The sequence below is a fragment of the Hoplias malabaricus genome, chromosome 15 (genome assembly GCF_029633855.1).
Source record: "Hoplias malabaricus isolate fHopMal1 chromosome 15, fHopMal1.hap1, whole genome shotgun sequence".
Taxonomy (NCBI): domain Eukaryota; kingdom Metazoa; phylum Chordata; class Actinopteri; order Characiformes; family Erythrinidae; genus Hoplias; species Hoplias malabaricus.
The window spans coordinates 18,548,571-18,691,874 of NC_089814.1; the positions used below are offsets into that span (position 1 = coordinate 18,548,571).

The 143,304-nt window shown below is 36.9% G+C and overlaps 10 protein-coding genes and 1 long non-coding RNA gene across 19 annotated transcripts; 5 read left to right on the top strand and 6 right to left on the bottom strand.

Annotated features, from left to right (window-relative positions):
- Positions 1 to 870: 870 nt before the first annotated feature.
- LOC136668293 (uncharacterized) lies at positions 871 to 7,768 on the bottom strand. Of its 2 annotated transcripts, none has more exons than XR_010795488.1 (3): positions 7,563 to 7,768; positions 1,806 to 1,972; positions 871 to 1,306 (listed from the first exon to the last, which is right to left on the bottom strand). It is a non-coding gene; the product is annotated as an uncharacterized lncRNA (long non-coding RNA). The 2 variants fall into 2 exon arrangements; XR_010795489.1 differs by having other exon boundaries at positions 7,443 to 7,768.
- A 73-nt stretch (positions 7,769 to 7,841) lies between these two features.
- clcn5a (chloride channel, voltage-sensitive 5a) lies at positions 7,842 to 23,038 on the top strand. Of its 2 annotated transcripts, none has more exons than XM_066645727.1 (12): positions 7,842 to 7,923; positions 9,730 to 9,906; positions 12,656 to 12,798; positions 12,883 to 12,982; positions 13,087 to 13,397; positions 14,249 to 14,455; positions 15,126 to 15,206; positions 16,895 to 17,440; positions 18,324 to 18,510; positions 18,965 to 19,363; positions 19,755 to 19,971; positions 20,141 to 23,038. In XM_066645727.1, the coding sequence occupies exons 2-12, from the start codon at positions 9,768 to 9,770 to the stop codon at positions 20,229 to 20,231; spliced, it is 2,421 nt and encodes an 806-aa protein (XP_066501824.1). In that variant the 5' UTR covers positions 7,842 to 7,923; positions 9,730 to 9,767; the 3' UTR covers positions 20,232 to 23,038. The 2 variants fall into 2 exon arrangements, with proteins under 2 accessions (XP_066501824.1, XP_066501825.1); XM_066645728.1 differs by lacking the exon at positions 7,842 to 7,923 and adding an exon at positions 7,933 to 8,025.
- A 657-nt stretch (positions 23,039 to 23,695) lies between these two features.
- tnfsf10l3 (tumor necrosis factor (ligand) superfamily, member 10 like 3) lies at positions 23,696 to 32,825 on the bottom strand. The gene is made up of 5 exons (XM_066646499.1): positions 32,459 to 32,825; positions 29,576 to 29,725; positions 27,085 to 27,121; positions 26,210 to 26,302; positions 23,696 to 25,480 (listed from the first exon to the last, which is right to left on the bottom strand). The coding sequence occupies exons 1-5, from the start codon at positions 32,735 to 32,737 to the stop codon at positions 25,023 to 25,025; spliced, it is 1,017 nt and encodes a 338-aa protein (XP_066502596.1). The 5' UTR covers positions 32,738 to 32,825; the 3' UTR covers positions 23,696 to 25,022.
- Positions 32,826 to 37,380: 4,555 nt separating this feature from the next.
- On the top strand, positions 37,381 to 43,184 carry xndc1 (xrcc1 N-terminal domain containing 1). 3 transcript variants are annotated; one of them, XM_066646129.1, is made up of 9 exons: positions 37,381 to 37,517; positions 38,358 to 38,493; positions 39,177 to 39,332; positions 40,092 to 40,258; positions 40,491 to 40,573; positions 41,470 to 41,627; positions 41,713 to 41,773; positions 42,062 to 42,276; positions 42,388 to 43,184. In XM_066646129.1, the coding sequence occupies exons 1-9, from the start codon at positions 37,473 to 37,475 to the stop codon at positions 42,609 to 42,611; spliced, it is 1,245 nt and encodes a 414-aa protein (XP_066502226.1). In that variant the 5' UTR covers positions 37,381 to 37,472; the 3' UTR covers positions 42,612 to 43,184. The 3 variants fall into 3 exon arrangements, with proteins under 3 accessions (XP_066502226.1, XP_066502227.1, XP_066502229.1); XM_066646130.1 differs by lacking the exon at positions 37,381 to 37,517 and adding an exon at positions 37,578 to 37,646; XM_066646132.1 differs by lacking the exon at positions 37,381 to 37,517 and having other exon boundaries at positions 38,422 to 38,493; positions 39,203 to 39,332.
- A 700-nt stretch (positions 43,185 to 43,884) lies between these two features.
- Positions 43,885 to 52,638, top strand: trpc2b (transient receptor potential cation channel subfamily C member 2b). The gene is made up of 13 exons (XM_066645265.1): positions 43,885 to 43,899; positions 45,031 to 45,723; positions 45,866 to 46,075; positions 46,821 to 46,985; positions 47,575 to 47,749; positions 48,375 to 48,575; positions 49,711 to 49,873; positions 50,192 to 50,284; positions 50,404 to 50,596; positions 50,689 to 50,816; positions 51,257 to 51,329; positions 51,405 to 51,534; positions 51,917 to 52,638. The coding sequence occupies exons 1-13, from the start codon at positions 43,885 to 43,887 to the stop codon at positions 52,636 to 52,638; spliced, it is 2,961 nt and encodes a 986-aa protein (XP_066501362.1).
- Positions 52,639 to 54,255: 1,617 nt separating this feature from the next.
- Positions 54,256 to 61,776, bottom strand: rrm1 (ribonucleotide reductase M1 polypeptide). The gene is made up of 19 exons (XM_066645485.1): positions 61,539 to 61,776; positions 60,377 to 60,465; positions 59,260 to 59,437; positions 59,040 to 59,140; positions 58,899 to 58,958; positions 58,716 to 58,755; positions 58,456 to 58,618; positions 57,763 to 57,904; positions 57,577 to 57,660; positions 57,295 to 57,456; positions 57,013 to 57,092; positions 56,656 to 56,857; positions 56,365 to 56,514; positions 56,045 to 56,266; positions 55,722 to 55,798; positions 55,506 to 55,641; positions 55,315 to 55,410; positions 55,035 to 55,223; positions 54,256 to 54,926 (listed from the first exon to the last, which is right to left on the bottom strand). Exons 1-19 carry the CDS (start codon positions 61,555 to 61,557, stop codon positions 54,735 to 54,737), a joined length of 2,382 nt encoding a protein of 793 aa, XP_066501582.1. The 5' UTR covers positions 61,558 to 61,776; the 3' UTR covers positions 54,256 to 54,734.
- Positions 61,777 to 63,701: 1,925 nt separating this feature from the next.
- Positions 63,702 to 76,125, top strand: slc6a7 (solute carrier family 6 member 7). The gene is made up of 15 exons (XM_066645746.1): positions 63,702 to 63,995; positions 65,514 to 65,733; positions 68,331 to 68,462; positions 69,136 to 69,281; positions 69,438 to 69,487; positions 69,822 to 69,960; positions 71,271 to 71,405; positions 71,506 to 71,609; positions 71,693 to 71,817; positions 71,955 to 72,067; positions 72,356 to 72,493; positions 73,168 to 73,267; positions 73,724 to 73,842; positions 74,693 to 74,866; positions 75,045 to 76,125. Exons 1-15 carry the CDS (start codon positions 63,882 to 63,884, stop codon positions 75,207 to 75,209), a joined length of 1,974 nt encoding a protein of 657 aa, XP_066501843.1. The 5' UTR covers positions 63,702 to 63,881; the 3' UTR covers positions 75,210 to 76,125.
- Positions 76,126 to 77,356: 1,231 nt separating this feature from the next.
- stim1b (stromal interaction molecule 1b) lies at positions 77,357 to 109,095 on the bottom strand. 4 transcript variants are annotated; one of them, XM_066645661.1, is made up of 14 exons: positions 108,574 to 109,095; positions 107,570 to 107,690; positions 99,612 to 99,742; positions 98,106 to 98,220; positions 97,567 to 97,678; positions 96,819 to 96,934; positions 91,988 to 92,165; positions 86,901 to 87,078; positions 86,076 to 86,243; positions 85,881 to 85,981; positions 85,061 to 85,296; positions 83,949 to 84,029; positions 82,094 to 82,481; positions 77,357 to 79,529 (listed from the first exon to the last, which is right to left on the bottom strand). In XM_066645661.1, exons 2-14 carry the CDS (start codon positions 107,682 to 107,684, stop codon positions 79,088 to 79,090), a joined length of 2,361 nt encoding a protein of 786 aa, XP_066501758.1. In that variant the 5' UTR covers positions 107,685 to 107,690; positions 108,574 to 109,095; the 3' UTR covers positions 77,357 to 79,087. The 4 variants fall into 4 exon arrangements, with proteins under 4 accessions (XP_066501758.1, XP_066501759.1, XP_066501761.1 ...); XM_066645664.1 differs by having other exon boundaries at positions 77,358 to 79,529; positions 82,418 to 82,481; positions 108,574 to 108,586; XM_066645662.1 differs by lacking the exon at positions 83,949 to 84,029.
- A 2,855-nt stretch (positions 109,096 to 111,950) lies between these two features.
- rhogb (ras homolog family member Gb) lies at positions 111,951 to 119,223 on the top strand. The gene is made up of 2 exons (XM_066645544.1): positions 111,951 to 112,165; positions 116,287 to 119,223. The coding sequence occupies exon 2, from the start codon at positions 116,323 to 116,325 to the stop codon at positions 116,896 to 116,898; it is 576 nt and encodes a 191-aa protein (XP_066501641.1). The 5' UTR covers positions 111,951 to 112,165; positions 116,287 to 116,322; the 3' UTR covers positions 116,899 to 119,223.
- A 3,556-nt stretch (positions 119,224 to 122,779) lies between these two features.
- pgap2 (post-GPI attachment to proteins 2) lies at positions 122,780 to 130,484 on the bottom strand. The gene is made up of 5 exons (XM_066645698.1): positions 129,929 to 130,484; positions 129,202 to 129,451; positions 127,381 to 127,490; positions 126,301 to 126,421; positions 122,780 to 124,485 (listed from the first exon to the last, which is right to left on the bottom strand). The coding sequence occupies exons 1-5, from the start codon at positions 130,094 to 130,096 to the stop codon at positions 124,355 to 124,357; spliced, it is 780 nt and encodes a 259-aa protein (XP_066501795.1). The 5' UTR covers positions 130,097 to 130,484; the 3' UTR covers positions 122,780 to 124,354.
- A 907-nt stretch (positions 130,485 to 131,391) lies between these two features.
- Positions 131,392 to 141,535, bottom strand: ncbp3 (nuclear cap binding subunit 3). Of its 2 annotated transcripts, none has more exons than XM_066646770.1 (13): positions 141,030 to 141,535; positions 139,093 to 139,158; positions 138,885 to 138,990; positions 137,598 to 137,723; positions 134,970 to 135,098; positions 134,675 to 134,835; positions 134,444 to 134,552; positions 134,053 to 134,152; positions 133,591 to 133,700; positions 133,181 to 133,484; positions 132,917 to 133,095; positions 132,533 to 132,715; positions 131,392 to 132,398 (listed from the first exon to the last, which is right to left on the bottom strand). In XM_066646770.1, the coding sequence occupies exons 1-13, from the start codon at positions 141,204 to 141,206 to the stop codon at positions 132,094 to 132,096; spliced, it is 2,055 nt and encodes a 684-aa protein (XP_066502867.1). In that variant the 5' UTR covers positions 141,207 to 141,535; the 3' UTR covers positions 131,392 to 132,093. The 2 variants fall into 2 exon arrangements, with proteins under 2 accessions (XP_066502867.1, XP_066502868.1); XM_066646771.1 differs by lacking the exon at positions 141,030 to 141,535 and adding an exon at positions 140,349 to 140,460.
- Between the last annotated feature and the right edge of the window lie 1,769 nt (positions 141,536 to 143,304).

The window sequence follows — 143,304 nt, forward strand, 5'->3', positions numbered from 1 at the left end:
GCATATAATGTGCTTAATCTATAGGAGACAGTGACGTCTGTTGGTTTGGAGGGGAAGCACCTTGGGTGTATGTAATAGTTCATCACATACATCATTCATTGTATCTTTGACTATTTCTGCTGCGTTCAATATCAGACCAATTAATGACTTTCTATTAAAAGACTGGGGAACCAAGAGTGACACTAGTCTTTTCACATAAAATATGTTAAGCAAAAGTCTTGTTACAAAAATGATAATAGGACATTAGAGCCATAATACGGCATGGTAATTTTACGTTCAATACTTAAGTACATTTGAAGGTATATACTTTTGTACTTTTACTCAAGCGGAGATATACAATGAGGACTTTTACTTTTACTGGAGTAATATTTTACCTTGAGTATCTGTACTTTCACTCAAGTACATGGTTTGTGTACTTGTACGTTAGAAATACATTTATAGACAAATCAGAAAAAAGTATCAATTACTTTTATTTGACAAAATTATTCCTCATTTGTGTTTAGCATAAGAGCCACCTGTAAGTGACACACAAATGGTCATTAACAGTACTATGGATATTTTACAGTACAAACTCATACAATTTACTATACAGTGTTTTGGATATGAATACATGTAGATCACTTACTAAGTGAAAATTCGTGAAGCCCATTATAATTTGTCTTAATTCATATGAGAAATAAAAGTTAAAATTTGTTATAAAAATTATAACAGTTTACAAATATACAAATGTTTATATTTACAAAACAAATTCACATTTCACAGGTTTTTCAGGAACAGTACTCAAAAAAATGACAACTGTACAAATAACAAAATAGCTTTTGGGACTAAAAAAAATTAAATAAAAAAAATCAGTTTACCATTATATACTTTCTTTTGTTTTCATGAGGAAAATTTATATTTTCCTTATATTACAAGCTTATATTACTACACATTTGATTGCAGTGTAGTTGCAACATAAATAATAACTTTTTTTTGCTGGAAAGCTATATACTAAAGCTGTGCACAGTATTGTACATTGTTTAAAATAAATAAGTCTCTGTGCATCTAAATTGTTGAGTTAAAATGTTAATATTTTGAGTATGCATTCTTTTAATACTATTGGGATTCCTTTTCAAAACAAAGAATATTTGAATGTCACAATGTTCTTCTAGAATTTCATAGTAAAATTAGGACTTTTGCCATATTAAATTATTGACGACGCTTTTGTAGTAGGATGAAGAGCAGTTACGTTAATCATTGTAGTGATTTAGTAGGTCTCCAGATCCATTAGGAATTAACAGACTTCCTGAAAGAGCAAAAGCCCCTCCTATGGACAGGAAAAATATTCATTGTCATATGATATTTTGTATTCTCAAGCATTATCACAGCATTGCACTCAAATAATTTTGACAGTACAGCAGTGGTTCCCATATATTGGGGGCATGGAGCTATTGCATTGGTGGTAGGGTGCAGCAAGGCAAATGACAGGCATGTTTGAGCACTGCTAGCACATGTTTTTTAATGCTTGCTTTGTTTTTTTATTGCATTATTTCATTTCATACTGTTTCAGAACATATTGTATTGTATTGCATCTTATTATATATCAAACTTTTTAATGTTGAATACACTAGAATTAAAAATGGAAACATTACAAATAATGTTGAGGTACATTTCTTGTAACTCCCATTGTGTTGTATCAAAAATGTGTCCTACTTAGTCACCTCTATCGTATTTATAAATGATACATTTTGTGAATAGTTGTACCCCTGTTAAACAAAGTATGATATATATTCATTTTTAAAGATTCTAGTAAAAGCATATTTTACCTGCAGAGACCAGTAGAACACACAATATGGTTATGAGAGTATGCACCAGGTGGTTTACTCGCCAAAATTCTCCATACTGGAGACATATGGGTTTTACGACTCAGTACAGTATCAGACTGCTTGGGACTCAATGTAGCTTCAGAAGTTGCAGGTGCTGCACTGGAACACTGCAATAAAATTGAAGTTAAATCATAAAAGTGCCACACTGCTATATAATAATGTACAAAAAATTAACATTATTTTTTTAATATTCTAATTTCTAATATTAGACAAAGCTCAGAAATATATGATTAAGAACTCACTATCATTATAAAATGACATTCTTCACATGATTGTGATGGAATGAGTGTGATAAAAAATAAATACTGAGATAGGAGATTTTCATTCAACATTGAATACAAATACTAAGGGAAATCTAGAAAGAATTGACTAAAAAGATAAAGGTTAACCTGCTGTGCTGTAAAAAGCAAAACCAAAAGGCTTAGCCCCAGTACCACCTGGCTGTACTGTGGCATGCTGGTTGTTGGTGTTGTTGATGATAATGGAACACAGTAGCTGTACAACGGCATCTGCTTTTATAAATCCATGGCACATTGACCCTCTCTCTCTCTCTCTCTCTCTCTCTCTTTCTCTATCTATCTATCTATCTATCTATCTATCTATCTATCTCTCTCTCCTCTTTCCTTCATCCTCTTACCCTCCATGCCATGCTATCCTGGCTACAGTGAAATTGCATGTTTGTCAAATATTTGATAGTTGAGATAAGGTCCAAATGGCAGCCAATAATTTGTTGTTATTTGTCTTTTAGGATACAGGCCTACTGCGAAACAGTTACAGCCTCTGTTCATATGTAGTGAAGAACTATTTCAGAAAATTGGAAATGGGAAAAAGATCTAGATGTTCTCTAAGTTACATACACTATATGTATCTATGTATTAAATTATTGCTTTTAAAGTCGACAATTTCTGACATAGGTTTGACATAACTGTGTACACTCATCTTACTCTGTAGAAAAGCATTGCCAATACAGTAGGACTCTCTTGAGCAGCCAAATATTAGCTTAAGGTCACCAAATACCAGTTGATAGCTGTGGCACAGTGGAACTGCGTAAAATTAATGCACTCCTACAAATACATGTGAACTTCAAACATTCATACAGAAAGACAATTTAATTTGCTTTACATTATGGAATGTAAATAAAATATTAGAAGCAAAAAAAACAAAAACAAAAACAAAACAGAATTAAGTTAAATAAGAATATCTTTGTCATGTTAAGTGGTCAAAGATACCATGTGATGGGAGACTACAAGGCTACAGACACCAAACTGCCTTAGGAGCTATCCTGCTTCCTTAGCTAAAAAAAAATAAACTTTACTCAATGCCGCCCTCTAGAGATTCTTAGCAAAAATGAGAAATTATGCTCACACCCTTCACATTCTGTTAACTGTACTATAAACATATAACATATACTGTATAAATCTTTATAGTTCTAAAGGCTGTTTAAAATTCAGTCCACTTTATTCTTTACAACCCAATGAACTTTAACCGAGTTCCACTGGGTTGAACCCATGGCCATGACCATCTAATGGATTTTGTTTATATGAGAGTAACAGACAAGGAGATCACATATGTGATAGGATCAACTGAATTATATGGTTAGAATCTTATATCATAATCATAATACTGTTGTTCCTGGAATTTTCCATTATAGTGATGTTTTACTATGTATAAAAAACTAGTGACTTTAGTTGCATTTCACGTAAAACAAATACTTTGACTTTTTTTCTGTTAAAAATGGATTTATTTATTTTATTTTAGTAATAGAAAATGTCCCAGTAGGGCGGCACGGTGGCGCAGCAGGTAGCGTCGCAGTTACACAGCTCCAGGGACCTGGAGGTTGTGAGTTTGATTCCTGTGAGGAGTGACTGTCTGTGAGTAGTTGGTGTGTTCTCTCTGTGTCTGTGTGGGTTTCCTCCCCTGTGTGTGTGTGTGTTTCCCTGTGAAAGACTGGACCCTGAATTGGATAAGCGGTTGCAGATAATGAATGAATAAAAATGTCCCAGTATTTTGTAAGAAATGTTACAGAAATATGTGATGTCTTTTTTTTTTATTATTACTACGTATATGGATGTCTCAAAGTATGAACGTTTCTGTGAAATAAATGTTTAAATGTTTCACTGATTATATTCAGGACTCATTAACTCATTTAACATTAATGCAATATTTGCAGTTTTCTACTATTTGACTTTGACATTGGAGTGTTAGAGGGTGGTATTTTAGAAAAGCTCATATTTTAGTCATTTTGCCAGTGGTGTTATATTACTGATTTTGATAAATATAACACAATATAAAATCAACATTCACTCTATTTGACACTGCAAAGTAGAGTGATTTATTCTTTTATCCCTGTTTTCCTTTGTCAGTTTTTATTTTTAATTGTACACATGCCATATTTCAGCCAGCTTCAGAATTCTGAAGTCAATGGCCACAAAGCTATAGTCACAGTGTTCACTGTATCAGAACATGATGTTCTTTCAGTCTCTCTGAACTCAAAAGCCATGCATCCAACTATGTGCTTTGTGATTTCCTTTCAGATCACAAACCTTTTAACATTATATTATGTGTCTTATACATTTATGCCATTAGCATCATTTAATAAATTTTAAAGGTCTTTCATACTTTTAGTTGGTCACTGAAAAGTTTTGATATCCCTAGTATAATGACACATATTGTTGTATTGAAATATAACATTTTCTATCTTATAATTAACTTTATAACTAACTTTTGCCATTTAATCATTTTATAAAACTGTCAGCAAATACACAGGTAATACACATTTAAATGTGCATCTGTGTGTTTTATCAAGAACATAATTTTAAGCTGTACATATTTAAGTCCTTTCAGCTCTTCCTCATCAGGCAATCATGCATTTTCAGCATAGATGTTACACCATGCTGTCAGGTTAACACACACACGCACAGAGCAGAGATGAAGCTGACAGACTCAGCTCAGATCAGAAAGTTCTTTATGTTCAGAACACAATGCTCTACACATAAACAAATAAATATATTGCATTTCTAGACTAACACCTCATCTTCTTAAATATTAACATATCTGGGAAATAACCTCGCATCTCCAAAATGGTAACTGTACAGGAGAATGAAAAATACCTTTTCCCTTTGAGATAAATGAATAGAATTTTTGCCATTGGTTAATTGCTCAGTTCAGCAGATCATATTAACACAATGAAGACAGCAGCTGGAATTTTGAAAATATGTAACAAATATCTTTTTTTGATGGATGTTATGGATATTGTTTTACTGAGAGAATTATTTACTCTAATTCAGTGTATTGCACATTTAAATATAGGCTTGGATACTAAAAATATATTTCAAGCCTTGAATATGTTGTTATGTTGTGGTGCATTAAAAGCCCTACCTCTGCACTGAATAAGTATACAGACCCAGAAAATTCAGCAATTTTAATAAACCTCTTGAAAATGGACTATGAAGAGTAGGACTCTGTAGGTAAGAGTTCACATTGCCCAAATATTTTCTGCTGTTGGACCAAGAGGGTTATTTGTCGAGACATACTTGTGAATATATCGAAAGTGTGTGAAAATTCAAAACACTACGGGAATGTCCATCAATTCCAAATAATCAGTAAAATTTTAGAAAGCTTGAAAGAGTTTTGTGCAAACTTTTAGGTGTGTCCAGAATGATTAACAGGTCTGTAGTGATTATAATAAAATAACAAGAACTAACATATAGCATATAGAATGAATAAAAAAATGTATATGTAATTGTTGCATTCTACTGAATTAATCTAAAGGCAGAGAACTTAACACATATTAGGCTAATATAAATTCCTTGTTAAAACCTCTATGTATATATTTCTGTGGTCTATTACTGCCATGTTGCAGGCATTTCAGCAGAATTGCACAATCTAGCTACACAGCTGAGTAAACACTTTTTTTGTGTTAAATATTGTGGCCTGTGTGAGCCTTGCTAAAGTTTATGGATGTACTGCAAACAGTGCAATGCATGCAATACACTACACAGGTATTTACAGTTATGATTTATGAAGTGTGACATTACTGATTCTGCTGCCAACACAGATTGCAATAAATGCAATATTTAATTTGTGATAGCACACAATTTGTTCTGATAAACATAAATGTAAATGGGCCTCTTTTAGATGATTGCATATTTTTGTCAAGAATCCTGTAAGTGCTTTAATGGCCAGTATTGTTAAAGGACCACCCTATATTGTTCATTTTTATTTATTCGTCTCCACACTCACTGAAAAAATGTTTTGTGGATTTGTGAAGAGATTTACATAAACAATAAAATATTTTATTATAAGGGGGATTTTCGGCCTGGAGTGAACAACAAAATTGTAATCAGAGGTCAATTATCATCATCATTATTTTTTCCGCTTGTCCATTTCAGGGTCGCGGTGGAGGTCAATTATATACAAATTGCTACATCTCTTTATTCTCCAGAAATAGACAACTCACAATTTTCTTTTTCAAAACCTTCTGTGTTACCCATTGTACTACTTTCATACATGTGTGTCAAAATTGCTCAGCACTGCAGAAACTGCACTATGTAACCACCATGGAAACCACCATGCTCCCATTTGTTTTAAGTATGGTGCTGTCAAAATAAATTGCACAAGGGGGAGCCCCAGGAGCAAAAAATCAAAATCTTACATAGTGTTCCTTTAAAGTCATGTATACTAAATTGATGGCTATATGATTGAATTACATCACAATGCAAAATTTAAAAAGCTCCATTTTTGTATTTCCAAAAAATATTATAAAAAAATAAATTCCAACTAATTGCCCCTTTAAGAGAGTTCCTGTTACTTGTAATTTGAACTAGGATTTCCAGATAAGAACTTTGAGCCTTCAGGTTTGTGAGGTTATATCATCTTTGCCTGTACCAAATTAAAGCAGTGTTGGTCACACCACTTCACTGACCCTTGGCAGTACTTTATTGTTTCTGTCAATGTTTATGTGTAGGCCTCTCTGTATGTGTGTGTGTGTGTGTGAGTGTGTGTGTGTGAGTGTGTGTATGTGTGTGTGTGGTATATGTTTGTGCACTTTGACCTGGATTCTTGAAACTCTGGGTTCATCTACTTGATTACAATGGAAGTGACAATAAACTTTCAGTTGCATCATTATATATTTGCAATAATAGACCACTTTAGCAGCGACATACTTATTCATAATGTCATAATGGCATGTCATCATTGGTGAACATTTTCAACTCCTGCAACATCACTTATATTCTAAAAATCTTAAATAGGTAGTGTCTTGTTAACATTCATGTTAACAACTGCCCAATGTTTTCCATATGGTCTATGTAAAATTCTTAAAATGAACTTGACCCTATACCCACAAATGTGTGAAATACAAACTTGGATATTATGCAATATTCAGTGAGTGTAAAGAGAAAAATGTTTTAAGCATATGAAAATCACCTACAAAATAGTCAATTAAAAATAGTATTAATGAAATAAACAATTAATAATAATAAACGCATATATATTTTCCCATTAAAGGTGGAAATAGTGTAGACAAAGGAAATAAAAAGGGAAATAAATACTTATTTGTTTTGCATTAATGGCTACCTGTATGTTGTTGTAATATTGATGGCACCAGTATATTATAGCTGATTTTTCTTCGGTTGTGTTGATTGCTGAATAATTTTACAACACTTAAATGCTATTATTTCAGGGTAAAATAGTTACCTGGAGTTTGTTTGACATTACGAAGAGCCATATGCTAACAGCAGAGCCGCTTTTACACAACCACTAGATGGCGACTCTGATGTTGTCGTAATGGTATTAGCTTAGTTTTAGACTTAGGCCTACTTTGATATTTAGATTGTCCTAAGTGTATTAATATCTGTTTAAAACTTTCAGTAACTAAAGACTATTATATCTTATTGTTTTCGGGTGAAAACGAACGATGAAAACTGGCAAATAACAGTTTCTGTTAATGGATCACCGATAGCGTGTCTGTGTCTATCGGTGCTCCGTTATGTATGTCTGCGAGGAGATGTGAGGAAAGCGAAGTGGTCGCTGATGCAAAACAAAAGTCGCCAGAAAGGTAAGCAAATGTTTAACCCAGTTCATGTCGGCGTTAACTAAAAGTCGATATGCGTCGTTTTGTCCGCGTTCTGAAAACGTCCAGAAAACACTCGTCTAAATGGTATGAATGACTGTATTTGGGTAGTATTTATAAACGCTTGCAAGAGCTAACGAAGACGAGATTGGTTCCTTCTTTGAATTTTCTTTCCACCTTAAATGATGCTGCAGTTAGGGTCTAGTGAATATGAAACCCGGGCGACCACAAGAGTTTTGTGTATCTGTTTAAGGTGGAAAGGGAATTTCGAGATAACCTGGCGAATGAAACCTTTCTACTGATATATATATATAAATAACCGCCCTTCATTTTTCACTCTTGGATGTGTCAGATAACATTGTTTCTTAGGGCGCTCACGTCAAAAATCAGTGTGTTCGTCCAGTCATCAGACTCCTCACAGGACTGATCTGATTATGGTTTAATGAGTAACTGAATATATATGCTTTCAGCGAAGTAGAAATGCGTTATTGAAATTAGTGCAGTACATTGTAATGTAACATACCTTAACTACTTCTGCTGAGGACTGAACACTTTGGTGAAAATATGTCATTAAAGTATTTCTGATCGACGTCGCGGTTTAAATGTTAATGGGACAATATTTTTAATTTCTAGGACATTGTGTGGCCAAGCAATACAGCACTTAAGGTTAATAAAAGTGCACTAGGCAATTTCATGGGCACGCTTGTGTGTATTATTGTAGTTAACATGCCCAACCGTCAGAGAAAAGCAACCAAGTTATTAATGCATTAATAACCCCCAAAAACAAAGACAGACACTCCATCCCAGAGCACAGTTGTTCAAACAGGTTTTCTCTGGCTCATTCTACACTTGTGTTGATGCTTTTGCTGAGTTAATTTAATCAAACTCTTCACATGTCTATTTGTAGTTAGAAAAATAACAATAATAATAAAAATACATTTCTTGGCACACATTTAAACGTTGATTATAGTGTGTCAGATTGCCAGTTCATGTGCTCTGCATGATTAGACGGGATTTTCTAACAGATTTGTATAGTGTGGAATATAATTAAAATAGTGCTCTTTTCATTAGAAAAATTGGCACTTTCAAGATTTAATTTTAAAATTATGAATAATTTAGCACTACTTATTTATGCTTACATTGTATTTTGAAATTTCCCGAATGATAGACAGTTTTAATCTTGTTACAGATGAGGGCAAAGTACATTTTAGGAGTCTTGCCCAAGCATGCAGTTTGATATGCCTTCTTGAGTTGTTAAATAAATCCCCGACAGCCAACCATTTGAAGGGAGTTGTATATCATTACGTACTAAGTAGGGTTGTCTATAGGTTAAAAAACAAACATGTAATAGCACAGTTAATCGCATTGTCACTTCTTGAGCCTGAAGATTTTAATAATGGATATTTAAATGTAATATAAAATAGTCAATGTAATATTAACACAATTTAAGCTGTGTGTGTGTGAGGGCAGGAGAGAGGAAGTTTAAGCCTGAGACTTAGTTAAAATATTTAATAGATATTTCAGCATAAATAAAGTTCAATCTACCTTATGAACTCAACAGTATTGATCCTGTTTACATTGCTAGATAAAACAGTGAGTAGCCTATATCACTGTAAAAAGAGTGAATTATTGGAGAAAATAGTGGCCAAATTTAGTAAAATTATTAAATAGCATTAAAGAAATTAAAGTTTTAAATTCAATCATGAATTCACACATTACTTTTGACAGCACCACTACTAAGGTCTACTCTACTAATCTTTACTTATAAAAACCCTTTCTGTTCCATGACAGATTAGAGGACATTGCTATGTTCACATGTGCCTGAAGTGATGATGGAGAACTGCAGTGAGAGCTTCACCAGCCTGCAGAGTACATCCAATGATGAGGACATGGTGGAAATTTCCGGAGCCACTCTGGATTTTTCTACTACTGATGATGTTCCTCCATTGGACCATGGCTATGGAGCGGGTAAATGAGCAGTGAAACACAAACACACACACACACAAAGAAGTTAATACTGGTAGCCATGAAAGAAATGTCCTACATTGCCCCTGGGTAGGCTTCTGACACTCCAAATAATAATAATATATAAAAACATGTGTCTATAAAGTTAGATTAAATATTTTCCATTTATTTATGAGTTAGAGTTTTGATTTTATTCAGTGGTTCTCAAATTTTTCAGACGAACGGGGAATTTCCACGCCCTACCTGTACCATATCACCCTGAAAAAGAATAACAAAAGACACATGCAAGTTTACAATTTTCTAATTTATTGAAGTAATATAAACTTAACATTATAACATCAGATACATCATTAACATCAATGAGCAAACATTCAAAAATAGAGAAAATTTGCCTAGTAATTAAACTATGCTTCAGTTTCTCACTTTTCAATCTGTGCAAAAATGAGCAAAGGCAGGTGCAAGGGCATAGGAGTGAGTTTGATATTGGGGGGGTGGGGGATGGGGCATATTTGCTGAGTCAAAGCCACCCCATTCCCAATATGTTATATAGCTATAAGCTGCTTCCTATGTAGATAAAGCAGTAAAATACTGTATTTATAATGATGTGGAACAGCATTGGATTAGCATTAACGTTAGAGAGTGAGGCAGTGTCCCAAACAACACACTATGGAACTTTACATACTATGCTACAGAAAGCACTGCTAAGGGTGGTGTGTGTGTAATTTTTTAAAATGTATTTATTAATTCATACAATTCAGTGCAGCAGTGTGCAGTTTGGGACACGGCCAGAGACTAACATTAACTTGCTGCAAGTTTATAGTGCTTTCTCACAACATGAATACAGCTAAATTTAACGTTATCTAACTCTCAGATCCTCCTCTGTTTCCCTAACAGTTATATACAAGCCACTTTCAGAACTGTAATTATTCATCATTGTTATCTGTTATGCTCTTGTTACTGACCTCAAGCCCAGAGCTGGTAAACACTAACTTTATATACCAGACTCTGATGGTGAATTGGAGGCCAGTGAAGCTGATGATTGGAGCAGCTTTATATTTGAACAGGTGCCTTAACAAAAAAGCTGAAAGAAGACTCACTGCCGAATCGTGTTAATCTTGGCACATTTTCAGAATAAAAGTTTGTGAATAAAAGCGTATTTTGGTTCAAGGCATTAATAAAAGAATGCTTGATTCTTCAGATTCCTTGCACACCACCTGCAAAACCTACACGCCACACTAGTCGGGCACGCCCCATATTTTGAGAAACGCTGGTTTACTTCATTCATTCATTCATTGTTTGTAACCAATTATCCAAATCAGGGTCGTGGTGGGTCCGAAGCCTACCTGGTATCACATGGCACAGAGCATCACAGGGCGTCACACACTCACATTCACTCATGCAGTCACACCTAGGGACACTTGAGAAGCCAGTCAGCCTACCAACATGTAGTTTTGGACACATGGACACACAGAGAACACAAAACTCCTTACAAACAGTCACCCGGAGTGGGGACCCTGGAGCTGTGTGACGGTGACATTACCTGTTTGCGCCACCCTCCTTTATTTAATTTATTTAGTTATTTGTTCATATTCAATGGTTAGTCATTCTTCATTTGTTCATTTTTATATGTGTGTATTTGGGTTTATGGTATAGTCAGAGGCCTCAAGGTACTTAGGAAAGTAATGAACTTGAAAACTATAAACACATTGTAAAAAGGTTAAAAAGTGGGGTATAAATAATATAAAAAAAACTAGGAAAAGTTATTGAAAAGAAATAATTTTAAAAAACAAATTTATGCATGTTAGATTTGATAGATCCTTCTAAGATGACCTTTTTTTTTTTTTTTTTTTTTTTTAAATATATATATATATTTATTCTTGAATATTTCTTTTGGACTATAATTACGCGAGGGCTTTCCATAGTTTAGTTTCTTTACTTGGAAAGTGATATAGGTTTAGGGGGCAGTAATGTAGACGCTTTTGGTTTTTATATATGAGTAAGTAAATCCTGGTGTGAAATGGATGAAGTCATTATTCCAGCATTCACTGCCACCTTTTATTGAAAGCTGCTGTAAGCCTTTATCAACAAGATCAAAGTCTCCTCAAGTTATTTCTGCTCTGGTTTCGTATTTTGACTCAGGTTTTCTACATTGCTTGCTTTCTTTTTCTTAGTAGAACACTGATGTTTTGCCTGCTGTTAAGACCATAACAGCTGTGAAATGTTGATTATGAAAAATATCAAGCCCTTGTTTTTAATTTAAGATTGGGTTTGTCAGTTAACACTCACATTTTGATGCTGAAATCTCTTGTTTTTTAAATCTACAGAATATCTGTAGGATTTTCTATCTATTATCTATAGGATAATGAATTTAGTTTACATTGTTCCTATGTGAAGTATTTTGCTGCTACTAATAGTGCAGAGATTGTCAGAATTGTTTTATTGCTGAGTACTTTTGTGTGCTCAGAGCTTGTGAGTCAGAGCAATTAAACCATTGCAGCTTGACACCACCTGTTAAAGAACTCCAAAGCATTAGCAATAAAGAGTTTTTCAAAGTTGCTGTTGGAGCACTTATTAAAAACGTTGAAAAAAAGTTAAATTTAGCCTTTTGTTCTTAGAACAGTCCTTACTGTGTTAGCTTAACATTTATGCCTGTTTGGAGAAAGAATTGCAGGTTTCACTGAAAATATCACACATTCTTCAGTTTTGCATTTCTCCTGATTGATTATGATGATAAAATCTATCCAATTTACAGGTGGACTTGAGAATGGACTGAATGGAGTCCCTAAGCTGATAGACCTTCTGGATGAACCAGTGCCTGGGGTAGGCACTTATGAAGACTTCAACACTATTGACTGGGTGCGAGAAAAGTCCAAAGACCGGGACCGTCACAGAGAGGTCAGCTAGGCCAATATAAAGACTATGTTATAACATACATAACTGTACACGGCAGGTATGGAATGTATACTCTCTTCCCTGCAGATTGCCAGTCAGAGTAAAGAGTCTACATGGGCTTTGATTATGAGCATTAATGATGCCTTTTCTGGCTGGCTTCTCATGCTCTTGGTTGGATTAATGTCAGGTGTGTCCTTCAACCTCATTTATTTGTCAGGTCAAGATTAATCATAATATGCCATGCATTACTAGCAATGGGCCTCATAAAATATACATCCTGCTTTTTTTAAGGTGCCCTGGCTGGTGGAATTGACATTTCTGCTCACTGGATGACAGACCTTAAAGAAGGTGTGTGTCTCCGTGGCTTCTGGTTCAACCACGAACACTGCTGCTGGAGCTCCAACGAAATCACATTTCAGGAGAGAGACAAATGTCCTAACTGGAAGACCTGGGCTGAGCTCCTTATTGGCTACAACGATGGACCTTTAGCTTACACTATGAACTATCTTTTGTATGTGTGCTGGGCTCTTCTTTTCTCGTTCTTAGCTGTGTCTCTAGTCAGAGCCTTTGCCCCCTATGCCTGTGGCTCTGGTATTCCTGAGGTAAGCCCAACAGTATTTTTTTTATATTTCTTTCTTTATCTTTTTCTTATTTTCTTTCAATAACAGACCTGATAGTATTTGCTCCTGCACTTTTGTTTCAGAGGACTTATATTGCAATGAATTGCTTTGTTCATTCATTCATTCATTATTTGTATATTGGTTATACCTTAAATGATCTTACATATAATATCACAGCTATACCTACATGTTTGAATTTTCAGCACCCTTTGTGAACTGAGGATTCAAAACTCTGAGGACATTAACATGACCTTTTTCTGTAAAGCTTCTTTGCGAAAACATCAGTTGTAATAAGCACCTTGAAATTTGATTTGATTTGATTCTAGGTTTGATATTTGATATCTAAATGCTTTAAAGAATCTATAAGTACTTTTTAACCCAAGCTCTAAAGATCAAAGGATTTTAACCATCATAAAATGAAATAAGTATGGTGTAATAATAATATGTAGTATGTAATAATAATGGTGAGCCTGAACAAGGCTAGAAGTATGTTATTGTATGCATGTGGAGGAAATCTGAAAAAATAAGTTAGCAATATCCTCCAGCAGCAAAATAATCCAGAACATATGCACTGAAAGTGAAAATGCACATCTATGAATAGAAACTTGGTGGATGACTGTTCTCAGCTCCCTTTATGTGTGTCCCGACTCATTTTGAATTATTGGGGGAAGATGTTTATTGAAAGGCAATTAATGATTGTTATTTTGACAAAGGAAAGAAATTGCATATATTACTGTGCACTCCATTATTTTATTTGCCAAAAGCCCATAGTTACATAGGACATGGCATTGTACAATAAAGTTCTACTCAAATGTAATCAATGTGATCCTCAGATCAAGACCATTCTCAGTGGATTCATCATTCGTGGTTACCTGGGCAAATGGACCCTGATGATTAAAACCATCACATTGGTGCTGGCTGTGTCATCTGGCCTAAGTCTGGGTAAAGAGGGGCCACTGGTGCATGTAGCCTGCTGCTGTGCAAACATCCTTTGCCACCTTTTCACCAAATACAGAAAGAATGAAGCCAAGAGACGAGAGGTGAGTGAGTGGAAAATGGCAGAAAAGGAATGTGAATTTTAAAAACAAAATAGTGACAGTCCACATTATCGCTATCACCATTCGGCACTATAGGGGATTGGAAAATTGTTGTGGGAGCACAACAAGGGTAGTGAAAATGGGTAAGGTATCTTTCAAAATTCTCACCTTGAAAACACCATCATACTAAGAATAGCCTGTTTTTCACATTATACTAAGAATGATGTGATAGCTTGTTCCTGTGGTATTATGTTTTCTACAACACATTCCAAATATGTTACTACGGTCTCTATCCATAGAAATCTAAAAGAGTGAAATAAAAAGCTGTGATATGGCACTTTTGCCTATCATTCTCTGTGATAGGAGTAATTATCACTGCTAACTTAAAATGTTTCTGGTCCTGTGTAGGTTCTCTTGCAAATGCAAAATAATGTCAGTGAAATTTTAAAGAAAAATTATTATAATTACAATACTATTGCATCTCACTTGCAGTTTTACAGTCTTTTTTATAACTGTGTGAATCAATTGCTTTATTCTAATTTTTTATATGACATTTTGTTTCAGCTGAGAATTAAACCACTGCTTTGCTGTGCCATGTTCTTCTAATGTAACCTTGACTATTTTTTTTTTTTTATGTTTTTGTTTTTTCCTAATTCTCTGTTTATGCATGCAGGTGCTTTCTGCTGCAGCTGCAGTTGGCGTTTCAGTGGCTTTTGGTGCTCCAATTGGAGGAGTGCTATTCAGCCTGGAGGAGGTAAATAACGTCTGTTAGGTGCTATTATAATGCTGCTATTATGTAAAAGAATTTTCCTGCTTCCCTTGACTGTGACCTCAAATACACTACAGGCCTAAGCTCAAAATTACAGAAGCAAGCAGTGGTTTTAAGCATGTTACTTTTAAAAAGGATTTACAGATAGACCAGTTTGCCAGAATAGTACTTTGTGTTTTCTCAACAAATTGTTCCACAATGTCCCCTTACTCTTCCCATATTATATAGGAAAATGTGGAGTTGATCAAATTAAGTACTGGCACTTCAGTCTGCAAGCCCCATTTCTGGAAGAGGGGTTTTTTATAATACAGTTTAAACAGCAAGTTTCTTTTTTTTCTTTGGACATTTATTTAACCTTTTAAACTAAAACATTTTTTCTTTCATTTATTTATTTTTAATTGTTGGGAGATAAGGGCCCTAGTTGTTTTGATAATAAAATAGATGTCCATTCTTGTCTGATACAAGGCATGTTTCTGCATCACAGGTACCTTCCCATATATACAACTCAACTATGCTGTGAGCACATTTGCACTCACACAATATGACATTCATCACAGATAGATGGATTGTCCTTTTGTTTTTGTTATTGGGAATTTGACATCTCTATTTCCTTAAAAAAGAGCTGAAACTGACCCCTGCCTTTCAGACCATCTAAGATTAGCGCAGCCCTGAGATTCCTTTAGGGTTTTTTCATAGAATTAATGTGTAGTTGAATTTCTTGATACAGCAGTGAACTTTATGTAACACTGGATTTTTCTAGAGCCAATGTAGCTATATTTAACACAGTAGCTTGAGGGTATTTCATGCATTGCCTACATATTTTCACAGTATTATGTATAGTTAGATGGTTAAAAACACATTCTTTGTAGTGTTATGAGTGTATTTAAGATATTCTGATTGTGCCTTTGACAGATTCAAGAGCATTAGTTTTAAGAGCATTAAAGAGGACATATTTACACCTGATTTCCACCAGGTTAACACCGTTCAAAGGTCTGAAAGAAATGCCTGTGACATGCTTTGGTCAAAATACCACAAGGATCAAACAACACAGCACCGTATTTACCCTGTCTGAACAGCCTTGTTCAGAACAACTGGATTTAGTGCCTATTCCTTGATCTAAGAATGAATAACAGCACACACCAGTCCTCATCCATAAAATGCAAACAGAACTAATTTGGGCAAAAGTAATTTCCAGATTCATCATAATGTTTGTAGTCTCAGAATGTTTGTAGATGCAAACAAAATATACATCTGCTCCTGAAAACATGTGAAGTGCATGTAGTGTTGGACTAAAGGTGTCATCTGACATGACTGAACTTTCATTATAAGTAATTCAATATTTGTTGAACTATGAAATTTCACAAAACTTCCTATTAAAGCCTGCTATTCTGAGATTTTATATAATGACATTTTTATTAAATTAGGGATTGGATGATAACCTCAAAACTGGACCGCTATGGAGGAGATGTGGAAAGGGTTAAACCATCACACTCAAACACAGAACATGACTATTTATTGTGCTGTTATTTGTTTTTTATTCTAGTGTTTTAATAAATAAATTATTATTGTTTATATAAATAGCTTGTTAAATCTTTCTTACAGTATTGTGTAACTCAGCCCTTGGATTAATTTTTCAGGTTAAGATGGTCACTATGAATTCTCCCTTCCTCTAGGTCAGTTACTACTTCCCCTTAAAAACACTCTGGCGCTCATTCTTCGCTGCTCTGGTGGCTGCCTTCACACTACGCTCTATCAACCCATTCGGGAACAGTCGTCTGGTGTTGTTTTATGTGGAATTCCACTCTCCCTGGCACCTTGTGGAGTTGGTACCCTTTGTGTTGTTGGGCATCTTTGGGGGCATCTGGGGTGCTTTCTTCATCCGCGCAAACATTGCCTGGTGTCGCAGGCGCAAGACCACTCGTCTGGGCCATTACCCAGTTCTGGAGGTGTTGGTGGTGACTGCAGTCACAGTTATACTGGCATTCCCTAACAGCTACACGCGCATGAGCACTAGTGAACTGATCTCAGAACTCTTCAATGACTGTGGCTTACTAGACTCCTCCCAGCTGTGCAACTACGCCAATATCAGTGACATAAAGTTCTCTGGCAACACACTACCTGACCGGCCCGCTGGCCAAGACGTCTATACAGCCATGTGGCAGCTGGCACTGGCGCTCATCTTTAAGATGCTCATCACTGTGGTGACCTTTGGCATGAAAGTAAGTTCAGCTCCTTATATAGTTATTATAGCTAGTGATGCTACATAATGATAAAAGTGACAGCTGAATAGTATTTCAAGATTCTTTTTGCTTTTGAAAATGCTGCATTATCTGTTATTTACAGCATCTATAAAGAGCCTTGTTCTAATTGCATTCAGTTCATACTTGGTATTCAGATGTTAGAGGTTACAGTTATTAGAAGTGGTCAGAAATTGAAGCTATCCACAGGCACCAAAGCTGAAAGTTAACCTAGAACTGGGAGGCTGCTACTGTGTGCCTTCTAAAATAGCAGTGTGTTGGTGGCATATGACAGGGTTGACGTATTCCTCAATGTGATACTGGGGAGTGCGGGTGTTGGTTGATTGGTTGATTTATGCAGAGAGATTATAGTCATTCTGTACAGATTTATTGATGTCTCATTGTGAATTGTTAATCAAATTAAATCACACATTTAACATTTTTCTGAGTGAAAAAACTTTTTTTGTTTGTTTTAAAACTAGGCCTAATTAAGCATTGATCAAATGTGTTATTGAATAATATTTTAATAAAAATAATAATATATTATAATATATTAACATTTTAATAATATTGAATAATATTTTTCATCAAACTGTATATTGAAATTAAAAATAAGAAGTTTTATATGTGATCATTATATTTTGACTGATGAATATGGGATTAAACACATTGGTTAAATATGTTGAAGCCATGGACGTGAACAAAAAGTTCAAATTGTGAATGAAGAGTTGATCATAAAATCATTCTGAATTCATTGGAGGTTAATTTAAACTGATGGTTATGTTTCTATGTTATGTTCCTTGTTAAGTGACTGTAAGCTGTTGTGCTGTTTCAGTTTTGACACTGGCCTTTTTAACCTGTGCAGGTACCCTCAGGTCTGTTCATCCCCAGCATGGCTGTGGGAGCAATTGCAGGTAGACTGCTGGGAGTGGGCATGGAACAGCTGGCTTATTACCACCATGACTTGGTGATCTTCAAGCAGTGGTGCTCACCTGGAGCAGATTGCATCACACCTGGTCTCTATGCCATGGTGGGCGCAGCTGCCTGCTTAGGTAAGGGAGAACAAATGAGTGGTTTCTACGTTGTTCGTGGACTTTTTATTTTAGGCTTTTAACTAAAGCAGGATTGTTTAAAATAGTGTGCATTTAACCACCACAAAGCACATGAAGCCCATCCAACAAAACATGCATAGTGTACCAATGTCAGAGAAAACCCTTCAGTAATTAAATTTTCAATCATAACCACCTTTATTACATGATATTGCCTGGGTGAACACATACTAAGGCAGTTGCTTGCATAGTCAAAGATTGTAATTAAAAAGTATGATCTAATGAACTCAAGTTTAAAAATGCAAAGGGCATTGTGCAACAGATATGCAAAACCTAGTACACCAAATTTGTACATTTTTAACACTTATTTAAACAAGCAGTTTAAGTTTCTACTAATGAAAAATCAATTGGACAGAATAGGGCTTTAAACGGCAGCAACTTTATTCTCTCTCACTAGGTGGTGTAACTCGTATGACAGTCTCTTTAGTGGTCATCATGTTTGAGCTCACTGGCGGGTTGGAATATATTGTACCCCTCATGGCTGCTACCATGACCAGCAAGTGGGTAGCAGATGCACTGGGCCGTGAAGGCATCTACGAGGCTCACATCAGACTGAATGGTTACCCGTTCCTGGAACATAAAGAGGAGTTCAGCCACAAGACGCTAGCCATGGACGTTATGCGGCCTCGCCGTAGTGATCCCCCACTCTCAGTCATAACACAGGATGGTATGAGTGTAGAAGAGGTGGAAACTCTCATCGCAGACACATCTTATAGTGGCTTCCCAGTGGTGGTCTCGCAGGAGTCACAGAGGCTTGTGGGCTTTGTGCTACGTCGGGATCTAGTGATTTCCATTGGTGAGTGACATATACTAGTCAGCAGCTGGAGCCTAAGGGTTATTTCTGACTGGGAAAGAGGTGTTCTATCTAATTGGTCAGTTCATTGGTTGTTTTGTCTTCGTAATTTAAGTGACAGACTTAACATGCCTCTATTTGAACTGGTATTTTATTTTGAAGCATGATATATTACAATATTACCAATTTTTTTCTAAATGATTTGAAAATGAAAATTAGGGTACAATGGTATCTTACTAGATTGTATACAGTTTATTTATTTAAATCATTTAAACTATTATTTAAACTACACATACCTCAGTAAAACACAATTAATTAACCAATAAGTTCTTGTTCGTAACACATTTTTGTTTAGTTTTTTCTACATCACTATTAACTAATTCTCTTCCTCCAGAGAATGCTCGCCAGAGGCAGGAGGGCGTGGTCAGCTCTTCTCTGATTTTTTTCACGGATTACACACCCCCTCAGCCACCCAACTGCCCCCCTCCTCTGAAGTTGCGTGGCATCATGGACCTCAGTCCCTTCACAGTTACTGACCACACACCCATGGACATTGTGGTGGACATCTTCCGCAAATTAGGACTTCGCCAGTGTCTCGTCACCCATAATGGGTAAAAAATTAATAAAAACAGCTTTCTATAAAATGCCGTTTCAATAAATCCTAAAAAAAAAAAAGTACCACTTACACAATGGCACTGCTAGTGGAAAAGAACTTTGGTGATAAGTAAGTAATAAGTAAGTAAGCAATGTCCCTAATGCCCTCCTGTATTTTTCTTGCAGGCGTTTATTGGGAATCATCACCAAAAAGGATATTTTAAAGCACATGGCTCAAATAGCCAACCGTGACCCAGACTCCATCCTCTTCAACTGAAGCTCCGAGCTGGCCTTTTTGATTTCACCCATCCTGCAGTGTGTAGCCACTTGTTCAGACAGGAGCTTCTGTCTGACTAATCATTTGCACTACTACAGCACAACCTGTGCTGGATGAGAGCCCACTCACACTGTGATGGCCATCTTGTAGGGTCTCTTTGCTGCAGACCCACCACGGAGATGGACAACATGCAGCAAAACCACCCTATGCACCTCACCATAGAGCTTAAATACCAAGTTTGGCCAAATCAAGGTGTCAGGATTCATTTTGTGTTCTTGTTTTCCATCATTGGCATTGTGATAAGACTTTCACTTTCTGAAGGAAACAAATAAGTGGATTTGCACATAACACTATCCCAATCATTTTCACGTTTGTCTCGTATTGAAATTTCTGCTAAATGTTTAAAATTACCTCCATGTCATTTCTGTTGACTCTATAGAAAATGCAAAGCTTTATATACCCCTTAGTAGAAAAATAATAGTTATATTTTTCTTACTTTTGAGTTCTATTCATGGAAAGATGGGAATTGCTTGTGCTACAAATACCGTAAATGAGCAAAAACCAAGTAGTTGGCCACCCATACAGAGGTTTACGTTCTAACATTCTTATCCTTTCTAGGGATTTGCCATTAAACAAATGTTTTTAAGCTATAACTGATGACCTATTAGTTCCACTTCAGAAGAGCAGAATTTAGCAGCTCTGCTAAAATATCTCACTCTAGTATATTTGTAATCCTAAACAAATAAATGTTAGGTTTATCTAATGCTAAACCAGGTGAATTCAATATGAATTTCTACATTTTATAAATCTATGAATTTTCATGTACAAATTTTCTAAAGCAGATATCTACATTTGCCCACATTTCCCACATCGATGCATCTCTAGTTGTTTGTGAAGAGTTTGTCAAGAATTCAAATAGCTGTGACGTATGCAGTGTTTCAGGAGAAACCATCATAAATGGTGTTGTTCTTTAAGGTAATTCACAGTATTATCAAGTATTCAAGGGGGCACTTTTATTTTTCTCAAAGAACCACTGCTTTGGGGTTTTACACACTCATGCACATTCTTATCCTGGTTGTACTATTTTATTACTGCTCAAGAATGAATTTTGAAAACACCTTGAGTATTTGCGCTTTTGTTTAAATTGGCTTGTTTTTGTGCTTAGTTGATCTGGCATGAAATTACTGCTGGGGGTCATTGTATGTTCTGCCCAGCTGGCCGGACCGCTGTTGTCCTTGGATGATTTTATTTTCCTTCACAGAAATCCCTTGTTGCCTCAGTGGTTGATGACATGAATTTATGTTCTAGGATTTATTTTGTTAAATTTTTTCTTCACCTAGTCAGGAACTTAAGATTATTTTGTCAGCAAACAGTCATTTGCTGAGGTTATCATGTCAGTACAAATATGGTTGTATTGGCTTGAAAGAAAATTCTGCTGATAACTGTAATGGCCTGCCTGAGTGCAGATTTGGAATCTTGTTATTAAAGTCTCTGCCAGCAGCAATGCTGCTGCTTATTTACTACATTTTCATTTATGGTGAGCCTTATGAGCCACCTAGAAAAAAAACACATATATTAGACTTATTATGCTATATGCTTCATAATATGATGCATGCATTGTTAAAAACTATCACAAGCATATTTCAGCTACAATATTTATTTCTAGCTTTTGCAAATGTACACAACTTATGTAAATCATTTTAAACCGTATATACTATAAAAAAATAAGCTTTCATGTAATGGGATATAGATTGAGAAGCTGGCATTGCTGTGGTATGGGCCTCTTCATTTTATTACTATGGAAAGTGTCTTTATTAGAAATGGTTATAGGTGACCTACCCATGTTTTTGTCGGCTGCCTATTGATTCCATGACACTGCCCTTGGACAGCTGCAAAAGCATATGCATATATGAAGCTCTTTGTTTACATCCTCCAAAGACACACTCATACTCATACTTTAATCTCTTCTTCATCTCATTACCTATCAGTTACTACTGGAATTTTATCTAACCAAGAACCATGTTTAATTTTTATATTAAGGCTCTTGGATTTACTAATGGGAATTGCTCTTTACACACCCCAATGCTCTATGTAGCCTTTTCCCATTTATGAGTACAGCCGATGAGTTATTACCTCTCTGTACATCGGGATGATCAAAATACCAATTCTCCTGTGGATTACTCCCTTTATTAAATCATTCTATACATGTCAGGTCTTTAAAAATATAACGTCTTTAATCAGTTGTTTGTACTTTGTTTTAAACGTCTAATCAATGTTGGTTGTTCATGTACGTGTATGTATAAGTCTTAAATATGAATGTAACATGATCACAGTAATTTATTCATTAATACCCATAAGACACGAGATGTGATTGTTTTTGTTTATTTGATTGTAATTTAAATATGTAAGCAAACTAAAAAAGGTCAGTTGTTTATGTTTTCTTTCATTGAGAGCAAGCATTGTTGTGGCTTTCTGACAGAACGTAGGGTTAGTGATGGTGTGGTACCTGAATTACCCTAATATTTTTTAACTAATATCTAGGGTTAGGGTTAGACGATTAATTTGCCATATTTTACCAAAACAAAATTTGGTCAAATTTAAAATTATATTAAACCATTTAAAGATTAAGTATTTAAACATAAGATCACTGATGAAAAAAAAAAACCCTACAAATTATGTATTAATAATAACACTGAATAAATAACCAGTCTTAGAGGAAAGCCAACACGAGGCATTTTATGTCAAATACGTATTGCCTCTGGATGTTTCCCATGTCCTCATTGCACACTCTCACACTGAGACCTCCAGGGACCCATCCTTGTAATTTAATCATGTGCATTCTAATGAAATTAATAGTGACTCTCTCTCAATTTCCTTCCATTTCCTGAGGATCAGACTTGAGTGAGACACTTCTTCCGATCATTGGCTCTTGTTACAGCAGTGGATTTAAAGTCCAGTTGTGTTCCATAAAGGTACATTAAATTCTCTTCTTAAGAAGAAGAGTTAGTTAGTAAGCTGTCATTAAACTGTGTAAAATAAAACAGAAAACAGTCCTGTAGATTAAATTAGATGTATGAAATCAACACAATCTAAAAATCTACAATTAATATAGAATATGGTACAATTCTGTTTTGTAACTAAAGGAACAGAATGTGTACCACAGTGAGTTTTTCTCAGGGTGTATGGCCATATGATTTCTGATAAGTTCTGGACCTAGACAATGGTCATACAGAAAGATACAAAATGCTAGTATTAAATGCTCTATTAATTTTCAACACACAGTTTCCATACTGCTGTGTTTAATGCACACAAGGCATTTGTTGTAATGTATCTCAGTGGAGGATTTTCTATTATTTCTATTATTCTATTTATTACACTGACATTCCATAAAAACCAATATCCACAATATCATTATCTACAAAAGGGCACTGGAAATATCAGATGCACTGAATTAATTCTGTTGTTAAATCACAATTATCAGAATTATGTAAATATTCAATATTCAATTCATTCATATATATTCATATATTCAAATCAATTCAGCTTTAGTTAACAAGGGAACACTGTTCTGTGGGGAACTTTTAGTACCTTATGTGAGTTAATCTTAAAAAAATATTACTTTACTTGCAAAGATTAATTGTATGTTTGGTTAGAAACAAAAATGATACATTCTTAAAACACATAATGGTAAAAATATCCAGTCAAGCTTTCCCACTGCTTATGACTTCAAAGCTGAAGGAGTAATGTCATCTAATTCACTAATATAGTGTAATCTGTTAGTCATCTTTTGAGTGGGCCAGTTTTGTGGGAAACTGCATCACTCTAGACCTGGAAGTTCTGTGTACATCAGTGTTCAAACATCCACTGTGCCTCAGGACATTTTAGAAATGGTCTCTTTATTGAAGGAGACACTGTTAAAAACTGTTAAAAGGCACAAAGTGTTGTGTCTATGTCTCCTAATCCAAAACAGTCCAAAGTAATTAATATCACTGACAGCTTGGAATACACTATGATGTGGGCACATGTTTTTGACCAAACATGGCCTCTAGTTGAAATACTAGTTCTAACAGTCACAGTTTGCCACTGATGAGAGTCTTTTATGTATTGTGTCTCACTGAGCATTTGGTTTGGCATTTTTTTAGTTTCCTTTCACTCTGTTTATTTAGCTGTTTGGGTCTCCATCACTGAAAATGACAGACAGCTGTGAGGGTCCCTAGTGTCTGTATCAACTCGGACGAGTGCATTTTTTCCATGCATCTGGCAGCACTCTTCGCATCTGCCCTGAAACATGGAGAGTTCAGTACATTCCTCTGCTGCTTTCCCACCAGCTCCAGATCCACCCACCATGCCAGAGAGTTCCTCAGTGCACATTTATGAGGGGGGAAACCTTGCTTCAGCTGTCACACTGTTGGATAAGGGGTTTCCATAGTCACTGAGGCCTTGAAGAAGAGCAGCAATTGCTCAAAAGGCCTTCTGTATATAAATAAATGTTAAAAGTCCAGTTTTATCTAAACACTTTATACACAGGAACTTAGTTCATTCTTCCTTCAGATCCAACCACAATCGCACACTTTTCCTCTCCAAATGGTTTTGGTAATGGCATCTGCCTTTGTGAGCTTGTTAAGTCTTGAGTCATCTGCACTCGCTCCATGGAGGTTTCTGAATAAACAGGAAATCATGGATGGCTTCCTAAATCCTCTTTGTTTCTTGCTTTCTCACAGTCTTCCGCTGAGTTGCTCCAAAAGCAGCCGCCCAAACAAAAAACAAGACCTCCACCCACCATTTCTGGGGTTACAGGTCAAAGCGGAAGGCTCCGAAGTAACTGGATGAGTCTTCAGCATGGACAGCGGCCGGTGAGGACACAGAGACGAAGATTTCATCGCCGGCCCTCAGCTCAAAGAGTCCACCCTGATAGATAGAGTGCAGAGCATTCTCACTGTCCGGCGCCCAGCACTTTGTGCCCACTCCCTTCAGCAGCTGAATGGGTTGAGCGTACGCTGTCTTCTTGTACACACACTGCACCACCTGATGGCTCTCAGAGCTAGCTTGCCTCTCGCTACTGGACAGGGTGAGGTATCGGAAGTACACCTGGGCATACAGGTAGTAGCGTCCGGCCTTGGGGATGCGAAGTCGGCCGTTTGAGATTGTCATGTTGTGTAGGTGAGAGCCAAAGCTCTGATTTCCCCATGAACGCACTGGATGACGGCAGGACTGATGCAGGTCTGCCTGTGGGGTCAATGATGTAGAGCCTAAAGGAAAATGGAGGAAGGTTACATTTTCACAGATAATAAAATGTTGCATTTCATGGTGATCGGTGTATCATCTGTTCAGTCCAGATCGCTTTTGAAACTGAATAATTTGGATAAGAAAACTGCTTTGTTTTTTATTTTACTCTAAAAATAGTGTTGTGATGTTCTCTTATTGGTCTCATATCAGTTATTACTGTTGTACAGCCCAGTGGTTACTAAAAGTAAGTTTTGAGTCAAAAGTGTATAATATAATTTATGTTCTACCTTCTAAGAGCAAGGAAGTACATTGAAATTAGTTTGAATGATACATATGCAATTGAGATAAACACCTCTGTAATATTCCTTTATCATGACACCTAAAATGAGCATAATTTTACTTGAATTAATGTTTAAACAGAAATTATGCATAAAATCACAATTAATTATTCATATTCAAGGCTTTAGTGGAGTCTAAATGAACTCATCAGTCAACGTTTCTAATATTTTCTAAAGCACTGTTTGAGACCTCAGCACTTGTGGAAAATATCAAAAAGTGTGATCTTGAGATTCAATGAGTAAACTGCAAAATATGCTGACGTTGGTTTTCTAAAGGATCTTCATCTTTTTCTTTGATATAATTCCGGTCCTGATTAACAGTAGCACTGAGTAACAGTAGTACTAATGTATAAACAATTGAGAGTGTTTAAACATGAACATTCCCACCTCCAAAACACACACATATACACACACCCTGTAGTCCGCTGTCTCGGAGGGTCAGATGAGCAGAAGGGCGGGGATTCCCACCAGTGAGAAATGTGGTCCGTGGCGCAGCCGTTTGTCTTTCTGAAAGACGCACAAAAGGCAGAACAGAGTGAGAGGCGAGCATATGTAAAGGCTACAATAGACTTTTTACAAGATGTGTGAAGTAAGCTATTCTTTCTTTCTCTCTCACACATATACATCCCCACTGGAAAGTTTAAAACACTTCTTAGAGGAGAATGCTGAGTATTTTAGGTTAAATGTTACATTTTATGTTAGGTTACAGATGCCTGAACTGAGGATGACTTCATGCCAAAACATTCAAAAAATGGAAAAAAAAAAATGTGAAGCTCATTTAAAAACCCTGTAACCAACGGCATTTGTTACACTCAGTTTTACTCAGTATTACTCTCAATTTGCTGTGCTATTTTTAAGCTATTACAACATAAGTTACATCTCTATTGTGATCTACATTCTGTACTGATATCTTTGTCACTACAGATTCAAAACCTTTGGTTTGATGTGATGAAATGACAAAAACAATGCAAAAATGAGGTATAGATGCAAGATATGTTTTTGGTTTATGCAATATGAAACTTTTTTCCAACAAATTCAAATCATAATACACCCTTCCCTCTTCTTCTTCCAAACACAAACATGGTATTCCCAGTTTAAAATGTTGAGAATTTCTGTGCTTGTTTCAATGAACAAGTCAGAAGTGATGAATATTAAATTACACCAGGCTTTTGTTACCTCAGACAATAAGTGTGACTTCAGAGGATTGATGTGTGTTTTGAGGGAAGAGGGAAAGCTTATCTTAGAATGATGTAAAACCAAGTATTTAGATTCCACGAGTATTACATTACCTTGAAAGACATGCTGGGAAATGATGTGTTCTGTTACCTGGAGGAGAACAAAGAAAGTCTTGCTCAGATGTGCAACAGCAAACAAGACACAAACAATAACATCAAGAACATCAACTTTACTAACTTTATTTGTGTTACAGACTTCAACTCTCTGCCTATTGTACATTTTTTTCCTCTGAAAATTTTGCTTTTAAACAAAGGGTGGCGTGAGCAGGAAATGACTGTATAGCTTGGTCCTGCCAGAGGCCAGAGGAGCCGTGCTGGCTAAATGGAGTGTAGCCAAGAGGCTTTCAAAGCTTTTGAGCCTATAACATCATTCAGGGCACATTTATATTCTCTGATTCCAAAATCTAGCCACAGAGAAAAGAAAAGAGATTCTGAGATTCCATGCAGATTCCTGCCAACAAAACAAAGAAGCACTGACATCACACATGATCGACTTTCTCTTCAGGAATAAACATGGGTACATATCAGATTTACCAGAAGGTTTTCCAGAGTACAGAGCCTGTCAGAATGGAAAAGAAAAACAAACCAAAACTGGAAAGCAAAACATCAAGGAGGGAGATAATAGCGGAAAGAGTTTAGGGGTTCCAATTCACTTTATATTTCAATGCCTCAAAAAGCTGACTTGCACTTTTAACTTGCATCAGGCCAAAGCAAACTTCTTTTATTTGAAGAAATGAATAATGCACACCATTTCTAAAAACATATGATTTATACTCTCTTATCCTCTTCTGAACATGAACTACTGCTGCAGGTTCAAGACATTTGCTCATCCATCTGATTGTATTTGGCAGTGAATTTTTCCAGACATAACCTGGAGGAGCTTTATGTGTGAATGCAATAATGCCCATAACAGCTGTAACAGACATTACCCAGATTTTATTCTGCCAGCCCCCAGTACAAAGCCCGGGGGGAAATCTGAGTGATCCCCTGTGTGAAGAGCCGGGAATGTTCCCTGGAGTTCACAGTGAATCCACGTCATGCCACGTCTGACAAGGGACACATGGCTATATGCTACATGTGTGAAAGGTCATCTCCGGAAAAAGTCTAGACCTGATTCCCTGGATGTTTTCAGAGGTTCATTTGTGAAACTGCTTTTGTCAGTCCCTGACATCACTAATGTTCTTGTGAATGTATGTCATCAAATCATTACAGAAATGTTCCAGTTTTTTCCACAAAGAAACCTAATACTGGATAAATTGGCCAAATCTGTCACTGTGGCCACTTCTGGCCTCCTATTCTTCTCCATCTACAACTGGCTCAATCATTCCCTCTCATCTCGTCTCTACCTAATAGCTGATGTTTGGGGAGCATCATCCAGGTGGATGGTGCTCATTGGCGGTGGTTGAGGTCACTCCCTAATCTCCCAAAAACGTATATTGCTTTGAAAGTTCAGAAAGTGCTGTGTAAGTGTAACTGTCATTTATTAATTAATTAATACATTCATTCATTCATTCAAATAAGGGCCTCCATTTGTTAACTTGAAGCATTATACCAAGACTTAAATATAGCAGTCTACACAAGTAAATGACATAAGCCTATCTTAAGAGGGCAACTCCTCCATTAATAATCAAACGTCGGTTTTGAATGAAAGTATTTACTGAAAGATATGCTATAAACTGCAAAATAAAAAACTAATGGTACTAGGGTAGAGATATGCTGTTATCTGTCATTTGTTTTCGACACATTCGTGTACGCATCATGGCTGCCTCAGATATCCTACGTCTGTTTTGTACGTAGAATTTGCACGTCCGCAGAAAATAAATGCTACACATACATAACCTAGTGCAGGGGTAAATGGTAAGGAGCAGTGCAGGTGATTAACAACTGGCCTGCCCTCTAGTGAATGCCTTCAGTTACAAGCGTAGCACATAGGCAAGTATCAAGATGCAGAGGGCTGTCTATGTGAATGCACAAACTGCAAATACATGTAGACGGTTTACATGTGTGTGCGTCTGCCTTCAAAAGTAATAAATTCAGTGTATGAAAACCAATGTGTCGTACTGTAATAGATTAACATGACACAATACAGGACAGTGAGATATAATGACATTACTGATAATTCAGGGGACAAGACCTTCAATTCCAGTTTTATTCACTGTTATATAGTGTTATTTTCATTATTATATGATAAGAAAATAAGTGGAATGGAATTAACTCTCATAAATGCTGTATATAATGATGTGTTAAACTCTTTCACACTGGCTCACATCAAACCTCGTGGTTTTACTTCGAATGAATAAACAAAGAGAAAAAGCGTTGTTTGATGAATTGGATTCCTGGCACTGCCGCATGGCATGAATCTAGTGCACATTTGCATTCATTTTTCCTGGTCTCCTGAATCCTGCCAAGATTTTCCAGCTGTTTTTGTCCCCAAGCCTTTCTGGTTTAGAACAAAGGATCTCAGCCTAACGGTACGCCATCGAATTTTGAAATAAAACGCAAAACCACTTGTTAAAGAAAAACTAAAGAATTTATCCATGCTTACCTTGGAGATATATGCCTTAATTCCTTCTGCCAGTTTGATGCAGGGCTCTCCAAACAGCTGCACTAGGCCATCAGGCACCTCCTGGTCTTTTTCCAGAGCGTTTAACAGTCCTAGACAGCGAAGTTCCTCAGAAACACCTTGACTTCTAGCCTGTCAAAAAAAACAAACAAAAAAAAAAAAAAAAAACATATTTTAAACGTTTGGAAACTAACACTCTTTTTCCCCCCACAAAGTATTTTTCCATGAAAGACCAAATAATGTGCACTAGATTTCCACTGAAATTCTGAACAGATGTACTGCGACACTCCCAACCACTGACCTGCTTCCAAAATTGTCATAATGTTAAAAGTCTGCAAAAAGAAAAGTGCCAAACAGTTTTATAAACATGTTATGATTTTAATATATGATCCAATCTTATCTTCAAAACCAAACTTATCTTGAACAAGCATGACATGCTTGCAAGTGAAATTGAAAACATACATTTCTGTGCCCTTCTCCTAAAACCCTACAACTATTTTGCATCTTAAAATCAGTCAAGGCTATCATCTTATTTATTTCCTGAATTATATGCTGCTTAAAGCATTTTATGACAGTGTGTGGCTCCCAGTGTATTCAAAACTCACAAATGAGCAATATCCCATGCTCAGTTTCTTTCACTTTCTTTTGTCTGTCAATTTCTGTGTTTTCTTGTGTAGCACCTAGCTCTAGTGCAGTTTTGATAAGATTTGTTAATCTGATATTTTTGGACTCCTTCTGATCTAATTGCAAATACATAAAAAGAAATATTAAATGGTTCCATAAACATTGAAACACCCAGTGATGCAGATTGAGTATCCATTCTCCCTGTCAAGGACACAGCTATAATACAGTTAGTATTCCTTAATTTTTTTTTCCCCTTGAGGTCTAGCAATAGCATTTCTGTGGTTTTATTCCAGCATTTTCAACTTCTTTTTCCCCCCGAGACCTACACAGTCTGTTTTAGTTGCCGTTATTCTGAAACTGATAAGTATACAAAGACTCTGCTCTGATCGACTTCCCTGTATTGTGCCTCATTCAGAAGGTTCCCAGGGATGAAACACTCCTTATAACTTTAATGCACAGTCAAGGGTGGAGACACCCACAACACTATTGTTTTATAGGTTCACAGCAGAATACTGGAGAAACGCACTGTCTAACTCTATGTCTGACTCTTGTTCTTTAAACACTCCGTGAATGTTCCTGGTGACCATCTTGACAAAGAACATCTGTTTTTTACTTCCAGCAATGAGCAACACAGACTCTACATTTAAAAAAAAAAAAAGAAAGAAGTTTTAGGAACCCACATATATTAAAAAAGTTTGGCATTGGCTGATATGAAAATGATAAAGATTTAACATTTGCTCTGGCCTACAACACCTTGGGGATTTAATTTTGATGACTTTGACGCATTATGCTGTCCAAAGTCACACTGTTGCTTCCAAGCCTCAGAAAATGAGTTCCCAAAATTACTAAGAAAATCAGACTGAAATTACAGCAGCAATTAGATCTGACAGGAATGGCCTTGGTTTAAATGTTCATATATGTCTCACTTCAGTAATAATAGGCTTCAGATTTTCTCGAGCCACTTTGAGGCTATTCTACCATATCTCCAATAACAAGACATGTTTTCAAACATCATGTGGTTATATGTTTTGGTTTTAACCAATATCAGGAGGAAAGACTACAAGGATGTAGTCGTTTATATTTATATTTATATAACATCCATTAAAATATAATGATTTATTCCCTGTTTGATTTTTTTTAACACAGACTGATGGTACACATTTTTACTCTGACAACTAATATTAGAGATAGAAAGAGATAGAATAGAGAAGGAGAGAGAGAGAGAGAGAGAGAGAGAGAGCGAGAGAGAGTCCAAATATTTTACATATTGTGGGGACAAAAGAAAGTCCCTGTAACATATATCATTGTATTTTAAGGTGAGAACATGTTTTACAGACAGGGTTAGTAGTACTTATGGTCAGATGAAGTCGCTACAAATTAATATAATATTGTAATATCCCCGCAATGCATGGAGGAAAACTGCATGTACGTTTGTGTATCCATTATTATTTACAGCTTTGGGATAACTTGTCCTATTAAGATTTCATGTTAATTTAGGCCTATTAACATTTGTTGTCATTAAAATAAACACCACATTTTGACCTCTTTTAAATTTTAAACATGAGAGATTCTAAAGACTAACTCTATACTAGCTGCATCCTCAGTGTTACCTTTCTCAATCACCTAGAGCTCTGTCCATCATTTTTGAACACGTAACGAGAGAGAGAGAGAGAGAGAGAGAGAGAGAGAGAGAGAGACGACAGTAAATCGCCTATAGTTTCCTTTATCTGTGGCTCTCGAAGTCTCGACGGTTATTGGTCGGTTTATTAACGGAGACTCCTGTGTAAGGAGAATATGGAGGACTTTTGTGTGCAAAGTCTGCAAACTAGGAAAAACAGAGAAAGGCTACGGGTTCTGGTCGCTCGGAGTAACCATACAGTGTGAAATGCGCTGTATTTAGTTCAGTTTTTGCGCTAAGGGTCATTGTTGCTACGCTTCGATTGTAACTGATTTTGTTTACCCAGACTTCAAGAGTGGGGCTGAATCTTAAATATGCCCTTTACTCCCTATTTAGGGAACTTCATGGGTCATTAAGCTAAACATACTTAGTGCACTAATAGCTATACAGGCACGTATCCTGGATTTGGCTGTAATAAACGCTTTAAGACGATACATACAGCCCTGTTTGGGGGGTAGAATCAATGATATAATGATCTACTTTGTGCCCTACATAGGGAATAGAGAGGCATTTGGGATTAAGCCTGAATTGAGTCCAACCTTTCAATAAATAAGAAAACTTACTTGAGCCATGGACATATTGAGGTAAATGAAGAGTCCAGTGGTCGAAGCAACTTGGAGAATAATCATAACAGAGATAACCATGGTCATCCACAGCTTTGACGGCGCTTCTAGTCGACTTTTTGGCTGAACCATGATGAATGAGCTGGACTCGCTGCTCACGGATCTTAAATAATGTGAGCTTTCCTCGGATGCCAGCGCATTCCTTTCGTATGACTGCTCCTCACGTTCAGTGGAGGGTGGTGGCAGAGAAGCCACCTCCACGTCCATCACTACAACCATTAATTAAACCCAGCGAAAAAAAAAAATCAAAAACTTCAGAGATGTCCAGACAGGAGACGAGCATCGCGGAGAGTGGAGCTCATCTAAAGCGCTCCAACAGACCTTCACTGGTTAAAAGCCACACTTAAGAAGGCGTTCCTATAAACCCAGATATAGCCTATAGCCAGAGGGAGATAGCAGGGTCAGGCATACACACACCTATAACTAACTTTTTCCTCCACAGTACTTACACTGCCCTCCAATATAAACTTGACTGGAGAAAGATAGCAAGTTTAGTAAAAGCTTATAACTAACCATTTGTGGACTACCTTTTGATTTTAAAAAATTGCCATGCCTTCCTAAATATATATGACCACGGTGTTTCATGTTGCCAAAAAATGTTGGATGCCTTCTGGAAAAATGAATCTACTGTCATTAGACTATAAATCTAACCACCTTGGGTTGAATATCAATTTTAATGGGAAACAGAGGACTCAAAATTAAGTCAAAAGTGTGTTTGGCATTAGTAATTCTACTCAACATTAGTGAAGTACAGCTGTGGACATATGATGCTCTGGGCTGTTGTTCCTCAGCTCTTAAGAATCACATCTATCAAGGTTCTATTAAATACTAAGAGATTCTTAATAAAAAAACAGAGTTAAACTGTATTCTTGGAGGATCTTTCCACAGGATAGTGTTTCAAAGTCGCCTACAATGTGGTTCCCTAACAAGAAACAAACTTTTGGCATGAAAATGCTGGTGATGGCAGAAAAGAGGAGTCCACATCCAAGGACTGAAATGTCTCAGCAGTTTGGACAGAGTTTGCAAGCCCTTTATATGTCTTCTCCCACATTATTCAGCTTTAAGTCTCTGTACTGTTATTTTGTCAGGAAGTAAGCACAAACTACTTTCAGAGGTGCTGGTAACTGTGACAGTTTTATAGGATACCAAAGATCAAATGTCTCTCATATTATTAGATTAAGATCAATTTAACACATTTATGATATATATTTAATTTAAAAAATTCTAAAAGTTTGGGACATTACAAAATGTAAATAGATACAAAAAGTGGTGTTAATTATGTAAATAGTATATATATATATATATATAATTGAATATAATACAGAAACAACATTTCAAATGTTCAAAAACTATATGTCAATTTCTTATTTGATCCCTTCAACAGAATCATTGGGCGCAAGGCAGGAACACACACTGGATGGGGCGCCAGTCCATCACAAGGCGACACATACACTTGGACACTTTTTGAGCCAATCCACCTACCAATGTGTGATTTTGGACCTTGGGAGGAAACCGGAGCACCTGGAGGAAACCCACACGGACACGGGTAGAACACACCAAACTCCTCACAGACAGTCACCTGGAGCGGGACTTGAACCCACAACCTCTGGAGCTGTGTGCTCTTCTTTTAACAACATGCTGTAAAAGTTTAGGAACTGAGGAGATGGATTACTGTACTTTTGAAATTTAAATATTTTCCCTTTCAGAATACTTGGTATTCCGTGCAGAATGTCGGTTGGCCTTATCTTACAGAACTATACAAGTTCTAACCAGAAAAATGTGTCATCTGGATGGTAGCATGTCACTCCAAAATCCGTATATATTGTTTAGTATTAAGATATGCAAGTCACCCACAGCATGTGCAATAGTGTACTCTAATACCCTCACGGATGCTCGCTTTTCAACTATGCACTTATGACAAACAGTATGGTCCCTCTGCACTGTAATGTAGCATCTATAATTTCCAAAGAGACTGCCTTAGGCAGTCTAAAATGAGCTCTGACCCAGATATGGTGGTGCCATTTTAGGATTCTGTTTATATATGTATCCGTGTTTTGTGTTTGTGAGTTTTAACTTTGCACTCTTCAAACCATGACATCCTTAATTCTATCTGATTTTCTTTTTTTTTTTTTTTTCAATGTTTCACTGCTAACATGTTGTGCTTCTAATATGACTGGGTACAGTAGAATGTTGTCATTCCATTAGACAGATTACATTGGCCACAGAATAGTCCTGAGCTCTTGGTTGTTCCAATGCCTGACCACAGTTTGGAAAGCCCCCATATATGAACATTAGAGTAATGATTTGACTTGTGCTTATCTGTATCAACAATATTTGACAAAATAGGGAGTCTCTGTTGTTACATTCTTTTCACAGGCATAATAATCCCAACAACAGTTTGGCTTAAACTTTATTCATGACCTGTGGGAAATATTTGGATTTGCTGGAACAACGCCTCTGAAAATGTAACTTTTTAATTTTGGTCAAACTAAGCCTATTAGAAGGAGCTATTCCTGTCTGGTGCCTTACAATCGCCTGCTTTGTACTGATCATCAGGACTGGACTGAGTAAACAAGACACAAATTGTGCAGTAAATTTCCAAGATCGACCAATAAAGCAGATCCAACAGGGAAAATGATCACTGGAAACATTAGGGCATTTATATGGCTTTTACATCTTGCACACACACAAAACATTTAAAAAGATTTCTGTTAAATAATATGGAATGATGGTTTTATGTTTTCCGCTCTTGTTCGGTAGCTCCAAACCAGTCCAACACTGCCCACAGTTGACCTCTACAAAGACCATGTATATATAAATAACAGCTGCATCCTGAGATGTGTTTATTTTACATACATGACAGATGTGCATCAAAGGCAGGATATATGGATTTCTCAAGAGACAGCTGTGTCTCACAGCAGGTCAGATGGCATACTCTACACACTGCTCATGTGTGCTGAGTTCCATGCCTAGAAACCTTTATTTGAATTGCCTCTAAATGACTGGGATCTATTATCTGCATAATAAGAAAATAATATTATTTCAGCATCTAAATATAAAACTATTAAATTGCCTCTAAACACAATCCCCTATGTGTTTAATATTATTTAAAATAATTATGTGCAGTATTCAGAAGTTGTTTGGAGGATTTTGTCAGAATCACAGATTATGTTACATGGTGAAGAAGGAAGAACATTCTCAATATGGCATTCAGTAAACTTTTATAGATGTGATTGAGATCTGAAAGGTTTTACATGGCATACACTGCCTGGCCAAAATAAAAAGTCACACACCCATTTTAAACAATTTATTTATTGTTTTGGGTTTTTTTTTAACATTCAAATATGCATTTTGTAGTTTGGCTGTTACAGACTCTCGTCCATAGGTCATTCTGTATACTTCATAATAAAAGTTATGGATCCCCACATGAGCACAACAGAGCAAGAATTATTGGGGTGGTGAATCATTCTCAGCACTGCAGTGACACATTTCTGGTGGTGTATTAATGTTTTGAGCTGGAATCAGTGGATCAGATACAGCATTGCTGTTTGAATATTAAACACTGCACACTCAGTGCATTCTATCAGACACCCCTTGTTTGTTGGTCCACAGACGTAAATCTGTAAAGCCAGAGACTAACTCATCTGTTGCTAAAGTTTGAGGCATCTTCTAGTCCACTGGTCACAGGATCTCTTGGCTGGAAACTGTGATTGATTACACACTGAGCTGTGGAGGATACCATCAGTGAAGATGACAATACTGTCCAGATTTCTTTATCTTTTTCAATGCCTGCCCGTTTTCATTCCCAAATCATTTTTCACATTAGTTAGTCAATCTATATCCTTTTTTGTTTGTAAAGGTAAAGTCCCAAGGGTTAATAAACATTTTCTTCAAAGAGGTTGCGATGTGATACTTTATCTCAAACTTGAAAAAGAAAAGTTCACATTGAGAGGATCTGTGAAAAAGTTCTACCTGAAATGAATACCATTTTCATTTTAATTTTGAGAACCTTAAGGTGCTACCTTAAAGTATCAGGATGTAGGCAACTGAATGTAATTGAAGGTACAGAAGCTAGTATATGTGCACTCCGATTTGCCTAATAATTTAATTGTGTATAAACCTGTGACCTTAAAATATTGGGTATAGATGTTAATATGTACAGTTATATTATTGAATGTCATTTCATTAATATAATAGCTGCTTGTCTATGCTGGGGGTAGGGTGTTGATTGCTGGTTAGTTAGTTTGTTATACAATAGCAATAATGTAAGGAAATGTAATGACGTATATATTCTGTATTGCATTTACAAAAACACAGACACACTGAGGTGTTTAAAACTCCAGCAACACTGATTGGTATAATGCACTGCAACACATACAACCACTGCAATGCTTAAAATGGTCCACTATCCAAGTTATACAGTAATAGTCCTTTGGGGTCTGACTATAATTTATGCAGAGCAAGATGGACAGCACTCTGTAACTGTAGAAGTATAAAGTTCATCTACGTGGTAACTGGAGCTCATAAAATGGACAATAATTGTAGAGGTCAGGCAGCTTAATGTCTATGTTTGTGATGCACCCCATAGTTTATTTAGTCTGGGTGGTGGTTCTCAATGGCTCCACCTCTCCAAACTAGCTTTTCGTTGTTGTCTTATTTTATCCGTGTGGGTTCACAGACAGAATGCTAAAAGAATTTTAATCTGAGGGATTATGTGTTCAGGGCGTCTCATTGTTTGTTGTGTTGTTTTGTCTCGGAGTCGCTAGAGGGCGGAAGTAACCGGATAAGGAGGGCACTGTTACCTAGAGACGGTCAGCTGATAGTACAGGCGGGAAAAATGCAGCGGATACGAAACGACACAGGGTTTATGTTTATTAATACTCTATATTTATTATTTATTACAGTTTCATAAAAGTACACTGGTCTTGCGTTGGTTCAGCGAGAAATCATCAGTATGGCTCCTATTAAGCTTAAACACGTTGTCTCCTTCACGTCTCAGGTAAAAACCCATTCAACTCTGCGTTTATATCTGTAGGAATTGGTGATGTTGTTATTGACTGTTGGAAGAAATACATCTTACTTTCCAGTGCACCTCTGATCCACCTTCATGGATACTGTTTCAGAGGGCGTGAGTTTGACATGATAAGTGGGTTTAGTCGGAATTAGGATAATGAATTAGTGATATTTTCTCCAGTTAAAAGCACTAGCTAGCTAATTATCATAAGACTCTTTAGTTAGACTCTTTCATCTGCATTTTCCTGTGTGGCAGCTAAAAAGATAAGATAAATACAGTTTACAATAGCACAGCATTTAAGGTGACATGGTGGAATTTGTGGGCTTATATGAAGGCAACAAATGCATATGTGGAGTCCACATCTGTTGAGGCAAAAGTTTTATGTAATTATGTAATTTTAATTATTCAGTATTAAGCAGTGATCTCAAGTTGTATGGTCGTGCTTTATTAAAAAATGAAAGGTAGACACCACATTAAAGGTAGGAGCCTTTTGACAGTTTGAATGTTCATTTCTAGAAGTTATTACAAGTGAATTAATAAATGTACAAATACACTTTGTTGTAAAAAATTTAAAAAATGTCACTCTGTTCAAAACTTCATTGCTACAATGCCCTTACTTTACCACTAGTAATACATTTATTATTATTATTTTATTTTATATTTATTTATTTATTTATTTTTGTGGTGCTGCCTGTTAAGATTCAACCTTATTTCAGACACTTCTAGAAGGCAGCATGTATTTCATACTGCAAAAATCACTATTATAACAGAAGCTATAAATGGACTGGTTTAAATATTCACCAGTTTATTAAACTGTCTTTGCAGGACCCTAAGAATCCCGTGCAGAATATTTGTGATAACACGGGGCGGCCGTGGCTGTGTGGTAAACAGCAGTGTTGTGGAGTCTTGAAAGCTGAGTTTCAGCTGGAAAGAACTTCATATATCGGTTTCATCGATGTTGGTGAGAGTCTCATGGTTCTGAATATAACTATATTTCTGTTCATTGTAACAGACTGAATGTTAGAAAAGCAGTGTTGAGACTAGTAAGTCTTTGGTGCATTCCCCTTGACCAACAGGAAATTAGGTGGCAGGAATAAAACAATGCAGTCTCTTCTTTAACATTCATGGCTAAGGGCCTCTGGGCAAGACATCTAAACTCCAACTGCTCCCCAAAGTTTTTAATGATACTTTTCTGAGGTGAATAAGCCTTTTACACAGTACTGTAGTTGTGCCTAAATTAAGAAACTAGCACATTTGTCTATAGATGCAAGGCAACATACCTCCCACCATGTAATGTAATAGCTGATTGTGAAGGAGCTTTTAAAAACATTAAATATATTAGATGTCTCCTGTCAGCTCCACTGTGTGCAAGTTTGACTACATATGTTTCAAGAATTGCATTTTACTTCAGAACACTCTAATTGACTGTTTATATCACAACACATAAACAACCGATACACTTTAAGTAGAACAATATAATTTTATATTTATAGAACTATATATCTATAGTTGTAGATTTAATAAGTGTAGATATATTACCACACTCTCATTAAGTCTTCACATATGAAACCAATGAAAGCGGGACAATTGAGATTTGAGAGACATTTCCAGTAACTGATATTTTCTGGTTTTGCCCTTTTTAAGGTAACTTTGGCTCTGCGTTCATACAGGTGGATGTGGGGCGCTCTTCGTGGCCATCAGACCATTCTTATGTCACACTGCTACCCACAGCAACCCTGATGAGTCCCACTGATTCACGACAGGGCAAAGGAGGGCAGGGTGTGCGCATGTTCAAAAATGGTGAATACTCAAACACTAGCTACATCCAGGAGCATAGTCATGGAGTCATGGCCCACCTAGTAAGCCAGAGCACTCTTCTTTCTGAGTGTTCCAAACAACTACACGTTCCTGTGATTAGGATTCAGAGCTGGAGTGTGAGGGGACGTGATTAAGATTGCCAACCATCCTGTATTTGGACTCTAAAGGTCGTTGTGAACTGATATGGGAAGCATTTTATTCCATATTTTAAAGTTTCAATACTGCAAAACAAAATCATCACATTTATTAAGCCAATCGGCAGCCAGACATAGCTGTCCATCCTTCAGTTCTGCATCCAATAGTTTGTTTTTGTGGCAGAGTTCAGAGCAGTAGGTCAGTGATGAAACACTGGGAACATACAGCTCTGTTTTAGATAGGTCTATACTTGGCTACACCTCTCTGCTAAATAATTTTACCTACTATTACAATTGAATGGATTTTTCAACTGTTCTTAGGTATATACAAACCTAATTGTTTCATTTTATAACCTTTTAAAATGATTAATATAATTCTGCATTACACCTAAATAATCAAATATGAGATTTCATTATTATTTTCATAGAGAATCATAATCAAATACATTTATAGGGTAGAGGTATACTCCTCTGTCTTATATGCTTCAGATGTAATATTTCACCAACTTACTCAGTAGTATCAGAAAAATCAGGCTTCAAAGCCACACTTAGTCTATTTAGGCCAAATGCAGAAGGTGGAACAGTTATGTCATCTGTCTGTTGTCAGCTGATTTCCTGCCTCAGGCTGCTGAGGAAAGCTGGGACAGGTTGATGGTCACCTGCACTCAACCTTTCAACAAGCACTCTCAGTTTGGCTTGTCTTTCCTGCGCCTCCGCACTGCTGTAGAAAACACTGAGGAGATTTCTGCTCAAGAGAAGGACTCTGAAAACCAGGTGAGAAATCACATTAATACTCTTTTGTTTTTGTCTACAAAGGAGACCTTTGAATCATTTGTTGAATCTGATTGCTGATACAAAATAATAAACTTGTGGAATATGATCATAATTACATGATTAAATTCAGCATTCACAGTTTATTTTTATGGGTGCTACTGTGATTTGGCAAACTGATCCTGGTGACTGTGTTCAAGGTTATAACTTGGAGATCTTTTGAATGTTTTAACAGGGCACACCAATTAAAATACAATCTGTGAGAGATTGGCTCTCCAGCCCTGCAATACAGCACACATTCTTTGGCCAGCAGAAAGGGTGAGTAATAAATAAGTCAGAAATATAGGACTGGGATATTGCTAATTTGAATGCTGTATTATATTCATGGGCAGCAATAAGCAGTGTGGCACAACAGGTGGTGTTGCTGTCACACAGATACAGGGATCTGGGGTTGAGAGTTTAATCCATTCCTCGGGTCATACTCTGTGAGGAGTTTGGTTGCTCCTGTTTATTCCCACAGTTCTAAAACACACACTGGTATGTGGATTGGCTTTGCAAATGTGTCCTTAGGTGTGAGTGACTGCATGAGTGTGTGATGCCTTGTGATTTTGTGTGTTCAGGACCAACTGCAACCCTGAAAGAGTGGTTACAGTTAGGCTTGGAACAATAACTCATTTATCGACTTATCGTACAACATATGGACATTTCCTAAATAGTTTATGCTGAACTACATATTGTTCATTGTTTATGTAAGAATCAAGATCACCAATATTTTAGCCCCTCACTCTGTGTTGTCATCTTTTTTCTTGTGGTCTCTCTATTCTGGACTCACTATCTGGATTTATCTAAAAACAGTGGTGTATAATTCAATTTTATTAAATGTAGCATATTAAAATCTTCAAATTCCAATGTTTAAATATTCTTAATAACAGTTTAATGCCCTTTAAGGGGATATAATTGCATAGAATAGAATAAAGCTTGATTGTCCTTCCAAAGCATTTAATATTTTTCTTTATTATTTCATTATTATACTATTATATTATCATTACATCAGTGGCATAATCTGTTAAAATGACAGTAAATCATTATTTGCAGTTATTTCTGGGACAATATACCCACTACAAGATATGGCTATATTTACAGGCCTGCTTGCAGAAAATGAATGAATGAATGAATTTTATATCAAGGATGTCATTCTTGTCTCTCGCTCTCAGAGGAGGCTGTGCTGGAGAAGACCAAAGGAATCATGGGAGTTTGAGCAGAGCAGAGCGAATGGTGACAGTGGTTCAGTCCAGGAAACGTTCTCTACATTTGGACCCCCCCAGTTGTAGTCCTAAGCACAGAGAAGCTAAGATCCAGAACACACAACTGGGTAAGCCCAGTACTGGTCATGCAGTGTCAGTGGGTTTAGGGGGGAAAAAAAATCTTAGACTGACCAAAACAAATCATATTTTCAGAGGCACCTCCTGGACATGAAGGCAGTAATCCTCACAAATGTCGAAGAAGGTCAAAGACGAGGTATTTATGTGGCTCTTGCTCATGTAAAATAGAACCCTGTTGGTTTTAGCCTTGAATAACATAAATTTTATTTAAATGACCAAAAACCCATGCACTGCTTCAAAATGAAATTCCATACTATATACGTCAGTGACCACAAATTAAATAAAGATTGACTAGGAAAGGCTTCATACACAATGCCCTCATGATATCCATATGCAGCCACCAGAAAGGGGGAAATATGTTTATTTGTGATACATTGTTGGAGCATTGCAAATCATTAACAATACATTCTGCTTTGTGCTTCAGGCAGGAGCAGGCAAATTTAGTGTCTACACCAAAGAAATCCAATGCTGCAGAGAAGTCGTTAACCAAATTTGGTCAAAAGAGTGCAGCAGCCAGACCTGGTACAGAGACGAACAAAAGTTTCAAACACAGCCCTGTCAAAACTCATACACTAGCACCTACACAAAACATTGCAGAGAGTCCAAAGCCTCCTGAGTCGGTATGCCCAATATGTGGAGGTAGGTGTGCAGGCATTCATTTCTTTTAAATGAGTTTTTAAAAAATTACCTTTTTACTGTATTTCTAACTTTCTTTTGTCCACTCTTTTCCTGTGCCTCTGTGCCATGCAGTGTCATTTAGCCCTCACTACCTGCCTTTTCATGCTTCCTCCTGCCTGGATTCTGATTCATTTGGGTTCTCAGATGACAGGGAGATGGACATCAGGAACTCTCTTTCTCCTTTTAGTATCAGAGATGAGCTTATGGTGTCATGTCCATTGTGCTCCTTAATGTTTCCTCCAGATTGCATTGAGCAGCATGCCAGCACCTGTGGTGATACTGTGTGGGTGGACTGAGTCTCTGAACTGACAAAGGACATTATTTCAGGAGGCTTACATTTGTATAGGAGATGAAATCAGATTAAATATTTTGTATGGTGTCTCTCAAACCTTTGGGAAAAGCTGATGTTCTTTCCAGTTGCAATTTTTTGTATCATGGGTGAATAACCAAACTGTATTTTCAAATGTATTTGATCACCTGTAAACATTTTGTATAATCATTTAATTCGCATCCATTGTGAATACAGACACACTTGTGCATGCTTGGCTTGTATACACTCTAGAGAAACACATGGGATTTTCTAAAGAAGCCTCACGTGAGCCTAAGCCATTGCCCACGCCCAGTGCCAGGTCTCAGCTAGAACTATGTTTTCTTGGATGAATTTTGATCCACAGCTAATCATCCAGCAGACTACATTAATGGGTGCAACCTAGTTCTTACAGCATTGTTGAAAAAATATATTCTAAATCATTCCCAGAAAATTAGATACTACAGCAAAGGTGCAGCTAACTTCTTATGCTATGATAAATATTGTCCTGAATATGTGATGGCTGTTTGAGGAATTACCTGTATATTAACAGCCAAAGGTCTCCCAGTGTTATGAATATTTATAGTGATTTCTTGTACTATTTCTTGGTATATGTATTCATTCAATAAATCATTCATTGTTAGAAAAAGTGTAAATGCTTTCATGTCTTATTGTTTGCCGTAAAAAAATTTATTTGATTTCTCAGAAAAAAAAACCTGATATTTCCAAAAGTGTAAAGGAAAACATTTTTAACTTTAAGTGTAAATTAACGAAACCAGATCTTATTAATTTGTAAATATTTATATTAGTTTGTTCATCAAAACTGTTTTAACAATCTGGCAACAGATTCTACTGAGATGGAAATGCAGTGAAAGTTTAAGAAAGAAAATATTTGGAAGAAGAGAGAATGGGAGATGTAAGCACCTTAATGAGGTAACGACTTGTGAAACACATTGTCTGTTTTAATTGGCTTTGACCGGTGGGGATTGCGAGCTGCTATTTGGTTCGTGAGGTAAATGAAGGTGAATTTACTCATTCAGGCATGTTAATCCACAGTTAACTCATCAGTTGCTGCCAGCCGCTGCAGTCATCCAGAAGCACTCAATTTCACAAACATTCTGTTCAGCTTTAGAGGCGTATAAGGATGCTTGATTATACCTCAGCTTGCGTTTGAATTCTCAGAAGCTCAGTGTCGAATTTTGCACGTGGAATTACTGATTTATGAAAAAAGCTCTCCAGAAAATTTCAGAGTATTCATCATGATGGAAAACCTGACGGTAAGATGTGTGGTCAAATAGTGAATTAAAAACTGAGTGTTCATGCTGAAATGTTACTTTTTATATATTGCCTAAATCAGTATAAACTATTGCATTTTCTGCATTGATGTGTGTTCAAAACTTAGTGGCTGTTGAGTTAAAATATATGAATAACACAATTAATTCATATTGTAAGTGATCAGCAAATACTTATAATAATTTGATTTGAAATAAACATGGTACTGTTCAAATTGAATTATTGTCAGCCCATACATAGTTTATTACCGTGTGTATACTGGGAGAGAAGCCATAGTGCTAATCAAACATGGTCTTGTTTTTATTTATTTGTTTATTTATTTATTAACTTATGCTAAAGTTATGTTTTTTCCGATTAAAGTTAATGGCAAGATTATTATTACAATTACTAATGAACATTTAGTCAAAAAGACAAGGGTGCATGGGAAGTGATGTAATAAAAAAATCCCCTGTGTTTTGACTTTAGAAATATGGTACTTTATGCAATGTATTGCGTATATTTTTTATGAAAATGTTAAAAGCTAAGGTTGTAAAATATTTAAAATATTGACAGGGCTCATGAGGAGTGCCATATGCATAGTGTTAGCCATTTTATAGGGAGATCATGAAGTAGACCTTCTGTAATACCCAAGTCATCTGAGGTTGCAACTCCAAGACAGCACAATTGACCTCGCCCTGTTTTTTTTTTTTTTTTATAAATATACCTTATAAGAAAATTCAAAATAATACAAAATACCAAAGCATGACATTAGTACCATTATACATTAAGGCTGTATTTTGTCAAAGATGCAGAACAATAGATATCATAAAATTCATACATACCAAGGCTCTGTTATTTTGCATTTTATACACTGTTCTCTCCCCATCACTCAGAATACTAGCATCCTCCTTCAAGCATGTTGAGTTGTTTAGTGTCACGTTGGGGGCAGTTAGAAATTAAAGAGTATCTGGCTTCAGATCTGAATTGTGAGATTGGGTGAGTCCTTGATAGTTGATCCATGGTTTGTTGGTCAATGATTTGTGGGAAAATTATATACATCCCCCACACCATCTTGATGACACTGTATTTTGGTACTTTGGCTTGGCTTTAACACCACTGTTTCTTTTTCTTTTCAGGCAGAGCAATGGAGGGAGATAGTGAACAAGAAGATGCGTTTCCCTCCAGAACTGATCACTGCGATCCAAGAGGGGAACATGGCCATGATCAGTGGGTTGCTAAAAACGGGTGACGGCATCATCCGTCAGTTGGATGAGTCTGAAGACAGGCAGTGGAGAGAAGCTCTGAACCTGTCCATCAGATTTGGTAACGAGGACACCATGGGGGCTCTGCTGCAGGGTGTGAAGTTTGATTTCCGACAAATCCATGAAGCTTTGCTGGTGGCGGTGGATACCAACCAACCTCGCATTGTGAAGCGACTCCTTGACAGACTGGACCAAGAAAAAGGAAACAAAATGGATGTCCACTCTTTCTCCCAAGCCATCTTTGACCACTCTATTGATGACTCCCATTTTGCTCCTGGGGTGACCCCTTTGACCTTGGCCTGTCAGAAGGATCTGTACGACATTGTGAACATGCTCACACAAAAGGGCCACGTCATCCCATGGCCACACAAGGTCTCCTGTGCTTGTCTAGAGTGCCGCAATGGACGGCAATATGACTTGCTCAAGTTCTCACTGTCTCGCATTAACACCTACCGTGGCCTAGCCAGCCGAGCCTACCTGTCCATCACGGCGGAGGATGCCATGCTTAGTGCCTTCCACCTCAGCCGTGACCTCCGCAGACTTTCCAAGAAGGAGCCTGAGTTCAAGGTCAGCCAACAACTTCATGAAATCTAAATTGTGGTTAAGGTATAAATAGAATTGTAAGTTTCCTTAGTACCTTTTGGGTATGTTACAGATGTAAATGATTTGTGCTGTCTTACTTTATAATGTGATCAATGAACTCTTGTAGCCTCAGTACCTGGCACTTGAGGAGCTCTGTCAAGAATTTGCTGTGGAGTTGCTGGGAATGTGCCGGAATCAGAGTGAGGTCACCACTATTCTGAACAACTATGGAGTCTACGATGAGGACACTGAAGATGAGTTAGATAAACAGGCTTTCGAGGAAGGCATTCCAAACCTGGCACGATTACGACTTGCTGTCAACTACAACCAGAAACAGGCAGGTTTTACAGTTATTACAATTATCATATTGTCCCTTCCTTGTTTGTGTTTTTAAGTGACTTTTTGTGTTTTAATCAATTATCCTTATAAGCAGTGGCTGTAGGTAATCATTCATAAAGCTACATGGCTTTAGCCTTTCATAGCAGCTTACATATACACATAAATACCTGTACAATCTTCCAACATGTATCATATATTGTTATTTTTTAATATGAATTCAAAGGATGACTAGGTGAGATCTAGTACTTTTGTGCCTGGGCTCCCACTACAGTTGCAGAGATTAATTCACTTTTGCAGCACTGTCTAATTAAAGGATGTTGAAGCCTCACAATGATTAAGAAACTGCCATTTAAAAAAAAAATACTACCTAGTGTTCCTTTCACTAAATAAGCTTTTTAACAACTAACACTTATTGGAATAAGGTTTGATGTTTTATGTTCATATAGGGTATGTTATGGCATAAAAGGTTTATGTAGGTGTTATGTAGCTTTATCAATGACGGCCTGTAGCAAAGTGCTACCCAGCTGGGTCCAAAGGTTGTTACTAATTATATTATCCATACTGCAATTTGTAAAAGCAGGACCTACTAATTTTTACATGAATTCAGGAACTCATACAGCCTTCCATTTTCCTTAACAATAAAGTGCACTCAAGTGCCACAGGTTTGTGTAAAAGCCACTGATTTTTTCATTCAAATTTTTGTATGTAGAGAGTTTAACTGGTATAAACTTCTATATCTTCAGTTTGTAGCCCACCCAATCTGCCAGCAAGTTCTATCCTCTATCTGGTGTGGAAACCTGCCAGGCTGGAGGGGCAGCCGCATAGCCTGGAAGCTCTTTGTGTCTGTGGGAATTTTCCTGACCATGCCCTTCCTCTGCATCATTTACTGGATTGCACCAAAGTCAAAGGTTTGTAAACAATTTCAGCTCACCTAACAATCATCTGGATTTAGTCCCTTTTAGTAAGAAATTGATTCACATTTTGAGAGGCTTTATTATATATTAGAGACTATATAAAGAGACTGTAGACAGATTTATTTAGTTAAAATTTAAGTGATCAAATAATATATAGAGTCATATTCTGAGGCCTTGGCAACTGAGGTGAGGGAACCTGGGTGGCAGGCACATGTTAGATCGGGGGAGATAGGTGTTAGGGGGTTTGTAGCCAAGTCTGCCACATCCTTCCTTGTGCAGTTCGGCATTAGGAGTTGGAAATTAAGGGCAGCTGTGAAGGAGTTATCAGAAACAGCTGAAAGGTCTGGGCAGTGGTTGTGGATAAGGAGAACATGAACTAGTTGGGGAAAGGCACTGTAGAGGTGCTGTTGTGGTGGTTGGTGATGCAGCACATTAAGATCACATGGAACAGGTGGCACTGAGCATGCATTTACGATGCCATAATAAAAGGTTCACCAGTGTCTCTGATTAACAACAGAAGAAGTGAAAAATTGTGATCATAACCAAAACACAAAATGTATTTCATATTAAATTATCATCTTAGATGGGGAAGATTTTAAAGATTCCAGTGATTAAGTTCCTCCTCCACTCGGCTTCCTATTTGTGGTTCCTCATCACACTGTTAGGAGAATCCATCACCATGGAGATGTACCGGGATTTATTTGCATCCAGGCAACAGAACATCCTGCACAGCTCTTTCCATATGGTGTGGGTTGCTGGTAAGCACATTTCTCCATCACCTCATGCCAGGTGACTTTTTTAATGATAATACAAGAACATAATTACTTTCAGCAGTGCATATATACTATATGCTCCAAAAGCTGATTGACACCTGCGCATACAATAATTCTTCTGAAATCAAGGGGTTTTATTGGTACTTTGCTCTTTTTTCTGCAGAAACAGTCTCTGTTATTCTAGAAAGGCATTAGAACTGATACTGTTTTTTTTATGGATATGATGGAATTTAGCTACAAGAACCATAGAGATGTCTGTTAAAGTTGTTGGATGACCAAGTTTGAATCAAAAATGCTACTCCAAAGATATTAAATAAAGCCCCGTTATTTCCACTGCTGCACAGCCCAGTGCTTGACAGCCATATCTGTACATCCAGTGCTTGTATTGAGCATTCTGAACTTATGCTCATGTGCATCTGCTTCAGAGTGTTGCATTTGACAATATATTTCTCCATGGAGATTAAAAAGCTGTACATGCACAACTGAATAGCCGTAGTATGTGCATTTTAAAGATAAATTAATGTAAATGTGAATTCATAAGTGGTGACTACAAAGTTTTGTACATATAGAATATGCATGCCTGTTATACTCAATGTATCATTTCCTTTAGGCTTCTTCTGGTTTGAATGTAAGGAGGTATGGATTGAGGGGCTGCGGAACTACTTCTTGGACTTGTGGAACTGTTTGGATATGATAGTGCTCAGTATGTACCTGGCCTCGTTTACTCTGCGAGTGGTCACCATGCTCAAAGGCCACTTCCTGTGTCTGTCGCCTGAAACAAAAGATGAGTGTTTTTACTTCACACAGACTGGTAAGGAAACAATCTGTCCATAAAAAAATTAAGAACCTGGTTGTGGTTAAAAATGCTGCCTTCTACAAAGTAGACTGTTATGTGCTGAGACAGGAACAACCTATTACACCAATTAGCATTTAGGTAAGAATCCTAATCCAGAAGTGGCCTACAGTCATGATCAGGGTTGGGAGGATCACTTTTTAAAATGGATTCTGTTACAGATTACTGATTACCAGTTTAAATATTGTAACATAATCCAAATGATTACTATATAAAATTAATATAATAATATTCTTTTTAGTTACTTTTGGATTACATGTCTTTTTTTTTAAATTTGAATTTAAATAAAAAACGTAACTTCACAATAAATTCACGTTAAACTGTCCTGTTTGCATGAACCAACCTCCACAGGAAACAAAACTCCTCATGCAACAAATCTCCTGACTAATACACACACTTAAACATAAAGGTACTACAAAGGGTCAAAAATGAATGTAAAGCTTCTTTTTTTTAGCAATTTAGAAGTATTCCACACTCACAGTTTATAGAACAAAATTATTCTTCTATGGCACACAGAAGGCAACATTTTAAATATTTTTCATTCAGTGCAGACATACAGGACACATTTGAGAAATATGTGCACTTTCAATTTAAAGCAAACACAAGTGGATTCTGGAAGTCATGTTTACATTAATCCAACTTGGGAAAACATTCATTCACTTGCCATAATGTGGCAAGTTTTCTTGTCCAAAAAAATGAGAGATTTTATGACTAGTACATTCCTCAGTAACACCTTTCTACCATTTAGCAATTCTGACAATTCAGCTGCCACTGCAGGTTTTTCTAAAGGAGATCCTGACAGAGAGAGTTTAATTAGGAGCTGATAGTCATGTGTCACTTCCAGTTCTTATATTAATGTGCTTCTTGGGATTTTTATATGTTGAAGACAATTGGTATTAAAACAATGTTTTTTTTTGCTCCTGCTTGACTTAAGTGTAAACCTGCAGCCAGTTAGGGGCTCTCTAAACTCACTCTAATACCCAAAGTGGGTCCAGTTAACACCCAAAAAGGACATGACTGTGTTATGGGGGTTTAAGAACTATCTTGACTAACCTCCTTTTTGTGGGAATCACTTTTTTTTTTTAATGTGCAGTGCGTGAGGATTGGCGGCAAGAAGATCCTCAACTGATAGCTGAAGTGCTTTTTGCCGTGACCAGCATGCTCAGTTTCACTCGTCTTGCCTACATCTTGCCTGCACAAGAGTCTCTGGGAACCCTGCAGATCTCTATGGGGAAGATGATTGATGACATGATCAGGTAGAAAAGGATCCTATACAGTCTTGACTGTTGGGGAATAAAGCAGAGAACTGACTGATGTTCATGCATTCAGTGAGACAAGGCATGTTTGAAATATGCTAGACATCATGTTGTGTAGTCTTGTATTTAAACAGAAATAGGGGAAGAGAATGGGTTTTTTGTTTGAAAAAATGAAAAAGGAGAACTTGTAATACTCTTTAATAATAATGAGCCAATTAGTTAATTATATGTATGCATCTGCCATTGATTTTTTTTTTTCTCAAACATGCCTGAAATAGTGGTGAGTTCTGAGTTTTTTGACTGTGATTCTCTTTCTAGGTTCCTGTTTATTTTAATGATCATAGGAACAGCCTTTCTCTGTGGAATAAACAATATCTATGTTCCTTATGTCAACTCTCCTAAGCTGGGAAGGTCTGATATTTTACTGAATTATCTCACAAAATGGCTTTAGTCCTGCACACATTATATCATTGTTGTCTTTGTAGAATTTGTACCAAATATTATAATTTGAACCCATACATTTTTTCCAGGTTTAATGAGACGATCCAGTTCCTGTTCTGGACGATGTTTGGTGTTGTAAGCAAGGACGATGTGGATATGCCCCAGTATGTAGTGGCTGAGTTAGTGGGCAGGGTCTTGTATGGAATCTTCACTCTTCTGATTGTCATTGTGCTGTTAAACATGTTTATTGCTATGATCACAAACTCCTATCAGAAGATTGAGGTAAGCTTAATGAATGGGTTTATGCCTTTTAAAAAGTAAACTATGGACGTTCCCATAAATTAACAAAACAAACATTGTATATTTACCCTTAGGATGATGCTGATGTGGAGTGGAAATTTGCTCGTTCTAAGCTCTATCTCAGCTACTTTAGAGAGGGTCTCACTATGCCTGTCCCTTTTAACATTGTTCCCTCACCAAAGGCTCTTTTCTACCTCCTGCGGTAGGCTCTCCTGCTTATACTTTGTTTATATTGCAGGCAAAATTGTAACTGTTTAATTCTGAATTTTAGACTATGAGTATGCAAGTTACCAATGTGACCAGAACCACTGTCAGACTTGACCACATTTGTCATATTTATAGTAACAACACAGTTGTGAATAAACACCTGAACATGGTGAGAAGGCAAATTCTCACTGACCAGTGTCTTGATCAGACACAGCCCAAAACCCATTATTCTGAGAGAAAAAAAAAGAAAGACTTTTTTAATCAGATTCAAGACACATTTTACATTTGTAGTTGGTTTAAATATTTGGTGTCCTGAATTTGCCAGGTGGACAAAAAAAAAGTTAATTAATAAATATAAAAGGCCAGTGTTGTCTTGCCTAATGTAAATACAATACAATCCCAGAAATAACCAACGATTTTTATTTTTATTTGCAGAGGTATTTTCCGAAAACTGTGCTGTTGTTGTAAATTTGATTCAACCCCAGACTATCCACCCATTGCATCTATGGTGAGTTTGATTTTCAGACCATGCTCTTTTTGAAAACTCGATTATTCAAATTCCATTCTTGTGTGTCTCATGCAGCCGAGTGGGCCACTGAAAGTTGATAATGAAAAGGATGAGAAAATGACTTACAAACAGCAGGTTATTCGTGCACTGGTGCAGCGCTATATTGAATCAGCAAGGAGGGAGTTTGAGGAAACAAAACGCAAAGGTATGACAAATAAAGCACATCTGATCTTACCCTTTTTTTTTTTTCAGTGTCTTATTTCCTTTGTGCTCATGCAGGTTTTATGTGGTAAAAAGCTTTGTTTATGGGTGTCTAGACATGCTGGACTATCATGCTTACAACTGACTAATAACTCAGTTACAGTTACAACAAGTGAGTGAGGTAGAAGCTAGTTCCATTAGGTGCTTTATTTCTGATAAAATATTATTCAAAATTAAGCTAACAAGCATATAGCTTCATATATATTTAACATTTTGTTTCACCCATAGCAGCTATCTACTGCTATTTGGTGAGGCCCTCCACCCTTTTGTGAAATTTTAAGAATTTTAAACAAAATACATAATAAATAACACAAACTTTTTTTCAGATATTGGAAATCGGTTGACAGGACTGAGCAAAGTGGTGGGACAGTTGCATGGTGAGATGAAGCAAATTCATCAGACCCTGATGGACATAGAGGAAGCCAGACTGGATCCTTCAGAGAGGAGCACCTCTTCTGTGCTGGGGAGGTATATTAAAGGGGCCAAAAACAACTTCCGAGGCTTTAACAGCAGTGGACCCTCAGAGAGCAGAAGCACACCACTGCTGGTCAATGTACACCAACGAGAATCTGATCTGGAGCCCAAGAGTGAGCAGCCGAAAAATGTGCAAGAGGAAACAGAAAAACAAACAGTTGGGCAAACTGAGAGTGAAGCAAGGGCTGAAGAAAGAGGAGCAAGTGATGAAGAAGTTGAGGTTAGTAAAGAAGCCAGTGATGACCAGACAGTGGTAGATATGAAGAATTCCACTGAGGACAAGACAGACAGTGGGGATGGAGAGGGTGAGACAGATGACATGAATAAAATGGAGGAGGGCAGAGCTAATGAAGGAATCTCTGAGTATGACAATGACGTGACAGAAGTGAACGTGGTGATTGAGAAGAGAACTGGGATTGTAAGTTTTATGGCAAAGCAAATAGAAGAGAAAAACAGTGCAGAAGAGAGTTCAGGTTTAAAAGGGAAGAATGCAATTTCTCCCACCGGCAGCAGCGGTTCTCATGACACTGGCTTCGGCTCCCAGGAACTAGATCTCTCAGATAGCAGCCCTTAATAATCTCCACAGGGTACTAGCTTTATCCTAAACTATTCTATTCTTAAACCCACTCGATATGAATGTGTATTAAATGTGCATATTGTCATTGTCCAAAAAAATAAATAAAAAGCTGAATACAAAATTTTAAAGGAATAATACATTTCTACATTAACTTCAGTTGAAAGATAAACATGTTTTATCTTCTGTGAAGTTATCAGTTTTTGTCTGATACTGAAAAAATATAGTTTGGGAAGAGGCAAAGAAGAGCATAAGGGCATACACCAAGCTATTATTAACTCAAAATGAATTAATTAATTTTCTTTATGGCGTCCACAGTATGGGCACAAGCATTCTGTTGTGCAAAGGAAGTGTGTATAATATTCACAGAAATGCATGAAATTAAAAAATGGAGCAGTTAAACAAGAGCTTAATGCCACCATGCTCAACGCCAAGCAAAACCCCAAAAGGGTATCAGCATTGGACTGTGAAGCAGCAGAATTGTGGTGGAAGAACAGCCAATCTGTGATATGGGTGGCATCAAATCCTCTCAAATAGCATCATTTTGTTTTAAATTTACAAACAGTAAAACTGTTACGTATAGTCTGTTTTGTAGTAGATAATTGATTACATATTGTACATGATTGAAATTAAACTTAATTCCTCTTCAATACATTAATGTATTGCAAACTCACTGACAATTCATAACCACGTTTATAAAGTGACCCTGTAAACCTTCGACAGGCAATGTAGACTCAGCTGTCAGGCAAATAAACGTTGAGATTCATCAAATAAACAATGTACAGTAACAGTTTGATCCTTGCACATTTGCTTTAGGAATAAACCTTGATGCAAATTTACCTTTTTTCCTGTGTCATCTTAAAATAAAATTATGAGTTAAATTGTGAAACGGTTACAAAGTGAGAGCCAAAACTGTCCCTGTGGTGTGTGTACAGGTCACAGCTTGTTCGACACCTGTGTATCGAACATACAGCTGGAACATTTCACAGTACTCCCCTGGTTATTCATTAGATCATTACCTGAGGCTTCACTTCCACCTGCCCTTAGTGAAAACACCACACCTGTACTTTTATCACCAATTGAAATCACAAATACCTTACTACATATTACATGTATATACAGAACATGCTTTTTAACTGCTCATCTCGATTATCCTAACATGACTAGAAGGGTAGGTGAAGTTTATAATATACTATATAACCTATTTCAAAAAGTACATATATGATCAGTTAATTCCTGATTTCTAGAATAATTAAGCTGTAGTAGTGTAATGACACTATGATCACAGAATAAGGCTCAATGAGTCACCATTTTACTCCTCTCTTTAACACACACTTTGCGTGGCATGTCTTGTAGCTCTGCTCAGCAATCTAGAATGAAACGCCACTGATTTTCACTATACATAGCCCATCGTCAATTTTTTTTGGATACGCATCACACTGAATTCCTCAGTGACCCAAGGCAGCATTTCAACCCACAACCCCAGTGCCCTGGAGCTATATAGAAGAGACACTGGTGCATGATAGTGCCACTTGATATTGTCACCAGTGAATTGGGTAAAAATGTTTCTTTAGAAATCTCTCTCATAACTCATTTATTTAAAAATAAAATGCACATAAGACTCTAAATTACATTAAAAAAGGGTTTGTACAATTTATTGTTTTATCATGTAAAAATAACACTGATTATTTTGACAGTGTAGATATTCTTCAAATTCTGCAGGCAAATAAAATGCATCCAGCCTTTAGTAAATTAAAATGCAACCATTCCAATATGAGGTGGAAAATCTGTACAGAAATATTAGGCAACACAACCCACTGAAATAAATATGATACCAGATAAGGAAAGCATATGTACAGCACATAAAGCAAGATTAACATCCATAACAAAACATAAGAAAATATAAATGTAATTTTATGTATTTTTGTTATAATTCATAGAACACTCAAATGCCTCAAAGCTGCAGAAGTGCTGTTAACATAGCTGTATGAATTTATGTTTGATTAGCTGATATAGCAATACCAAAACACTGAGTGCAGAAAACCTGTTGATCCTGACTGAAGATGCACTGGGATAAAGAAGAGGAAGGGAAGTAATTAAGAGCCACACATTAGGCATTCATCGCGATTCTCCAGAGAACACACCATAGCAGCTTTGTTCCGCTCCTTCACCTCATCTTCAGGGCTCTTAGCCATCTGTGTCTCTTTAAGCTTCTCCTTGTTGAGGGTGAACTGGATGGGGTTGGCAGCTGGCTTTGTCCTCAGGTAATACATACCAGTCTTAAGCCCCTAGAAAGAGTTGAACAAGTTAAGCCACATGCCTAGTCCACCTACACTCCAAAAATCATCTCTCTCTATTAATCCAAAGCTGTACTGATCCACTAAATGTCTGCTCACCTGCTTCCATCCATAAAAGTGCATGCTGGTGAGCTTTCCATAGTTAGGCTCAGCAATGTGTATATTAAGGGACTGGCTCTGGTCAATGAAAGCTCCTCTATCTGCAGCCATCTTAAGGACAATCTTCTGAGAAATTTCCCATACTGTCTTGTACAACTCCTTGAGGTCATCTGGGATTTTGGGGATACTCTGCCAAATAAAGTCAAACGGGAACGTTAAACAGCTACTACACAACACTTCACAATCTTGCTATTGCCACATTTCTTTCTAGTATACAAACCTGGATTGAGCCATTGTGAGCAATCAGCTGATTCTTCATGTCTTCATTCCAGAGGCCTCGTTCTGTGAGATCTTTCAGCAAGTGGGGATTCACAATCTAATAGAAGCATTACCAATAAAATATTACTACAAAAAACACCACAACATTGCACGCGAAGGAAAATTAATAAATACCAGTGTGTCTTGTTTTACCTGAAACTCTCCAGAGAGCACTCTTCGTGTGTAGATATTGCTGGTGTAGGGCTCAATGGACTCATTGTTGCCCAGAATCTGAGCTGTGGAGGCAGTGGGCATAGGTGCCAGAAGCAGACTGTTACGTACCCCATGCCTGAAAACAAATAAAACACAAATCACATTTCTGGTCTTTTTATAAATAAGTAAAATAAACCCCCCATCTAGTTTACTTACTTTGCAATCTTCTCTTTTAGTGCCTTCCAGTCCCACAGGTCAGTGGGTGTCTTGTCCCACATGTCATACTGAAGGATCTGACAAGATAATTATAAAATCTTAAAACAATTGAAAAAAGCAGACTAAAATACTGTCAACATAAGCCCTCTGCTCAAATTACTAATAAAAACAGTACCTAGCGGAAATAACAAATGTCTTTTAGTTGTTTAGTGGCCCCACCCCCCTCCCCAGGCATGTTTTTTCTCCAGCTTGTTGTACAAAAGTATTAAACTTAATAAAGGAATGATAATAAAAATGTGTGAGACTGTAGATAGGACACTTACACCCTTGCTAACAGGAGATCCAGCATAGGTCTCATAAGGGCCATGCTCAGCAGCCAGCTCACAGCTGGACTCCAATGCAGCATAGTAGATTGTTTCAAAGATCTGCGTGTTCAGTAGTTGAGCTTGTTCACTCTCGAAAGGGAAGCGCATGAGGATAAAGGCATCAGCCAGACCCTGAACTCCAATACCAATGGGCCTGTGGCGCTTGTTGGACCTCTCAGCCTTAAAAAAAAAAAAAAAAAGATGCATTAGAACAAGTCTACAATAACAAACCTGATCAAAGTAACAGATATTAATTAAAACACAAACAGCCACCTCACCTCAACAATTGGGTAATAGTTGATGTCAATTATTTTGTTCAAGTTCCTAACAATGACCTTTGTGACGGATGCCAACTTTTGGAAATCAAACTTTCTTTCAGGCGTGACATACATGTTAAGAGCGAGGGATGCTAGATTGCACACAGCCACCTGCAAAAAGATTAAAAATAAACACATACTCAAGAATCCTTGGAGAGAGAGTGGAGGAGGTAAAATAAGCAAATCTAAGCCATTTAAACGTTATTGCCTTACATTTAATATTATGTTAACCCCATTTTAGAAAAATCTCACCTCATCTTTGCTGGTGTACTCAACAATCTCTGTGCACAGATTACTGCATTTAATGGTTCCTAGATTCTGCTGGTTGCTTTTCCTATTGCAAGCATCTTTGTAGAGCATGTAGGGTGTTCCAGTCTCTGTCTGAGACTCAATAATGGCATACCACAACTGCTGAGCCTTCACTACACGTTTTGCCTTCCCATCCTGCTCATACCTGCAAAAGACACTTGTTCACTAAACAAAAAGCAGCACTTCAGGCGTTTCAATTTTTAACATAAAGTTCTGAAACATCCCCCTTTAAATACATAATGAACCTAAATAATTAACCCTAAGAGTGACCCATAATTGTGAAATGGTGTAGTTTCTTACTTGGTGTAAAGTTTCTCAAATTCTTCACCCCAGCAATCATCCAGACCAGGACAATCATTTGGGCACATAAGAGACCAATCCTGACAAGAAACAAACAAAAGCACTAATAAATATTCATTACTGAAAGAAAAAGTTACATGTACAACATTAATGCTCTTAATATATTTACCACAAGTAATGAATATAGCATTGCCCACCAAGCACTAATCTGAAATGTGAACACCTAGGCATCCAGTCTTCTATAAATATACAATACTAAAGTTGTTTCTGCATTGCACTCACAGCATTAGTCTCTACTCTCTTCATGAAGAGGTCAGGGATCCACAGAGCATAAAACAGGTCCCTTGCCCTCTGCTCTTCTTTACCAGTGTTCTTTTTCAGCTCCAGGAAGTCAAAGACGTCAAAGTGCCAGGGCTCCAGGTACATGGCAAAGGCACCTGGCCTCTAAGAAAAGACAGATGGAGAATGCTTGTGTCCATTTCTCAGTTAAACCTATGCTACTATATCTCTTTACAAAAGGACACTGCAAACAAAACCTATTGTGAATGAATGCAGTAACCCCACCTTGTTACCTCCCTGGTCTACATAGCGGGCTGTGTTGTTGTAAACGCGGAGCATAGGAACCAATCCATTTGAATTTCCATTTGTCTGGGAATGAAATAAATATATAATAAATACATTTATCATTAAACTATATATTAAGGAATAAATTGATTTGTAGTTGTGGGTTTTGTGGGACAGTTGACTTACTCCTGCAATGTAGCTGCCTGTAGCTCTAATGCAGCTCACTGCCACACCAATGCCTCCCGCAGATTTTGAGATCAGGGCACACTGCTTCAATGTGTCATAAATACCGTCAATGCTGTCATCCCGCATAGAAAGCAAGAAACAGCTGCAAACAGAGACATGAATTGGTTATTCAAAAGAGAAACTAATCACCTTATGACGCCGTGGCACTTATATTTGTTTATGTCAAACTGCCATCTAATGTTCGAGCTCTGTAATGCAACAATGGGTATATCCCAATACCTAGTGGGCTGTCGGCATAGAGAGCATTTTACGTCATAATGCGCATGTTCTTAACACAGACTGATTTTTAGATACTGTAAATGAGTTGCCGACTGAGGTACCTTAATCTAGCAAAATTTTAAAGCAACATCCCAATGATGCAACAGAAGCACAACTCCTGTATATTTTGTTCTTTTTCCAGAGCAAATATTAATAAGGCATTAAAAAAAGATTACAAAACTCCGAACACGATGGGTGGGAACATACTGTGAGGCAAAGGCTCCACAACTAGAGCGTCTTGATAATCTGCTTTATGACGATAGATTATTTGAGTAGAATGCTGCCTACTTAAACAGCTGTCTATCTACTCAGTGCCTACTTAAACAGCACACTAGGTTTTGGGACAGTCACTGAGTCTCCTGTTCTGGTGTGTACCTGGAGAGCTGAGGCCTATTGGTGCCTGCATTGAAGAGTGTAGGAGAAGCGTGAGTGAACCATTTCTCAGATAACAGGTTGTAGGTCTCAATAGCAGCAGTAATATCCTCTTTATGGATTCCAACTGCTACTCTCATCAGCATGTGCTGAGGACGCTCTGCAACTGCACACAGAAAGGAAAAATTAATAATTCTTGTTGCTTACCAAAAAAGATGTATTCAAATATTACATTAGAAATAAATATATAAATAATCACATACTTTTTCCATTGATCTTAAGCAAATATGACCGCTCCAAAGTCTGGAAGATATTTAAAAAAATAAATAAAAAAAATGTAGTTATCAGTGGTGTTCTAATTCTTAAAATGACTGATTAATTAATGTTTGATTAGGAGCAAAATACATCATAGAGTAAATCAAAGACCACAATCACACTCAACGCACCTTGAAGCCAAAAAAGTTGTAAGAGAAATCCCTGTCATAGATGATGGCGGAATTGAGGCGCTGTGAATAGAACAGGTAGAAATTTAGAAGAAAAAATACACACATGCACAAAAATAGAAGGAAAGGAATCAGCCTTCTTACATCTTTATTGGCCAAGATTAGGTCATAGGTCTCCTTAGAGATCATTGGTGATGGCCGTCCATTCAAGGGATTGACATAATTGTACAGGTCCTCCATAACATCTGCATAAAAGATGAGAAAAATCTTCATGAGCATCACAAAAGCCCTCCAAGTATTTGTTGCATGTTAAGTACAGAAACATGATTATCAGTAGCTCATACACAATTACTACATGACTCACCACTGAAGACCTTCTTGGTCTCCTTGTGCAGGTTGGAGACAGCAATGCGAGCTGCGAGGATGGCATAGTCGGGGTATTTGGTTGTGAGGGTGGCAGCGGTCTCAGCAGCAAGTGTGTCCAGTTCTACAGTAGACACACCATTATACAGCCCTTGAATCACCTTCATGGTGATCTGAGTCTGTGAACACAGCAGTACAAATGTCAGAGTAGCACCTGAACTTTTAAAACACAAAAAGATGAAATGGTGTCCAATCAATGATTTTAACTAGGGCTGTCAAAATGAATGTGTTAATAATGCATTAACAGTTAACAGGTTTACGTTTTATCATCATTTTTCAAACATCGTCTTTTTGAATCATTCATCTACCATAAGTGCAGGCAATACCAGAGAGCCTTCATCAGAGAAGGCCATTCCCCGAGTAAAAAACATTATGGGACACGAGCAAGAGGGGAGTGGGGGGAGAAAAAAAATAATAATAAAAAACCTTTTATTGTTAAACATAACCAATAAAACACTGTAAAAGTATAAATACACATGCTTCTCTTGAACATGCATTTATATTGCTGTTTATTAAAAACGGTCAAACTGGCCTGTGTAACCACTGTAAATGCCAGCATCCAAAATGGGCCACTTTTCTGCTCATTACATTTTAATTCAATCTTTAGATGACCAACTTTTCATACATACTGTAACTGCAGAATCTAACAGAGGCAGTAACCCTGTGTCTGTAAATTTCTTCTTAGTGCAACCATAAATATGAGTAAACAAATGTCACTTGGGTTCATCAGTATTTCAGTGAGTTAAAATGGGTGATTTTAAGAGTCATTTCATCAAACAAACACAATGCTAATTTGTGGCACTGTGAATTACTGAGTGTGATTAACAGCCTGATATTCTTTTTCTGCACTCTTGTTTTTAAACTATGTTGACTAAGCAAACCCCACATTTAAGGGTAAAATATGAGAAAGCCTACAGCTGTGACCAGTTGAGATTTACTTCATAAATGATTCAATTAATAAATTCAAATGACTGACACCCTCACTTTGAACCGCACACATTGTCAATATCAGAACAAAGAATGCACTTCTCAGAGAAACATAAATGATTTACACTTACAGGATCAACAAAGTCACTGTTGAGTCCATAGCAGAGCTTTTGGATACGTGAGGTAATTTTGTCAAACATCACACGCTCCTGGCGTCCATCTGAAAAAGATAAATAATATGTCTTAATAGCATATTGCAATGAGCTGTATAAGAATCTTTGTGAAATAGTTACTGATAGCAGCTGTTAAAATAACATTGAGTCTATATATTCATTAGTGCACTGAAAATGTAGTTGTATTTGTACTGTTTAGTAAAATGTATTGAGATATGCTGGCTATATTATACAGCACAAACAAGGAAACTTTACTGGTGCATAAAATAAAGAATGGAATTAGTATTTATCATGCAGTATTATGTCTAGATCTAAAAAGCAATATTTGTCGTCTTATACACCTTATTATGCACATGTTAATGTCTCTCTGACCCAGTTTTTATGAAGTGGGTTGTTATAAGGAGGCACAGACTCCGTATAACCACAGACAGATACAACAATACTGTTTACTGTCAAATAGAAAAACAAAAACACGTTAAAAAAAAGAAACAAAAGTATGTAGTTGTGGGCTTAAAAGGTGTGTGAGAGGTTTGAATCTGTCTGGCAACCCGTGTTACTCTTTACTGCATTAGCTAACTTCAACTTAAGAGGTTTGGCGCCAACAAGTCTTATAACAAAGAGACAACAGCAAGTAGATACAAAGGCAGGATCTTTCACTGGAAGAGGTCCAGTGCCGTTCCATGAAATGTAAGTTTCTGTTATTAATGCGAAATATTACACAAGATTTTTCTAAGCTGCAAAAAGCAGAGAACTTTTATTTTGAAACGAGTTTGGCGCTTGGTAACATTAGCATCTTTTACTGAGCATTTCAGATAGTTAAGTCCATGACATTTTTACTCTTTTACCTAAGTTAATTTGGGAAGATACCAGTCATAAAAACCTGTCTCTGCTTTAAGCGCCAGAATGAATCTGTGGCACTGTTTAAAGTGAAATGGAATATTGGTCTAAGCTAAACTACGCTAACACAGTGCTGAGAGGTCAATAATCTGATTTTACACTGTGTTAAGCTCACATTCGTTAGAATACAGATAATTCAACAACCTTTCACAAGAACCTTCAGATCAGATAATAAATATTCAGCTAAAAAAACAAATAAAAAAAAGATAGGGAAACAACTCACCCCGCTTGATGACGTGCATGTTGATGTACAGAGTAGGAAAGTGCCAACACAATACAAGAAACACTAAAGTGACAGAAGTATTTTCTGTGTAGAAATACTAAATGTGTGTCAGTGGGCCGATGCCCTCGAGTTGAATCCAGAAATCAAGCGCGAATGACTTCAAAACCGCGCCAGAACCCCCTTCATGTACAAGAGCGGCAACCAATCACAGAAGAGCTCTTTGGATCTGCGTGCCTCACTTCTCATTGACTCTTCTCAGAAAAAGAGTCGATTCCTACTCCCTAAATAGTGCACTTAATGGGACGTGACACCACGGCTTAACTTGAAAACTTGCAGTGAAAGTTTGCGTAAAAAGGTTGGAGCATTCCTATTGGTTAATTCATCATATAGTGCGAGCAATACTACTCTTTTGTACTATTGCTAAAAAGGGAGACATAACGCTTGTAACCGAATATAAATATCTTATAATTAGAAACACCGCTCTTTTGTGTGTGGATGTCATAATGACCAATGCAGAGCACTAGGGAGCATCATTAGAGTTGCAGCGTCAGCATCCTCCCCTACGAATTAGCAATTAATATATAGAATTTATTTTCTCAATAATGCCTCTTTTAACATAAAAATAATCGAGGGAACTAGTTGTGAAAACAATAAGTTATGCATTAATAATTATTTTCACTTGATTTACTCTGAAAACAGAAAACACAAGATAAATAAATAAATAAACAAATAGAGACAAAGTATATCAACGAGAGTGTTGCTAATAATGAAGTCGGAAGTCGGAAAGTGTTTTGAATTGAAGCCACAGAATAATATTGTATTTCCGCTGCTTTGTTTTCATTTATTGGTTAAAGTTAACGTTCAATGCGAGTTGTGTCCAAACAAGAGCCGATTCAAAGAATCGACTCAGAGGAAGGTTATGTGGCGGGAAAGTTTCAAAATCCAACAAAGTGTCAGATTGGTCGCGTGTGGGTAGTGCGCGGGAGAAAAAAGCGAGTTTGTCATTCTTATTCGACCAGGTCCTTTTTTAATTCCGTGTTTTGATATTTACATTTTTTTGCATTGAAAGAACCAACCCAGCGTTATTTACATTTTTGTTGATAAGAACCAGGGAATGTTTAACATAAAGCTATTAATGGCAAACAAGTAGTGATTAAAGGTTTATTTTAAATGAATTTGTTTATTTATTTATCCTTATGATGATAAAAGACAAATATTTGTAAATCACAAAAGGCGTCGAATAAAAACAAGTTCTTAACATTTAAAAGATTTCAGGTAAACCACTTCCACAAGATTATTCGCACAATTAATTACGCCCTTCATTTATCTTAATTTTAAAATGATTTAAAAGTGTTGGTTTCTGTTCACAATGAATCTCTTCCCCTTTTTGATGTTTCTAGAGAGAAACTGAAGCCACTCCCACCGAACCACACCTTTGCAATAGTGTTTCACACGGGGAAGAAGAGGAGGAGCCAATTCAAAGCATCTCCTGGAAACAGAAATTAAAGCAGCACAAAGATGAAAGTACAATCTGAACCGGACACAAAAATAAACCAGTCCAGACGAGTTATTCCTCTTTTATTTAACTGAGACAGTGGTGTTCTGGGAAATAAATTCTCTAAATAAAATTGTCATTGAAATTGTATTTTTTTTCCAAGCCACATCAGAATAAGATGTTCTCAAATGGGCCACATTTCTTAGCAGCAGAGCAGCAATTTCCTGTAGTTGCAATGTGGTTTCCTGTTGAAACGAGAGCAGAAGAGCCTCTGACATATAGACAGACACATCACAAGCATCATGCTGCATTTTGGCTTAAGGTCAAGAATGTTTTTGTTTTTTACAGCAGAAGACTTAACAGAGGACTTAAATACATGTTAGGCACATTATTTATTATTGTCTTTAGACAAATACACTGAAGTCATTTTTAAATATAATTAATATCATCTGTGTTGTAGACAGATTGAATATTGAAAATGTGTTTATTAAAGTTGATACCTATTGTTGGGCATAGGCCTATACTGTAGATAATTATGCTACAGGGATGGGGAGCGGGTGAGAGAGAGAGAGAGAGAGGGAGGTGGGGGGAGTTCCTGGGAGTGTCTATAGTTCAGTGTTAAACCTGTTGTTAGGTGAGAGAGAGAGAGAGAGAGAGAGAGAGGATTGTGTTGTGTTGTCTCTCCTCCCCCGGACTCAAACATGGCGCTGCGACCTCACCTGCGCCGCTGCTGTTTTTGTCTCTGACTCAAAACTCCTCTTTCCGGATGAGACTCCGATCGCCTGAAACTCTGTGATATTTACACGCTCCTGCTCTTTACCGGTTGTTTTCGTGGGTCGATCGCCTCCATGAAACCTTTACCGGAGCCATGTAGTGGGCATCAGAAGAAGAGCTCGGAGCTCGCGAACCGCGGGGAGAAGATGCCGAGCGCGGAGGAGAGCGGCGCGGAGTCGGGCGTCGCGGTAAGCCGACGACCAAACACACACACACACACACACACACATTTGAAGTGGGCTTTAAGTTCTGAAAGTTGTGTGTATGTCAGTGGTATTGATAATGACGGATATGTAAGGAATGTTTAAAGCGCCGCGGTCTTGTTGGTCTTGTTCTTTAGGGCTGGTGAATTAAGTCAACCTGTTTGACCTCATTCCTGCAAAAGTTTCTTTCTTACCGCTGACCTGTACAACTTGGTCATCGATACTGGCAGTGAAGTTCTGATTAGAGAAGTATATAATGTAATATTGTAGCCTCCAGATAGTTTTTTTTTAAATGATGGACTAATTATGATATATATATATATAAAACATATGACACATGCACTGCCACTGTTACACACAACAGTCATGGTGCTGTAACAAACTTTCCAGGATAATAATTACATCTTTTCGTTTACCCACCTGTATTTCTTGTCATTATTCTCCATATTATAGGCTCATTGACATTTGTCTCTTACATTTGATCTTAATCACTGCCTTCAACTTTACAGTAAATGTGTTGATATTCTACTGGATACGTGTGATATCTGCCTTTGACAAGTTTCCTCTTGCTGGCTTTTGTATGTGTAGCCATAATGACCAGCGTCTGGCAACCTGACTTCCCGTTCATTAAAAAGCTGAAATAAACACAGCATGCAGTTCCCTATAATGTCAAAGATCACACCCAATTCCCTTTAGTACATGTGATTTAATGGCCATTGTGTTGAAATATCTTCTTTTATGTAGGGAAAGTGATGGATAGGTATGAAAAACATGGCAATTCCCTTACACCTCATACTTATTAATGGCAATTATGATCATTTTATTTTTCTACTGTTTAATGATTTATGGATGTTTTATCGTAATCAACTTGGATTTAATGGGAAATTCTAAAGATTCTTTTATAATTTTCTATAAAATTAAATGACATAAAGCTTAACATCATTCAGAATATGCACAATTCTAAAGAAACTGAGTGTTTGTTTGTGTGCTGGTGTTGATAAAAACGAGGTATATATCAAATACACAAATCTGTGGCTGAAATATTATTTTAAAGTATATTTGTGATAGATGTAACATATATTCTTAAAGTGATACAGGGTTTTATACAGATATAATGTTTTCAGGTTTTTACCATTGTCAAAATAACACCATATAGGCGCAGAAGATATGTAGGTTCATTGGTCACTCACAATGTTTTCATCTCCATTTTAAAGTCCAAGTCCTTGCATTTCTCAGCAATGTACCATCCTACGTCAAATCAGTCAGAAAGACATTTTATTTACATGTAAAATCTACTGTAAAAAAAGTAGGTTCTTCTAGGTTTAAAATGTAAAATAAAAATTTAAATGTATGCTAAACCGTATAAACATAGATTGGTTTTAAGATTTCAAGTTGTATTGTATTGCTTCCAAAAATGTAATTAAATAATTGTAGAGGATTTAATATTTACACTTTATTACACAGAACTATATCTGACTGAACTTTACTTTCTGTCCTTGGTAGAGTCCAGCACACCTGAATGGCATCACTGTTTCTCACAATGTGACTAGTGCTACCTCACAAGTTGAATCTCAGTCACCCGCTCACCCCCCTTCAACAGAACCCCAGCTTCCCCGTGAGCAGTGGGGTGGCAAGTATGAGTTTCTGCTCTCCTGTATCGGCTACTGTGTCGGCCTGGGAAATGTCTGGAGGTTCCCTTACCTATGCTACCGGAACGGTGGAGGTAAGAGTTCTGATTAAAGTCTGGATTTTTGAAAGACAGCACAAGCACTATATACAGGTGCTTAGTGTATCTGACTATATTTATGCCAGGGAAGATACAGCAGGGCATGACTTTATGTCATAGATGTTGACGTAGGATGTTCCCTTTGGTTTAAATTCTAATTCCACTGCTACTCATAAATGAACACAGTTTATATTGATATTAGCTTTTGCGGCAATGATATTTCACAAGAATGCTAAATACTTTAATAAATCTTTGTTACATTTTTATATAATGATCTAAACATTGGCCCTATAGCCAGGATATTATTGATTCAATCCCAGGGGATGCCTCACTCTCAGTCAACTCACTCTATGCCTGGCCACTTTGTGGTATTATATGACATGTTAACTGTTCATTGATGTGGTCTATCTCTCTGTTCTCAGAGAGAATACATGCTCAACCCTGCCCTCCCTTGGGTGGTGGCAATGCATGTGTCTGAGAGTTTACCTGATAAGCTGAAGACAAATATATTACTGACGTATAATATCTGATGAACAAATCATTCATTCATTCATTCATTATCTGTAACCGCTTATCCAGTTCAGGGTTGCGGTGGGTCCAGAACCTACCTGGAATCATTGGGCGCAAGGCGAGAATACACCCTGGAGGGGGCGCCAGTGCTTTACAGGGCAACACAGACACACACATATGGACACTTTTGAGTCACCAATCCACCTACCAACTTGTGTTTTTGGACTGTGGGAGGAAACCGGAGCACCCGGAGGAAACCCACGCGGACATGGGGAGAACACACCAACTCCTCACAGACAGGAGCAGGAATCGAACCCACAACCTCCAGGTCCCTGGAGCTGTGTGACTGCGACACTACCTGCTGCGCCACCGTGCCGTCCATGAACAAATCAGTTATTTAAAATGATTAAAATACAAACAAAGGGTGGTGCATGCATTTTTAACAATGTTAGCCGTTTTAGATAAGAATTACTCTGTAGGAAATTAGGTTGAATGTTTAGCCCTGTTAAATCAAAGTCATTGTAATATCCTGTTAAGCAAGTAGCCTGTTTGTAGCAATATATAGATGGAGGGGACAATATAGCATTTCTTTGTTGTAATTGTGAATATTTATATCATAAATAGTTTTTCAGATTATTTATTACAATAGTGAATCCATATTGAGTGGATTTAGTGTACATGACGTGACAAATTGAGTAAGTATAAATGGCACATTTCTACTTTGCTTTATACCACAAAAAATAGAAATATTCTAATACATATTTCATATCATGAAAGACATTTTGTGCTGAAATATTTTTTGCCATGTTTCCCACTCCTAACTAATATGTATTAACATGCATGTTTTCCTGTGTTCTCCCTGTGTCACACACGTTGGTTGGTGGATTGGCGACCCAAAAGTGTCCAAAGGCGTGAGTGTGCCTGTGTGTGTGTTGCCCTGTGAAGGACTAGCGCCCCTTCCAGGGTGTGTTCCTGCCTTGCTCCCAATGATTCTGGTTAGGCTCTGGGCCCACTGTGATCCTGAACTGGATAAGTGGTTACAGATGAATGAATGAATTAATGAATTAATGTATGTATGTTTTCCCATGGTGAAGTTAAGATTAGTTCTCTAAAAGTGTGTAGGTAATAAAAAGTAACAACAGCATTTAATGTGACGCACAGGGGCAGGGTAAATTGGCAATGTGAAAAAATACATTATGTTCTGAATCATTCACTTAAAATCTCAACTGATTTGAAATGGAGGTAGCACAGTGACAACCTGTGGCAATTGTAAGCAGATACCAAAACTCCAGCTGCGCCTACTCACACATAAGTGCTCTGTTCCACCCTGTGTTGTGTTAGCTCTGTAATACTTTTAGAACAAGCTTGGAAAATTTCCAGCCACACCTGGGTGTGGTTCAAGTGCGAGTATCTCAGATGTAATGGAGATGGACCTGATGATATATATAGGCATTCTTTCAGAATTTCATTGCCATAATAAACATGTGCACTGATAATTATTGTAAAATGCTGAAATGTTGGTGTCACACATCTCCGGGGGTTCTGGGTTAGTGGGTTTTATTTCACTGTTAAAATCTTCTTCAGAACTGGTGTCAATCTATGAATTTAAAAATCAGGGATTCATCTAGAATGTTTTAATGCAGTTATATTTCCGTCTGACTGGTTCAGCAGAGTTTCTGTATATCTGAATCATTCTGCTCAGAAGTTGTTGCTCTATATCGTAGCTAACATTGACATGTAGAAAAATATTAAAATGGGGCCTAAGTGTTGTATTTTTTGTTACTATTTTGATATCAAACATTCTAAACTACAGTTGGTGTCAGTGTCAATCTCTCAGATTCTGGTTCCATGAAATCTCTGTTTGTACTGTTGACTTATTTTTTGAAAAAGGCGTCAGTAAGACATTTTGGATTTTGAATTTGGTCGTAGTGTTTACTTTATAACAGTATAATCTGGTAGAGCTTTTTACATGTATTTTGACCTGTACATCTTTAACATTACTTCACATTTCCCACTAGCTAACCATTTCGTGTATATGAAAATATGGAGGCATTAAATTAATGACAATATTTTTTGTGCTGAAGGTGTGTTTCTCATCCCGTACTTCATCATGCTATTCTTCACGGGCATGCCACTCTTCCTCATGGAGCTTAGTTTGGGGCAGTACGGAGCTGCAGGGCCCATCACTGTCTGGAAATGCTGCCCACTGCTTAAAGGTACCACCATGCTCATTAACAGACATTTCAGTGTGTATTAGAGACCACTTGCTGTTCCTTTTTATGATTGTATTTATTTTTTATTTAATTAATTATTTTTACAATAATTATTATTTGAACATATAAATGTAGTTTATCATTTTATGATAACTGTTGCATAGTATTAAGAATGACAGTAAGTATTATTGCTAATATGTTCACAATTACTAACATCAACTCACCTGCAGTTTTGGATACTATATTATCCCCAAGTAAAGAACAAATCCATCTACATGCCTTTGCATTTTTATTATTATTGATGGAATTCATAATAAATGCAGTGACGAATCAATTCTTCTTGTTTAACATTTTCAAACTTTTTCATTTTTAAGTAATTTTGTTGAATAAAATGAGTTAATAAACAAGTTACCATAAAATGACAAAAGAGTGGCAGAATATTTGAATTTTCAATCATATGCTACAAAAATTCCTTAAAATGTATTTGTATGCCTAATAATTTCTTACATGGCTACATTTGCTCCCCACCTGGGGTCTTCTAGAAAAGAAAATAGTTCCCTGCTTTCAGGTAGCATATAAACCTCCACAGAACACTCAATTCCTAAGATATAGCAGGACTTATAATAATACCGTACATTTAAACTAAATTCTTTATATCCTTTCTGTGCTTCTAAAGGGATTGGCATAGGAATGCTGTGTGTATCTACGCTGGTGTGCCTCTACTACAATGTCATCATAGCTTGGACCTTTTTTTACCTGGGAAATTCCTTCCAGAGTCCGTTGCCATGGTCCTGCGATGCTATTGCTAATGCTGCTTTGTGTGTAAGTGTTCTGTAACTGCTAATCAGACAGTGGACTTGCATCTCATCTGAAATGCTAATCACTGTGACTTAACAGTTTTTGAATTTTGAATTTATATACAAAATATATAATATATTGCTTGTTCTTTTAAGACTCAACTCTTTGCTTCATCCACAGAACACCACCAATGGCACACACTCCTTGAGCCCCTCTGAGGTCTTCTGGAAGTAAGCGTTTTCAGTGGTTTGATTCCAATATTATTTTGCAGTGTTACTCATGAGTGACTATTTGATGTACTGTGTCCGTATACTATAAAGAATTTGTGAGCAGATCTACTTATATTTTGTTTTGTCTCAAACCTTATTGCAATTACAAATTGACTGTCATGTTTTACATGTTTTTGTTCTAGTCTCTCCTTCGATTAATATGAAACAAGAGCACATTTGCTACACATTACTAAACATTCTCAAATGATGCTGAATTCTGAAATGGAAGACATTCTGCATGTCTTTGTTTGGCATAGATTAGTAATGCATATTTATGTACATGTGTATTTTGCAGTAAGAATGTCCTGGGTGTGGACCAGAGTGAGGGCCTGGGTGACCCTGGGCCAGTGAGGTGGCCGCTTGCCCTGTGTTTACTGGCTGCCTGGTGCATCATTTTCCTCTGCATGCTCAAGGGCATTCGCAGCTCAGGCAAGGTGAGGTCCGGTTCATACCTAATAAGGATTAAATTCAAATATTTAAGTATTTTATAAATACAGAACATTATTGTTGAAATAATAAAGAACATGTAAAACAATTAACAGTATCCTATTGTTGTAGAAATGTATGTTTGTATATTTTGTTTATAAATACCTGATAGACTATTACTGTAGCAGTATTATAGTGATCTGTGGTATTGGGTGAGCAGATGCCAAACACACATACTCTTCCTGGGTACTTTCATGCTTATTATTGATGAAGCTTAACTCGATTAATTAAAAATGATCCCCAATCAGTGCAAGCCTAAACATACAAAAAACGAGGGGGTGCCACAATAGAGTTAAACAAAAAAATAGGATCATGGTCACACAAACAGCATCACAAAGCACCATCCTGGTACCAAAACATCACATATACCAACCCAAACACATCACCACACCCAGCTAAAAAAAACAGCATCAGAAAAACAATAGCAAACAATAAAAATAGTTTGTTTTTTTTTCACTGTGGATGCTGGGGATGGTGGTAACTGTTTTGCATATTCACATTCCCTCACAGTTCTTATTGTGTTGGGTTAAAAAGGCTTTGAATTCAAGGTAAAGGGCTGTTTTTTGTGAGTAAAGGGATAATACTGTTAATAAATAAAACTTGTTTTACATTTTTTAAAGAAGCCCTGCAAAGGACTGGTGCCCCCTCCAGGGTGTGTTCACACCTTGCGCCCAGTGATTCCGGGTAGGCTCCGGACCCACCGCAACCTTAAACTGGATAAGCGGTTACAGACAATGAATGAATGAATGAATTTTTAAAAGAATAACTGAATAATATTTAAAAAAACATTTTCTATTTACAATTTATGGTAATAAAGAATGATAAACCTGTCCAAGCTCTAATAAACATATTAGTTACAATCTTAGGATTGGTCCCTTTTTAGTAATGAACTGAAAACACAATGCAAACATACCTTAGTTTAGTTACATCAAACTAAAACAAACAAAAAGCTAACAAATAATGAAGGCTTAATAGTCACATTTACATTGTACGCATTGAAAATAAAAATTTAAATCAAATAAACAAAATTATTTTGGAAATATCTTTTCCAAGACTGCTTCACTTTTAATCATTGGTTTGAAAAGCTCTTGAGAATAAGTGTGTTTGTTTTGTACAATAGGCATAAAACTTTGTAACTTAGTTGTTTGACTATTGTTTTTAAACAGCACCAGTGACATGTTTTACAGTCATGTAACTAACTGATCAATGGTCAGAGTTTATTTTAGATTCTTTATTTTACCTTTTTCTTCACTTGCAGGTTGTATATGTCACAGCCACCTTCCCCTATTTTGTGCTAATAGTTCTCATTATTAGAGGGGCGACCCTGGAAGGTTCTCTCCAGGGTGTGGCCTTCTACCTCACTCCAGTGTGGAGTCGACTGGCGAATGCACAGGTACCAGCAGTAGTGTCCTTATTTGGTAAAGATACATCTGTTGATTTGAGCTTTTTTGGTTGATTACAGATGTGTAATCATTGTTTTTGAACATGTGTAGGTGTGGAATGATGCAGCATCACAGATATTCTACTCATTAGGCATAGGAGTAGGAGGGCTTTTGTCAATGGCCTCCTACAATAAATTTGACAACAATGTCATTAGGTGAGTTTTTTTGCCCTTTGATCTTGTTTTTTTTTTTCCATGTTTAAAACTCCAGGTTTAAAATTGTTAACTTTCTGTCTTAGGGACACCCTGGTGATTACCGCAGGGAACTGTGCCACCAGTTTCTTTGCAGGCTTTGCAATTTTTTCCATCTTAGGTCACATGGCCTGGAGGAAGGGTGTGCGTGTGGAAGATGTAGCAGACACAGGTAAATCTAGTCCAGCATGTCTGCTTACAGAAGTCAGCAGACCGTGTTCTTCCCCTAGATAAGCGGAAACATAACATGCTAAATGGCGTAAAAATTATGAGATTGATTAACTGTTTCTTTTGTCACTGCATTTTCAGGTCCAGGCTTGGCCTTTGTAGCATATCCTGAAGCCTTGGCTCTTCTGCCTGGTTCAGTTTTTTGGGCCATTCTCTTTTTCCTGATGTTATTTATGTTGGGAGTAGACACTCTGGTGAGATTCTGGTGTTTTTTTTTACAGCACTCTACTACTGTTAGCCCACTGAAGGCTGATAGATTTGCATTGCATTTAAATGGTTTCATTCAAAGTTTGTCCCAGGATATTATAATCTTGTTGACAACAAACCTGTTGCCCATATATAGTGTCAATATATGTATTTCTTCATACCGCCCCAGCCCACGTTATGAATTTCCTGTTGTAGATACACATGTGCAATACCCTGTATATTCTTGTCTCATGTTGCATGATGATCTCTCACACATTCTCTCTCTCTCTTCCTAGTTTGGTAACATGGAGGGAGTTACCACAGCAGTTCTAGATGAGTTTCCTCAACTTAGGGCTAACATGAAATACAAGACAATTTTCCTGGCTCTGCTCTGTTTTGGCTTCTACCTGATGGGCCTACTGCTGGTCACTAATGTGAGTGCTAGCTGACATTTTTTTTCAAAGACCTTTCATTTGTGTGTGACAGTGGCATAAGCTTAGACATACTATATAATGGAATGTGCTGCACCTTTTGTGTAACATATTTTTACTCTTATATCAAAAGCCAATTTACAAATTAGTTTTTTACACCATTTCAAAATACCATATGCCATTTTATTAAATTTAGTTTAATCGCAGAGTTCCACAAAGTGACATTTGAGTTTTCTGTACTAAAACCATTGCTAATTCATTTTTACATGACCTTTTTGAAAAACAGGCTGTTATTGTTATTGTGCTTTTAGGTTTTTAAATATACCTGTGCTCATTGTTTGCCCTCCACAGTGGTATATTAAAATGCAGTTCAGGCTTAAACATTACTTAAAATTTCAGCAGGAGTGGATATATATATATATATATATATATATAGATATATATATATATATATATATATATACACACACACACACTGCTGATTTAGTGGATTTGTGTATGATTTATATGTGAATTATCCACAGAAATGGGAATTTAAAATTTGAGGAAAATGTAGATTTCTTTGATAGTGGCATTTTAAAAGTAAGTTATATATTTCTATTTAAGGGAAAACTATTTTTTTATGAGAGTAAATGCATGAAAATATAAAAAGTGTTGTGTGTTTGTATTTCTTACAGGGAGGGATATACTGGTTCACGCTCATAGACTCATTCAGCACCAGTTTCGGTCTCATCATTATCACTCTCTTCATGTGCTTGGGCATCTCATTTTTTTACGGTGCGCTTTGTCAGCCAATTTCCACCTCATGCTTTCATCAACATAGTAACAACTTTCAAATCTTTTGCATCCCAAAAGCTCATATTTACTTCAGACAAGCGTTATACCTCATATATATATATATTACTTGTTTTCCCAAGATTGTTTGGAAACATTAGTTCAGCGGAAATGTTAAAACGTTGAAGTTCACTTCTGTGTTCAACACTAAAACTTCTGCATTTCTGCATATAACTAAAACACACACACACACACACACACACACACTGCATACCTTGTTAATTGGTTTTCACCCTGTTCATCAATGGTGTGAATATCCACAGAACCATTTACGTATGTATATTATTTGGGTTGTGGATCATTTGCAGTGACACTGAATGTGGTCTTACAAATATGCAGAGCAACAGGTGGATTATTATGGATGTTAATGTCTGTTTGCATGTCATTTTTTTAACACAGGGGTGAACCAGTTCTGCCAGGACATAGTGGACATGATCTGTCGCTGTCCACCCTGGTGCACTAAAGTGCTGCTCTACTTCAAAGCATGCTGGGTCTTCTTTACCCCCTTCTTGTTACTGGTGAGCACAGAATCACTGGGTGATTTATTGTTTAAAATCAAACCTATTTGAGCAGTATTAGCATTTGATGTACTTGTATTACTGTCTCAAAGCTTTGATGCTCACAGTAGCTATGTGAGCTGCTGCTTTTTCTGATTTGACAGAAATTTTGGCACACGAGTGTGTACTTTATGTGAGATCAATTTGGCATTTTGATAAAATAGTTAAAGTCTTTCTAGCCATATTTAGTAACTACTATGAAAACAGTTTAATTTAAACTATAGTAACAGAGCTCTTACAAAAAGCAAAAGCATAGTATCATTAATACTGAAAGTTTAAAATGTGCACTTTAGACATACATTTTCTTTTGTTGATATATATTTTAAATGATTAGCTTCTAAAAGATGTAATAATTCAGTAAAACAATAATTTAAATTTTAATTAAACTTTTTTTACTCTGAAATATTTAAGCGTGATTATGAAACGCATTTACACATTATGTATATATTCAAGCATAAAATTGTATCATTGCCAAAATTAACGACCTTTACTGTCTGAAGTTTCTTTTAGTCTTAAATTTATTTGTTTGCAAACATCAGACTGTAAAATCTCTGTGGTGTCATGTCCTTTTGCATCACAATAGAACATAGCATGAATAAATAAGCGCACCTGAACAAGACTTGAAATGAACACCACATCTGTGCTGTTTCCACTGTTGTGAATAATTTAGTGTGACAGTCTCTGTCTTCTTCTCAATTAAATAGGGCCAGAGTCATGGAGGTGCAAAGCCCTGTTGTTGTTTTTTTGTGTGTATTTATTAATATTTCTCTTTTTCCCCTTATTACTCACTGTATTTTTTTTTTTTACATAGTTCATCCTGACCTACATCTTCATTGAGATGTACAGAACATCCCTTCATTATGGCTTGTACGTGTTCCCAGCATGGGGCAAAGGGCTGGGGGTGTGTATGGGGGCAATCTGCTGCCTACAGATCCCTATCTGGGCCATTGTAGCTGTCAGTAAGGAGTCTGGCACCCTGAAAGATGTAAGTTGTTCTAATTTTGATGATGTTGCAACTGAGAAAACTGGCTAATCAAGGTTTACCTGTAGCACACTTTTACGTCCCTGTTTCTGCACAGTCATCATGAAATACAGAAAAGAAAGGCAAGAAACTATATAAATTGTGGACTGTAACTCTTATTTCCCCTTGTCCCCTCTCTCAGCGCTTTCAGAAAGCCATCCGGCCACTCAACTCTTGGCGGGTTAATAACCTGAATAGCAACATTCAGGAGCAGCGCGTGGACCCGGAGAGAATAGAGGGGCCTTTCACTGTTAACTTGACCGAGGTGGACTTCCATGCCATGACTTGGGAGAGCAGCGAAGCATAAAGTCATGCTCTCTCCCCGGACCCAGTGATTGGATGGCACACATAGAAGACTCTCTTGATTTTATGGTGACGGGCAAAAGCTTACATTGCCTATTGAACAAACTCTGTAAAAGCATGTGTTAATTAACAGTGCCCTTTTGTATCATGCCTATTTTAACATTTTGTGTCTGGCCGGAAGAATACAGCATCTTGTGTATGTCATGGATATTCAGAACACACTAAATTCTGAGCAGAACCTGCTGTTACAAGTGACACAAATATGTTGTCCTTTACTGGACATAGATATTGTGTTGTTTTGAACACCACTGTTTTGAAAGTGTTGTAAAAACCTGTACTTCTATGTGTCTGCAATGTCCATTGTTCAGTCTGTCAACAGTGCCATTTTCCTGTGGTTGTCAGGAGCTGCATTTGATGAAACTGGAGTTAAGTGCATTTATTTATTTGTGCAGAGGAAACTGAGTTGTTTGCAATGTCCCTCAATGTCCTCAAAAAGGATTATAGTCACTTATCTGGACATAGATGTCTTCTGCCCACAGCCAGCATCCAGAGAGCAGCATGATCTTCCCCAATGGGGATTATTCAGAATGAAAATTATTGTTGAAATGTTCCTTCAGCACATCATACTGAACTATTTATGATCATGATTATGTTATGTTAATAACGTGAAAGTTTTAACTGGCTCTTTCTGTCCCACTTGAACTGGGCCAAGACATAAAACCTTTATCTCTTTCAGTCCATTTCATTGTTTTCACTTGGCTGTTTTAGTGGGTTAGCACCCAGAACATGAAGACTGATTTTAATTTAATGCTACTTTTGTTTTAATTATGTTTATTTTCCCTATGTAACCTGTGCTTAATATATGAATGTTGTCAAGGAAATTAAGATATGTTGGAATAAATAGAGTGGTTCACACTTGTACACACTGATGTAATGACTGTGCCTATGACACTGTAAGAAAGCACTGAAACTGGAAGCAGAAGGTGCTCATTAATGTGACAACAGCCTTGAATCTAACTTATTCGGTATAAAAGTAATTTAGCACAATATGTCATCAATTCAGGCAAATTTGTCATCTTCCAGTGTAACACACAAATAATCAAAGAAATTGGAAAAACATTCATTGAAACATAACACAGATCTTACAAAAACAATAATAAGACTGCTCTTATAAAGATTCATATGTGGTTTACAATCTGTTTATTACATGATTATTATTTAGGTTGTAAACACCTTAAAGGTCATTAATCATTAGCAAGACAGACATTTTTTGGTCAAATACTTAACTAAAACCTGAGAATGAGAAATTAGTCATATGTTAAGGTACACCGCAATATCATTAATGTCTAAAATCACCTTCTGTCTGTGAATTACATTTGGTGATTAACTAGTCAAACTCATTAACAACTATGTGCTGAAACTGACAGGATTAATGTTGACGGATATAGAAGACAAAGTAAGGCCAACATTCTGCAAGACCTAAGGAATAACAGTGTAGTTGGATGTGGGCTCACTATCTGGCACATAACAGGTCATTGTTTCTATGTGTTATAACTGATTATTAATGACTTTAAAGGTGTTAAAACCTAATAAATAACACTAATGAACAGATTGTAAACTAAATTTATAATATGTAGTCTTATTCTAAAGTGGTGCTCCATCCTATGGTTATGGTAGCACTAACAGAATGGACATGTTTATATATACAATTGGAACTTTGTACACTATAAGAAAACATAGAATCATATTTTGACTTTTTTATTTAAAGCTGTATATGTTCGGTTTGTGTGCACAACATATGCTCCTAAAATCTGTTAAATGTGCCTCAGAAATTAATTCATAAAATAGCAGCAAAATATAATTAAAGATTAAACAAATCCATAAGAAAGCTGTGTTTGATGGATGCATAAAATTCTTGGGAATGTCTACTCGCGTTTAAACTCAATAGCAGGGTAAACACTCACCTTTCAGTGCTCCTCCAGAAGATGATTTGTGTTTCTCTGTCAGAGTCACTTTTTTTTTTTTCCCCATTTGCAGAGCTGGGGCTAGGTATAAACACCAGACTATTTATCCAGCGAGCAAACCGATCAGAAGTTCTGAGCTGCTGAGGTAATATTTACTGAAATTCACAAAAAGTTTATTGGGTTTAAATATACATATACTTTATCTTTAATTCTGTACCATATACAACTGCATGGCAAATACTACAGTCAAATATGAACAAGCAAAACTAAGCTTGCTTAATCTTGTTTTACTTTCTGTTACAAACTTTCTCTGGAAGCTGTTTTAATGTTTCCATAAATTAAATGGCAACAGTGATATCCACAGGAGCCTCTCATTTGGCAGGTAGCATGGGGCTTATTCTGTTATGGACTCTGGTTTATTTCTGTGAGATGAGATTAACTTTTCAGGTGAAATAGTGCATGTTTACTCTTGGCTCCATGGTAGCATTTCTAAACTTGGCTTGGCTGGATGTCTGCTACAGAGTGTTAAGGCTGGAAAGCTCCCTGGATTTATATCTCTCCAAGGCCAAATAGTGTGCTGCCATCGAGTTCCATCAGTCTTCAAGCAAACAAACCTACAGACGGTCCTCAATAAATGTGTAGCTGAAGTTTGTGCACAGGGCAGGTTAAAACATTCCAACTGGTATTTATAACAGATTCCTTCATTCCAGCTTAATTCGAATGAATTGGAGAGCCTTGCAGGACGATTTCAATATATGAATTACTAAAAAACTTGAAAATGCTGTCGTTTTATATGAAATGATGGTCATGAATCTAGCAGAAGAAAGGACAGAGTATTTGAAAAAATGGTTAAACATTTTTTTCAATGTCAGACTGTAAGAAAAGATTTTTCCAGTTTAGCTGGAGTAAGCAAGACCCAACTTGTTTGAGGAAGCTACTCGAGCAGAAGAACATGAATGACTGGATGTGGTAAATACATGAGTAAGTTTAAAATAATGCAATTATAAGAAATTAAACTCTGTGTGCAAGATTATAAGTGAAATAAATATACCTAAAATGTAATATTTAAAGCCCAGGAATTTATTTTATGCACTGCAATAAAAAAAAAAGAAGAAAACGAAAAGAAACCCAGATAATGTGAAATGCCACTGACTGATGAGTCAAAGCTGAGTTTGAACAAATGAAAGCAGTGAAATATATTAAAATTATCAACAGCAGGTGATAATGAAATAATGTAAAGACCTAGTCACTGTCGGTTCAAAATCTAGACAATGGAAGCTCTTGTTCAGTATGTTCAAACAACCACATCATTTTAATAAACATCTAAGCCATAATGTTCTCCAGATAGGGAATAAAAAGCTTGGTTTTAGACATTTTGGACAAACTTTATGTGTTTGAACATTTAATAAAACAGACTGAATTAAAAAAAATCAATCTGTGTCAGATGGAAAAACTGGAAAAAAACTGATTGTTTTAATTTTCTTTTAACCTCAGGCTGCAAGGTTTGTATTTGAATTCATGATTAACAGGTCGGTCTCTTTGGTGCATCCAGGAGTGAAGCAGGTCTGCACAATAAGCTTATATTAAAACAAATACATAAACAGCTAAAATTAAGATATAAACAAGTGTCCATAATTTGTAGAATAAATAATTTTACACAAAACCCTGCCACACACAATCATTCACACATTGCCCAAAAACAAATTTCTGTTCCCCTCATTCAAAAATCGATATAAATATATTTCTATATGTATAATATCGTATACAGTAGAGGCTCCCGAAGACCTATATAGACAGTACCAATGTCTTTTAAATGACATACATTCCTTTAATGTGACTGTACACTTCACGTATTATAGATTTTGCCCTTATATCTTGGTAAAATATTCAACATTGGTTTAGCTCTGAGTTTGACGCATTACTGGCTTTTCTTCTGTTTCTGCTTGTTGAAGATTCTTGGGAAGGTATGTTTTTTGCGGTTGTAGCTGGAGGATTCTGTGTCCTCTCCTGTTGAGCCACTGTCCTCATCGACCAGGGTCTTCTTGTTTTGCAGCAGAGGAGATCGGTCATTGCTCTTTGCTCTGGCCGCTATTGGCCTGTCTACGTCATTGGAAGAGGGGACGAGAGAGCGAGTGGACTCGGCTAAAATGAGGCCGCTAGACTGGGTGTGAATCTCTCCCAGACTGACACATTTCTCCATACCGATCACCTTCTTCGGGAACAAAGGACTGTCCCCCAAGCCGCTCCCTGCTCCATTAGGCTTAGAGAACTTTTGCCTGCTTCCCAGCAGAGTGGATGAGCGCTGATTCTCACCATGAGACTGAGATAGGGACGAGTCAGAATCAGACAGGTTTAGATCCCTGAAGGGATGAGAAAATGAAAGGGATCTTAGTGCTTATTGTCTGCAGAAACCTAACAAGGTTCATTGAAAGAGAATTGTCATAAAATTATTTGATATTGGCTGAAAAGCAAGATGAAACAAAGCATCAGAAAAAGCTGCATTACCAACACATAGACCAGCATTAGAGACTCATATAAATTTCTGACAATTACAAAATATAAAGTCTTTGGGAAGCATCACAAACAACAAAAAGCCAAGGTACTCTGTGAAAACCCACAAACACACAATGTAGCGAAAAGCAGACTTAGTTAAGAGCAGTGGTTCCCAAACATTTTGCAGGACCCCCTTTTTAGGTTAGAATATTTTCCAGCCTCTCCACCAGGGGCATAACCAGAATGAATCCTTGGGTGTGCAAAATTATGTGTCAATGGGAGGTGGAATGGGAAGGGAATGTGTGCAGAGCAGCCAGTGTGTGTCTGTGTGCATGAACTTGCAGGCAGGGATTTCGCTATGGCTGACTGGTCTCATGATTTGCCCTGCTGCTCCATTCCTGCAAGTTATGCCCCCCAACTTTGGGAACCACTGCTTTAGGGTTAGTACTGGCAAAATGCAAGCCAAGCAAGTAAAGTTTGAGAAGTCTCAATTTAAAGACTTGGAGAAAGTGTGTGAATTAAGCTTGCATAAAATCTAAAATCATATTTTACTAGTATGTAATCAAGAATTAAAAATGTAGGTAGAAGGTACTAGTGAGAGAACAGAATAACAACAGAGTATCTAGAGAAGGCCAATAAGGCCCATGTGTGTACACCTCAAGAAACTTCCTCTCTTCCTGTTTACTGCATAAAAGTCAAACAGTACCATCTTGTGTATCAGAGTAGCAACTGCCTTATTTCCTCTCCACCCACAAAGTGCATTTTATAAAGCTTTTTATATGTTGAAAATAAGAGAAAAACATACATATACAGATTGTGTTAAACTCAGATTTCACTATGTGAAACCCATACTACCACGGCTTGTAATCCTAAATTAATCCATTATAGATTTGCCAGAAATCTACTTACTTTAGTTACCTAGTGTTTTTCTAGTTGAAAAAATATTTTGTGTACTGAAGATATGTATTTAGAGTTAGGGTTTGTGTACTAATTGCTGTATACTCAAGATATGTTTTTTTTTTTTTTACCCTGCGTAATCAATAATGTGACCAGATGTGCTCTCAGTTAGTTTACATGAAATGACATTAGCAATGGGAAATTTCACACAGATTAAAGTTACCACCTTAAGGTTACCCTTATAAATGGTTTATAAATGTTAAAAATTTGTTTCCCATTCTATATATTACAAATGATTATTAATCATTTATAAGGTGCTTACCACCTACTTAATTAATCTTTGTGATAGATAGAAAAGGAAACTTCTGTTTGTTTAACTGTGAAAAATGAAGAAGACAAAATAAGGTAAGTATCTGGTTTCAGCACTGGTCCTTGATCTGGCAGCGTTTGAGCTCAGCGGGAGTTTAAACTTGTACCTATTTTACTAACTAGGATACACATTCTGTCCGAACACTAAGCACTTATATGTGCTGCTCTGGATAAAAGTGTCTGCTAAATGCTGTAATGGTAAATGTGAATTAATCACTTTTAATGTGTTTACAATCTAATTAATCCCCATTAATAAATAGATTTTAAAGCCTTTATAAAAGGTAGTCTTATTCCAAATGTGTACTGAAATATCATTTAAAATGCATAACACTCTTAGAAGTTGTTGTAATAATGATAACAATAGTAATAGTAATCCATCCATCCATCCATTATCTGTAACCGCTTATCCAATTTAGGGTCGCGGGGGTCCAGAGCCTACCTGGAATCATCGGGCGCAAGGCGGGAATACACCCTGGAGGGGGCGCCAGTCCTTCACAGGGCAACACAGACACACACACATTCACTCACACACTCACACCTACGGACACTTTCGAGTCACCAATCCACCTGCAACGTGTGTTTTTGGACTGTGGGAGGAAACCGGAGTACCCGGAGGAAACCCACGCGGACACGAGGAGAACACACCAACTCCTCACAGACAGTCACCCGGAGCGGGAATCGAACCCACAACCTCCAGGCCCCTGGAGCTGTGTGACTGCGACACTACCTGCTGCGCCACCGTGCCGCCCAGTAATAGTAATAGTAATAATAATAATAATAATAACATTATTATTATTAAATAGAATATATTTTTATATCTGTGGATTGGAGGGCAAAAAATATTTAGCTGGAAGAATTGAAAGAAATTTTTGAAATATGCTTTGAAGAATGTAAAACAAGATCATTCTGATATTTTGAGGTGGTGTTCACCATACAGTAAAGTTTACACTAAAGAACACAACACTGAAATTAGGCATTCTAAAACAATCTGAATTGGGTTAATGCTCTGGATTGGGGAAGAGCAAAGCAAAATTTTTTATTTTAAAAGTATCAATAATGCAGGTTATTTATAGCAATAAAATGGTTTGCATAATTCTTGTTAAAATAAAATATTAATCAGCAGTTTTTAGCTCCACTCTCATTATGCAGAGGGAGTGAGAGGTACCCGATACTGCCGGCTCTCTTTTGGGGACCTGCAGCACTGAACCCAGCAGGGGGAAGGCCCGACACTGCCTCCACAGACTGGCAGTAGGAGGAGCGAAACAGTAGCCCGGAGAACCTAGAGCTTGAGGATTGGGAGAGAGACTGCAGGAGAGAAGGGGCAGGAGTGCAGAAGATAGAGGGGTGAGAGAGGGAGGAGCACAAAGAGGGCATTGGCCTGAGCTCCAGGTGGCCAATAGAGTGACTGCGAGCCTGCCGTGCATATGTGCGACTGGGGGGCCGAGAAGCACACTGGGGTCCTTCTTCCCCCTGACCCCCATCTACCAACCTCTGAGAGCTGAGGGTCAGCGTGGGGTCTCCAAGGCGCGGCCTCAGGGACATCAGACTGGGAGCTGCAGAGGATCACACACACAGAGAAACAGTTTACTGAGGCACTGCTCGGTAGGGCCCAATCAATATAATGTTTTCCCAATAAAATCAGCTGACACTGGTGAAAATCCTGATGAAAATACTAGTAATGCCTAGAATGGAAACATTGTAGCATTAAATAAGAACAGAAAGATCAGATTTTATATGTGTTCTTATTGGGAAGTTATCATCGTAAGAATTTTCAAGTTATTAAAGACATCTGTGCTGTTTATTTGCTATTGAGAACATGCATAATCACATTTGACCACTGAGAGTCAAATAGTTAAACAGCAAAGTTCTATTAAAATTACTGGACGTTACGCCCACATGAAAATATACTGCCTGTTTTTGGTTATTAGGACACTTGGCTCCTTGATATGAGACATAATGTGTAAATATTTGTACATTACAACTTTGCTGTAAGTGAACTTTGACCATCTCACTGTAAGACACAAATATCACTGCTAGAGACACAGCCAAGAAGTAGCAATGACACTGAATCACACTGTGGCTGGTGAGTGAAAACAGAAACATTACAGGAAGAAGGCTGACGATGAACAGGAAGTGCCACAATCTGTATGCAAGAGAAAGACAGCGGTATCCAGCAGCAACACCAAAGCACAAGACTGAAACATTCAAACTGGTCATTTACAGAATTCAGTGGATTTGAAATGTGCACAGAAATGCAAACACAAACACGAGAGTGAAATGTTGTATTTTTTCTTTTACAGCCAGATAAAGTCCTGCTGTCCTCAGTGAACTGCTGCTCGTCTACAGGTTAGTTGTAATGATAACATCAAAAGTTAGTGTCCTGACTTGTCAGAAGGACTCTGTAGTTCATTGTGTAGAAAGAAAAAACATGAAGGCATCTGTTGAATTAGTGAATCATATAACAATTAACAAAGCACAGCTGAGGACAAAGAACAAGTTTTGATTAGTATTTGTCAGAGAATTGATATATTAATAAAATAAAAAAATCCATATTGGTCTATTTTATGAGATATTTCAGGATTTTGATAACTTGGAATGGAAAAATACTAGGCCAAGTACTACTTTTTCTGTCTTAAACTCAACATGTTCCTGCAAAATCACTTTAGTTTGACAGAACATGCAGTCTTGGAAAGAACCCATAACGAATGAATCCATGAGTATATAAAATTAAGTAGAAGTGAATCTTGGCTATATAACCATCAGAGGTAAGGAAAATACTATTTATGAATTCTAGCCCAAGGCTCATATCTATATATCTCATAAATCACTTCAGGACACGCTTAAATGAATTTGATGAAAAGAATAAAACACCAATACTCCAATATCCAGTTTTCTGCTTATGGGTTAGTAGTGCATTTTCAACAGAGGCAGACAAGGAAGAACATCTATTAGAGGGCAAGAAGAGGATCACAGAGGAAGCTGCTATGACTGTCTTAGAAAATAAAGAGGTCGATGCCAACCAGAATGCTTCCAGAGGGACTGGCTCTCAGAGGCCACAGGCCAAAGGTCGCTCACCCGCCGGTCCATTTGCCAAGCAGCATCTGCAGACATCAGTCAGTGAGATTATAGCTTTTTAAACACCACATTTCCCTGAAACCTTTGACCTAGGATGCCCAACTGCTATAGATGAATTCAAATTCAGACCATTTTCAAGTTTTCACCAAAATGTGATGTGTTCAGGCAAAGAAAATCTAAGTTCCACAATTTACCCCATATTTAGCTGACCAGCCAAGACATGCCTGAGGTCATAACACACTTACCACAAACCACATCAATTTGTTAAGTAATCTAGAAAACATGTGTTTATGTGGCTTGTGACACTGTAAGGCATAATATTATCTATAAAAATGTAAAATAAAATGAATCCTTACATGAATTGCTAAGACTTGTGGCTTGAATGGAAACCATTAAAATCCTTTTAAAATTATTCAACCACAGGAGCATATGGGTGATGATTTGGCATGCAGTTTAGTTCAGTTCAGTTCAGTTCCTTTATTTTCCCCACGAGTACATTATTATTTTTTTTGCAATAAACATATAATACAAAATAAAAACACAAACAACATCCCCAAGCAATGCAACACACACCACATAAACAATTAAAAACATCAATCTCTTTAATAACCCTATAATAACTCTATAGCCTTAGGAAAAAAATATATATATATTCTTTAAACTTTAGCAAACTTTATCTAGAAGTAAGAAGCTGACATTCATAAATTAAAGGATGGTCTAAAAATCTCAGTATCATCCTCGCTTTCTGAGTAACATGACATAGGAATATGTCAAGTAGGAGAGTTAACACATTGCCCGTTATTTTACCTGCTACCTGAACAACAGTGTTGAGATTATTCTAATTCTGCACACTTCTTTTTTATTTTATTTTACATGATTCTACATGGTGAGGTATAAGCTTCCATTGCTTGTTAGCTGTATTAGCCTCATAGTTCCAGGACAAAAACTAAGAGAGAAAAGACTTGACTGAAAGCAAGATGAAAATTGTCTGGATACGATTTTTATTTGAGAGTTCATTTACAAATATGGTATAAAGGGAAGTGTGGTGTTTACTCACAGCGCAGGGTTCCAGGAGACAGTATGTCTTCATCCATGTCATCCAGATCATCGGAGAGCAGCAGGTTTTGTGGAGTGGCAGGATGGATTCCCAGGAAGGCAGGGTCTAGGTTGAGTGCAGAGGCCAGAGAGGACATGCCTGGATTATTCACAATGTTCAAACTGGTAAGAGACTCGATCTGCTGCCAGCGAAAGAGCTTCTCTCTCAAAGCTGCTGTAACTTCTCCCAGAGCCTGTCTGTTACACAGAGAGAAAATGACAATCAATCAATCAATAAAAAAATAAATAGATCCCCTTAGGGAAATCGCTCTGCTGCATTTGAACCATCTGAAGCAGTAAACACACAATAAAAAAATAGTAAGCAATTCTTCACAAACACTAGGGGCAGTAAACAAACACACAACCAGAGCAGGGGGCTGCCAACCACCTTGGCACCGTTTGGGGGTTAGGTGCCTTGCTCAAGGGCACGTTAGCCATTAATTAATTTTCCCTTGCCAGTCCCAGGAAATGAACCGGCGACCCTCTGATGTCAAGGCCTTGGCTGCAACTGCTAATTTGCTGAAAACACAATGCTCAGTGTGAGTTCTAAATCCAAAGTGTTTAAGAAAGCGATACAGTACAAACCATAGTGAAATAATTTCAATAGCCACTTCATTAGTTAAGGACTCTGTGCTGCACTGCTAACGTGTGTGTTATATACCCAAAAAAAACTGACTAAACAGTACATGTGCATGAAGAATGCACGTCTGTGTAATACTTTGCGGATGTTGTAGTACACCGGGTGGCATCCACTTTTAGAATGCATGCTCACTTGTACTCACTTGGCTGACAAAATTTTGTGATCAACATCGTCCAGTGATGAGCTGTGAGCCACGTGAAATGTTCCAAAGAGTGTACCTCTCTTCTTCTTAATCTTTTCTGCCTAATGACACAATAAAACCACAGAAGTATTATTACATTTATAGGTGAGACAAATTAAATGTGTTTGAACACTGTTACTTCTTTGAAGGTCTTACCCCTTCTTTAGCCACCAGCAGCTGTCTTTCAGCACTCTGCTTCTTTATGTTGTAGTATTGCACCTCCACCTCATGTGTGAGCTGTAGCCACTTCTGCAGAGGTTCAGGAGGAGACCAGGATCTCCTTGATTCCAGCTCTTTTTCTGCCTTTTTCAGAGCAGTGCGCACCTACAACAAACACGTTTATATGTTTGTTCATTTAACTGCATGCCCTGAATTTGTAAGAAAACCACAGAAAAATAATTCTAAACTAGTGTTAGGATAAACAATATGTTTTTGAAACTGAAAGGCACATTTTGGGTTACAGAATGAAAGATTCTTATTATATGTAGAATATCGAATTTGTGATATAGGTAACCATAAGTAATACAGGTGTCACATATAGGACTTACTTTATATATAGTTTTATGTTCTGACAATGTAAAAAGCCACATGCTAATATGCATGGGTCAAACAACCCAGGCTGAAGTCAAACATCTTACACTATGTTGGTAAAATCACCCTGTAGCTAATATGTTCAAATAAGGTTTTAAAACAATACCTTAAGAATTTCCAAGACAAAAGACACATGAATATATCTCTAAGCACCAAACTAACAAAACCATTAGCAAAGAGATTGTTTCTCCTTGAGAGCCTCCACTGTAACAGGAAACCAAGAGATGTGTGACTAACAGTAAAAAGCTACAATCCTTTTGGAAGCACCGACTGCATATACTGATATGAATAATGTATTATATAGATGTAAGCAAATAACAAAAATGTGATTAACCATGACTAGTTCTTTTTTATTGGTTGACAGCTCTGATTAAAACATCTGTATGTTACCTGCACCAGTTCCTCTTCAGCGTATTTCTGGCGGCTCAGTTCATTCTCGGTGCCCTCACGGAGCTCTCGCAGTCTCTGAGCCTCCTGCTTAGCCAAATCAATCTCATCTCTAAGCTTCTGCTCCAAATTCACCTTCTCTACTTCTACTGAGCGATGCTCATCCTGTGCTCTTTGCAACCTACACATACACACACACACAAACAAAACAAAACCAAAATCAGAAAGTGAGAGAGATTAAAATATGCCATTCAGTGCTGTAAATTATTGTTTTTCTGTCAACATCTATTGAAAACAGCACAACTTGACACAAATATTTGACCGAAGGTTTTTAAGAGAAAGGTACCATTCAGAAGGATGGCTGCTTTTGCTAATAATTAGAATTAAATGAACAGTTTACTATAGTAATACCTAAATTAATTTATACAAATGCAGTCCTCCAAGTGGATGGTTGTTCCTGGTTGAGAGTACACTTTGTGCTTTTGGCTGCCACTTCTTGACAGTGTGTATTGACTGAGTGTTAAATGTATAAAAATAGCATTCTGTGCAGTGTTGCTTGTTAAGCATTCTTATGTGTTTAGAAAGACACTATATGTGTAACTATAAACACAATATAAATAAATGTCCACATACCACAGTCAAAAATTGAAGATATTTTATTTACATTTACAGCATTTAGTAGATGTTTTATATCCAGAGCTACTCACTATTTGTTATTTGAAATTTAAATTTCAGACACCATATGTGAGTTAACTTGCAAAATTACAGCCAAGGAAATGATTCTGTGCTAACCACCATTATTTCTGAGACTTGAAAAAGACCATAGAGTACAGCAACTTTCACAGGATCAAGGCTTGAAAGTAAGCAATCTGAGATGAAACAGAAAACTGATATGCACTTATAATATAAAAGTTCATCTACATATTTGTTTATGACAGGATTTATAGTAAATAGCTATGCAAGTAACTGACTGTAGTTCTTAAGTCTACCAGCAGGGGGAGTTAGTGAAAACTGCAGCAAATAGTTGTCAGCTTTTGCATTATGGGAGCTACAAGATATATAGTAAACAAACTCTACAGAATTTCCTCTTCTCACTGGGATGTGAGGATGTGAAAGAGAGCAGAAGAGCGTTGTCTAAACAAGAGGTGACTTGCTCTCTGCAGCTACCCAGTAGATTAACTCCTACCATTCAAACTTGAGAGAACCTGGATTAAAAAATGCACTCTAGCCACATCCGACTGGTAGTTTTGCAAGTAACAGCAATAGTGGTTTTGTTATTCTTATGTACATGGGAGCCATTTATAGCCTTCTAAATAACAGACCATGATGGATTTCACCAAAGTTTCAGGTACGCAAGGTCACTTCTTGTGGTAGGTGTCAAAAAGAATTGAAACAACAATATAAGGAATAATTAGCTGTTCTTGGGCAGCCATCTTACAGCACTGCTGCAGTCCCAGAGTGAACAGGAAGTGAGGTATTAATCATATTGACACTGATATGGCAGTAGACAAGGCCAAGTTTTACACACAGAGGGATAGAGACAAAGACAGTGAGAAAAAGAGAGCGGGGGTAAGGGAACCAAGTACGGAAGAGAGCTGGTGAACTGAGAGAGCAAGCAACTGAAATTATTCACACACAAACCACAAAATCTTCCACCCAGCAGTCTGTCTGGGTGAAGGTCATATTGAGAGTGAGTGGTCAGTACTGTGTTCCAACTAGGATTTATAGGCCTAGGCCTGAAGGGTAGTTAGAGACATGCCACAACAGTGTCCAACTAGTTCAATGGAATTAGTGATTAACAGTTTCCAGAAAATGTGGGACTGTGATGTCCTGCTTCAATATAGAAGACAAATAAAGAGGAGCATATTGTGTGGTTTAGATGAGTCTTACCCCTGCCATTTAGTAAGGCAGTGTTCATATGGAAATATTACATTTACATAAGCCCAGGTTTTGTGACACAACCCAGTGTCAGAAAAAAAGATTTGTCCCCTGACCCTGAGCTGACAAAATGAACAAAATCCTTCTTTTTAATGACAGACATCTACTGGAATAAACTTTTACAAATGTTTAATACACAGATGTTACATAGCCTTATGATAACTGCTGTAAAAAAAAAAAAAGTGTTACAGTGGTTTATATTATGTCTTAAAGAGTCCCAGTTAGTCAATATAGTCTTATAGACAAATCATTTTTTATACATTTTAGCCAATATATTTACTTTACCAATTTGGATTTTCTGGATATTCTGGATTTTCAATATTATGTATAGTTTGCTACCCTCACGTAAAATTCTAAATTAGTGTCAAAATAATCTGCACATTAGCCAATTACATATTATCAGTAGATAAGTCATTAAGATAATGAATAGTCACAGCTCTACGTATGTCAAAATTTCAATATGTGTCAAAATGTTCTTTCACAGTGAACATTATGTAAGATAAAACAAATGGCTAACAGGAAAAAGAGCACTACAAACGGAACTGAGATTGTACAGTACGCTGGTGTAGTGGAGAGGAGCTGTGTACCCTATAAGGACAGGAGTTTAAATTAGAGCCCTTCTGAGAAAAGGCATGTTCAAATCATAGATTTTAAAGGACCTGTGACCTGTGATAAAAGGCTTAGCCCAGCTTTGTGCTCCGACACTGCTAAAATTTCCAGCTGGAGACGACAAGCAGTAAAACAATTTGAAGACTGCACGATTGTCTGAAACAAACAGAGCTGATTCACTGGAGAGCTGCCTGTCCTTTTTGCCATTTAAGGACTTTTGAAGCAGGCTTACATTGCCCAGCCAGAATCCACTGCTTCTATCTGCACTGGACTTTGTGAAACTGCAAGGAAATGAACACACGTTCACAAAAAAAAAAAAAAAAAAAAAAAAAAAAAAAAAGTGTGTCTCTGAGTTTCTTATAACTCTGTGACTTATTTTAGAGGGTGCATTTGTGGTTGGTGTGAAGCATGTGGGACCTTTAGAAAATAATCTTATTAGCAACAGCCGTACATATAAAACCAACTGCCCCCAGAAGAATTCAGCTGTACATCTGAGATAGTGTGTAAGTATGTATGGGAGTGTGTGTGTGTGTGTGTGTGTGTTAACTGGAGAGAGACGCCAGAAATTCTAGACACAGTACTTTTTATTCACTGGGATTATGGTACAGTGTAATGTGATTTTTGAGTGAGTGTTCCAAAGTTTGTGGCAGGTGTGCAAAGGCAGCAGAGGGCAGATAATAATGCCACGACATTTCACTGCATCACAGGGGTGCGCTTATGACGCATTCTAAAAGTGTCACACAATACGATACAGGGGTAGTGAAGGACACTGCCTACAGTATACTAATTCCACAGAGGGCAAACCTACTCCCACCTGCAAATTACTTGCACCCATTGTTGCATTAGATACACTGATGAACAGAATATTTTGTTTGGTGGGTTTCTTATGTTTTTTGTTTATTTTTTGTTAACAAATACCAGGCTGCGGCTTTATGGCAGCATATATAGTGCTGAATGTCAGCTGACAGTAGAAATTATTCCATTATCCCTTTTGTTTAAAATGAATCCTATTGTTTCACACATGGTGAACTCTGGTGAATTTTTGTTAATGTCTGCTCTCTGTAAAAATATAATTTCCTTTTTTAAAAAATTGTCAACAGATGTGTTTTTGATGAATACTTGGGCGGAAAAGGTCCTGGTCAACTTGGCCTAATTCAAAGGATCTGGCGACTTATAGGTCTATCATAGGTTGTAAGGACAACATCATATATGTTTAAAGGCCAAACCCAGGTTTAAAAAGTTATTCTAATAGGATGGATTGGATGTACGTGTAACAGAGAGCTGTATACCATTTCCAGATAGAAGGCCTGGATGCTCATGAGAAGCATAGCTAACATTGCTGGTACTGCAGGATTGATTCCCTGTCCACACAAGAACTCTACAACTATTAAGAATCACTGGGTTAGACGGCGGTGGCACAGTGGCACAACAGGTAGTGTTGCTGTCATACAGCCCCAGGGATCTGCGGTTGTGGAGTCCTGTTTTGGGTGACTGTCTGTGAGGAGTTTGGTTTGTTCTCCCTATGTCCGCGTGGGTTTCCTCTGGGTGCTCTGGTTTCCTCCCACGGTCCAAAAACACAAGTTGGTAGGTGGATTGTCCACTCAAAAAAAAATGTCCATAGGTGCGAGTGTGTGAGTGAATGTGAGAGTGTGTGTTGCCCTGTGAAGGACTGCTGCTCCCTCCAGGGTGTGTTCCCAGTGTCAGGGTGCCTTGCGCCCAGTGATTCTGGGTAAGCTCCAGACCCACTGTGAGCCTGAACTGGTTAAGCGGTTACAGACAATTGATGGATTGACGGGTTAGACTGCTAACGTTACATCCAATGTTGTGTATGGACATGTTTAATGTACGGCGTTTATTGAACACTCATATTTTTTGTAAATGCTGAACTGAACGATTGTGCAATACATGCAAATTATTGAAGTCACAGTAAGGGATATACAGATTTCCAGTTCATAAATCCATGTTGTTGTATTTAACTGCTGCATAAGTTAATGTTGTCTAAATAAAATACTTTCTCATTGCCAGCATAATATGATACATTGTTTCAGTGTTAAATTCTCAATGTCAACACTGGTATACACCATTGTTAGTAAGTGTGGTATATGATAACATTTATTTTGGGAGTAGCAATAATTTTGGGTTGGTGATGGATGGGTAGAAAGGGGTTCCACTGAAAAAAGAATTGCAGTCTATTTTTGAGGGGAAAAAATCCAAATGAATGTGAACTAGTTCATTTTTTTAAATTTTGAACTATGAACATCAAGTAGTTTATTTTAAAAAGTATGAGCTGAACATTTACCTAGTTCATTTTAAATGTGAACTGGCACAACACTGGTTACATCCATCTGCTACAAGTTGCTTGTTGAGCATGGCAGCATATAGTGAATTGGCAATGACACTTGGCTAGTTTAATTAGTTAAGGGCAGCATCACACAACTGACAAATGCTGAATGTGCATTTACATATACTCACTAGTAGACTACAAATCCCCAAACCTACATAGTGCAGTTGAGGCAGACTTTCATTTTACCAGAAAAACTCACTTCTGCTGCAGTTCAAGGAGGCTGTGCTCTGCTCTCTGCAGACCCTCAAGATCTTTCATCATCTTGCCCATGTGGTCCTTTGAGCTGCGATTCTGAATGTAAGCAAACCAGCACCCAGCCGCCCCAATGACAATGGATAAGACCAGAATGAAGTCCTTCAAGTAGCTGTGTCTGCTCACTGTTAAAGAAAGACATGGCTAGAGTCATTTTAATGCTTAGTACCAAACATAGCCTCCATGTTATGACAGTTTAGGTGAAAATGGTCAGTGATGAAATTCATATTCAACAGGACAATAAATATATTTTGACAGATATATTTCCTATAGAGAATTAATTTGCACGTGGCCTGCATAGATAAAATTGTTGGTATTAAGGGATACAGCCATGAATTTAACAATTTCACAATTATTTTTTTCCCTCAGATCCTCAGCTTGATAGCTAGGTTTGAGGTAGTGAAGCTAGCTAGCTAGCCAAGTGGTGGGACTGGTAATGACTAAAAAATATATAATAATTGAACTGTTTTTATTGTTTGGTATATATAATCATGTGATAAAGCTTCATCAATAAAAAAGATCATTTGTATGATGCTAGCAATTTGCATTATGATGTTGTATATATTTAGTTGTCCTTCTAAAATTTTGAGGAATTTTAGGAATAATGCTCAAGTTCTGTATTACTAAAATTACATTAAATACACAATAGCAATACCCTGCATATTTCCTCATTCTCTTCAAATTTTATGGATGTCGACTGGCCAAAGCAGTCAATAGCATATGTATATAGTTGGTTTTCCTGTCGTTGTGTAAGGTGGAGTTTAGATGGACAGATAAGTTCATGCTATTTCCGTCTGTAGTCAAACTGTCCATGTCCTGCCCAACAGGACAGAGCACACAATGACCCATTTTCTCAGATGAAAAATTTTCAAAACAGACAACTTCAAGCACAAATTCTGTTTGGGTTTCATATTCAGTTAAGCTACTGGTAGAAATATTTTTCCTTATCCAAAATTTTATAAACAGGATAACTGATTTTAAAACTGATATTAAAAAGCTTGAGGTCTAGGAACAAAAATATAGAAATATGCATATAAATCCGTTTCAAACTTTTCCTGAATCTGTCAAGCCTGTCCTTTTGATTCCATGTTTTCAGGGGATAGTACATGACTCAAATCATGAGTTATGAGGCTATGATGAGGGGTTGAGACACACAAGACACACATGATACCTCACACTGTGTGTTAATGTTAGACTAGTGTATCCTTCCACAATTTGTTCAGAAATGACATGAGCTTAGTTTTATCGGGTACATTTTGATATTAAACCCATGGGTATCAAATGTATTCAAAGTTTAAGAAACTGTTCTTAGACCCCAATGTGTTAAATATGAGTAGCACTGGTGCAAAATCTGTCCCCACTTCTGATCAACACAAATGTGCGTTTGCCAATGTATGAGACCATTGCCAACCTGGTCTCACTCCTACTCATGATATAGTCACATACATAGGACACTGCAATTCGTGACATAGTCGCATATTTTCGACATTTTATGCAACAATATCACAATTATAAGTGTATGGGTAATTACCATACGCAAAAAGGCATAATGCGAATTACATATAGGTTGTTATTCCAACAAAAGCATAAAGTATTTTATTATACTATTTCTCCTAAGCAATGCTTATTATTGGTGTCCTACTTTAGCTTTATCTCTAACAAGGACATTTTTTTCTCTTAACGTTATTTTGACTAATTTTCAAAAGGTTAATACTGAAAAGAACATTTCTCTAGCCATTATTTGCTTCGATATTTTGGCAAATAATGAATTAGTAAGGTTATATTTTCCATAAATAAAAATGAGTGTTTGTATTGTAAATACCCATACATTTATAATTGTGATATTGTCACATAAAATGTCAAAAATATGCGACTATGTCACAAATTGCAATTTCCTATATATATATATATATATATGTGTGTGTGTGTGTGTGTGTGTGTGTGTGTGTGTGTGTGTACATTAAAAAGCAATTTTCTTTATTGTTGGTTTTCTTGAAGACACTGAAAACATGTGGTGTGACTAGTGTTACAGAGCATTACAGGTCTGATTCCATTAACGTCATTTGCAATCTGAAGTTTTTTTGGAGTTATCTCTTGCTAGTGTTAGCTATGTCTCACAGTAAGCTATAGCACTGGGCGACTGGATCTGTTGTTAGATAGCTAATGTTAACAGCTGACACACAGTATGAAACATTAGATAGCTGTTAGCAGTTCCCTTGTCTAAGCTTAATGCACTAACATTTTCAAGATCACATAATGCAGAATATTTTACCAGTGGCTGGAAACTGACAAAAGCTAAGTATGTTTTAATCTAGGCTAATGTCAGCCACTTGCATGAATTTGCCTGCAACTCCAAAAAAGTTGGGGCAGGGGCAAAAGTTGATAGAAAAAACATGTCACATGGTTTTGAAACATTGGCGAATATAATAAGGTACAAATGGAGCATCTACCAAAGGCTAAATTGTTGCAAGTAAAAATATGTTGTTGCTAAGCCCTTTATGCCAAAATTCATGAGAGGATTGTAAAAGAGTTCAATTTCAATTTAATTTTCATTAGATTTTTAATTGCAAGAATTTATGTCTTTTTAGCATTTAGTGTAATATACTGTGAAATAATTAAGGAAACCTTGAGAAATACCAGTCCATGGAGGGTAGGACTGGACACAAATACTGAATGAGCATGACCTTTGAGCCTTAAGATGGCACCTCATAAGAAACAGTCATGCTACAGTGATAAATAGAGGCACATGGTTTACTTCAGAAGCCTGTTGTCATTTAACAGTCTACCACTGCATCAAGAAGTACAACCTGAAAATCTATTAGTAGGCAAGGAGAATGCCATGTATAAATTCTATGCAGAACCACTAACAAGTTCTCTGGGCCCAAGCTTATGTCAAATGGTCCAAAAGACAAAAATGTGCTGTAGTCCATGTTTCAGACTGTTTTCATGATAAATGAATGTTGTATATTCTGTGTTAACGATGAAAGGCACCGTCCAGAATGTAAGCAGTAATACGTGCAAAAGCCAACATCTCTCATGTTATGGCGATGCATCAGTGAACACAGCACAGGGGATTTGCATAAAAGAGGAGTTTCCCTAGATGTGGAGACGAACTTTGGGTGATTATAGACACATATGCTGGTGTCAAGATGATGCAAATTCTTAAAAATTTCTATCCTCAATTCCAAATTTTGTAATTAAAATGAAAGATGCTATAACACTGTGGTAAATGTGCCATTATATTTAGAGTGCCTAATATTTAGAGTGTATTGCAGGCATCAAATCCTAAATGTGTGTATATTTAAGAAATGTATTCTTTGTGCTTTTGTCAGGCACTTAACAAATCACAGATTCTTGTTTTTTTGTAAATGGGCTTTGTTCATCAGTGTGGAAAGCTTCAGCATAAGTTTTTAACACTGGGGTGTGCTGGATTCTGGTTCTTCATTTCCATCACATTTTAAATGGGTCATGAGAAAAAAACATAAAACACAGGCTCAACACTGCCCTTTCATTCATATCTGACATAATTCTTAAGTATGTGTAATGTCTGAGCAAAGCTAAAATTTTATGTAAAGAAATTATTAATCATATGATCTTTAATTTTTTTCCTCAATTCCAAGAGTATCTGTCAAATTCAAATGGAAGAGAACTATAAATAAATTACACTGAAAATATAGTTGATTTTGTCACCTTATTAGTAATATATTCACCACAATGTGTTCATTCATCCAAAGAGTACAGGAGGTCATCTCATTACCTTCATTCATGAACCTTCACCTCTCTCTCTCTCTGATTACTCACTTCATCCCTCTCTCAAAGTGTTTACCCAGCTGTGACGAAGCATCACACAGAAGCAAGTGATGCCAGTGAAGCATTCCCTCATCCACCCCACTCCCTCCCTCAGCACAGTCAGGCTATTTTCATACACATACCAAAAATATTCACTCACATATAAAAACATCACTGAGTGTGTTTTCTCTGCACACAAAAATAGAATCTGGATGTGCCTGACTTAACCTGCAAATTTCTCCTTCAACCAAACAATCCACAAGACCTTGTCCATGAATTTCTTCCCCATCTATTACATTTCAACAGTCTCACCATAGGCTACTACAGGTAACCAAAAGGATATGCATAAGAAAACAACTGTGCTTCACTAAAATGTCTAAGTACTAGTTTGAAAAACATCCTCTGATTAGTAAATCTTGATTACACACCACTGATTTCTATAGATAAGTGCAAAATGGGATACTCTGAAGCATCTGCCCATGAGCCAAAGCACACCATGCGTGATGACAAGGATAAGCTAGAGAGGTATAAGGGCTCTTAACCACAGATCTCTGGAACAGTTGTTCTCTGGATGTATGGAGCACCATTGAATATCATTTGGGATAAGTTGGGGTGACATTTGTGATCTCAAAATAAAATCCCTATCAATGCCCTTGATTTCAAGAGAAATAGATAAGCAGGGGTCCACAAAGCTTTGGATACATTAGGCCAGTTTTCCAGAGATGGATATTATTAGAAATAATTTTTAGGCTAGGATTCTATGTAAATGTGAAGTCTGAGAAATCTTCCCTTAACACATAAAATACAAACATTTACATGGTGCTGAAACAACAAATATTTCTTATGGTTTGTTTAATCTTCTTCATATCAGGCTGTAGAATATTTTAATCTTATTAAACTTATCTGACTACATTTTTGACTAATGTATGTATGTGAATTGATTCCACACTTTTCATCTCTCTTCTTAAAACCTGCATAAGAACACTTACTCAGTGGAGGCCCAAAAAGCACTGTGTCCAGCGCTTTCAGCTGCAGTTTCTGGGCATGACTGCGGTCCAGAATCTTCAGCACAGACAACGTCAGTGTGGCATTCTTCACAGCCAGCCTACAAACACAGCAGAGAGTAATGAGGAAAGGACACACTGTACTGTTTAAAAACACGTTCACTCCAGGTTTAATGCTATGCTTCAGTTAGAAAAATGGCACTTCAGTTAAGCGTCCAAAGAATTAATGAGTGTTATATCGAGCTGTGTTTCTTAATCCTGCTCCTGGGGAGCCACTGCTATGAACAGATTCAACTTTGTCCTTCAAAAACATACCTACATTATGTAAAGAGCTAAGATACTCCACCATCACAAAACAAGTTTTAGATTTGAATTATGACTGTAGCAATTGACTACAAGTGTTAGGAATCCACACTCTGACAAAAAAAAAATGCCTTCCTCCACCCCCGCCCCCATTTGTGATTCATGGGAGATTGGGAATGTCTGTATTTTTATTATGTTGTGACAGCAAACAATGTATTCATAGCTTTTATAAAATCAGGATATCAGCAAAACAGGGGTTTGTATTATGCTGGTCAAACATCAGTTAAAAAGTTGCACCTCTGTTCACTGACATGAAATTTCTAAGTAGATACTACCCATTTTAACATGTGCCAAGGTTCTCTAAACTGTTTGTTGCTTGATTTAGCAAATCTATCCTTATTTGTGCATGTGTATATGTACTCTCTCATACCTGGGCAAGGCTTTCCCACTGATTTCATTCTTCCTGAAGGAGTCAACATACGGTGACAGCTCCACGTAGTTAATGAGCCATTCTTCCACCTGCCCTGTGCTCCAGTTATACACTAAGAGAAATATTTTGACAAATTATTCCTTACAGTTCCTTTTAAACTAAGCTTTCTGGGCTGCACACTGTGATAGTATTGTGTTTGCAGATTTCAGATCATCAAGTCATTAAAACTAGAATACAATTACTTTTAATGTGCTGTCCTTTTAGCCGCGTTTCCCAGTGGGAAAAAGAAAAACTGTGACACGACTTTCACTCTAATAACTCTGGGGCCAATCTTTTTTGTGCCTAAAGAGGCCAAGGGATTAGAATCTGTCAACATGTTCTAATGCTCCACTATGCAGAGGGAACATCCTGGTCGGTCTATACATGGCTCATGGTATCAAAGTCAATAACATCAATTCATATATACTTATATGAATATACTGTACTTATACTTATATTATATACGGTCATCAAATAACAGGCTTTTTAGATATTCTAACCTTCTGAGGCCCTCCAGGTGTTCCACATGTCCTCAACAGTGATCAGCAGGTCGGCTCCATGGAAACTCTTGTGCTTCGCCTTGGGATCATGATACTTCAGATCCTGTCTAAGAAACTGCATGAGAAAAGGAGACACTTAATCTACAGAGAGGTTGCTCTGATGATGTCTTTATACCAAATGGTTTTCAGCATTTTCTTACTAAAACAAATATATAACAAGCTTGCGTTTAGTTCAGATATTTTTTCCTCTTTTGTCATTTGTTATTTTGTATTCCACTTCTGCAGGCCCAGAATGTCCCACAGGGAGTTGTGAGCTTAACGGACTTCCAGTCACAAGAGTTCATGATGACTAGGGCATCAGCCAGGAAACTGTTAAAACAGTCAGCTGTGTATGCAGCTCTAAAAACCTGCTTACACAGTAGGATACATCAAGAAAACATTGACAAACTGAATGCATCCAATTGTTCTGTCTCTTTAATATTTTAGCTTTAATGTTATAGCTGATAACTCATATACATATATGACTTCAGTAGAATTGTTGAACTGGAAAAAAAAAAGAACTTTATTTACATCATGCAGGATTTGGCAGAAGATCAAATGCTCTTAATATACTGTGCTTACGTGACTGTTACAAAAACAGCACAGTCTCCTGGCACAGTCCCTGACCCAGTGAAATATTCTCTGAGCAGTGAGAAGTAAAGTGACTGACTAAATAAAAATGTATACATTTTCCCTATACCACATATATAATTAAGAAACCCATAACATGCAGAGGATTTATACAAGAACTGAGTTGCTCAGTATTCATAACCTTGGTCACCCACTGATTAGAGCATTTACTCAAAACGCAGGGCTGCAGCTGTTCAGTTCTCACGCAACAGGGACTTTTGGTTTGGGTTATGTAAGTGACACGGTGTCAAAATGTTGTCAAACTACAGCACTAACATCCGGGTCCTTGTCCAAGTCTTAACTTGCATGACTTAAGCCTAATTCAAGCTAGATTTATTTACCAGAGGAAGTCCCACAAATAAAATGATTAAGCATGGGATGAGATCTGTGACTTTGATCCAGCACAAACCCAATGTCTGTAGTTTGTAAAAGTCTGTCAGAAATACCTCTGGAACCTGGACCTTCCTTAGTAATAGTAAATCCTCAAGGTTCCTGACAGTAATATAATAACCAAACTGTACTGTGGTGTTATTGTTACTGAGTGTGGAATCTGTGTTGTTTGTAACTGAAGGAATTGACACAGATATCATACAAACTGGCCAGTAAAATCGCTTATAAATTACATTACATAACAGTCTTTGGTGAGATGTGCTTAAATGGTTTGTAAGATAATGTTTAGACATAAAACACCTCAAATAAGGACGCTGTAAAATTAACCGAAACCTTTACATTTAGTTAATGTGAACAAGCACTTTCTTTATAGCTCTTTAAGTATGGTTAACAATGCTAACAAAGAGCACTCTATACATAATAATTCTGATATATTTAAGTCCTCACCTCATCAGTCTCAGTCACATCCACACTTCCGTCTGCATCATCATCCATGTCTTTGTGGATGCTACGAATGGCCTCAAAACTCAGCACCGCATTCTCATCCTGACACAAGACTTTGTCGATCAGACACAGCTCTGAGAGAGTGAGAGAGAGAGAGAGAGAGAGAGAGAGAGATAGAGAAGTAAAAAACAAAATAAACATTAAATTAATAAACTTTCTGTGTGCTTCTGTTTTGTATTAGTAACAAGGAGCCATGTATGTTTCAACAAATGATAATTTGGCATTAAGATTTAGGAACAAGCCAACTTAAAAATATATAACCTTACAATATAATTTAAATAGACCATGCCATGGTTTAATGATCAAAACTAATATATATGCTATACATGAGTAAATCAAAAATAACTTAATCAAACTAAACTGTTTAAAGGGATATTCATATCTTACCAACATCTTTAAAATATGAATGGTTTAGTGTCATACCCTTCTTTCAACACAGCTTCAAATGAGATATGTTCCTAATTATAAAATAGAGAAAGCCTACTGTAGTCCCATGATAAAAATAGCACAAACAGCCTGCCATGTGGACTCCAGTGACAAAGCCTATTGTAAAAGGAAAGCTCTAAAACCCAGTTAATACAGTTACTGATAGGGCCTCTGAGAATTTGATTGTGGCTTCATGCTCTATTTATAGATATTAACACATCATAGCTGCTAGGTTACTTAACAAAGCAGAGATGCAAAATATATTAATTCAACATTAACTCTGTAATGTTATATAAGTACAAATACATACAAGAAACATGAATATACATTTATTTTCAGATGCTACAGACATTGACGTATTGTACAGCTGGTTAAACTGCTTTAAAACAAACAAACAAAAAAAGCTTGCCAAACAAAAAAAAAAACACCACATAACTGCAACTGCCAGTGCAAATCAGAACACTCGTCATGCACCTGCATTATTGCCACTGACATTAAATTGGCTGAAAAATTGGGTTGTAGATATATTAAAAATAAATACTTAAATAAATAAAAATAAAAACACATCATTGATGAAGATTCAAATTGAGTGTTAACCCACGATTTGTAAGATATATTTGTAAAAATTATTTAAATACATTTAAAATCTATATATAGCCTCTTAATTAATGACCAGACCTAATCAAGAGAATTTGACTACCCTCTGATTGGAAAATAAATTGAATTCAGAGTTTGGCATACTGTTAGCCCCACATATTATTTATTCATTCATTTGCTGTAACCTGGTTTCCAGTTCAGGGTCGCGGTGGATCTGGGGCATACCTGAAATCACTAGGCGCAAGGTAAGGCAGGGAACACACCCTGGAGGAGCGCCAGTCCTTCACAGGGTGACACACACTCACTTAAACAGACCTATGGACACTTTTGAGTCGCCAATCCACCTACCAATGTGTCTTTTTGGACTGTGCGATGAAACTGAAGCACCCAGAGGAAACCCATTAACATTTAAGCACATTAATGTATTAATGTGTATTAATGTTTCTAATCAACAAAACAAGCTTATATTCATTTACACCAGTACTAGTATTATCAAACTTAACAGGAACAAAACAAATTAATTTAAAAACAAATCAATTATGTTAATTTCTTTAAATGTATGTGAGATATAACATTGTGGTAAGACTAAGCTGGACAAATATAAGAATATATGATCATTTAATTCCAGTAATTTTCTGGTTACTTACTGGAAGGTGTTTGAATTCTGTATAATTCCCTCTCCAGGGTGGGTGATTTTTGATATCAAAAATCACTGGGTGCAAGGCAGGAACACACCCTGTATAGGGTGCCAGTCCATTACAGTGCTTCACTCACTCACACATACAGACACTTCTGCAAAGCCAGTACATGTCCCAGCATCCGTGGGAGGAAACCAGAGCACCCAGCAGAAACCCATGCTGACACAGAGAGAACACACTAAACTCCTCACAGACACTGGCTCAGGGTGGGTTTCGAACCCACAAGCCTAGGTCTTGCAGCTGTATGTTGTGCAATGTGCTGCACAAGCAATAAAAAACACATTTTATTTGCTGCAAACTCTACAGTTGCAAGGACAAAAAAGATCATTGCTTCAACAATGAACACAGTAGTAAATGACTGCTATAAATAGGCCACAAAGAGGGACCCATGTGCTGTCACTAATAGCTCATCCAAAATAGATCACATTTAGCAGATTGTGTCCCCTAAGATTAGCAAGCAGACTGCATGTTTTGTTTGGCAAAAAATACAATCAGAATACGGTTTTGTTGATGTCCAGGTCTTGGTTTAATCAAACGTTTTTTTCCACATCTGAAAGATATTTGCTGATTTGCTGTATAATATTGTAGAGAGGCACTTAAACCAAATATCAATTCTACTTCGGGAAAAAAGTTAAAAGGCTATGTGGACAGTGGGATGTGCAATATAAGCATTATTATGCATGTTATGTATTAGGAATTTAAAAACAATAAAAAAAAGTCAATATCATTATAATTGTGATATTCTGACTTGTTTGGATAATGACACAGCACAGCAAATATTCTGTGTATGTTTTGTTATTTACAAATGTTTACTGATTTCTTTCATCATTTCTTTATATTTGAAACTGAAACGTGTAGTAAAATAAAACTTTTTAATAAATAAAGCCATTTAATGTTATTAATATATATATATCAAATATATTGCATTTAATATGATTAATATTTATATTACATTTATTTTGATGCATTAGTGTAATATGGAACTTAACAATATTCTTGAAAATATGAACAAAACACTGAAAAATTATCGCCCAAACACCCTGAAATATCATGATATTAGTTTAGGGCTGTATCGCACTCCCCTATTATGCATATAAATGTATGATCTACTGCTAAAAACTGATGGATAAAATTAGGCATCTTTGTAAATCCTTTGACATTATATTTCCCTGTGTGGCAAGATTATTGGATCAGAGAAAATGACTACAATAACATCTCCCTTTAGGTTTCTGCTGTTTATAATTTTATAAAGGACCTGACAAAGATACAGCACTAATTTAACTTGAAATACACCCATTAATAACCTGATTTAATGAGTTACATTGGTTCACCCATTGGTTGGAAAACTCTAGGCAGCAATCCACTTGTGCCTGGTCTTTCATGAGGTATACTCTGTGGGGCCATATGGGATTTTTATTGCCCCATAAAATTTATGCACTTCCGTTTGTACTGCTGTTTGTGGGCATTCATTTTGTCTTTGTTATCTTTGTGCAAGTCCTGCATAGTGCAGTTCTCAAAGGATAGCATGTGATTGGGCATGGTTCTCCATGACATCCTCTTAGTCATAGGGATGTTTGTTCCTTTGGGGATAGTGCCAGTTATAGTGCCTTATAAAAGTGTTTCCTTCCATTGCTGCCTGATGGACCAGTTTTTGCTTATCAAAAGGGCACCAAAGTGGTGATGAGGGGAAAAAAGTCTACATAATGAGGGCTTTTAGAGCACCACTGGGAATACATCTATGCCAGCAGCATTTTCTTGATTGTTGTTCTGATTGCAAATATGGACAAATCTTTTTGACATCACATTTCCTAGAATTCAAGTTGGCAGAACAGAGCTGTACCACTATCCTTCTATGGCCAGGAGTACATCTCATCTGGCCTATACACAATTATGAAGCCTCCAGAAGAGAGCAATTAATGATCAGGTATCACAGGCACTTATGACACATGCAAAACCATCCAAAATATAAACAAAAGTCTGAACAGCTCATGTTAGTATAGGGCTGCACCATATTGTATCACCATATTTTGTAAACGATAAAAAAAATCGTGATATCGTGATAATTGTGATATTCTGCCTTGTTTGCATAATGACTCAGCAGAGCAACTTTTCTGTGTTTGTTTTGTTATTTACTGTGAAGCTTTAAGGTTACGTTTTGTATAATTGTTTCCTTTTGCTGTTTATACACACACTATTTTCTGCACTTTGGTTGTTAGGTAGATTTTTATGCTATATTATACAAAATCAGAATCTTAGTAAATTGCCGTTGCTTACAAAATAAGCAAATGTTTACTGATTTCTTTTGTCATTTCTTTATATTTGAAACATTTGTAGTAAAATACAACTTTTTAATAAATAAAACCATTTAATGCTATTAATATATATTAAATAAATGTTATTAATATACCATTTATTTTGTTGCATTAGTGTGTTCTTGAAATCAATAAAAGTATTTTTCAGTGTTTTGTTCATATCGCCAAGAATATCCTTATTTACTAGTGAAATATCGTGATATCATTTTAAAGCCATCCCTATGTCAGTATACACAAAATGACATGATATATTTTGTGAACTAGAGTATATTGTGCTGGCATAAAGGGATGTGCATCCAACATCTGACCCATGATATTTCATTATAACAGAAGACAAATAAGAACATATGTAAGCCTTAAAACGTTAAAGTACCACAAAATGTAAAGGTCCTATGTAAATTACAGGATTTCTGAATTTTTATTTGTGTTTGCTAGGCCTCAGCTTTGTACCCTAATAACTTTCAAGTGAAAGGGCAAAGCAGACTGGATTACAGTCCTTTTGCCAGAGTAAAAATAACTAAATGTCAAAGTAACTGCAGTGAGTATGAATAATTGCAAATTAGGAAATGTATATGCAATCAGGTGACAATATAACGGTGCCAGGCTTATACTGAACATGTCCAGTCTGAGACATCCTAAAGACACAGTGTCTGAGATTAAGAGATAATGGGGTTTAACATTTTTGGCAATGGAAACTGCAGAGATCCCTCACTTACTTCATCAGTCAGTCTGTTCTAGTGTGAGCAAACAGATCTATGGGCCTAAATGAAGGCAAGATATAAACAAATCCTCAATAAACCATCATAGCATTAACACTAAAATAAGCTGAGCACTTTACCAACCCTAGAAGGTTTCCATAAAAGGATAGCACAAACAAAAAGATTCCAAGTCTTACTGCATGAATGCATTTTAAAATAAAGCTGTGTAATAACAGGCTGCATTAGATATTTTGAACAGGATAAGTAAATTGGATACAAAATACAGAATAAGCCTTTAAAATAAAGACAAATCACACACTCAGATTTTATCAATAAGCATTAATATACGGTTGGCATGATATGCCACTGAGTTGTGGGTCAGTGGAGCACAGAATATCTGTTCTGGCTTTAAGTCCCATTCTACCACTTGACAACAGGAACCATACAGACCACAATATAATATCAGTATCAAAATAAAAGGTCACAAGGAGAATACACCCTACAAAGCACACAGGTAAGGGAAAGGTCATTAATCTGACAAACATTATGTAACACTATGCCAGAAATAAGTTAATAAATTGGCAGCTATTAAAGATTTATATTCTCCTAAAAGTAAGTGTTATGTTAAACATCCAACAAGTCTGAATGAAGAACACCACAAAAGGTAATAAAAAACAGCTTTAAAAAATTGCTTTTCAGGTGTATGGGAATTGTGTAGTTGTGATCCTAACATTCTGATAAACACTTGTGATTGGCAACCCCCAGTCCAGGACTCCTACTCCAACTCCAGCAAAACAAAGAAATTAAACACACCACTGCAAGCTAGGTAATATAAGTCAAAGGGATTCTACATCTTGAAAATATTTTAAAGAATGTATTGTTCTTCTTTTAATTTATGCAACTTTGGTCATTTGAAACAGTTAGAAAACAAAAGGTTGGAAAATTTGCAAGATGGTTAAAGTGGGTTATATGTGTGAGGTTAGCATTCACTTTGTGGTTAGTTTTCTCTCAGTACGTGTGTCTGTAAGAGTATTTACAAGACATATGGTGTACATGCATAGAATATGCCCACAAGTGCCAGATTAACCTACTTAGAAAAACACAAGTTTAGATACCTGAGGGCTTAAAATGAAGTTTTTCCTTGTTCATTTGTTTTTCATTTAAATTTTAGGTCTAACAGATAAAGTTGCATTAGCTCTGCAGCTTTGTCTTCAAAGCTAGTTTAAGTCCAGCTAACACAATTCCTTAAAAAGGAGAAGTTTGCTTTGAGCATTCCAGTGGATATTAAATGCTCTCTTCACCATTACAAGTTCAGCATCTTACACTACAGACCTATGCCCTGCAAATGTTGCAATGCATGCAAAGAATTCTGCACTTGTTTAAAAGTTATATCAAATATAAATAGGAGATAAAAATAGAAAATCCACAGTGTGTGTTTGTTCTTGAATGGAGCACTAAAAGGAAAATAGGCACTGGGTTGATATCCGTCATGTCTTAAGCCTGCTGTAAATAAATCTGCAAGTCCATCTCGAAAGGACTAATATACAGATTAAGTAATCTAATGATATACTATTAACTACTAATCATTTAAATTTACCACTTTTATCCTTTGGCCAGGAAAAATAAATGTATATATCTCTGAGACAACTCCAGTCACTGAATTTGACACATTGAGAATTTCTTATCATGAATAGATGAAGTTTATAAACTAATCATAGATGTGACTGTTCAGACATTACATTATCAGGCATACCTGCTAAGCAACTGGTCACTGAAAAGACATAAAAACCATAATATTCATATTTGCTCAATAAATGCAAATATATACCTATCAAACATAACACTATGGACATGTCCTTGTTTCTACACTCACAGTCCATTCTGTAAGCCCCACTGACCACACAGGAGCACTTTGTAGTTCTACAATTACAGATTGTAGACCATCTCTTCCACTGCATACTTTGTTTGCTCCTTTTCACACTGTTCTTCAATGGTCAGGACCCCAGCAGGATCCCCCACATAGCAGGTATAATAAGTGTGGTGGATTATTCTCAGTATTGCAGGGAAACTGATGTGGTGGTGGTGGTGTGGTAACGTGGGTCGCACTGGTATGAGTTGATCAGACAGTGCTGGTCGAGTTTTTAAATGCCATGTCCATTCTGTTAGACACCCCGCCACCCCCACCCCACCTTGTTGGTCCATTTTCTAGGTGTTGTAAAGTCAGAGATGTTAGCTCATCTTTTGGTGCACAGTTTGTTTTGGTCGTCCTTTAGTCATTCATCAGTGGACACAAAACCCACAGGACAAACAGTGAGTGCGGAAATAAGGAGACGGTCATAATCTTATGGTAGATCTGTGTATATCACTTTACTGGAGAAGTATGAAATATGCTTTACTTATTGAAACAATATCTAAACATTACACCTACATAATGACATAAAAGGGTTGGGCAATAGGAATGTATTTATTGCTATCTTTATCACATTACATCACAAAATTATTTTCTGTGCATACACTGGATATTTTCAAGACCTTACAAATAAAAAACTAAATCATTGTATTCTTATTTTCTATTGTATTTTTCCACATATTGCACTACTGATTTATTTCCTGTATCAACATCTCAATTTTCAGAAAAACTAAATATCATGAGGCATATTGTGCATCACTGAAATGTATTATTAGTACACAATATATAGTTATATTTAGTGTTAAATTACAGCATTATACATATTTCTGAGTACATTTTAAACATCAGAGTACTTCAAGAACAATAAACTACAAATTCATGTGTCATAAAAAAAAGCAGATTTGACCAGGAAAAGAGTAATTAGCAGGCAATAGTACAGACAGTTCTTCAAGCAACAAATGAGAAATTAAAACATACAAACACTGACATTATAATGTTTGTGTTTGTCATTATATTATTCAGAAAATGAACAGGTAAAAACAAACAAGAGTAAATGGGAAGGGAACATGCTGGACACCATCACTCAACCACTAGTGCAGCACATTAATAAAACATTTGTGTATCTCCTGTCAGGGGACTCAGGGGATTAACAGGGTGTTTAATTTTCCTTAATGAGTATTTTAGAAAACCATAGTACATTCCTTTCCACATACCAGCATTTATCAAATCGCCCACTTTTCCCCAGTAACACATCTCTTACCAGACAATCCACTGGCTGACTGCAGGTGGTCTGTAAGTCTTGGATGGTCTGCTGCACTCCTCCACAACAGGCAAAGGCATGCGATACTAACACAGACAATGCTTAGTGAATCCATGCTAACCTTAAAACAGAAACAGGAAAAAACTTTAAAGCCACACAATGCCTCTGTTATATTCTGAGAAATTAAGTTGGACATGCAATATCAATACATGACTGATCTATGGGCTATTACACAGCAATTTGTAAATTAATTCTATATAATATTTAAACCTAAAAATTACAGCTTTAATATCACTGTAATGCTCCACTAAGCTGTAATAGGGAGAATAGAGCCCCTGTTGCTACTCCAGGCTCTGCACTGCAGAAACATCACTATGTTAATTTTGGAGGGCATTAGGTACCCCCCTTAAGGTTTTTATGCATAGTTTGTGTGTTGAAATGTAAACAAAATCATTTTTTGCAGTTGTGATGTGAAATTGTTCATATGAAAAACACTCCCTGACACCTTAAAAGCGGTAGTGTCTACAACACAAATTCAGTGATTTTATTTAATATTCGGAACAGTTATTGAACCTACACATGTTCTTAACTTTTTACATGTGCTGCTTATGATCAAAACATGTTCTGCATGTATCTCTTCAAAGAAAATTGATAATATATAATATGTTTAAAGACAAAACTGTCATAAATTTGTCTGTGAGAACATCTGGTTCCTATCAGTAGCTCAGTGAACAATTCAGACTAGGCATATTTTTATAGAATAGAGCTTTTAGCACAAAGACACCCTGAATGGCAAGGTTTACAACTTAATTTATTAATATCTGCACAAATGTATAACAGTCAAACATATTCCCCATTAACTTCTGCAAAGAGTCCAACTGGGCTTTCTTTTCTGAGGCCCACATTCCTCATAAGTACAGAACAAAATGTAAGAAACAAATAATGAAAATACGGCTACGTTATAAATATTTTTGTCAAAAAATAAGAAAAAAATATTGTGTTACCTGAAATAAATAAAAATCCGAGACTCTGTGGAGGATTACAGGTCAGAGCTATCTTTTCATATCACAGTGACCGGGCTCCATTGAGACGTCAAGTGAAGTTTGGAAGAGGATGCCGTTCAGTTAAATTTAAAACCCAAAGCTGCTAGGATACGTTGTTTCTTACGAGCTGCAGTGATAATCCGAAAGTTTTCACTAGAAGATAAATAAGATATATTGTGAGAACCTACAGAGATTGTAGCGTATCCCCGAGATAATAGTAGAGAGTTTAGTAAAACACGTTAATCTCCTCCGCCCCTCAAAACAAGCAGCAGTCTTCCGGATCTTTTGTGAGGAACGCGGTTTTTCCTGATGTTTAACGGTCGTCCCCAAACGTTATTACTCACAGCTAAACTAAGAATGAACAGAGAGGGACATGCCCGCTTTCCCTCTGTGTGCTCCGTTTGCTGGCATGAACAGAATAGTCTACTTAAAAAAAAGATAACTAATAGCCTACCTGTCTACTTACGAGAGCCTCACTTCTAAATATGGAGCAGTGCAGCCCCCTGCCGGTTGTAATCAGCACAAAGGCTCAAAGCCGGATATTTACATATGGGGTGTTCACATATGTCTCTCTCACACACAGGCGGGGAGATATAACGGCCTTCCCCAAACCGGTTCCTCCCCATTACCATTTCTACATACAGAGAGTGTCATTCCGTAGGACTTTACAGATATGTAGGGCCCTGTTAATATAAAGATTAATGCTATTGTAAATATTGACTCAAAAATTGTAAATAAATGGGGCTTAGATGAGCCAGACATTCAAGTTTGCCCAGTGCAACACGTCCATTCAAAACACAAGCCATGTGTTTGATGAATTACTCGAAGACAAATGTCATTGAACTCTCAATTTTTGTCCTACAGTGAAAGAGGAACTCTTTTGACACAAATCTGAGTAACAATATATCATACATGAAAAATATTTTTACATAAACAAAAATAAAATGTGACTCTTCTGGGTTCAGTTATTTAAATCAGCATTTTTTTTCTTAAGCCACCATTGGCATGAAAGAGACTGGAGAAAGTGGTGGTAGTGTTAGTGTGTTTTGCACTAGTGGATCAGACATTAGCTCATTTGTTGCCGCACTTCTTGTGTTGATTGTCTTCTAGTCCTTCATCACTGGACACAGGATGCTGTTGGCTGGATGTTTTGGTTGGGTGGATATTCTCAGTCCAGTAATGACACTGAGGGCTTTACATTTTCTGGCATCCTTGCTGTGTCTGATCATCTTGTACCAGCACACCACAAGCTAATACACCACTGTGTCATTGTCACTGCAGAATTATCCACCATCCAAATTATACCTGCTCTGTGGGGGTCCAACCCACTGAAGAGCAGGGTGAAATGGGGATAAGAAAGTATGTAGAGAAACAGGTGGACTACAATCTGTAATTATAGAACTACAAAGTGATCCTGTATGATCAGTGGAGCTGATAAAATTATTTTTTTTCTAATACGTTTTTCTGGACTCCAGCTTAATGTTAGAAACAATTATTGTCTTTATATGGACCAGTATACAAACTTGAACAATGTAAGACTATTATATGAAGTCCTCAAAAAGCATGATCTATTTTTAAAGCAGAATGCACTGTAAATATGCACTGTTGACATCAATAGTTGCAAGTCACCTATTACGCTGCTAGCACATATGAAGGACACTGCAGGATTTACTCATTTGAAACATACAGGTGCTTCTTCATTGGCATCAATAGTTGCAGAGCATTTCATCACTCTTTTAACTACTATAAGTGACAAATTGGCACTTGAATTGATGTTTCATGGCACTGTTAGGCACTTTCTCTGTGTCTGTATACCATTCACTTCACTCTGATGGACACTTTATATCAGAATGTTTTGTGTACATCTCCACAACTGAATTATTCAGAAATTAAAAAAAATCCCCTGAAAGTGGCATATGAAATTCTTTAGGAATACTACAAAAGCTGGTATTCATTCATTCAATCATTCATTCATTTATTCACTTTTCTTGTTCAGGGTGGGTGTGGGTCTGACCTGGAATCACTGGGCACAAATCAGGAATACACTCTGGATGGAGTGCCATTCCATTACAGGGCACCACACACTCTTAGACTTACACTTACACTTATAGAACCACTTACACTTATAGAATTTTCATTTAGTTTTTTTTTTTTCAGAAGAAGAAGTTAATTGTGAGAATACAGTGAATTTAAACTCAACTGATCATGTCCCTTTTCCACATCTTTGTAGATGTGCATGTGCACTGAGTGTATTTATCTTTGCAATGAGTGGTATTGTCATATTTGTAACCGTTAAATGTACTTTTTTAAAGTGTTAAATATTTCAGACATCTGGTTACTAACAGGTGCGTCACGGTGGCACTGCAGGTAGTGTCACCCGCCCGGAAACTGTTAGGCGTTTGGTATGTTCTCCCTGTGTGCGTGTGGTCTTCCTCCTGGTGCTCCGGTTTCCTCCTATGGTCCAAAAACAAGTTAGTAGGTGGTTTGGCGACTCAGAAGTGTCCATAGGTGTGAGTGTGTGAGTGAATGTGATGCCCTGTGAAGGACTGGTACACCCTCAGGGGCATGTTCCTGCCTTGTGATTCCGGGTAGGCCCCAGAACCACAGTGACCCTGAACTGGATACCCGGTTACAGACAATGAATGTGTGAATGAATGGTTACTAACAGGGCGGCATGGAAACACTAGAGGCAGAGCCACATAGTTTTGGGCTTCTGAGGGTTATGGGTTGTGCTTTAGGTCAGTGTCTGAGAGGATATTGTTGTGTTCTACCTGTGTCATCAAGTGCTCCAGTTTCTTCTTCAGGTCCTAAAAACATTTGTTGATAAGTGGACTGAACATGAAGAATTGACCATATGTGTAAATGTGTGTGATGCCTTGATGGACCAGAGGCTAGGGTGCATTCCTACCTTCTGCCCAGTGATTCTTGGTAGGCTCTGAATGAAATCCTGATCAAGTGGAAGTGGTTAAACTAAATGCATGAATGAATGGTTCCTAACAACAGCACTGTAAACATTTCTGAGGGATTTCCAAGATTTACATAGGCCAATTCATATCAAACCTAATGAAACTAATGAACCACAGGGCTACATTATGTTCTATACATTTTAAGGTTTCAATACAGGCCTTTAATTCTGAGAAAAGAAAAGAAAAAAATTCAAAAAGAATTCCCCTTTGAGTTACGACTCGCATGACGGGTAAGTGGAGACTCAGTAGGAGGTGTGTGTGATAATGCTTGTCCTGTATTTAAATCTAATTAAGATGTATAATTTTGTGCGTAGGCCAAGCTTAAACTCTAGAGTACGAGGGGTGAACGCTGCGGGAATTCCCTTTACTCAACACACATCTTAACGCCCACATGGACATTTTCATAGCCTCACTTCGGCAAACTTCCTCAAACATGCCGTTAAGCCATACTTCCTCTCTCTTAGGGGTGCACTCACTTCCTACATAGTTCAATAGCCACATCTACGGCTCTGAGAGATTGACCGTGTTTACAGAGGGATTCGCTTCTCGCGTTCGGAGACACGACTGAACGGGAAAGAGCATGTTTGGTAAGACCCGTTCCTTTCTGTCTGGTAACACTGTAACCTTGTGACTATGATAATTACACTGTGAGAACATGTTCCTGCTTGTTTTTAGAGCCGGGCGGTGACTTCTGTCTTACTCTGTTTACCAGAGTGACGAACAGATGCTCACTGAAGGCTGTGATCTCCTTAATCCTACGGGTGTACGTTTTTAGTTGATTTGCTTGATTTCATATTGAATTGTGAACATGTTGGGGTCTTCACAAGTCTTCCCCAGAGATTTCTCTTCGTTAATGTGTTCAGTGTATAGCAGCTGCCACTCCCCATACACTTAGGCACTGGTTTCCTATTTCTCAAATGAGAATGAGAATCATCCTCTTATGACTTGGCAGCTTCGACATGACTATAACAGCTTTCTGTTTGAGTGAATTTAGCTATTTCTGCAAATTCAGGTCTGTCCCGTTTACAGTCAACGTTTGGCCTCAGTGAATGACCCTATGTTTTTTTTCTGTCAGGAAGTCAACTCCACCTGTAAATTTCTTATTTCACTGAGTCCCATTTAAACATGACCTGTTAAATTAGATTGGGAAATAGATATGATGCAGAAACCATCCTGCTGTAAAAAAGACCATTACTACGTTAATACATTCTGCTGTCTAATTAGAATTGGGAATGTCTGCAGCTGAAACCATGGGTGTCTTTTAGGACTCCCATAGATCCCTTTCGAAAACAGTTTACATGAATTGTACTTTAAATAAATCCCCACTCATATGTTAAACAAGGACATCTTACACTGTCATACCAGCCCATCAGGAGAACACAATTTACCAGTTAGTCCCAATACTGAGTACTGGGCACCACCTGGAAGCAGCAGAATTTTTTATTTTAGTCGAATAAACCAAGCACTTGCTTTTCCATGAGGAAAAGTGGAACTGTCTAAATCCTCCTTCTAAACATTGCAAGACTGACCATGTATGTTGCTATCATAACTTTGCAAAGTCTGTTCATCTGTTCCTATTCCCCTCTTTGAACTGTAGCATCTTATAAAAAAATACTTTTTGTAATGTTTGCTTTACTTTTCCATGATGGCAATAATAACCAATGACAAAAAATTAGCTGACTAAACTAATTAAAGCAGAACAAACCTTTGTGAAAGAACATTCTTTACTCAGCAGTTTATCACATCAACATGCTGATACTAAAGATATTTCCTTATTAAGCCTTCCTCTTACTATTTACCCTAACTTTACCTTCAGAGTTCAGCAATTAAAAAAATAAAAAAGGCTAACTGAATGTAGGGCTCAAGGGTATATTATCAGATACTATTTTTAAATGTCAATAGCACATTTACACTAACTGAAGACACTTTCATTTGTGAGTGAACAGGAGAGCCACCGCTTATTTGTACCAGTTCTTTAGTGATCAGAATTGTACTCCATGAGAAAGTTAAATAGCACATATTGTCCCCACAACCCTTTAATACATGTACTGTCTGTTACATATTCCTCCAGCTTTGCATAGATAAATCAAATAAATAAAAGCATAAACAACTCAAGTCATTCAACATTATATCTTTCCATAAACCACTAGAGTAAACTCAGCATGTATCTTTTCGTGAAGTGGTTAAGGACATAGCTTAAGTAGACACTTCTAGTTTTGTTTTACTTTGTTCTTTTCAAAAGCAACAGTTCTCATTTCTTTCTTTAGATACATGCTGTACAAAGTGTCAGTTTAAAATTAGACCTAAATTTAACAGACAGAACTTAGTATGCAGTACAACGCTTGTGTCTGATTTTAGGCTTTTGATGAGTATGAGTTTGAGATTATTAGATTTACAGACATTATTGTTTAACGTTTCCTCCAATTTTTTTTACAGAAATTGCTACCATGCAGCATTCTATCATATTTTGACAGCAGGCATTGTCTCAAAATTGTAACATCATAAGTTATGTTTCCCTTTACTAAAGCAACAGTGATTAAAATATGCTAATGTTGCTGGGTTTACTCTCTCAGGGCAGAATTTTTATTTTAATTAGTGTTTCTGTTACATTTTCTCATCATTCTTGCATCAGACTCAACAGACTATTGCTCTTGTCAATAGAGAAGTGACAGGAGGATGAGGCTGGCTGTCAGAGTTGTTTGGCCGCGTTCTTGGCTCACTAACTCTACTGGCTAATGCCTTACAGAAGAGGGCTGGGCCCTGAACTGCGCTCTTTCTCTCCCACTGTCCCTGGAGATTGGGCAGAGACAATCTTGCCTCATTCTCGTGTGGTCAATTATCTGCCGGACTCTGGCATGCAGAATGAGTGAAAAATAAAACAGGGTGGGGAAACACTGAAATATTTTGTACTTATTCCTAGAGCAGCATTCTGGACTTCAAACAACTGTAACTTCAGACTAAGTGGAACTCATAATATATATATAAAATGAGGTATAACAGAAAGTCAGTACAGCGCTGCTGCGTTTATTTTTGAATATATAAATAATGTACACAAATAAAACAACAAGAAACAAGTATATGACATTTTATAGTGCTTGAAAAAGCAATAAATACAACATGTCTAGTGAAGGAAAGCTACAACATAGATTATGTATAATTTCATCTAAAATGTTTTATTCCTTTGCTGTTCTTCTGTAACATTAACCACTCCTCCACAGTGGACAAATCTTTGCAGTAAAGCTTTTCACCACAAAAAAAAAAAAAAAAAAAAAAAGAAATCACACTTCCTTTTTCTTCTGGTGTTCCTTTTTACAGGGGTTAATGCAGCTACACATACATTCATGGAGTGCACCTAGGACATTTGCAATCCTTAACCTATGACCCATTCTTAACTTTTTTAAACATACATTATATCAGTATGAGTGTGTAGTATAGCATGTTACTCTCCTCAGTGATACCCCCCACCCCCCGCCATATGAAAATGTGCTTTAGCACTGTGGTTTACAAACAAGAAGCTGCTAAATAAAGATAAAAAAAATTCTGTACTGGAAAATAGTTCAGATTGTGTGACCATTATTTTCAACCCTACTACATGAACTCTGTAATTCAGCTATCTAAGTTTCTGATAGTAAAATCTGTGGATTCCATGATGAAATGAGAGGGACTGGTCTTGTTAAAACATAAATCCAAAACATTGTTTCACGAAGTAACAAATGACATCAAGGCTATGATTGTTTGCATGAACACAAATATTAGGTTGATCATTAATTTTCCCTATTACCGTCCAGCTTGTCAATCTAATAAATGAATTACAAACATACATGCAAGTTTTTTTTTTGGAATCTCAAGCCATGTATTTGTCTATCAGCATCATATTGTTTATCCAGCCATGAAAGCGGACAATTCAGCATTTGTTTGTTGAGTTAAATATTAACCATTTGCTTTTGTTGAACTATATGAAAGCTGCCCAAAGTGTAATTAAGCTTGGCTGGTCAGGACAATTTATTATACCCAACTATAAGGTTGCCAAAATGTCATCTCCTCACCCAAAAGAAACATGTCTTAATGCTATAATTAACATACATTTGTATTTTTTATTTTCTTTAAAAAGTGTGTTATGTGATGTAATGGCTTACAATTAAAATGGTGACTTGAAAAATACCTAATTTCATTATATTGTCACTGTCCAATTAAAAAAGTGTATCTACAAAGTAGTAACCGTCTCAATTTTCAATGGCACTGAATGTAAAAAAAAAAAAAAAAGATTTTATTTCAAGCATTTTTGTATCTCTCTCTCTCTCTCTCTCTCTCATATATATATATATATATATATATACATATATATACCTTAACTTGCTTTGTCTTTTTGCCAGTTTTAACCCAGGCTAAGGCCTGAAACTTTTTGAAAAGCTAATTTCCCGTATTTAATTTGCTTGTTACAGCACTCCCGCCACTCCATTTGCCATGTCGTCCTCCGGGCTTCTTGTGGTGTATTTTGTCAGAATGAACACGCATACCTTAAAAACATGATAAAGAATAATTGTGGGCTTATGTTTCTAAGTAAATCATATGTCAGTTATACCATGATTGATATATATGAGGGTTAATTAAGCTAAGTTGACTGGTTATTTCAGCACTGACCATGATGGTAAAAGACTCTTTGACAGTAAGAGTAATGTGCTGTGCTCTTCTTCCCCCCATTTATCAGATTGTTGAAGATTGCTGTGCTCCCTCTCCTCCCAGCATGCAGAGCATTAAGTGTGTGGTGGTGGGCGATGGTGCAGTGGGGAAGACCTGCCTCCTCATCTCTTACACCACTGGAGCCTTCCCCAAAGAGTACATTCCCACCGTGTTCGACAACTACAGCTCACAGGTGAGCGTAGATGGCCGGACCATCAGCCTGAACCTGTGGGACACTGCAGGTCAGGAGGAATACGACCGCCTGCGCACGCTCTCTTATCCACAGACCAACGTCTTCATCATCTGCTTCTCCATCTCCAGCCCACCATCCTATGAGAATGTTAAGCACAAGTGGCATCCTGAAGTCACACACCACTGCCCCAACGTGCCCATCCTGCTGGTGGGCACCAAGAGTGACCTACGCACTGATGTAGAGCTGCAAAAGAAGTTGAAGGAGCAAAACCAGGCACCCATCACACACCAGCAGGGCCAGGCGCTTGCTCGTCAGATCCACGCTGTCAAGTATATGGAGTGCTCAGCGCTCAATCAGGATGGCATCAAGGACGTGTTTGCAGAGGCTGTACGCTCCTTTCTCAACCCTCAGCCAGTTGTGTCGAAAAAACCCTGCATACTCCTCTGAGAACACATAAAGGGGGAGAGAAAAAATATTATAGCCTTGTTTTCAATTACAGAGGTTTTTATGCTAATATTATAATAGAAAATGTGTAATGAACCTAACAGAATCAAAGTCTTGTGAAAAGACATTGTCGCTGTTGTAACAAGACCTCGTATTCTCAGATGTTTATAGAGTGTTCTTAAGGTAATGGCCCAGGGAACAATATACTTACACTTAATGTAGTCTGTCAGCCAAGTTTGGTGACCGAAATGTAACTTGTGCTAGAGTTACAAGATTATGAGGCTATCATTTCTAAAAAAAATAATAGAAGTGAACCAGAAACTCACCTGTTGTCTAAAATATCTGATGCTGTTTTTAACTAAACAGTGAAGTGTGTTCTATAAATTTAAGAGGAACAAGATGTAGTTTGAGACATTTTTTTGTATTAATATATATTGACATGGATCAATATGGAACAGATTCATTTATATTAACATCTGTAAATATAACCAAAATATAGCAAATGAAATGAAAATTATATTTTCTTATACTAAAAGTTAACAGCAGATGGTGTTTTCAAATGGTATAAAAAAATTATACAACATAAATATGTGGTTACAAGGTTTTCTTCTGACAGCGACAATATCCTACAGAAATGGAGCAAAGTAGCAAAATGAGGAATGTACTGTATTTAAATTGCAATAAATGCTGTACCCCCAAATATAATACAAGACATACAAACAGACAGATTACTGAGAAAAGTAGCAAAGTTTGAAGGCAATATGAAGCACATACTTACCTTTTCATGGACTACAGAATCATCTTGTGATATTTCTGAGAACGGGAGATGCCTGTGGATTTCATGACCTCATAAAACATTTCTGTGCCTTGTTTTGAAATATATCTGAGAAATATTTAGTACATTAAAAATAATAATAAAAAAGACATTTATAAAGTGCAGGTTCTAGCAGCTATAATGAATTTTTATTTCATTAATTAATACTATGCATTTGATTGCTTTTATCAAAACAGGGATCTGTAATTTTACTTTACTGATTGTATTTATATGACAAAGCTTTACACTGCAAAAAAAAAAAATATTAAAAACCTTTTAAATATAATTAATATATGTAATATTACTCACAATAAGGCTGAGTTAGAACATTATGTGATTTTTCATACTTCTTCTAGACAGCAGTATATGTTTACGTAGTTTTACCCAAAGAAAGTGCCTTTTCCATCAGCTGGGGATTTTACCTGTTTCTAGCAGAATTATCAGATTTTTTTTTATTTAACAAGACATGTGATCTAGCAATTGAATAAGACTAGACCCAAAACAAGCAAAGGTTTATACGAAATGTATTTCTTTTTTCTTATAACAGTAATTTTACAACTTACAACTTAATGAGAAATATTAAATATATTAAGTAGATTTAAGAAGATTTTATTTGCTAAAATAGGTTTTTTTTTTTTTGGTTTGGTTTTTTCTTCCAGTGTTGGCTTTTAGTGTGTCCATCATCTGTGGTCATTTGGGTTTGGCTGGAGATAGATGTCAGGTTTCAACATTTCAGTCTGGGAGTCTATCAGTGGTATTCAGTAGTTTCTACTTGGAACCTTCAGTTTTGCATTGACCACACTACTTCCTCATGGTGCGGGAAACAGCATTCTGGCAGTCCATTCAGGAAGCAGAGGCTCCAGCACGCATCACACTGTACACATTCTACACACTCACTGTTTCCCCACAAAGCCTGGGTGGAGCTTAGCTGTAAAGCAGCTAGAATGAAAAACGCTCACACTTTCAGTGTTCAATGACTGATTCTGAATTGGCTCATCATTTTACTGCAGGCTTAAACAGCCCATGTGTATGCATCCTGAACTGGTCTTATTTACAAAATGTGTATTGCATATGAACATTTACATCTAAAATCATTTCCTTATAGATGCCAACATACCCCTTAACAGCTTCCTCAGTGGCCTGTGGCATGGATGCCTGGTTTTGAAAATTTATTGGTATAGAACATTAAGGCCGGAACCCATGTTCTTTAAAGTACTTCACACACACACGTGCTCATTTACAAAAAAACGTTATTTAAAGAATTGGCCTAAAAGGTTTTTTTGGAGCCAGAAAGAGTTCTTTTATGACTGTTTTTGGGATTAGTGTTTATGTGCCTAAGTATTTTCAATCACAATTTAGCATTCCATTGTTTACAAACAGTCATGGCATAAGTTAGGGTTAGACATTAATTAACTGTCACTGTCATTTCAGAATACTGTTCATATTGTCAGTACTTAAAAGACACTGATTAGTGATTTTATGTTTGGATTTTGTTGAATGCTGAATAAAAACTCAAACGTAATCAGTCACTACATTTTTTTGGCCTGTTCCAGTGTAACAGATTTTGGCTGTGTGTTGTATGTTTAATGGGCCAGCACTCACTTGTCTTTGAAACAGTGAATATCTGCTACATTTCAAAGCAACAGTTAAACAGCTCATTGTAAGTCTGATTTGATATAGTGGTTCCCTGCTCAAATGAACTGATTTTGTAAATGCGCTAATGAACAGTTATTCTGTGTAGGCTCTGGACTATATATATATATATATATATATATATATATATATATATATATATATATATATTACTAGCACTGCATTAGTTTACATCATGTAACATTTAAAAAAAACTTTGGATAAGAGTGTTTGCCAAATACCATCAACATACATGTAAATGGTCACAACTGGCTTCTGCATGACCATAATAAGTTCTGAATTTAATAAACACTGAAAACAAAGAGTCTCTAGTTCAGAGGCATGGGACACAAGGACAAACCTGTCACTGATAAACAACCAAGCGTCAGCTGCTATGAAAAGGTTGCCTTTTACACAGCCTCTGACAACGGAATGTTATGGCGTTCCTTGGGAAGTCATCTACCTCCTGGAAACAGAGCAAGCACAAACATCCCCCGATCTGCTCACTCTCCATTCCTCACACACCCCAGCAGCAAAGTGTCTACACTTTCACATGATGACTTGCTCCACCAAAAACTACTGGCCTTATCTTGATTCTCATAAACTTCCACTGCCATTAATGCCAATTACATGCACAACATCGAAGGGTGTTATTTATCAGATTTTATGCCATTTAACACAGTTTTGATGCAATGTCTCGTAAAATAAAGGCAAGACTGTCACTGCAGACTACATTCTAAATAATCATAATTATTTAACAGAGAACAATTCATCAATAAAATACATTAAAATGCTTTTATATTAACACACTATTTAGCTACAGTATCAGTCCACATACTGGAGATGACTGCTGGGCTCCTCGGAACACAGCACAAGTTTCAACTTTTGGATCATCTGAGATAAACTTGGGCCCAGAGATGCCCATGAGTATAATAAAAGTTCAAGAGAATTAAAAACCACAAATATTTGCTTTTATAGGGCGTCACAGTGGCAGGTAGTGTTGCAGTCATACAGCTCCAGGGACCTGGAGATTGTGGGCTCAATTCCCGCTCCGGGTGACTGTGAGGAGTTCGGTGTGTTCTCCCCATGTCTGCGTGGGTTTCCTCCCACAGTCCAAAAACACACATTGGTAGGTGGATTGGTGACTCCAAAGTCCATAGTTGTGAGTGTGTGTTGCCCTGTGAAGGACTGGCGCCCCCTCCAGGGTGCCTTGCGCCCAATGATTCCGTGTAGGCTCTGGACCCACCGCGACCCTGAACTGGATAAGCGGTTACAGATAATTAATGAAAAATACTCGCTTTTATCGCATTTTACAAAATGTCCCACATTTTCTGGAAATGGGGCTTGGATAATGGAAAATGAAATATAATGTAATACAGTGTACTGCATAGAAGTATTAATTAAAATAGCATTGATATTTCTCTTGTGAAATCCATCCCCTACAACATAAATCGGACAATGATTTATTACAGTATGAAAAGTTTTTGTTTTTGCACGAATAATTTTAGTGTGCAGCATTGTGCCGACACAGTCAGACAGTGACTGTGGAGCGACAGATGAGAGTAGATTGAAAGAGGAAGCAGAGACACTGTGCATTTAAATAGAGCCCTCTGCTGCTCACTCATTTCCCTATCTACCTTATACTGACTGGTCCTCACACAGGAGAGGACTGGGATAAGCAGGCGTGCACACAACATTTTTGAACTACTTCCCTCTGCGGCCTACAACTTCGCTCTTTTCTCTCTCACTCCATCTCTCTCTCATTTACATAATTTATTTTCACACTAAAGGCACTACAAAAACTCCCTCATGTTGAAATTATCTTTTATAGCTTAACAATAAATGTGAAGAAAAGAAAACATATGTCCCAGTGTTCGTGGTCAAAAAACTCAACCCAAATTCTTTAAAACCAAGGGTTTTAATTGTTAGTTAATGATATGGGAGGTTTTTAAAAGTTACATTACCACAATACCACATTGCAGTATTTTAGACTTTGGAACATTGGTGTAATTATTTGAAGGTATTTAGCCACAAGATGAGGCCAGGTGCTGATGTTGGGTGATTCATTTCAGCTCATCCCCTATGTATAGGATGGAACCCTGTCACTTCAGAAAACACATTTTAAATTCTCTGTGGGTTGGGGTGGCTTTATACTCTTCAAGCTGATGCTGGGCATTAAGCATTGTAGCCCATTAGCAGCTCATAGTAGCTTATTTGCTGATGCTCTAGAACAGAACATTTTCATGTTTTTCTACATAGAATATATACACAGTGTGTAGGTGCACCTTAAATTAGCTAGCTTTATTATTATAAGAGATTTCCACAAACTCTTAAATCGATATTAGGATTATTTTTAGGTTTAATATTTTATATGTGATTGAATATAAAACTGAGTCAGAATCTACTATCTACATCCCATTATACAAATCCACTGCTGCTTAAAAACCACACTTGCTTAAACTTCTGTAGAGAGGAACTTTTACCAGTTACTGTATTCCTGTCACTGAGTCTTATCTGCTGAGATCATTTTTTTTTGTGTTTGGAGTGCAAGAGAGGTCAGTGGGAATTAGCCAATGGAGGAATTTCCCCCCAGAGCACTTCTGTTATGCCTGCTTCCTCTATCTCTCTCCCACTTCAGGAGTAAATAAACAGCAATCCATTATTTGACTGTTCACCCTCATCATACCATTACAGCTTGTTCACTTCTCTGCCCTTTCCTCCAGGTAGGTCCTGGTCAGAGATAGACTAGCCTGTGCCCATTATACATGGATGTTTATATATAAATCCGTATTAGATTTTCATGAAACTATTTGTTAAAAGGACAAGTTACGCACAAGCCCATCCCTCTTTGTGACAAAGGTTTTCACTAGCCCTCCGCTGGCTGACCGCAGTTATTTGACAGTCAAATGAGTTCTCAGTACTTCTATTTGTTTTTGGGCTGTTAACAGGGGTGCTTTGTTCAGAATTCTTCATTCATTTACCTGCTCTGTGAAAGACCTCTAAACCTGAGACTGGAGCCCTGTAATAAACAGACGCCAAGTAAACACACCATGAATACTGTCCTGTTCAGATCCATATTGTGTGATCAGCTATAATATGCAATGAACAGGATATACTTTATATATCTTCTTTTAAAAAACCTTTCTAAATGATAATCTAAAAAAAACGCATAAAATTATTTTCTCATAGAGAACATGACATTTATACCCCCACTAATATAAGACTTTTCACATAACCTGCATTGATATACTTCTGACGCAATCTGATTAAATATTATCACCACTGTTGGGTCAAAACCGCCAATAACTAAAATAATAACAACAGTAAAAGGAGCTTTTCCATGTAACTGAGGAAAGGAACTCCACACATTATTAAACATTTCTGCATAACTCTGTAATTAACAGGGAAACAAGGTAATTCAGAGTGTTCCAATGGGAATTTATTACACTGATCGGGGACATGACACTTAAAAAAAAAAAAAAAACACACTTTCCATAATGTAATGTATTCAAATGTGTTAATCATATGGTAAACATAAATGACCATTTTTAGAATACAGTTATTTATTTTGCACTGATCGTTGAAATTGTAAATTCACACATCAGGACAAGCATTAAACTCTGTACAATCTGGACACTGATAAAATAATTCACGATATTGAGAATTAAATAGAGAGTACCATGAAGATTATAGACCTAGAACCTGAGCGGGGTCTGATCTCAGTACAGGGCTCTATACAGTTCTTAACACAATCAGTGTTTTGTCCAGAATTATCCATTAAAAAAAAAAAAGGCAAAAAAAAAAAAACATCATGTGTAAAAATGGGATCAGTCTTAATTAACCTGTTCAGTTTGGCTCATAAATATCTACTACAAAAAATAAAACTACGAAATATCACTTTAAATCACCATAAACTCTTAATAGTAATCAGTGTGGATATGTCTGGTTATGTAATATAAATGTTTCAGCATTCAGATGCACTGGCAGTGATGGCTGGGCTAACAAAACCTTATTCTTGACATAAATTACAATCAACTGTCAAGCCACCACTTAAAATCCACTAAACGTTAAAGTAAACCTGAGACATTAACAAATATGAGGTATGCGTTACAGTTTGATTTAAACAATTCTGTTTAATTTCACCGAAAAATACAACTGTAGTTATGCAGAATTACTGAAAAAGAGCATTGTATTAGCTACAAACCCAAATGTCATGAACAAAACATGGAATGCTTTTGTGGCTTATGTGACCACAACACTTATGGTACAGGGAATAGTCAGTTGTGCTTTTTAAAGTGTGTGTTTAGAGCCCTAAAATGACAGAATCATCTATAATCCAGGCTACAGCCATACTGCATGAGTAGAGATAAATAAAGAAGAACTATTGTTACGAGAAACCAGGGCTATGTCTGGATATTGTTCATATTCAATAAAGATTAATATAAATGTACTGAACTGTAAACTATAAATTCCATCTAATACCACAGCTTACAAAGCAAAAATAGGTTTGGCTTAAACCAGAAATGGTTTTGAATTTGGAGGGAGACCTTGGAACAGGTTATTGTCTTTTAAGCACAGATAAGGCTCCTTAGTGAAATTTGGTTTTGAATGACAGGGCATTTCTCAATACTATTAATTTATTGGTACCATAAAACTGCTGAATTTTAATACATACTTTTAACAATGAGGGGAGGCTATGAAGCAACTGATAATTTTCCTAGCAAAATATATACACATCCCAGGTTAAAAATTAAGAAAATTAAATAAGCAGCGCAAATACAGTACATCACTGATACAGTAATGAATGTTTAGCAACAGTAAACAGTATAAAATAATTAGTATTTTCAACCAGATACATTTAGGCAATTTATGTAAATTTTTAAGATATAAATGCACACATACACAATGTCTATTTGATTTCTATCTTCTGCACACGCATAGTGGCCTCTCTGGGTATTTAACATGAGGGTGGGTACATTTGGTTGCCCCACTAAGGATTTTTTTTTTCATTAGTCAGATGTGCTTGCCCTCTGGTGGAGTCGTAACCATGACTGCTTTGCTTCCAAAATCCCAGAAGGCTGTCATATGAAAGGCCATGTTGGAGAGCACTACCAGATACTCACATAGTGCGAAGAGCGTGTAAACTACAGAAAGAAGAAACAAACTTATCAGAATTCATAATCTTTAATTATTATTAAAGATTCCAAAAACACTAAAGCCTGATTCAGTCTGAAAAAAACTTAAACAGTGTGAGACTGACTCTAAAGATGTGATCTACAGGAAGCACTGCAAATGACTTTTGCAGGGGTGTAACCTCCTATTGTTTCAATAGAAAACTTGATACAGCACAAATCAGTCACTTGCTGCAATTCTTTGATGTGTTTAACTCTTTAATACCTGGGCTACTAATCTACTAATGAAAGTCACTTATTCAGGTGCAGAGCAACAAAGGGGACTTGTGTTAAAGCCCCAGAAAGCTGCAGAATCATAAATCTCTACACTACCATGCATACCATACAAGAGAAGCCAATCATATTTGAACTATTATTATGCCCTATGGATTATAAAATAATCCTGACCAAAAACAAAAAAACAAATACAAACATATTTGAAACCAAGTAAAAACATATAAAACCAACATAAGTAGGTTTTATTTCCACATTTCACAAACTGATTTAGAGAGGTCTGAATATATGTTTCCTATAAACGCACAGTAAGCATTTCAAGTACCAAAAATATCCGTCATATGCCAAGAAAAGCAATAAAGTGACATCACGTGGGAACTGAGGAAATAAATTGTTGCAGTTTTGCAAGTGGAAATTTTACACATTGTTGCTTAATGTGCGAATCCTGCTGTTCAACCGTTCTTAATGATGTGCATGACATTTTCAATAGTAGACAGATATGGACTGTAGTTAGGCCAATCAAGTATACACAATAATGTAGCACATGCAGAATGAGGACTTAACCCTAACTTGGTTTCCCAAAAACAACCTGAAATATAGACACACCTGACCAGAGCTCACTCATACATACATACATACATATACACACACACATACATGCCAGTTAGATTCGATTGAGTAGGCTTTTGATACAATTCAGTTCACTATAATAAGGTGTTAAATAACACGATAGTTTCTTGTTTAAAGGAGACGATCGTTTTAAATGATTCATAATTATTCACGTAAGTTAATACTAAAAATGTGTTTTTGCTTGCATTCAAATAGATTAATGAAATACTACTAGTACAGTTGTTGTATTTGACATGTGAATTCAGAAGTATGTCTTGTTTATTAGTGTACCATATTACACTGAAATAACTTTATAGAGCCACTCTGGCAATGAAAAACAAACAATATTCAAGTTCACTATAGGCACAAATGTAGCATCAGATCAAAGAACAATGAGCTACTGAGGTAGAACATAAAAGCTTACAAAACATCCTTTGGGAAAATTGAAAATGGAACATAAAGTGGCAAATTGCAAATAATCATATACTGATTGTACCACCAGTGTACTTCAATGCGACTTTGGTTTTGTCTAGTTTTCCATTCTTCAAACCGAACTTCTTCCAATCTACATTTTAAGCTCAGCGCAGAGTTGTGGGGATAGTGTCGGACAATCTTGTCTTTCAGACGTGACTGACGACTATCATGAGAGTTAATGTGAGAGAGAGGGGGAGAGAGAGAGAGAGAGAGAGAGAGAGATTGGCCTGTTCATGCTACAAATAGACAGATTTAAATAAATAAAATGATTTAGAATCTTTGAGAGCACTGTGTTTAAATACAAATTTAGGAATTAAAGAAATGGTTACTTTTTCTAGACTTGATTTCAGGTATTTCTTTATGGAGGTTATTGTGATACTTCAGCAGCCAATCTATTTTCCTTTTACACAGGAACAGACAGATATTCAGAAATAAAAAAAATAAAGGGGTGGGGCAAAGTGTTGCACTCACTTTTTGGTTCACAATACTTGTTGTGGCGCCAGTAGAAGTAGCCAGCAACTAAACATGAGCAAAAGTTGAGAAGGAAGAGGCGGATCTTGTAGCGATATGATGTCATCTCCTGTTTCAGAGACTGGACAAAGAGAAGGAAATTGAGATATGCCATTAGAAATGGAGAAAGGCCAGCCTCAGAAAGATGAGGAGGGAGTAGAAATCGTTGAACGTTTCACCACTTCTCCTCTGCAACTGGCTGTGGTGCAAGCAGCTGGCGATAGGTTCTGTAAAAGCTCAGTCTATCTAAACCACTTCCCTTGCACACTGAACATTACACACATACTGCAACTGCACTTTCACAGCCTTAAAATAAAGAGCCTCTGTGGTCTCCAACACATCCACTCCCAGTTCACAGATATATCTACACCTCTTATTAACACAGTCTCCAGCTATACTGTCTGTGGGCAAGATGCAGTTTTGAAATGTGAAAACGTGAAAAATATTAAACATGCTTTTTTATATTGTCAATTCAGAGCTGTACAACACAATTTGGACTCTCAGCATATAACCCATCCGGGGCAGTGAACACTTACCATCACATATGCTCACAAACACACAGAGTAGATGAAATAGATGGAACACAGTTACATTACACAGTTCACAGTATGTTATCACACATCAAATTAATGCTTTTTAAATAATCAAATTACAAAATGTATATGTCAGTTAACAAATTCAGTGATCATTGCACAAATAGAACTGTTTATGCATGCAGAATATGCAAAAAAATTTAAAGACTAAATATTTTTAGTTTGATTTTATTTTTAAACATTTATATTAATCATCATTTTACATAAATAAAATGTTTTATTCCTAACCTGATTTCCTTCAAGTGTTAGCATTCGTGTTAGTTTTGAGTTACTACAATGACAATCTGTGTTATTAGTTGCTAACATTCTTTCAAGTTGTCTAAAACAGATGAGAAATAGAAGTAGGCATATTTGTAATGATATATAATGAGATGAATACGGGGTGAAGTATGCTGTGAAAATAGTGCCCTCTGCTGGTCTCGTGAGGATAAACCCAACTGAAACTTACCTCAGCAATAAAGTGATACTTTTTTGTAATCACCCACCACAGCCTGCAGGTGCACAACATGTGGACTAGAGAGCTCCCAATAAACAGGATGAAGCCATTCTTATGGAAACCTGTCGAACAACCAAAGACACATGACATCAGTCAGCTTTCTTTAGAGCCAACTGACACAAATTCATCTTTCTAATATTTTAAGCAGTAAGGTAAAGCCTCTGTGTTACACAACCTACACATTCTGAACTGCTGTACACATCTGTCTGACGGACTGAACCAATAACTCTGCTCTAACTGTCTGTATTTATAGTATTTATTTTCCATTTGCATCACTGACTGCTGTTCCTCTGTGTTAAATGTTGTCCTGGAGAAACTGTGATCCCCCACTCCCCCTCACCAAACATGTGTTGGACAGTTAGATATCACTTGCCTTTAAGGCCTAGATCAAGCACTGGACACGCTGTGGCATATTAGTTCTCATCAGAGATATAACAAAGCAAGCTCATTGAAGCCTAGAGTGCAGTGCATTTGGCTTGGAGTTGGAATCTTTAAATTTAGAAGGCACTCCAGTGACATGGGCAGTAGTCTAAACAACAATATTTCTAATAGCCTAAACAACTAATTTTACACATTTCAATTGGAGATACACCAATTTTGAATTTTGGGCTGATACGATGACCAATAATTAGCACCTTGGAGTGGCTGATACCGATAATAACCGATCATTTTTAATCTTTTTGTAATTAAAGCAAGTTTTCATTGGACTAAAGAAAAACTAATTATTTTTGGCAGAAGACAAGCCTTTTCTTCAGTATTTGTATATTTCTGTACTTTTTTATTTTATCCTTTAAGTTTAAGTGTACGTCATTTATATTTTATCAAAGAATTACTGCTGATTCAGCATGAAAGGTTTCTAGAGGGGCACTAATTAGTGCAGCACCGAGTTTGCTTTGGAGAGCAAGGGAGAGAGTGGCATAAAGCAACTCAGAGGGAGAGAGTGTTTGAGCAAGTGTTTGTAACCATTTATCATCATGTTTCAGTAATAAATTCAGAAGCTGAGTGAATAGCTGTCTATATCTATTTTCATGTGTTTTATATAAGAAGGGCTCCTACACTGTGATGTTAGAGTTGTTTAACCTGCTGTGTATGTGTTTACACCTCTATTGATGTGTGTGTGTGTGTGTGTACTGAGCATCGCACATATTTTAATTTAGTTTTTATTACGGAGAAATTTAATCCAAGAGACTGTTCTCTGCAGAAACTGCTAAAAACATCCACACGGCAGACAATTTATAGACATCAGTGCATATGCTCAAGCACAAAAAAGCACCAAGTTATTGGTTGTAATATGAGCTAAAATTCCACTATGTGACTAATAACAATAACTAAAAAAATATCCACATATCAGCAAATACTATATCGGTCACATATATATATCGTGCTAATTTCAATATATTAAAAAATCCATTACACATGTTCATTTCAAAGACTCTGGTTGACTGAGACAGTGAACTTTTGAGACAGTATGCTCCTGAGGGTGTGGTCTAAGAGTTTCAACAAGTTTTTTTGTAAAAGTCATTATAAAAAAAACCCATCTGGATGTATACAATATTTAGGTGAAATTAGATGCTTTATAAAACAATTATTTTTGATAAACAAACATGTTTTGTACATATCTAACTTAATAATCTGTAAACACGTATCTTATACACTATATACATTATAGTAATGAGGATCACACAACAATGACAAAAACAAAAACAGTTAATTGTTCTTGTTTGTGTTTAATCCTGGAAAACTAGATCCAAAATCTAGATCCAAAACACTTACTGTATGTCTCAGTAGAGGAGACATAGGTGAGTAGCAGCAATCCAATATTTTCACTCAGAGCACAAAGAAGGGTGAAGACACTCAGTAGCTGGGTCTTGAGCTGCCTCCCAAATCGTCCTCGGTAAAAGCTGAAGTAGGCTGTCGCCACCAGGAACCGTGGGGCGGAATGCAGGCCAATGCAGAAGCGCCAGATGTAACGTTCTGGAGTAAGGCTAATGGCCGCACTGATGGATGGGAGGTAGTTAAGGACCTGCAGAAAATACCCAATCATTTGCAAAAGCTATTAAACATTTACACAGCAAAAGTAAAAAGTCTGGAGTGGAAATAAATGAAACTTCTGAATTTAAACTTGAAACTGAATATGGTACATTCATGTACCTTTATAAAAAGGTACTCAAAATATAGCCTTAGGGACACCATCCCAGTGAGTTTTCTTTTCCTACTGTGTAGCAGACTCTCGGCATTGAGCATGGTGAATTTAGGCTCACGTAGAGCTGTTCAAGGGTGTCCCTTTCTATGGAGATCACATACGCTGTGCATTGTCTTTAGCTAATTTTAGTGAACAACTTAAAATATTTTGGTCAGGGGAAGCTGATAATATTTAATAACAACCGTTGTCTATGATGACCTTAATAGCTGAGCCCAGTAAGTTACGCAAATGAACGTGGGTGAAACTTGTACTTATTCCTAATGAAAAAAAAATTACGGTGGTGCATAGTATATTCACCTGGCAGTGTGTATACGTGGCCTCGTCATAGTGATAGAGAATGGAGACTGTGATACATGCGATGAATCCGAGCAGCGGCAGGCACACGGTTCCCACGGCGAAGAGAGTGAAGGGCAGGCGGAACAGCGGTTTATCTCGGTCCACCGCTCCGTACGAACCCTCGAGCATCCTGCCGCAGCGGATAAAACCTCTTAACCTTTAATAACACCACTCCACCGACAAGCACGTCCCCGCCGCTCTTGTTATTTCCATTTTACCTCACCGAGGCCTTTACTGACACGTCCCCACTTCTACTGCATGTCTGCGGGAAATTAATCCCCAAAACCCCGTCCCAGATAAAATCTCGGGCGGTTAGCCTGAAGCTCTGTCAACGCTAACTGCTTCGTTACACAGCGGTGCTTCTAAACAGTCTGATAACGGATAGCCACCCTACACAAAGCTGCTTTAAACTGACCCCAAAAACAAACACACAGTAGATGATAGTTGTTCCAGTGTTCTAACAGATACATACAGAAATAATTGAACAACGACAGTACCGGAGAGAGAAACAGACAGGGAATAGTATTTAAGGGCTTTTAGCTTGAAAAGCTATCTTCAAAACAAAAGTCCTCTTCTAATTATGGTTCCGCATTTCTACATTGAAACTAATTTCAATCTCTTACTACATAAAGTTGTTGGTGGGGGCTAAAGAACAGTGATGAGTGAAGATAGAGGCAGGGATGAGCAGTGGATAAAGATGGAAATAACTGATAAATGTACATTTTGGGCTAACAGTAATGAATGTTATTGGGTTTACATTGATGACTGGAAAGCACTTGTACATAAGATGCCAAAATATTAAGAGGCTTTTAACAGTTTTTATATTTAAAGAATCGCTCTATGCATTTCAATCAGTTAAATAAACCTCTCCCTTAGATTTACCAGTGTCCAATATACTGGCAATGTTCAACCCTCAATTTTTCCTTCTGTTAGTCAAATGGAGTATTTAAATTAGTCCTTGAACCAAGTGGACAATTACACTGAGGGCATGATGTATTGCATTTGTTTTAAGCCTCTAAATATTAACTTCCATTTTGACATATTATTTTGTACATAATATAAGATACAATATATGGTAATCTGAATTTAGCCACAAGGTTTGGGGAAAGGTGAAACCTGTTCAGTAACAACTTTTGAGAGTATTTCCTTACATCTTTACCCTGCATTTACAAAACCAGTAGTAGAACTAGTTTAAAAAAAATCTAAAATATAGTTAAATCCGTTCTCCAATTGCATTAAATATTTGAAGAGGTATTATTTGAATACTATAGAACAAATCCATTACAAATTGACAAGTACACATGCCAAAATTAATGTAACTTTTTTGATTTACTTCGGGTTAACACTGAAACTTAATGAAGAACCCAATAAATTAACACCACAATTCTTAGGATTATGTAAAAAAAATTTATTTTCACATACAATAACTTTTTTTTCCTGTTTTTGCTTGTTGAATTCACTGACCATGTTTGGGAATGTAGGCCACTCACTTTTTTTTTTTTTTTTTTGTATAATGACCATAATATAGGTTGGCTCCAGTATTGTACACCATATTCAGGACTGAATTTACAAGAGTACTAATCAATCAGTGTCCAGTGTATTTTTCCAATATTGTCTGCAAAAATGATTTAGGATGTGCAAGCCCATAGTTTTCTTCCACATCAATAACTTGGTAAAACTTTCTCAAGTTTGTGATCTAGCTTCCTGTAAAACTGACTATTCTGGCTGACAGAATATTCACCACGAAAGTACTCTTGTAATACACTGAAGAAACTGCTTGTTTTTCAGTCCCATCATGAGATCTACTCTTAATTTTAACTTGGTGCATCACCATAAAATGCATATGGGCCCTGAAGATGCATAATCCACAACCAATTACAACATTTTTTTAAAGAAAGACCAAAAAAGGAAAAACATGACAAAGAAATGTTCTTCTTCCTTATTGACCCTTCTTTAAACACAATGAATTCCAGCATTCCCTGTCTTTTAATGTTCAAAGAAGTTTATTGCCAGGATCCAAGTATGTACTAGGGTTGGAGTGAAGGTATCTATTTGTAAGGGTCTTGTCAGGAATTCTGCAACATGTTTTCTCTCTTGTTCCTCATGGATTGACTCTCTACTCCTTCTCAGGAGTCACTGTCAGAGCCATTGCTGCCGTCTCTGCTGATCTCGATCTGCAGTGAGGGAAGGTTGTCTAGACGGCTTTTCTTCATTTTGCTGGACTGCTGCTCCTTCTGCTTGATCATGGCCCCCCACATTTTCTGTAGCTGAGAATCATCATCTTCACCATTATAATCGTTGACTCCATCAGAGTCCACTTCATCCCGTTGCTGATTCCCCCGTGAGAATGAAGGACTGCTACCTTTCCGGCCAGAAAGGTTACGATTGCCTTCGCCATCTTTAGATGGTCCTAGTCGGCTCCATAAACCACCTAAGAGAAACACAGACAGGAGAAAGGTGAAGATGGAGCACACACAAGATAAAAAAAAAAAATCTAAGAATCACTACAGAAAGTTAGTATTAATGTGAGAATCAAAGATGTGTTATGAGTTTATGTTGCATTACCTGACTTTTTATCTTTGGATGATTCTGAGTAGAGACCTCGTGTTTCCTGTTTTGACACCCCAAGTCTGCTGTGAACATCGGACAGAGGTTCCCTATGAGAAGTTGTATTCCTCAGGGGGACAGGAGAGACAGAACGTTGTCTCTCTGGAGAGTGCAGTCTCTTCCCCAACCTCTGTCTCACATCTACAATGAGAAAATGGCAGATAAGGAATCAAATGTAAAGAGAATGCAAAACGGGTTTAAATTTTTCTTATTAACATTTTATTTAGTAGTTATGATTTTGGGGGGGATTAAAGCCTTTCATAACATAGGCGAACTCACTTATCCATGTTTTTTTTAAATTATTTACTAAACCCACTGCAAAAGAGAAGCGACATATCTAACCTGTCTTCCCACTGGAGGCCACAAATGGACGTGTTCTCTGATGAGTGAGGCCCTGTCTTTTCTCCTCCAGTAACTGCCTGACATCGGTAACTTTCTCTGATGTAGATTTATTCCCACTGCTACCAATGCGACTTCGTACACCACTACTGGAAGAGCCAGAGTCACTCCGAACCGAATTTCTGGGAAGAATATGACAAAGAGACATGCTTTGTAAAAAGAATCATTACTCCTTTTAAAGCAATATGAGAGATTCTGAAAACTTACCGAATGCTCTTAAGATTGCTCTCTACTTCATCAGCATACATGGTCATCTTCATGCTCTTTTTAGGTGAAGGTGTTGAAATCATCTTCAGCTCTAGATCATAGTCCATTTCGTCAGAATCTGAAGATGCTGAGGATGAGCCTAAACGACTATGCAGCCCCCCTTCTCCAATTCTTGAACTTTTATCTTTGTCTAACCGATCTCGGTACTCAACAACTCTATCGTCAGCATCCATGTCTTCCTCTTTATCCTCCTCCTCTTCTTCTTCTTCTTCAATGGGCTCCTCTGGCAGATTTACCAGATCAGCTGTAATTAGAAAAATAGTGAAATTACCATCTTTCTACATCCTGGAATTTACTGAGATGTCAAAATGAAATCCAAATTCATCATCACCTAATTTGATTTTTAATACCTGAATGTCTGTGTGTGTAAGGTGGCGTGTGTCCCATACTGTCACCAATTAAGGTCTTTTTGGTCTTTAGAACATCACGCTGGATTCTTCGTGTATGGTACCTGCGTTTCCTAAAGAAATAAAAGAAAATGACAAATTATAATTTTCCATATATCTTCTTCATTTTAAAGGAATAGATGGAACTGCCTACATTTACTAAAATACTAAGTAACTACATTAGCTACTGCCTGCAAACTAAAAATGAAGAGGAAAAATAAGTAAGTAAATAAATAATCAATCTTATTTTGGCACCCAATACATTAATTATTTAAACTGATGATTTAAGATTTAATTCATTAACTCATTTAACTTAAAGTGTAATTTCAAGTTATTTTGGAAAATAGTAATTTTCCAAAGAGTAAATAAAATAGTTGCTGATGAAGATTTATAAACTCAGAGCTGAAAAATAAATGATTCTCTTACCAAGAATTACTAAGGATGCCTTTCATGCCTCCATAATTTGGATTGCCATATTTCATGTAGTACCGACTCCGCCTTGCTGCACCCAACTCCTTTTTGTCATCTGTTGAAACCAAAGGCAATAATTGCATCACTCCAGAATTCAAAGTGGGATTCTGATTTAAAGCATTGGTACTAGTGAGCACTTAATTATTAGAGCAGAGATTTGAGTGCCTTCTCACATTGTGGTGTATTTAGATAAAACAAACTTGTTCCAAATGAAGGCTATGGTGGAAAAACTTAAAGCAAATCCAAAACATCAGAGATAAGATTCAACATGTTTGAACCTTATAAAATTGTAACGTCACTGTAATTAGTATTTGTCATTAACTACAGAGCTAATGTGTTCTCTCACCCTGGGTGGCAAAACGAAGAAACAGCTTATTTCCCTTGAAGGTTTTTGTTACAGGCCGCAGGTCATTCCGGAGCAGAGAATCTCGCTCTGCCTGAGTGAGCAGGTCTGTCTAAGGGCCAGAGAATACATCATCTAATAACCTCACGCAAAAACTCTTAAATTCAGCAAAAGAACAGAAAAAATCTGTCATGTATTTGCAAATACTTTGGGCAATTCTGTCATTCTGTTTACCTCAGAACCTCCATGTGTTGTGTTTTTCTTTGTCTCCTCTTCACTTTCACTCGCTTTCCCCTCACTATCATCACTGCTCTTATCTGCTTTCACCACCACGTCATCATCATCGTCAACCTCACCTTCCTCTTCTTCATCGTCGGAACCATGCGTTCGGGAAGCTATAAAAACCACATGGAAACATGCCTTTGTTAGGTAAAGTTGTCCAAACCTACCACATCTTGGGGAACTAAACATTGATTCTTTGGCAAGAAACTCCAAAAACACTTAGATTAAAAGGACTGACAGGACTAACCTCTTTGTTCTTTGACTGGAAGGCTTGTGGTCTTGGAGACAGCAGTCCCGGCAACCTTTTCGTCGGGCATTTGGCTCATGTTAATAAGAGCTCGTGTTGAAGTTATGTCATCCAACCAAACTACGTTGCCTGAGAACAAACGAATGAACAATGTTTTTAAGAATTACATTGTAAATGTACAAACATATCAGCAGCTTTATTATAACATATATACACTTTATCAGTTATGCAATTATCCCATCAGTCAATCTATTGGCATTAGCACAAAGAATTAAAATATACTGACATGGGTTAAGAACCTATGATCACAAACATCAGAATGGGGGGTGGGGGTGGAATACATAAGTGGATTTCTAAATTACTTTGTCCATGGCTTGTTTGTTGGTGCCAGACAGGGTGGTCTCAATATTTTGAAACAAACAAATAAATAATAATAATAATCTGGATTTTGTGCCAGCAAACATCTAGGTGTGCAAACCTGTATAAATGATATGTATGATAAAAATACAACAAAACATTCAGTTCATGGCAGATCTTCTACCTTACTCTCCGGAAGCATACATTAATGTATTTAATCACTCATTACAATAATAGTAATCAGAGAATTATCTCTGAACATACATCCCACCAAAACTTAAGGAAGGTGGGCTGCAACGGCACAAGACCACATCAGATTCCACTCCTGTATTCCAACAAGAGTCTAAGACAATAGTGGGCATATGCTCACCAACTGGTGATTTGGAACTTAGAGATTAGATTACTGATTAAAACCCAAATTCCAGTGAAGTTGGGACGTGGTGTAAAACATAAATAAAAACACAATACAATGATTTGCAAATCCTTTTCAACTTATATTTAATTGAAGACACTACAAAGACAAGATATTTAAATGTTCAAATGGATTAACTTTGTTTTTTGCAAATATTCAGTGTCCATAGGTGTGAATGTGTGTATTGCCCCGTGGAAGGACTGGTGCCCCCTCCAAAGTGTTTTCCTCCCTTGCTCCCAATGATTCCAGGTAGGCTCTGGACCCACCGCGACCCTGAACTGGATAAGCGGTAATAGATAATGAATGAATGAATAATGCACCACACATTTTCAATGGGAGACAGGTCTGGACTGCAAGCAGGCTTGTCTAGTACCCACACTCTTACTACAAAGCCACGCTATTGTAACACGTGCAGAATGTGGTTTGGCATCATCTTGCTAAAATAAGCAGGGATGTCCCTGAAAAAAGATGTTGCTTGAATGGCAGCATATGTTGCTCCAAAACCTGTATGTACCTTTCAGCATTAATGGTGCCTTTACAGATGTGCAAGTTACCCATGGGCACTAACACACCCCCATACCATCTTTTGAACTTCGCGCTGATAACAATCCGGACAGTCCTTTTTCTCTTTGGCCCAGAGGACACAATGTCCATGATTTCCAAAAACAATTTGAAATATGGATGTGTCAAACCACAAGACCCTTTTCCACTCTGTGTCAGTCCATCTCAGATGAACTCGGGCCCAGAGAAGCTGGCGGTGTTTCTGGGTCATGTTGATATATGGCTTTCGCTTTGCATGGTAGAGTTTTAACTTGCACTTGTAGATGGAGCGATGAACTGTGTTCACTGACAATGGTTTTCTGAAGTGTTCCTGAGCCCATGTGGTAATATCTGTTACAGAATGATGTCGGTTTTTAATGCAGTGGGATCAAAGATCACAGGCATTCAATGATGGTTTTCGGCCTTGCCACTTACTTACAGAGATTTCTCCAAATGCTCTGAATCTTTTGATATTATGGACTGTAGATTATGAAATCCCTAAAATCCTTGCAATTGTACGTTGAGAAACGTTGCTCTTAAACTGCTGGACGATTTGTTCACGCAGTTGTTCACAAAGTGGTGAACCTTGCCCCATCTTTACTTTTGAATTACTGAGCCCTTTGAGGATGTTACCTTTATACCCAATCATGACACTCACCTGTTTCTTATTAACCTGTTCTGTATGGAACATTCCACAGGTGGTGTTTGAGCAATCCTCAAATTTCAAAAGTCTTTTGTTGCCCTGTCCCAACTTTTGGAACATGTTGCAGGCCTCAAATTCAAAATGAATGAATATTTAGAGACAAATAAATAAAGTTTCTGTTTGAACATTAAATATCTTGTCTTTGTAGTGTATTCAACTGAATATAGGTTGAAAAAGATTTGCAAATCATCGTATTCTGTTTTTTATTTTTGTTTTACACAACGTCCCAACTTCATTGGAATTGTGGAATTGGGGTTGTAGATTAGGGTCAGAATTTGGCGTATGCAAAATGAACCCTTGGGCTCAATATGTCCTGTGTCACCAGTTCTAAGCACCAATCAGTGCCTTTTGGTAGTGAGGTCTAGCGTGAAGAATGTTTTATATAAACACTGGGCCCCTCGAATATCAATTAAACATCTTTTTTTTGTTGTCTTTTTGTCAAACAAGCATGATCTTGTGCCTTGCCCCCCCCCCAAAAAAAACCTTTGTATCTCTATTCTGAAGGTTTGTAGTATATTACACTACATTATTGGAAAACAGCAGCTTAAAATGTTTTGGACAGGTCTGTGTGTGTTAATAAAATTTACAGTCAACAAAATAATGTAATTTAACTTACAGGATGCGTCATCAATCCACTCAATATGAGCTGGAGGATATTCCTTAAAATAACCAAACACATCCTGGGTGCTCATGTCATCAACACCTGTTAGATGCAAAGCCTCCAGTCTTATTTTTGGAATTGCTAGAAAAGATGAACAAGACAAAAAATTAAACATTTTATTATAAAACCTTTCAAGCAGACACATTGACAGATTTCTTGGCCATTATTTGACTATATAAAAAACCTTAAACTAGAACATAAACAAACAGTGAAACAAACTAAATACTGAAATCATTAAAAACATTTTACTGCTTAGTCCCAGCAGTGCCACGGCAAGGTATTTCAGCAGAACATTTAATCAAACCATGACCTTCTCAACTTCAGTGACAATTTTCAGCAATGTGCAGGTATTATTATATATATATTATTCTACATTAAATTCATAAAGTTATTTTCAAGAAAGACTCTTACAGCAAACAATACATTGAACAAGCAGCACAGAGCATCATACAAACTGCAAGGTACTTAAATATCAAGGAAATAAATCAAATGGGTTATAATAAGTTTTAGTGACAACCTGTGTTTCAAGTTTAGATTTGAACATGGACAATTTCATTGTTGAATGCATGGTTCTAGAGATGTGGAGCAAGTCTAGAGCAAGCTGTGGAGATTTGCAGAATGAATAGTGAGCAGGCCATCAGAAGACAACCTGAGAGTCTGCTGAGGTTTATAGGGTTAGGAAGAACAATTGTGTATTGATGTGAACAGTGTGAGTTAGGAGAACAGCAGCAGAATTTTGGACCGTTTGCAGTTTATGCAGTAATCTAAAGCTTATTAGAAAACAGTAAGGTGTGAATGAGTTTCAGCAGCAGACTAGGAAAGAGAGACTTATCTCCCTTGGCACTTTACTCTTCCTAACAGAAGAGCATATCCAATTATTGTCCTACACTGCTAGTGTCACCAGAAATGTAGATTATAAAGAAGAGAAGAAATCATGTCACAGCCAGTCTAACTTCAAATTAGTACCAATTTTAAAATGAGCAAACACCTAAATATAGCATCAGCATGTATATAAATACATACCTTTTAATATATTTACCTATTTAAATATAAAATACCTTTTAGCAAGTGTGACTTGTCTACACTGATGGCATGCATTTCCAGAAAGTTAATTTGATGATCCTTTTAATGACAAAGCTATACATTTATTGGCTCATCTGGAGTTGACCAGTTACACAGAATAATAGAATTTAATATTATTATTATCATCTTTTTAATACCCATATAAAGTGCACACATTACCTTTTTTTATCAGTTCTCTATCCAAAACCACATTCCTCTGAGCAAGAGTGTCCTCAGCACGGAAGTGGAAACGCCTCGCTCTCTTTTCCTTTTTCTCAATTGCCTCCTAAATAAACATCAATGATCAAACACCTCAAGCCACCATACAAAAACTAAGGAATATTTCTTACTGATGCTAATGTTTCCACATCTGCCAACAGGGACCTACCTTGGACGTTACATCTATCCCAGTAATGAAGGTGCCTGCCTTGTTTTCATACCGTCGGCTTGTGTCCTGAGAAGACATCACAGTAATTAATACAGCTAATACATATACACACACACATTAACACCATGTGTTTATATATATATATTTATATTTGATTTCAAGTAAATGAACAGTTGCGGTTACATTTTCTATTTTGTGCTAGAGATTAGTTAACATTTTTTTTTAGATATTACATATATATATATATATATATATATATATAAATTAAATATAAAATATTTTTTGCTATATTTTAGTCTTGGCTCAAGCACCCAACCTTTGCAAAAAGAAGTTTGACTACAGATCTAAAAGCTAATTGCCATGGGATATGAGAAAATGTCAGACTTTAGGTTTTTCAATGTTTTCTTGTGTATGCTTTAGATGGTACACTACAAAATAGTGTGCTCCCACACGTCTAGATACTACCATTAGAGAATACAGAATAAACATGTCAAGTTCCAAAATGTGGATTATGGAGTACAGAACAGCAGTCATTCATTTTGTCAAGAATGCTACACACAGAAGGAATTAGTCTTAACTTACTGAACAGGTTTTACAGATTAGACATGTAGATATATTTACATGTAACAACAATTCAAGGAATTGTTAATATTAACACATATGTCTTCAATTAAGTGTGTATGTATGTATGTATACACAAACTTTATGGAAAATAAATCTTATGGATGGAGCCCACTGGATGAAAGTACATGTTTGTTTGTTTGTTTGTACATGTGTGCAGAGTTTACGGAGTACAAAATTGCATATCGTAATATTTATTGATGTAACTTACTAAAATCATTTCATTGCTTTTCATAACCACCCTTCTCCTTAGTTGTGGCTCAAGAGTAAGAGCTGCTAGCCGTGGAATATATAAGCTTAGTTAGAGAAAGAAGCAGTTTGGTGAAATTTGTTCAGACACCTTGCTGCTGGCTGCAATGGAGCACGTATATTCTCACAATATAAAATAACAATCAAATAATAATAAAATAATCCCCACTGATATAGAAATAACCGTAACTATTTTTCAGAGTACTGCTTCATTCTTGTGGGATATGAATAATGTACATGGATGTAAAAGTACATTAAACATTTTACTACATAGCAATATTCTAAAGTTTGAGCCACTGTTTCCCAAAGGAGAAGTCAGAAAGTAGGTAAGATCTTAATGTTAGTTAAGATCACGAAAACTGCTGACTTAAAAAAACAATAGTTACCTGAAAATGAGCGAAACAAAGGGCACAAAACTATCCGAAATACTACAATTCCAAACTTTCCGAATCAACAAAAACATAGCTAGCAGATCAGCTAATGCAAATGCTTGATCTAGCACTAGCGGCTCTTGACCGTGATTCGAATCAATTGAACAGTGGCTCACATGGCAGAGTCGACTCTTTCAACTGAGCTGCAGTGCCCAAGTTTTTGCTCCAAATATTAAAAATATCGTTTAGTTTCAATTCGCTTCATCTACCGTTACGACGATCAGCCTCACGTTTTTTATTAGGGATGGAGTCGGTTCTAAATGTTGAACCTAAACAGAGAATCGACTCCTTTGTAAATGACACACCACTAGCAGCTTACAGCTAATGTTAGCTACCATGTCGTTAAATAATGTTAGCACTAGCAGGAAAACTTGGCGCCGGAGCTTTATTCGCGATAATTTATATTACATGTAAAATTATTGTACAGTATCAATTAAAGATGATAAACGCAATCTTCACAGATGTAAACAGACATGTCCATATGTAAATATAACAGATACATTTTGAAAACACAAAGCAGGAGAATGTGGATCACTCGGATCTCTGTGGCGGTGAAGCCAAGATACGATGAACTCTCAACAGCTTATTCAACAGGAAACATCGAGGCCTGAGGCCCGCGGCTCCGAGTGAACTCACCGGCAGCAGTTGTTTCAGACTCCGGTTAACTGGGATTGACTCGAGCTCTCCCTCCTCCACTTCCATGGGCTCCGCTTCTCGGGCGACCCGGTCCGAATCGGAGTCCGAGTCCGAGTCCGAGCGCTCCGAGCCGCTCTCGGCTTTAACCGATATCTGCAGACTGCGAACCGCCGCCATGAGCACGGACTACGCAGATCAGCGCCCAGTCAGTCCACACCACATCCAACAACGAACAGCAGACCACCTCAACACTTCCGAACAGAGCGGATAACAGACTCTCAGCAAACCAGCAGGCAGGATAGGAGGAGAGAAGTAGAAAGTGAGACACTATAGCCCGCCCACCTTCAATCGTTATTAAAACCTCTTCTTGATTAAAGTTGGCTAGTTAGACCAAAACCACACCCAGTATTTTACTTAAGCGAAATAATGACACAGACTTGAGTAGATTAGACCAAGATTCTTCCGTCCTCTACTGGAAAAGGAAAAGGAATTTGCTAGGTTGATTAAGTCATAATAAAGAGATAATACGTCATAATGGAAAAGGTGTTTTGGTGTTTTGCATATTGATTTCTGGGCGGACCCAATAATATTATTACTCACGGTCTGGGCTGCTAAATCACAGTTATGAGAAAGTCATCAGAACATATCATTGCTATGAATTCCAATGTTTAATGCTTATTTTTAATCACAAAGTCAGAATAGATTGCCTGTCTAATGTATTATGAACACAATGAAGAATATTTCAAATGTGGTTTTACAAATGAAATCCTAGCTGTGCTTGGGGTTTGTTTTGGTATTGTTTTAAGCATGCAAATGAGACACTATGGAGATTTTATTTATTTTTGCCTTCAGTGCTTTATTTCCTATTGAGTGTTCATATGTGATTTGAATGTATTAACTTTCTCCACTCTATGTAGGTTCTGGGGACTTCCTGTTTATTAATATTAATTAATTAATTAAAAGATTAAACAAATCCCAGCATTTTCCACTTCTATACAAAGATTAAACAACTGTTAATTGCCCCACAAGTAGTAAAGACAAGTCCAGACATCCATTTTTAATTTGGTTTTAATACATGTAATAATATAATAATAGAAATATAACTTTGGAACTCATAAAAATAACTTAATATCTCATAATTATGAGTTATTATAATTATAATGAGTTACTCATTATTATTACCTGTATCAATTCAGAATAATTATCTCATTATACTGACTTGCTATCTCATTATTATGACTATATCATGACTGTCTTATGATTAGTACTTAAGGCCCTTTTTCCTTTCAAGTAGTGGAAATGGGCTTCCATAGATAAGTGTGAGCAAGCACCTGAACAGAATTTACTGCTCTTGCTGCCACTACTTCTACTTCTAACACATATGTACTAAAATGTCTACAATAATAATAATAATAATAATAATAATAATAAATTATATTACTACCACAAATACTGCAGATAATATTAATAATGATATTACTACAAACAATACTACCAATGCTACAACTGCTAATAAAGCTAATAACGCTATTACTACCACAAATACTACCAAAAATAAAACCAAATTTCCAAACAGTGCAAAAAATGAGAAATGTGAAAATAACAACACAATGTAATGATGTGCATATAATTTAAACCCTCTGTTAAATTCAAAATAGTACAAAGAACACATAAAATGATGAAACTGAACATTTTGATGCCAGAAATGTGTCTTACAAATGGTTGTACAGGGGCTAAAAGACAGATAAAATGTGTTATAAAAAGAAAGATTAAAACCTCTGGTGGAGGTCACAATTACTTTTGTTAAAAACACAAATTTGTATAGAACCAGTTTCCTGGAGAGTCAAAGCATTTCAGAAGTAAATAAGTGGGATCACCATTCTGTGATAATATGCACAGTCATTAAAAATGTTGAAATATTAAAAATGGAAAATATCATTAGAATATTCAGAGAACCTGGAGAAAATTGGATGGTGGTGAGACCTCAGAACTTTGAAAAGCATGAAAAGAAATGAGTATATTACTCTACTCCTGCTCCATAGGTGGGTAATATTGATTTATTTTTGCTGTTATAGATCACCTAAATTGGAACTGTCTCCAAATTCAAGAGAAAACATACCACAAAACTAAACAAGTATGAGTTTCTATGGTAATTCAAAGAGTAAATGAAAATTTACTGACAAGTTAAACTTCAGCCTCGTACAGGTCATATTTCATATTGAAACATAAATTTCTATCTTAAAAGATGTGGAGTTTCTAAAAGAAATCAAACAAT

Excerpts from the sequence above, each read along its gene's own strand:
- clcn5a (XM_066645727.1), top strand. The coding sequence starts at position 9,768 with ATGATGGAGAACTGCAGTGAGAGCTTCACCAGCCTGCAGAGTACATCC. Across the intron at positions 12,799-12,882 it reads ACCGGGACCGTCACAGAGAG|ATTGCCAGTCAGAGTAAAGA; the intron begins GTCAGCTAGGCC and ends TCTTCCCTGCAG. Across the intron at positions 18,511-18,964 it reads GGGCGCAGCTGCCTGCTTAG|GTGGTGTAACTCGTATGACA; the intron begins GTAAGGGAGAAC and ends CTCTCTCACTAG.
- tnfsf10l3 (XM_066646499.1), bottom strand. The coding sequence starts at position 32,737 with ATGGTTGTAGTGATGGACGTGGAGGTGGCTTCTCTGCCACCACCCTCC. Across the intron at positions 27,122-29,575 it reads TTAAGGCATATATCTCCAAG|GTAACAGAACACATCATTTC; the intron begins GTAAGCATGGAT and ends GTTCTCCTCCAG. Across the intron at positions 26,303-27,084 it reads TTCCCAGCATGTCTTTCAAG|AAAGACAAACGGCTGCGCCA; the intron begins GTAATGTAATAC and ends TGCGTCTTTCAG.
- xndc1 (XM_066646129.1), top strand. The coding sequence starts at position 37,473 with ATGGCTCCTATTAAGCTTAAACACGTTGTCTCCTTCACGTCTCAG. Across the intron at positions 40,574-41,469 it reads TTCTTTGGCCAGCAGAAAGG|AGGAGGCTGTGCTGGAGAAG; the intron begins GTGAGTAATAAA and ends TCTCGCTCTCAG. Across the intron at positions 42,277-42,387 it reads GGTATGCCCAATATGTGGAG|TGTCATTTAGCCCTCACTAC; the intron begins GTAGGTGTGCAG and ends TGTGCCATGCAG.
- trpc2b (XM_066645265.1), top strand. Across the intron at positions 46,076-46,820 it reads TCAACTACAACCAGAAACAG|TTTGTAGCCCACCCAATCTG; the intron begins GCAGGTTTTACA and ends CTATATCTTCAG. Across the intron at positions 50,285-50,403 it reads AACTCTCCTAAGCTGGGAAG|GTTTAATGAGACGATCCAGT; the intron begins GTCTGATATTTT and ends CATTTTTTCCAG.
- rrm1 (XM_066645485.1), bottom strand. Across the intron at positions 59,438-60,376 it reads ACAGTGACTTTGTTGATCCT|ACTCAGATCACCATGAAGGT; the intron begins GTAAGTGTAAAT and ends CTGTGTTCACAG. Across the intron at positions 57,661-57,762 it reads CAGGCAGCTACATTGCAGGA|ACAAATGGAAATTCAAATGG; the intron begins GTAAGTCAACTG and ends TTTCATTCCCAG.
- slc6a7 (XM_066645746.1), top strand. The coding sequence starts at position 63,882 with ATGAAACCTTTACCGGAGCCATGTAGTGGGCATCAGAAGAAGAGCTCG. Across the intron at positions 69,488-69,821 it reads CCCTCTGAGGTCTTCTGGAA|TAAGAATGTCCTGGGTGTGG; the intron begins GTAAGCGTTTTC and ends TGTATTTTGCAG. Across the intron at positions 74,867-75,044 it reads AGTCTGGCACCCTGAAAGAT|CGCTTTCAGAAAGCCATCCG; the intron begins GTAAGTTGTTCT and ends CCCCTCTCTCAG.
- stim1b (XM_066645661.1), bottom strand. The coding sequence starts at position 107,684 with ATGGATTCACTAAGCATTGTCTGTGTTAGTATCGCATGCCTTTGCCTG. Across the intron at positions 87,079-91,987 it reads CTCCTTGAACTGCAGCAGAA|GTTGCAAAGAGCACAGGATG; the intron begins GTGAGTTTTTCT and ends GTGTATGTGTAG. Across the intron at positions 85,297-85,880 it reads CACAAAATTTTGTCAGCCAA|ACAGGCTCTGGGAGAAGTTA; the intron begins GTGAGTACAAGT and ends TCTGTGTAACAG.
- rhogb (XM_066645544.1), top strand. The coding sequence starts at position 116,323 with ATGCAGAGCATTAAGTGTGTGGTGGTGGGCGATGGTGCAGTGGGGAAG.
- pgap2 (XM_066645698.1), bottom strand. The coding sequence starts at position 130,096 with ATGCTCGAGGGTTCGTACGGAGCGGTGGACCGAGATAAACCGCTGTTC. Across the intron at positions 127,491-129,201 it reads CTCCTCTACTGAGACATACA|GTTTCCATAAGAATGGCTTC; the intron begins GTAAGTGTTTTG and ends GTTGTTCGACAG. Across the intron at positions 126,422-127,380 it reads AGTATCACTTTATTGCTGAG|TCTCTGAAACAGGAGATGAC; the intron begins GTAAGTTTCAGT and ends CTCTTTGTCCAG.
- ncbp3 (XM_066646770.1), bottom strand. The coding sequence starts at position 141,206 with ATGGCGGCGGTTCGCAGTCTGCAGATATCGGTTAAAGCCGAGAGCGGC. Across the intron at positions 134,836-134,969 it reads TCCAGTCAAAGAACAAAGAG|CTTCCCGAACGCATGGTTCC; the intron begins GTTAGTCCTGTC and ends TGGTTTTTATAG. Across the intron at positions 134,553-134,674 it reads CAACACATGGAGGTTCTGAG|ACAGACCTGCTCACTCAGGC; the intron begins GTAAACAGAATG and ends TCTGGCCCTTAG.